The sequence below is a fragment of the Micrasema longulum genome, unplaced genomic scaffold (genome assembly GCF_059751315.1).
Source record: "Micrasema longulum isolate JH-2025_06_02 unplaced genomic scaffold, ASM5975131v1 h1tg001071l, whole genome shotgun sequence".
Classification (NCBI taxonomy): domain Eukaryota; kingdom Metazoa; phylum Arthropoda; class Insecta; order Trichoptera; family Brachycentridae; genus Micrasema; species Micrasema longulum.
Window position 1 is genome coordinate 71202 of NW_028278259.1, and position 144179 is coordinate 215380.

Below are 144179 nucleotides of genomic sequence, written 5' to 3' on the forward strand. Positions count from 1 at the left end.
ACCAATCTGCTGAACTCACTGACTAGAACTTGTGACGTCACGGACGGAGTAATTTCAAAATTACAAATCTTTAAAAAATGATAGCGCCAGTTTCACAATACAAAAATATATTCAGCGATGTTTTGAATATGTTCAAATGTTTGCAGACTAGCTGGATTTTCTCGCTAAGAGTTATTTAGATCTAAATTTGTTGCAACAGAGATGGAAAACATTTTTGAGAAGAGAATTTATATTAAGTAATATACAAAGCTACAAAAAAACCTACTTGTGTGTAAAGTCACTCCGTATCACTAAGGAAATTTAAAAAAAAAAATTACATTCGTAATGAAATAATACGTATATGAAAACATTTTTTTTTGCCAACTAGGTCTTAAGAAAACCTTTTCATCAATGGACCCACACGGAGTGACCCCAAATTAGCTCTTTTTTTCTTTAAAACAGAAAAAAAACACAACAAAAAAGGTTTCAGCTCTTTAACTTCACTAAAATTAACAAATTTTTGTCGGCCTCGTGGTGTAATGGTCAGCACGTTTGCCTACCATGCAAGAGGTCTCGGGTTCGATTTCCAAAATGGTTGACATGAAATATTTATTTAAAAGGGTGTTTTACACTAAAATATTACAGTCCCTGGACTGGTACCTCAAGCGTAAGACTGATCATCTTTCCTACATGTAACAAAAATGATCAAGATACCCTGCGATTGATGAACCAATGCAACGCCCTATGCACTATTAGGTGCGGAAAGGGAATGATGATGATGATGAAAATTAACAAATGTAATAGGAAGAAACATGTATACTCAAATATAGGAAAAATTGTGAATGTTACACATTGTGTAAAGTGGCCACTTAAACCAGCCAATGACAGGTCATAAGCTCTGAAAATACCTAAACTTCCATATTCCTTTCCTTAATGTTTTTTCCATCCTTGTTGTTATTTATGTACAAAATAAATTGAAAATATGTAAAGTTAAATACACTCACATAGTGTTAGCCTTTTTTAAAGGAATAACCCGCTAAGCCTTTATTTAGAGGCTTTTCAGCAGGTGGGATAGAGGGAATATAGAAGAAGGCCGTAAAAAATGCACCCCAAAACCCAGACAAATTGAGAAACAAAAAACTTGGATTTTTTTCTTGCAACTGGCGGAAATCTTTTTTTTTTTTTAAATAAATATTTGCGTTCTTATGATTTACCCAAATATTTAATTTTGAGGGCCATTTTCAACGAGTTGTAAATAACTCACTATTAGAAAATGGAATCGAGTTGGGGTAGAGTGGGATTCGAACCACGGACCTTCGGCCCGTGAGTCCGAGACACTAACCACAGGACCACAACCCGATTTCAAATCTCTAATCCGCGACGCCAGTTTCACAGTTGGCCGTCTAACCAACTACAACGCGGCGCCTGTCTATGAATGTACTAAATATGCACTGTAGGTTTATGCAATTTTTTTTAATGCAGCCAATAGCATGTTAGCTAGCCTCATCAAATGTGTCTAGTTCGGGGCCACGGTGAACGGTTAGGTACTTTAACGGTGGGTATGATAAAATATGGTAAGGTACAACGTGTTAGACATTAGAATCTTATTATCAGATAGAAATAAATTAAATATTGTTTTGGGAATCGAATTTGGTTTGATTGCCCAAAACAAGTTCCTGATTGCCTCCCACGCGTAGACACAAAGGTCGGCAGTGGACGCGACTTGACTGTTACCCATTACCCATTACCCATTCGCCACCGACCAGTGCGTAGTTCTAGATATATTTATACAAGGTGTAAGGAAAATCATGGTATTTGTGTCTTCATGATCCTTTTGCAGGATCCAGAATAATACGTAAGAACAATGTTTTTACAGGAAAGTTACTTATAATATTTATCAGTCGTACCGTCCAGGAATAGTAAAAATAAATTATTTTACAAAACCGTTTAAATCAATATTTCACGTCAATCCTGCCAGGAATTGAAACCAGGACCTTAAAAATGGTAAGCAAACGCGTCAATCAGCACACAACAGGTGGAGATATCTTTATTTGATTTCCTTAATCAGCACTTTTATCCGAGAGCACCCGTCGAATCGAAAACACTTGTACAGTATTCTGGTTCTATTTCACACACCGTACTGTATTCTCCATCTGCCTGGACACAAAAATTAAATCTTGCAATGTATTTATTTTAAAATATATGGCCTTGAATAATAATGACAATATTTTATTGAAAAATACATTTTTAAAGGTGTTTTGGAAGAGTCATATCTTGATATTGTTTTCACGATTTCGGTGTAGATGGGATGTGATTTTAGCTTAATTGCTTTTTGAAAATCATCGAATGAGATAAATAAGAAGTAAAAACATTAGCAGAATGATATGTTACGTTGACGCCGGTGACTCTTAAGTTATGGCATATGGTATCCACAAATAAACTCCTGACCTCTGTATTTGCATTCTCCCAAGTCAGGTTTGCGTCCGTAAGTTCTTACATTTCTTTCGATGACAAAAAAAAAGTTCTTGCATGAACTGCTGACAAATAATTAGCAGTCGACGCTCAGGATGCCGAGAACCTGATCTTTTGCAAAGTACGTAAGTGTGTTTAAAGCTCTCAGTATATTTCGCGTGGACAACCCAACCTAACCTAACCTAACCTAACCTAATCCAACCGTATTGCAGTAAATTGGTTTTGTTGTTTTTAAATAAGGAATGTATAAATAATGGGTGAATTTCACAATTGCACGTCTTAATTACAGAACTCTACAAATGCTATCCGCCTTGACTGTGTTTGATTACATTACAATATAATATGTTTAAACGTTTTTTTAGACCTATTTTCGTAAAACGTCACCTTAGGACACTTAACAATTTCATACTTATGTGTGACAGGCGTTTACTGACTGTGCAACTGGACGGCGCTGGCGTCCCGATAAAATACGAGAAGGAATTTTTCTTAATTGATCACGGTGTTGTTGTGTATTTTTTATAACTTTAAAATAAAATCTTCCATATCCCCTCTTTTTCACATACTGACAAACCCCTGAAACAGAGGCTTTCTTTCCTAAAAAAATAATTTTAAAAAAATTGAGACTCACTTGGTAAAATTCTATTGGTCACATTACGTTTTGCTGTGAAACTATCTGATTTGGAAATTGAGGGTATGACAAATGAAAAAGTAAAACTTGCATTTAGATCTGAACTGAATTGAATTGTTGATGATGCGCAAGTGTTCAGGCAATTGGTTCCAGGCAGAGGGGTCGGCTAGGGCAAAAGCACGATCTCCGAACTTAATTGTCAGGACGCGACATGTTTTTTTTCGCCTTAATCAAATGCTGACGTAAGGATGTAATTTCTCCGAAATGTGCTTTTCATAACACAAAGTTCCTTTAAATATCTCTAATTTATTTGCCAAAGATATTTTAATAATATTTTAAAAAATACCCAATATTAAGAGTGTCATCATTGATTTTATTTGCATAAATGGATCACGTTTTTCGACGTATCCTGTGTGTTGCTAAGCAATGATTTGTGTATACGCAAAGGACTCATTCAACCGCCTTATACGTTATTCGATACTCATACAAACCTTACACATTTGTGTGTAGAAAAAATCTTTAAAGTCACATTAATTTTTTTTTTAAATTACTGGACAATTGATGAAATTTTAGATGAAGAATGTAATTCCTCGAAGACTGAATTTATATAATAAATTAACATAATAAAATAAATAAAACAAGAATGTTTGAGTAGTTATGTCCAAATGCTTTCAGACTGGTTGGATGGCTGGAGTGTGTAAAGTGGCCACTAAAACCAGCCAATAATATGTCATAAGCCCTGTAAATGCCTAGACTCCCATATTCCCTTCTCAAAAATGTTTTCCCTCTTTGTTGCAACAAATTTTAATAATGCACATGCTAAAGTAATTTATTTGACGGACTTATACAGTCCATTCTAACGATGGTAAATATAATTTCTAAAAATAAAACAGGCACTAATAAAATAAAATACAACTAAATAAACAAAAAAAAAAAAAAACTACTTCAAGACAAGATCCGGTCTAGCTAGTGATTTTTAAATATATAAAGACTTGCACCAAAAAATTCCAGATCTTGCCTCGAGTTTACAATACGACACAAACGGGACATTGGTGCATGCAAGCCATAGTTTGTGCTGTGTTGATCGAGGAACAGCGCATTATTATTTCGCAACCGGCGGATTGGAACATTGAATGCCAGTTGCTCCAGTAACGATGGTACATCAACTAAGCCATTCAGTAAATTAAACATAAATATGGAGTCAATGTTATTTCTACGTTTTTGTAGACTTGAGATTTTTAACATTGACTCCATTTCTCCGTAAGTGTAGTCTCCCCTCTCGAGGCCAATCATCCATGCTACTTTTCTTAGCAAACAATGTTGCACCGATTTGATATGATTTATCCAGCCTACATAGAAGGGGGACTAGATCACTGATGCATATTCTAAAAGAGGACGAACAAGTGAGCAATATAGTGTTTTAACCGTGAACATATTAGTAAAGTCACTAGATGTCCTGCTAACAAAACTCAAGAGTTTTAGTGACTTGTTAATCATAGTATCAATATGTTCATTAAAGCTAAGTTTACAGTCAATGATAATTCCGAGGTTTTTAATAGACTTGACTACATCTAAATTAATATTTTCTACTTTGTTATCAAAGGAGATAGGTTTTTTCATTCTATAAAAATACATTATTCTACATTTTTAAATATTTAAGTCTAGGTAACTGGTATTATCGCAGTTATAAGTCAACGCGTGTGTAATCTCTAAATCAACGTTCGTGTTGGATTGTTTTTTGTTTTTCTCGTAAATAAATACAGTTCACTGGCGAAAAATCGGCGTTTACTATAAAAAATAATACAATATATTGCATTTGCAAAATAGTAAGGAGTATCTGATACATAAAAGTGAAAATTAAATTACAACTACTATGGCGACTGCGTTTTTTGACATTTGGCTTGCCAACCGCCGGCTAAATGCAATAAATAACATGATAAATAATAAATAAATAAATAAATAAATACAATTAGCAGTTTTGGAATATTTTCCATATTTACAACGGTGAAATTCAAATATATGATTGCGCAGCAGGATTGTATGTCGCTAAACGTAAATATTTTTGACTTTTAATATTAGGTGTTTACGGATGTTCGACTGAACTTAGTTATGTAGAAAGCAGCCAGTCCACAATTTTGAAAAAATTAGATATTGATGTTGTCGGGTGCAGTACTGTAAATTTTATGTTCTACTCAAAACAGCCAGACCACGTTCATACAAAAAAATATTAATCACCTTCTGAAAATGGCGTCGATCACAAAAAACGGCATTTCTCAATTTGCAGAAAACACCCACAGCACTAGAAAAATCTTACGCTACTTAAACAATCATTGAAACTGGACAAATACATAATTATATTCTTGTTTGTAATCTAAAAAAAACTAATGTTTGCATTTGTTATAGTCAAAAACATTCCAAATGTTGCGTAGATTTGATTTTCACGATTTTCAAAAAGGTGCTATTATCTCAGTTTCACTTTTCTACGGCTGGCTGCTTTCTGCATAACTACGTTCAATTGTGATCGCGAATACGATAAACAACCATGGTGAGACTTTGTTATCCCGTCGCTTATTAGCACGTCGATAGTTATTTGGGATTGAGCTACAGGCCAAAGAAAATATGGTGGGACTGTTGGATCTTAACGTCCTGAGCGTAGCTGCTTTTTAACAGAACAGATCAACATCTATATCTATAGATGGAGAGGAAGAAAAAGAAGAAGTAGCTTATGTGTAATTAAATGTGTTTTTACTGATTGTATTTAAAGTATTTATTATTTATCTTTAATGAATATATTTTAAGTACACAACTATTAAATAGCTACAAGGTCGTCTGAACAAATGTAATACACGTGATTATATTAAAAAAAATATTATAAAACAATAATATATAACGTTCACCGGATCGTATTTATTCAGAATAATGCCGAGGTAAGTATTTTTTAATAAAAAAGGTACATAAGATGTTAATGAAGAATAAAATATAAAAAAATATGCCCTTTTATTGATTTGCGACACAGGCCAGTATGTTTTTGGGAAGATAATTAATATTGAGTCAATTAAAAAAAATGTGTTAGTGGGGATTCGATTTCTTACCGTTCATACGCTTTGTAGCTGCAAGACGTGTTGTAATCTAGCTCCTATGTGTAATTGAAATGAATGATGACGATACATTAAAATACTTGATACACTTTTACGCATTAATACGGCATCTTTAATAAAAAAAACCGTTTTAGTATATTTCTCTAAATCATGTATTTATGTAAAAACAATTATGACGCCATGTAATGATAAAAACATGAATATTTTTTGAAGGAATAATCCGGTCAGCCCAATTTCAGAGACTTATCACAAGTCGAAAAAGAGAGGATTTGGAAGGTAGCTATGAAAAGTATACCACAACACCCAGACCAATTGAGAAAAAAATATTTTGAAATTTGCCTTGCACCTGACGGAAAGCGAATCCGCGACGCTAATTTTATAGTTGGCCGTCTGTCTAACTGCGCCACGACGCCTGTTGTACACTGATAAAACGGTACTCAGAGCATTATCAAATTTTTTGAAGTTATTTTTTTAATCTCCAGGCTGTCATAATTATTATTACAATTCACCAATACCTTGACTACACCGGCTAGGTAACGAGTATGATAAAGTTGATATATTTCGTCTGTCTTTATATTTATAGGTTCAAAAGGTTATAAATTAATATTTATAAAGTTTCTTAATATTGTTATTTATTTATTCTTACATTTTTTTCATGTATCTCTTTAACAATGTATATATTTATGTGTATATATATACATGCATGTATGTATATGTGTGTGTGTATGTATGCATGTCCATCTGTATGTATGTGTGCATGTTTTTATATGTAATTATACTAAATATATTTCTGTATACCCATATACCTATCAACAATATTTTAAGTTTGTCCAAACTTTTGTTGGACTGGATTCAACTCCCTGGAGAGCTGTTTTTATTAACATATTACAACAGAGATGAAGAACATTTAAGGTAATATAGAACAATTTAAGGTAATATAGAAGGATATAACTTCACAAACATCAACAGATGAAAGAATGTAATGAATATAGATGTTCTAATATGGGCAGAATGGTGAATGTTACACAGTGTGTAAAGTGGCTACTTAAACCAGCCATTGACAGGTCATAAGCCCTATAGATGCCTTGACTTATATATTACCTTCTCTTAAATGTTCTTCATCTCTGTTGTAATATGTCCATATACCTATGTTGGTACATTTTCTTATTTTTACTTGTCTCTTTTAGTTTTTTCTTATGTTATCTTTAATTTTAACTAAATGTACATATTTATGTTTTACTGCTGCACTTGAATGTATTCTAATAAATGTAGGGCGTGTAAATTAATAAATAAATAAATAAATAAATAAAATTATGTCAGAGTTATCATTAAATGTCCCCGGCTACCGCACCCATCACACGTCGAGCTCTCTATTTCATGTGCCAGCAGTTCGTACGAACTATGCCCAGAACTCTCCACTTATACGTTTTGCTAGTGAATATAATTTGAACTTTCCCCTTATTGATCCATTTGATTGTAAAAAATAACATTCAAAATGCGCGTCTTAAAACATACTTTTTTGTCTTATACTTAGTTTCAATAATAAAGTTTTATTTTATTTTATTAAATTTTATCTCTATTTCTTAATATTTTATATATATTTATATTTTCGATACCTGACACCCTCTTTCCAATATAACACCCACACACCCACCCTCTCACTCACTTACACTCACACAAACACACTAGTATGTATTGTACGTGTATTTAATGTATTTCTGTGGATATCCACAGATATCTGTCATTGGTTTTATTCTCTGTATATGTTATTTGTTATATTTGTATTACATGTATTACTGTTGATATCCCCAATAAAAAAAAAAAATAAAAAAAAAAGCATTTTGATTACTTGCGCAGCTAGAATCGTGAACCCGGAGTTCAGGACAATAGGAGGATACAGGTTCAACAACGTGACGGAACAAGTAGCGTGACATGTTGTATCGTGATAATTGACAGGTATGATAACACAAATAATAAATAATAATTACCTTATTGAGTTACCTGGTGGGCCAAAGTACAAACTGGGTACTCCACGCGTTCGTCCACGGCATCCGATTTCTAGATCCGACATGACTGTCAGGTCGTCCGGATATCATTCTCATTTAACTAGGGCTTCTAGTCTCGACAAAAATTTGAATCGCGATACTAAGATGAGACTCGTAGACCAAGTCTCGAAATTTTAAGCTTTTCAAGAATTTGAGACTATTCGATACTAATGATAATTATTCGTATAAAAAAAGTGCATGTAGTAAATAAATCACACCATAATATACTTTAATTTCAATACAACACACATCCACTTATTAACATAAATACAAATCATATACATAAATCCAGAATATCTAAGGGAACTATGCATTCTAGATGAACTAGCTGCCAGGCGTCTCACGCTCAGATCAGCTACGTCTACGGCGAGAGGAAAAGTTAATATACCTCTACGCAAAAAGCGCACTAAATTTAGTGAACGCGCATTTGCGGTCGCAGGCCCTATGGAATGGAATGCTCTCCCAGCAGAGGTGCGAGGCTGTGAAAGTGAAGTGATGTTTCGGAAAAAACTTAAAACCCAATTGTTCTCTATATCATTTGAATAAATCCGTAGCATGTGACAACGAACTAAATTATTTTAATTAAATTACAAATTTAAAAGAATCACTATGTAAAGCGCCCTTGAGGTATTTTATTACGAAAATGGCACTATATAAGTTATCCATAATAATAATTATTAAAAATATATTTAATTTTTTTGGCAATTTATCCTGTGAAGAATGATTTCTGCTATCCACGTAAATGGTTTGATGTAGACTGGGGTTTTAAATGCACTATTAACATTATGTCGAGAAAGATAAATAAAAAAATTGAATAGAAGCCTCCTCAAAGTTCACACCATTCTCATTAAGAAATCTTCCTGTGTGATGAATCGCTTCGGGAGTAAGTGAGGAATGGAGAGAAGCGACATTTATGGGAAAATTAATGTTTGTAAGTTTAAAATAATTCTTATGTCCTTCAGTTATTAGGCAACCAAAAAGTATGTGGTCAGGTGTTTCCAAGTCTTGGCCACACTCACAGCATGGACTCCAATTCTTAACCTGCAAATGTTGGATACCAATCATTTAGACAATTTTGCATACTTAAACTAGGGTTGAGAAGGGATATGATTTTGCCAGCTTTTATAGAAGGAACCCTTAGTTTCGCTGCTTTTAATTCATTGGACATCCCAATGATGTCTAGTCTGGAATACAAATCATACAAACCTTTAATTTTTAACTCATCACGCAATAATTGAAAGAGTTGATTTCATTTTGATGATAAACTTACGTTTATCAAACATATTGACAAGATCTCAAATGAGGCGCTTAGTATGTTGGGATTTATCTGCAGGATTATTAGCAAATTTAAAAATATCACACTCCCTGTTTAGAAGTCGTTTAGAATATATTTATCCGGTCTGATCGCCCCTTAATAGTGCATTCTAATTCACTTGATTGCGTTCAGAAGAAATTTCTAAAATTTCTATGCATATTACGTGCAAGCAACGCAGTTTCTCCCCCCCCAGAGAGCATTTAGAATCGTACTGTTGATCTCGAAATTTTGATACCAGCATCTTGAGAGTCTTGATCTTGAAAATATGTCGAGACTCTAGAAATATTGAGAGTTTTCAATCTCAAATGGAAGCCCTACCTGCCACCTTGGCTCGTGACATGCCTGAACATTTTACAATACTCAAGACCAACAACAGAAGGTCCTATAAAAACATAATAAAAAAACGCAAGACAGATCGTTCAATTTTCGAAGCCGACAGCCTCCGAAGTAACATAAGACGCTTAATTTCTAATGTTCACTGTCGTTCGTTCAAAAATCATGGAAATGATTCTTTTCGAGTAAAACTTAAACGCATTGTATATACAACATAATAAATATAACTGCATATATATACGAAGTCTGTTTAAAAAGTATCCGACCATAATTTTTATTGGCAAAACAAATAACGCTTTGAGGGCGAAGCTTAGATGACCGTTTGAAGGTATACCTAGTGCCCATGCTAATTTTTTTTCACGAATACAGCGCCACTTAGTCGCTGCCACGCCTTTGAAGAGTGAGTACGTGCACGCTATTGTCATCGGATTTTAGTTTTAACACAATTACAGAAAAATTTGAACAACGTTACTGCATCAAATTTTGTTTAAAAATTGGGGATTCTCAAGTGAAAACTATCCGCAAAATTAAAAAAAAGTGTTTGGAGACAAAGCAATGGGCACCACACAGATAAAAGTGGTATAACCGCTTCAAAGATGGCCGCTCATCAGTGAAGAGTGAAACACGATCCGGTAGGCTCTCAACACCCAAAACTGATGTCATTGATCAAATAAGGACCCTGGTCGTGCAAGATCGTCGAATAACGATCAGAAAACTTGCTGATGAAGTGAGCATTAGTGCTGGATCCATTCATTCTATTTTTACTGAAGATTTGGCCCTCAGAATCGTCTCAGCAAAATTTGTGCCAAAGTTTCTGACAATTGAGCAGAAGCAACTTCGTGTGGAGATTGCACAGAACATGCTAGAGACTGTGATCAATGATCCCAACTTTCTCAACACAGTGATCACTGGTGATGGCTTCTTTCCCAACCAAAAAATGCCTTTGAAAGGGACTAGATTTTAGACCAGAGAAGACATCATGAACGTTGCGACGGATCACCTGCGCGCCATACCAAAAGAGTCTTTCCAGCTTTGCCATCGATAGTGGCAAAACCGTTGGGAGAAGTGTGTAGCAGCTCAAGGGGACTAATTTGAAGGGGATTAGTGTCATTTAACTGTATATCAATAAATGTTGTTTTTATGAAAAAAGTCGGTTACTTTTATATATATATATAACTTATATTATTATATAAATAACATAACTTAAAAAAATGTATGTATAAATAACATAAGTCGTGTCCTTTTTTTTCCAAATTGAAAGAACAAGAGGACAGTACAAAAAAAACTACAAACTAGTCATCAGCGTATTCTCCTTTATTAGTTAACAACAAATTAGTCAATTATTCATAGTATCTTCACAGTACTCTGCGCAAATATCTTTGGCAGCTTTATTTCCTCGATTGGATGCGAACCAAAGAAGGTGTCAAAAATGCTCACTTTCGTCTACTTGACATTCCATTTTGAAGGCATGTAATCAAATAAAATAATTTAAACATAAAAGTAAACACAATATCTTGTGGAGCAGAAGCTTTTCTATTGAATAACGTATAAACTTTACAATTTTGTTTGACTCTTGGTGCTCATTTAAAAAAAAAAAAACGAACACAACATATGTTAACACCCATAATAATTATTTGTAATTATTAAATTGCAGGGAAACGTACTGATTAGTGAACCGTAAGGCTGTCTTATATCAATTTTATAATAATTTTCTAATTCCAGGCAAACTCGCTAACCAGGCGCACTAATCTCCATTAGATTTCATTTTGGAAATTTTTTACCTTAGGGTAGAAATAAAATAATAAACAAAACAAAAAGAATAAAATAATAATAAGTAGCCACCCACCCTAATTAAACCGTGCCGTGTGAATTTGGATGATACGTGTGGAATGGGCCTTGTTCATAAAAAAAATATTTCAGTTTTTACTAGGAAATCATATTTGCCAAAGAAGTCGGAAATTCGGATCGGATTGTCGACAAATGCGTTAAAAAGTACGCACTTATTAATGATTAAGATACAATTATACAGGCAATTATCAATTAAACTTCTTGGTTTACTTTTGTTTTTTTTTAGTTTGACCAACGAGCGCTTTCGCCTAAGAGGGCATCTTCAGGACTGGTAAATTGTTTACAATATTTTGAACATTTGTTACCATCAAAACTCAGAAGTTTGGTGCCAAGATTCGCCCATATTAGGAGAACTGGCATTATATTATACAAGAGTTAAATAATCAGCATTTAGTTTTGACCGAGTAAAGACTAGAGTTCCAGACAACACGCATCATGTTAAAAGTTTCTCCGAAAAATTCCTAGGCTGCTAAAAATCCTAAGTTATGTGAACTCCCACGTATTTAAAACTTTAAAAAAAAAATAGGATTGAGCTCCAGTATTAAAAAAAATTCCTGTGATTTAAAAGGTAAATGGAATTTAAAAAAAAATATATATTTGGACCAATTTCGGACAAAAACTTTCCTAAAAACGAACTGTTTTGCAAACCAGCTGTATTTATGTTGTCTTTCCCCTAATAAAATACTTACGGGATCTTTTTTTTGTATCCAAATCTTGTAACAAATATCATAAATGTTCAAAATATTGTAAATAATTTTCCAGTCCTGAAGATGCCTTCATAGGCGAAAGCGCTCGTTGGTCAAATTAAATAAAAGTGAAACTAAACCAAGAGGTTAAATTGATAATTGCCTTTATAATTTTATCTTGGTCATTAATAAGTGCGTATTTTTTAACGTATTTGTCGATAATCCGATCCAAATTTCCGACTTCTTTGGCAAAAATGATTTTAAAAAATGAGATTGCCTAGTAAAAACAAAAATATATTTTTATGAACAAGGCCCATTCCACACGTATCATCAAAATTCACAATAAATTGATAATTCATTCATAGCTTTATCTTAATCATTAACCGTGGAGTATTATCAATAAATATCTACGTAAAACATTAATGTAAATACACTTGTTCCTACGAGACGCGCATTAGTACCGAGAATCGTTAATTTATATAAGATAATTAATAAATAAAAACCGTTAAGCCAATCAGATTAAAAAGAGTGTGGATTTTTAATTAAAAACAAAAAAAGGTTTATCGGTAAGAGTTTTCAAAATATATTTCAGAAAAACTCTTGCAAACCCTATTTATTTATAATTTTTTTGTTACCATTTTAGCACATTTTTATTACATATTAATAAAAAAATAATACATGTACATAAAACAATAGATGTTTTTTTTTCCAATCACAATTTACTTTCATATATTTAAAACTAGACATGAGCGGACTGAAGGATCTTTTTTTTTTTATGTATATTTGGACCCCTGTATTTAGTAGCTTTACGAGTCATGTACAAGCCTAAGGTACTCGGAAAAAAATCGTTTTTGTTTGTCTTGGAAATGGGATGTTCGATCACTGACTTTGGTTTATTACCTTCATGAGTCCAATCACCATTGTTGCAAAGTTCAAGAACAATGGCGCGTGATAACTACTTTTAACTACAATGTGGATATCTGTTAAGGATATTCCATCTTTCCTGCATTCTGCTTCAAGATTATGGCATTGCAAACTGAAAAATGGGCACTGAAATAACAGATGTTCGATACTCTGTGAAGAAATATCATCGCATGGACAATAGTCATCATTCCTTAATTTAAACCTATATAGATAATTTCTCATAGCTCCGTGTCCGGTGAAAATTTGGGTCGTTTCGAAAGTACTTTGGTGATGATGACGGAAGTTTGCTGCATCAGCCAGCGTTGGGGAAAACATTTTAGTGATTTTACCTGTAGAAGAAGCGCGGTAATGATCCCCCCAACGCTGCTGCGTATTTTGTTTATACAGCGTTTAGCAAAGCTAAGGGGAAATTCTGAGAAGAAAGGTGCCGTTCTTTTACAAGTTGGACTGAAAGATCTCTTTAGTCCACTTCTGTCTCTTGTTTTAAGGGTCGTATCTATCTCACTTCACACTTTCCATCTTTACAAGAACAACATGACAAATAGATTTGACTTAATAGATCTTTATGTATCACTGTTAAAATAAAATAGGATAGAATTCATAAGTTAATTACACCTTGACAAAGAAACTCGCGTAACTTTGATACCGGTCGGTAGAAAAAAGAAAAAATAAATGGTTAATAATAAAGTTGTTTTACATTGTTTTTTTTGTAATGTTTATTTAATTGCATTTTTTTATTTGAAATTTATTTATTGATAAAACCTTTCGGATTACATTAACGTTATAAAATAATTATTCTTTTTTGAATTCATATTCTATTGTTAATTATATAATGTACATATTTTAAACATCTTTTGTTAAGGTTGTCTTTGGTAGTTTATTGTATAATTTCTGTCCCAGGTTTTTTTTATATTTTTTTATTTTTTATTTTCCATACATATTAGTCTCGTCTCTCTTTGTCTCGTTTTAGAATTTCGTATGTGAAACATGTATTTTATTTTTTACTTTATCGAAAGTCGCCACTTTACACACTGTAAAACATTCAGTATTCTTCATATATTTGAACATCTATATGCCACCCTGTAGATGCCTTGACTTCTATATTCCCTTATCTACAATGTACTTCATATATGTTGTAATATTTTAGTGTAGTCTTTGTCGACAAAAGTTTTGCACAAAGTCATAACATTGTTGATAAATCTGCCTGGTCCAAGAAGAAGCCAACTGATTTAATTTTTTTTTTCATTTTGTTTTGTATCTTTCACACAAACACCAGCCACAGAACAGCGTCTATGTCTTCCTTGTTATAAGTTCTTTCTCGTGTTCTTTCTTCTACAGTAAAACAGATTTATTGTGGTATTGGCATCACTTAAATTCCCATAATTATTCTTCGCATTGTAAAGAATTTCATGGAAAGACAGATGCTCGGTGTATGTCAAGACAGAATAGGAAATGTAGAAATAAGGCACCAAACTGGAGTCATGGGTATCATGGATCGTACGACAAAATTAAAATGGCAGTTAGCAGGACCCTTGGCGAGGCAAAATGATGGCAGGTGGACACCCAGAACAATAAATTGGAGACAGGTGGGCAAACTAAAGAAGTGTTGAAAGGCCACAGAAAAAATGGGTCGATGACATTGCCACGATAGACGGTAAAACACGAATGATGAAATCGGGTGATAGGAAGGAATGGAGGCGTTTGGAAGAGGCTTTTATCCAGCAGTGGAGAGAATAAGGTAATTGAAAAATATTTTTTTTATTAAAATCAATCATATTTACAAATTTCACTTTCCAAATCTGACTTTGATGTATCCCTTTCAAGATTACAAAAAATACAATTCTATAATTTAAATAAATAAGAAAGATATATCAAGTCTTGTATTTTATGTTTAGCCACACAAGAATTGGTATCAAATCAAATCAAATCAGGTAGTGGTAGAGTGGGATTTGAATCTCAGACCTTTGGTCCGCGAGTCCACAATACTTCCACAAGACCACAACCCGGTTTCATAAAATGCAAATGATAATTTAAATTGAAAAATAAATATGAATTACAAAGTATAATAATAATGATAAAAATTTGAACATAAATATAAATACATAAAATAATAAAAATAAACAACAAAATAAGAAAAAAACAATAAAATAACAAAATACGAAAAAAAGGAAGATGTTTTGAAATAAAAACAGATAAAACACATAGGCCACATGTTACTTCGGAGACTGTCGGCGAGGAAAAGAGAATGATCTCTCTTGCGTTCCTCTTATATGATGTTTATACAGCGCCCTCTGTTGTTAGTCTTGCGTATTGTGCGATGTTTATATATATATCGATGTTCAGGCATAGCGCAAGTTAATTCATCACAAAATTAATCAGCAGCTTGCCACCAGAATTAGCTGTTAAACAGTTCAGATTTGTCATAACACGTCTTGGAAGAAAAATACATAATAATAGAGGTATTTTTACTCCTCACCTCGGGTGCTGGCTGCCAGATATCGCTAGGAATATTCTGAATCATCAGATCTGAAAAATATCACTTTCGAATCATCGGACGCTCGAATCCAGGTGGGTATAAATAGTCCAGACGATTTGTTACGAGTTATTTGTGGCCGCGACATGTGCGGGGTGTGTTGCTACAAATTTGGAAAGTCATTGGCTATTTCTGAGACAATGTTTTCAGCAGGAATGTTAGCTTGGCCGATGATTCAGCCATTGAATGATTCCAAATCGAACATATTCATAAAGCAAATCATTAAAAACAGCAAATTAACCAAATTAGCTTTTAAATCCTTTTTGAGAAAATATCCTATCTCTGAATAGCACTAAAATTTCCATTGTTTGAACAAATAAAAAAATGAGATTTCACATAAGGAATAAAAGACTTTTAAATTAAATTTATTTCAACAGAGGGGGAAAACATTTTTGAGAATGGAATATGGAAGTCACGGTATTTACGGGACTTATGATCTGTCATTGGCTGGTTTAAGCGGCCACTTTACACACTGTGTAACATTCACCATTCTGCCCATGTTTGAACATCTACATTTCCTCAACTCTTCCATCTGTTGACTTTTGTGAAGTAAAAGAGCTGAAACCTTTATCACGTGGGTGAGATTCATCCGGCTGAGCCAAATCACCTACTAGGCAACGCCTGAAAACAATTTTCCAATTTGTATGCTTCTTCTTTTATCAGGTAGTAATTTAACAATGTTTGAGTATGCCCAAATGCTTGCAGACTGGCTGGATTTCCTCCCTAGGGAGTTGTTCATATTTAAAATTATTTCAACAGAGAGGGAAAACATTTTTGAGAAGGGAATATGGAAGTCTAGGCATTTATAGTGCTTATGATCTGTCATTGGCTGGTTTTAGCGGCCATTTTACACGCTTTGTAACACAACTCCCTCGGGAGGAAATTCAGCCAGTCTGCAAGCATTTGGACATACTTAAACATTGTTGAATAAAAGACTTAATTAAATAAAAGATTTACGTTTCAATTAATTGAAGCAGCAAATTAGATTTATACCTAAATATGAGAATAATTTTATCCGTGTCCTGGCAGGTGAAGAATACAGTTCTGGATGAGAAATGGAACCAGAATCTAGGTCGAGGGTTTTTGACTTCGTGGCTAATCTCAGGTAAATATTCCGAAAAAGGAAATCGACATAAGTGCGCCTCGCTGTGTTATAGTTGGCGCGTTAGCCTACCATACTTGAGGTTCTAGGTTCGATTTCTAGAATGATTGACATAAAATACTAAATGAAAAATACATGAATTAAAAAAGCAGTTTTACTCTGCAATATTTCTTTTCTCCTGGACTGGTATTCCAAACGCTCTCGTGGTTGTATTATCTTCAGTATTTAAATACAAAATACACGGGAAAAACTGTTTTCTCGTGCCACGAAAGTGGTACAGAATAGCACCCCTAGACTAGCCCTTAAAATGTGAGACGATCACCCTTTTTTTTAAAATGAATTTTTATTTATTGACGATATCAACAGTAATACAAGTAAAAAAAAATAATTAACAAATAAAATATACAGAAAATAAAACTAATGACAGATATTCACAGAAATACATTAAATACACGTACAATACATACTAGTGTGTTTGTGTGAGTGTAAGTGAGTGAGAGGGTGGGTGAGTGGGTGTTATATTGGAATGAGGGTAGACATGTGTGTAAATATTATTATTAAAATATAAAATATTAAGAATTGGAGATAAAATAAAATAAGATAAAATAAGACTTTATTACTGAAACTAAGTATAAGACAAAAAAGTATGTTTTAAGACGCGCATTTTAAATTACAGTGGAAAATTAGGAAAGTTATCTTCAACTGTATATAAAGTGAAACAGAATTTTCTGTATGAACATGTGTATATTTGTGTGGAATTGTGTTAAGTTATTTCGTTAGCAATCTGTATTTTTTTAAATATTAAAAAATAATTACTAGCAGGCGGAGACCCGTGCTAAGGCAGACTAACATATATGTTTATTTATATTTCCATATACATATACAGAAATGAACATACATACATACACATACACGCATACATACACATACAAACAAATATATATATGCATATATACATTTATATATATATATATACACATACATATACCCATTTACAAACACACCATTATATAAACACACATACATACACCCTCTTACATACACATACATTAGAAATAATTTTATCAGTTTTGTATTTTTATTGTACAGTGTTAAAGTTAGTTACCGTGGTTACTTACTTTGCTACGTAGTTTAATGAGCTTTCAGTTTCTATACTTCTTAACTTAATAAGCCACTGGGTATTTTTTTTTTGTATGGTTGTTACATCGGGTTGGGTGAATAAAATGGCTTTAACCTTATTATAAATTCTAGGAGCCATAAAGCTAATAGATATATATCTGAAAGAAGTTCTCGTCCGTGGTACATTGTGATTTTGTGACGTCACACTACGAGTGTTATATATATATGTATACAATATATTGTGTGCTGTTAGGACGTGGTCAGTTATTTTGGCATGATCATGAATTATTATTGTTTTAGCATACAATTGCCGAACATCAAAAACATTAAATTACTTAAAAAGTTGCTATGAAGGATAGCGGGATATAGTTGATTTTAGTTATAACATACATTTTTGTACGGAAAATTATATTTTACTAATTAAAATTTTTAGATAATAATATGTAAACTTCCCTTTGTAATCGCCCCCTAAAACTGTATTATGGATATGAATTGAGGTGAGGTATTTCTTTTCATCGTCATCATTCTTTTCTGCACCCAATGGTCTATAGGGCACTGTGGTGGTACAGTGATCGTAACGTATGTTGATAATTTTTATTACAATTTAAACACTTCATATAAATATGCATAAGGGCGGGCATATTGCCTTAAGGCAATTTCTTCTTACATTTCCAAACCGTTCAACTTGATAAAATTAGTGGTATACATATTGTAGGTACTAGTATATAATAATATTTTCATTATAAAACTCAAAATTGAAATATATAAATACATTTATTTTAGAAATTGAAATTGACCGAAAATAAAAAAAAAGGGGGTAAAGATGGAGGAGAAAGGAAAAACTCAAATATTCAGGTAGTGAAATATTTCATTGTGAATGAAAAATAAACGTCATTGACATTAGTGGGTAGTTTATTACATAATCGAGCAGCTACTTTTGTGTAAGAAGAGACAAAAAAATTAGAGCGGTGAGTGGGTATTGAAATGGTCCTCTCGTTACTAGAACAAAGAGATAGTCCATGCTAGGTAAAATGATCAGTCTTACGCTTTAGGTGCCAGTCCACGGACTATGAAATATTTAAGTGTGAAAACGTATTTTTAAATGAATATTCCATGACCTCTTGCATGGTAGGCAAATGCTCAGACCACTACACCACGAGGCCGACAGTTTTTCTTTTCATCATCGGTCCTTTTCCACATCTAATGGTGCATAGGAACACTGCATTGGTACACCATTCGCAGCGTATCTTGATCATTTTTGTAACAAAAAGGTAAGGTTTTCAGTCTTACGCTTCAGGGACCAGTCTAGGGACCATGAAATATTCTAGTGTAATGCTCACCCTCTGTGGGATGCTCATTCAGTTGGGACTGTGCTTTCTTCCGAGCGGAACCCACACGTTGTTTTGTTTTGTCCTCCCTTTAGGGGGGTGGTATTCGGATCCTCTGCTTCTGACCACCCAGGGAGTCCTTCTTTATTCAAAGTCGTTCTCTAATAATTGTAAATATCCGTGTTTTTACTTATGTTTGTTGTGTTTAAAAAAAATGTTTTTGTTTATTTGGATACGTTTATTTATGTAAATATATATTTTTTTAATAAAAAACTTAGGCATTGAGGGGATCCTGAGGGGTGAGGACGACGTGTCGGCCTCTGTATATACATCCTCCTCCCGCCTCATTAATCTGCATAGAGTTTTTATTCCTTAGAAATATTTATAATAACTTTCCTCTATGCGCAGTAGACAGAGAGTCCCCCAGGAATCTAAAACAGCTGCGGGTAGATAGTGGGCAAGGATCTCTCCTCAATGTAAAAACACCCTTTTAAATAATATTTCATGTCAACCATGTTGGGAATCGAACCCGAGATCTCTTGGATGGTAGGCAAATGCACTGAGCATTACACCACGAAGCCGACAGTTTCTTTTTAAGTGTGCACAGAACATATTATTTAGTTTTATTTGAGAAAAAAACAACTGTTTTTACATATATTGTATACAGAAATTAATAATATATATAAACGAAAATTGTAAAAAAAGTCAATAAAAATTTCCACAGTGGTGTAAGCTATTGATTAAGTATATTATCGGTATCAAAATAAAGCAATTTAACAATAAAGAAATGTTAGGCATTTAGAAGTTGTAAATAAAATCAAAATACATATATTTATGTACAGTAATAAAAATAAAGTAATAGAAACAAGATAAATTTAAATTAAAAGAATAAGAAAATAAAAAAGTTATAAAAAAAAAAATGTAAAGGTACAAAATATAATAATGAACATATGAGTACATACATAATTTAACAATGTTTGAGTATGTCCAAATGCTTGCAGACTGGCTGGATTTCCTCCCTAGGGAGTTGTTCATATTTAAGTTTATTTCAACAGAGAGGGAAAACACCTTTGAGAAGGGGAATATGGAAGTCTAGGCATTTACAGGGCTTATGACCTTTCATTGGCTAGTTTAAGTGGCCATTTTACACACTGTGTAACATTCACCATTCTGCCCATGTTTAAACATGCACATTTCCTCAACTCTTCCATCTGTTGACTTCGTTAAGTAAAAGAACTGAAACCTTTATCACGTGGGTGACATTCATCCGGCTGAACAAATCACCTACTTAGCAACGCTTGAAAACAATATTTTCAAAAAATCCACTTAAACCAGCCAATGACAGGTAATAAACCCTGTAAATGTCTAGACTTCCTTATTCCCCTTCAAAAAAGATTTTTCCCTCTCTGTTGAAATAAACTTAGATACATACATAATTACTGACATCGTATAACTAAGCGGGTGTACTGTCTATAAGGAATCCTCTATATTTCATATGGGAGAGATGAAAAATGTCCGCCTGACCGGAGAGAACAGTATTATAATAATGACACGCTCTAAAGAAAAAGTCATTTTTCCTTGAGTTAGTCCTGGGTACTGGCAAATCAAATGCAGTATGGAGTCTTGTTTTCTTCGTATTCTTTCAGCATTTTACCGGCAGATGAAGTGATGATCGTCTGATTCCGTGTAGTGAAATACGCGTTACATCTTTTATTAATAATCTCCCAACACTGAGATGAGTTACCTTTTAATATCCCTCCTCAAAGCTTCGATCAGCCGACTAATATATAACTCCCGTGTCACTATTAATAGCGGACATCTTGGGATACAAATAACGAGCGAAATAGAAAAATATACTCCATCTTGTGAATCTACATGGCGGACGAAAATCAAGTTCTTCAAATGCCGCTAAGTAATTTATTTGGAACAACCGATTTATTATTTATATTCTTATAACTTTATTTCAAAAATATTTTTACAACATTTTTAGCTGAAACCGAAACGCAGTTTCAGCTTCTGTTCTCGTTTCCGCCAAAACCAAATCCAAAACATATCACAAGTTAAAAGTTATGGCAATATTTGAGTTTGTCCAAATGTTTGATAAAAGATTCATAAATTACAACAGGGATGAAAAATACATTAAAGAAGAAAATATGGAAGTTTAGGCATTTACAGAGCTTATGACCTGTCATTGGCTGCTTTTAGCGGCCACTTTACACACCATGTAACATTCACTGTTTAAATAAAACCAACTGGTCCAAGAAGAAATTATAAGTAAGTAGAAACAGAGTGTTTGATTGGGTATATTCCCTTGTCCTACCCCTTAATTTAACACCTTATCCTAACCCCCGTCAATCATCATTTCCACTTTTCAAATCAATCAAACAGGTAAAACGTAATATAAGCTTTAGTAACATGTCAAATGAAATAAGGGATAATTTAAAACCATAATCCCGAGTCAGAGTTTAAGAAAACCATCTTCAAACGAATAATTGTGGCTATAGTTTTAAAGTGTATGGGGTGGCGATTATAATTTTGTGTGGGTAATATTTGACTGAATCGTTGATCTGCATTAATTTTTGCGCGTAAATAAAAGATGCGTTTGCCCGATGATGGCAGATGCGGAAAAGAACAGTATGCGGCCAAACAAACTACAGCAGACAAAAATTCTACCTTTAGGAAGACAGGAAAGGGAATCAGGGACAGGAATCCGGATGCTATCCCCAAGTCCTGGCTTCTGGGTAGTTTTTACCTTTTTCGGTGAACACAGCACTTTCACTTTAGTTATTTGGGAAATATAAAGAGGAATGTGGCAGCGCGGCAGTCAGAAAATATAAAGGTGTTTCAATTCAATTCATTTATTATAAATATAACATGTACATTACAAAAATATATTCAGCACGTACATATTACATCCACTGGCGATCCATCCAGCTACAAACCACTAAATTCCACCAACCACTCGCGCAACCAGTGTATGTTTTATTAAGTTTGCGAAGTTGGAGTGACCTTTTCATGCCTCGTTGTTCAAAATAATAATTGTATTTCAATTAAAAATAAACTTTAAAATTTGAAATACGTACCAATTCCCAAAAGTTGATTTGGGTAGTAAAAACGAAACTATTTTTTAAAGGAAATGCTAAATATATTAATATGTTTCGTCTTTTTTTGGGTTAGGTTAGATGCGTTCTGACCTTTTAGCTACCGTTGCAGGAGCCATTTTCAGAGTAAACTATAAAGGTCAGTTGGCTCTGCAACGGAAGCCGAAACGTCAGAACGAATCCAACCTAAACGGCATAAAAAAAGATAATACATATTGACAAAAATTAGATCGCCAACCGTGAACGCCCGTTATGGGCTAAGTGTTGTTAAAATGAAAAAAAGATCAACTATGATTACAAATTATTACAAAAATATTATTTTTGTCGGGTATGTATTTTTGATCACCTGTGAATACATTAATTTGTATAATCCTATTAACATCTCACGGGCGATGCATACCGACGCTCGGCGCATGTCGTAACGATGCCGAAAGTTTCCGATTATTGCCGATGTGTTCCGACTGTTTCCGAATCCACCCGAAGTCGCTTTATCGTTCTGGAAGCGATACTTTGATTGACAAATGAGAATAAATTTTGTTGCCATACGTCGGTAAATCAGATCACACCGTTAAATAACTTATTATCACCATCATCAAATCCTAATCCGCACCTAATGGTGCATAGGGCAATGGATTGGTTTAGTGCATGCTGCGTATCTCGATCGTGTTACAGGAAAGTAAGATAATCTGTTTTAGGATTTAGGAACTAGTCCAAGGCCCCGATTATAATGGAAAGATAACATTTATCTTTAATTTTATCTACAGAGGAAAATTAAGATTTCTGTATGAAAAGCAGAATATGTATAATTTTTTATTTTTAATATGTAAAATGACATGTTCACTTATAGGTTACCGATGAAGATATTTTAAATAGAGGGACGTTCATTTGGGTGTTCACTTTTTCAAGGTGATCGGTGGTCGCATACATATCTTAAAAAATATGTTATATGTAGGTCTGTTCGTACCTGATAACTATCTTCGACAAAGACAGCATCGATTGTTTTACCTACCACGATGCAGAACCAACCTGCCAATGGTTATGCCGGTTGGTAGAACAATCTTGCTTGCTGCTTATCTTTTTACATTTTGTTATATTATTTTAATACATAACTATCAACAATAATTTGTGATCTTTTATTATATTTAGAATGAATTGGATTTTCTTTCTGTAATGTTCTAAATATTTGAATAAATAAATAAAAAAAAATATGCAAATATACTTTGTTATTTATTTTATTTCACAGACATTTATAAATTTATAAGATACAATTATACTTTAAATACATATCATAAAGTTCAATTAGAGGCTTCCACATAATATTGTTTTTGTAAATGTTGTCACATAAAAATTATACATAACATAAAATAACTAATCATACAAATCATATAATATTACTAGAAATGTAAATGAAATACATATTATTAAAAATATATCTACTTTTGAATATTGGTCACACAGTTGCACATTAAAATATATAATACAACTTTAGTTGACCATACAGTGTACATTTATTATGTGCCTACGTACAGAACTGCACATGACCTGCATAATATAGGCTGCGGATTCAAGGCGCTACATCATTACTTGAATCAATTTAGGAAATTTAATTTTTAAAGGAAGTTCAAGATATGTTATTAATGTAAATACAATTTAATTTCTGATTACACACATTGCAGGTTCTATTTACAAATAAAATTTGGAAAAATTTAGTGGAACAATTACACATTTTAAAAAGAGATTGGTTTCTGGTCTGCTTTACTGGGACTATAAAAGTGATAGAATCTTATGGCAATCCATCATGTTATTCAAAGTTTTATACACAAATATTGTTTTTTTTTTATATGGACAGTCGAAGATAACTCTGTTAACTTTACATTTTTATAAGGGCCCTGGGACAGTGAAATATCGCAACGCTAAATCACCGATAATTATTCTTACATATCTGATATATTTTGTGTAGGGTATTGTTCCCATAGAACAAACCTTTTGAACTTTTTCAAAGATGGTGAATGGTAATTAAATTTATTTATTCATGCATTTATATACAGTTTTTTGTTCACTTTGCCCAACTATATGAAACAGTACTAATGATTTTCTTGTTATATTACTGAATGTTTTATTCTTTAAACTTTTTACTGAATATGCTGTATATTTTTTTATTAATTTTTAAAATAAAAATCTTGTAAAATTTTTAGGTTGATTTTTTTTATAAATCTTCAGTATAAGAAAATTTATGTTTAAAAAAAAAGATATTATTGTAGACGAAGAACTAAAACTTGAAAAAAGTTGCAGTAAACATGGACACAATACGATAATATCAGAAAAATATTATATACAACCTTCAAAACGAGGCTAGGACAGTCGAGACTAATAAACCAGGGACTGAAATTAAACAATAAACTACCAGACAAAACTAAACAAAAGACTCAGACAACCTTTACAGATGATGAAAATATTTAAAAAATATCATTAACAGTAGAATATGAATTTAAAAAATACTTTGTTAAATGTATGTAATCCGTAAAGGTTTATCTAATTTTTTAAAAATATATATTTGTAAAAAAACAGGCAACTCGGAAAAAAGCTGAGGCATTCGCAGCGCGTGGTTAAGCAAGGTCCTCCGCCGTACCCTCAAAACGCTCGTTGTAAAATTTTGCTGCGTCCGTTCTCAGATTTTAATGTTAGCTATAAAATCTTACCACATCATGCCTAATATTCTCCTTAATTGCCTATTTACTCCAAAAACTCTTAATTTAGTTTTCCACGGTCTTAAGACTTGTCATTGGTTGGTTTCAGTGGCCACTTTACACACTGGGCCACAGGGCTTATGACATGTTATTGGTTGGTTTAAGTGGCCACTTTACACACTGACTGTTCATAAGCCCAGTGGATGCCTAGACTTATATATTTCCTTCTCTAAAATGTTATTCATCTCTGTTGTATTATGTTAATATTAACAGCTCCTTAAGAGGGTTGAATCCAGATCTTATTTCTTTTCGTAGTAAATATGGACACAATACGAGAATATCAGAAAAATACAATATACAACCTTCTAAAACGAGACAAGTACAGTCGAGACTAATAAACCATGGACTGAAATTATACAATAAACTACCAGACAAAACTAAGCAAAAGACGCAGACAACCTTTACAAAAGATGTTTAAAATATTATCATTGGAACACAACAGTGGAATGTGAATTTTAAAAGTAAAAATATTTTGTTAAATGTATATAACCCGTAAGGGTTTATCAATGAAATTTAAAAAAAAAAAACCATTCACTGATTATTGAGATACTTATAGTAAAACAATATGAAGAATACACAATAAGCATTACTATCATTGGAACCCGTCTCAGTTTAAGCACTTGACGAGTTAATTGGCGCGGACAGATGGCGTCGGCATCTAATCGGCCGAAAGGCGTCGGCGCCGCATCCGAATGCTGCCGAGGCGTGGCGGAAACTACCGAGCATCTACACAAGGACGCCAACCGCTGAATGGCATAGATATGAATCGCTTGAGAGAATTGACGCTCTGCGCTTTGAACGCATAAAAATGCATTTAAAGATTGTTTTTATTTTCCTGCATCAGCTACTTGCATGAATCATTATCATACCGAAACTATGCCTAGTCGCTGTGTTGGAACTCCAATTATATGATTTTATTTTGGCTATCTTTGTCCAAAAACTATTCAATATGTTGGACTCTGGGTGAGGTCTGACAGTGACAGAGGGTTTTAATATCTGGCAAGTAAATAAAGAAGTAAAAATCGATTTTTAAATAGGTTTTATTTAATAAATGGTATTGAATATATGAATATAACCACTTACCGACTTTTTTATGTCTGCCGGATTCAAAACGTACCCGTTTCTTCGTCAAGACACTGATCAAACTAACATTCTATAGTGGGATTTGCACTTTTAAAAAGAGACGAATGCGCCTCGGAACCAGTAGATATAGAAAAGTCGATAAATGGTAATACACAAATACTTAATAACATTTAATAAAATATTCGCCGACAAAATTAATGCTATAAATATAAATAAAGTTTTATTTATTATATATTATTTGTCTGACCCTTTTATTATTTTGTTATTGCTTGCTGATTTAACAGTTTTTTAGTAGCCTTTTTGTTGTAATGGATAAGACGGTCTACTTACGCACGGAAGGTCCCAGATTTAATTCCCGGCGGGAACAAAAAAGCTAAATACTGTTTTTTCTTAAGCTCGAGTTTTGGGCTTTTCTTCACTTCTGTAATTGAGTTTCCTCGCCTGTTTTGTTTAAAAAAAAAACAGTTTATGCATATGGGACTTTTAAAAGGCATATGTTAAAACTCAGTTCTGTTCCTGTGGGATATGATCTGTATAATATATATATATATTCAGTGGTCTTGAAGATAATGTAGTCAATTCGAAGCCGGTCGATTAATAACTCAAAACTAAATGGTTTATTCACATTTATGAACAGAAAAGTGTTAAATTGATGTAATACCACACACAGAAAATGTTTTTGACACTAAGCATCCTTTAGTTTAATAAAATTTAAAAAAAATAAATGAACAAGACAAAATAATATGTATATTGCTTTTAATTTTTAAAAAAAACAAACCAATTACAAAAATGATTTCTGTAGGTATTTGAATGCAAAAATGAACCCGATCTTTGTTTGTTGAATTACCTTAAAATCACCGCAAAAGCCTGGAACAATATAGTGCTTTGGTACACAATGTAGTTTCGAATTAACGCGTAGCTTGGAAAAATGGAAAAACCTTTACCGGACACAATATGGTTTACAATTAGAAAAAAAACTACACAAACGTACTTAAATAATCAATATGAATTCAAATATAATTAAATTTGAGTTTTGAAAGGAAGTTCTATATAAAACCAAATGCCTCTACACGGGTTATGCCCGGAGAATTGTTTACATACAAGAAAAAAAAAGTGTTTTATTAAGTGAAAAATTCATTACTAACCCCTGTATAACATCTTTTTCCTCTACGGATGCGAATCGGGCACAAAACCGCCAAATACGAAGTTTTGAGAATAGCTGTCAAAGACAATAACAACAACGCCCTGTGACAACTGTCATCGAGTAAAGGTGATACGGCTGGCCAAGCCATTTGCTAAGGACGCCTTTTGATAGCTTTTACCACGCTTGCTCTAAAATAAATTAGGTTCTCGCAGCCCGGGACTCTGCTGCTGACAGTTTGCCTCAGAATTACGGGACGCACCGCGGTTGCCCCCAGATTGTAAGTATCATGCTTTGAGAATCCTATACATATGTTCCATCTAAGAAGCAAACATAAGAGAAGATTTAATGTGACAGTAAATGTGCATACATTTACGTGCGTATGCATGCGAATAAAGAAGTATTTTCGTGTAAATTTCGTTTTTTGTATCGCGTATCTTGATTATTTTTGTTACACGAAGGTAAGATGATCAGTCTTTCTCTTTAAGAAACAGTCCAGGGATTGTGAAATATAAAGGGTGTAAATAACACTTTTTCGAATAAATATTTCATGTCAACAATATCGGAAATCAAACTTCTCTTATGGTAGCCAAATGTGCAGACCATTTGAACGCGAGGCGGACTTTGTTAATTGAAGATACGTTTTTTTTGTGATTACAATATGTTATTATTTCTTGTTATTTACTATTTGCCCCATGTTAGGTTTAAAATGGATCCAACCTTAAAAGCCGTAATATGTTAATGAATATATTTCAATAGTAATTTAATTTGAAATTAATAAATAAATGAATAAAATGTATATTTTTCTATTTTATTTGATTTTTTGTAATATTTTATTTTTATTTATTATTTTCTTTATTTTTAAATATATATTGTAAAGTTATACATATTAGGAAAAGACTCGTGCTAAGGCAGACTAACATATAAGTTTATTTATATATCTCCATATACAAACACACACACGTGTGCACCGTTATAAACATTCATACACATATACACATACATACACATACATACACACATACACGTACATACACACATCTATATGCATTCATACACACACATATACATAAACACCCTTACATACTCATACATACATACATTTACATATATTTATAAATTTTATCCTTCTTTTCATTGTATTGTTTAGTGTTTAAATTGTCGTGGATGATAATAATATTAATAAAACTTACCTTGCAATGTAGTTTAATAAGCTATCAGTTTCTTTTCTTCCTAAGTTAACTTAGTAAGCCACTGTCATAAGCATGTTGCTAAAAACTCCTCGGGAATATAATTACAAATTTGATATAATAGGTTATTTAGATACATTTAAAAAGTAATACAATTTAGTGTCACGATCATTTTCAAAACTATTTCATGTGACAGAAAACGCATCCAATCAATTTCACACCCCAAATAAAACAATCCAAATCTGGTTCAACGTCTGCGACCGATTAAGATGCGATAAATAAGACGCGGGGAACGATAAACTAAAAATCGCACAAGTACATTGCATTGTCATTGAAAAAGTCACCTTGAAGGGCTTGATTCGGGGCAACTTTGAACTTATTCAGAAACGCCTCAGCCCCTCGAGCGACTAGACAGTAAGGGTCTATACACAGCTGAAGCCGGTTAGCGCCGGTTACGCTAATATTCTTTTCATCGTCCCTGGACTGACATAGGCGTTCGAATGATCAAACTGATGTTTTTATTATTATAAAAACAAAAGACGAGTGATACATAAATCCACAAATTTGGAACAACCGGTGACAGGTTCTTTCGCTTTCGCGACATCTTCGAGACTGGTATGTTTACTATAAATTAAATGGTTGTTACGATCATTTTTGTCGTATGTATTTTAAAATTAGTGACTAACCGAAAAAAGATTTTAAGTCGAAACCGAATTTTGGCTTCTGCTCTAGTTTCGACCTAATCCGAAACCGAAACATTTAAAAATAAGTTGAAAGTCACTTCAAAGGCCAAAAATTAGGCTTTTTATTGTTCAATCACACGGTTTCATTAAAATAAGAGTTAAACAAAATACATAAGGAAATAAACGGCATAAATTTAATTATTTCTAGCACTTTTTGGTTCGTTGTTATGTTATACATGTAACAGCTTTTCAATGTACGCTATGGGAACATTAGGTTATTAACAATAAAAGAATTACAAATATATAAATATTTATGAAAGGTCACGCGGCCGAGTCACGAGCCATAAGATGCATCCGAGTATAGCCGAACGTTATCTGACACATCCCAACCGCAGGTTTTGGCTGAGCCAAAGTTTCGCCCAAGTTTTGACCATAAAAGCTGGTAATAAAGAAATTATGAAAACCTTTATTATCATTATTTTTTTTCTTTTATATTTCGCATTGTCCAGTCAGATGAATAATGTATTGGGTAGAAAAAAAAACCAGAGCTCTGGACGAGTGCTTTCGGCTCGATGGCTCCTCTCAGGTAAAAATCATTACTAATGCCATTTTGTTAATGAACTAAGTCCGTTAATATATAAATAAATAAGGTAACCGAGCTGGAACAAGTTCACCATGTTGTCAGTATTTGACTGGTTTGCCTACCAGTTTTGAGGTTCTGGGATCAATTTCGAGCAGGGTAGATTGAATAAAATATTAAACATTCCAAAACAAAATTAAGACAGTCGAGACTGATATACCAGGGACTGAAATTATACAAAAAACTGCCAGACAAAATTAAACAAAAGACTCAGACAACGTTTACAAAATATGTTTAAAATATTAAAACTAACAAAAAAATATGATTTTTAAATAGAAAAATAACTTGAGTAAATTAATGTAATCCGTAAGGGTTTATAAATAAAAAAGAAAAAAAAGAAAACGTTGTTCAACTGCAATTTTTTATGGTTCCTTGACGGGACCGTGAACAGATGATTGAACTATGCCGCATTTGGTTCACTAGTGATCTATGCACCGTTGGGTGTGGAAAGAAGTATGATTGTAATATTTGGAGATGTTTTTTAGTAGGCTCAAGTAAGTAGAATTTAATCAAAGAAAATGATAGTTTCATTATTTAATCATAAAAATCAACAGATAGAAGAATTAAAGACATGAAAATGTTTAAACCAAATGACGAATGTTACACGTTATATTAGTGAATACATGCGCTAGAAATCGAGAAACGAGTTGTGATAGAGCGGGGTTCAAACCATGGATCTCAGATTAATGAGTTCAAGACACTCATATGAGGCCACAACTGGTTTGTAAATGTATACAAATACAATGCGTACTTTTTTAGAAATTGTATAAATTCGAAGAAAAAATCTTTCTTTCTTTCTTTTCTTTGATAAATATTTTTCAGTGATTCGGATTAAGCTGTGTATTAACGTTAATCCTTGGGCGAATATGCCTGAAATAAATTTCAGAAGAAAATAATTATTTCAGTACTACCTACGTAGATACTAGATACGTAAGATTTTGAAAGACTTTAAGACTAACTTTATCTTAAAACTGCAAATTTAGACCCACGCCCAGGTTTGCATAATTATATAGTAATTCATCAAAAAATAATTTTAGTTTTAATTACTGATAAAGGGTGACTTTGTTTTAAAGTTTATGCCGTAAAATTAACGGATTAGAATTATTCGCCTTATCACATAAATCTTTTAAAACATAATTTAATATGACACACACATTATCTTACCGATAAAAACAATGTCGAATTGTGCTTTATATTTCTTAAAGAAAATAATATTGAAATCTAACAAAACATTTTTAGTTACTTTGTATTTGTTTTTACATCAGACATTTTACTGTATTATTTATGTTTATAAGTAACGTTTTGTATTCTTATATTGATTATTTAATTCTTACATTAAATTAGCTAGGTATATATAATTAAGTCGTTTTAGTTCTTTTTTTGTTGTTATTGTGTTATATTAGTTTAGAACAACTTATACTGTAAAACATAAAAAATCTCCATCTTAGAACAGGCTGAGCCACGTTAAATATAGACTATCCTAACCAAAGGACGCTGCATATTTATTTTCTAATTCATTGGTTTTATATAAGTTTCCTACTAGTAAATATGCGTACTAAATAAATATATAAAAATTATGTATGTCAACTAATGCAGTCCAGATTTTTTCAAAGATATTTTTTTTACACTGATTTTGTTAGACACTCTTAAGTTATTTGTATTAAACGAGAAAACAAAAATATATATCTATAAAATGACTATAAGACTCCTTCTATGATGCAAACAAATTGTGTTTCCTCATCTGCACTGCAGAACCTACATCTAGAAGCTTCGGAAAGGCTCATTCGAGCAAGGTGTTCTGGTGAGCAAAATCTGTAGTGCCCTGGGCGGGCTCTAGTGATAACCGTCACTTGATTTCGGCTGAGCTTTATAAGGTTGATGACCTTTGCGAGTACCCTTTTATAAATTAAAAATTAAATTAAACTAATTAATAATTAATTAAAACTAAATTAAATAATTAATTAATTTAATTTTAAACTTCATATTCTAGCTGCTTTATTTAATTATAATCAATTGTTGTCTTCAGCAAATCTTTTAAGACTTTCTGATAGAAGAATCCTAACTGACCTAATATTACTTTTTAAGGTGATCAATTCATTAATTGACTGTCCAGATTTGCTGGAGTTGGTGTGTTTCCGTGTACCTGGTCGACATACCCGCCACAGATCTCCTTTTTGTTCTGCAAGTTCTAGAACCAACTATGACATGCACTCGCCTATCCCTAGGCTCCATAGATATGGCATCAGTATGAGGACAAGGCTGATATATTTGGTTCTGGACTTGATAGTTATAAAACGAGTCTGATTTCTTTTTTTCTCTCGCCATATTATTCTTAAACTTTTCTTTATATTTCAAAATGTTTTTCCTTTTTTTGTTTTTTCATATTTATGTATTTATTTCGTTAATATTTTTGGTTGCTTATGTGTATTTACCTACTTGTTACTATTGTTATAGTTTTGCAATTTTATAATTTTTTGTTATGTTTTTATTTATGTATTTTTTTTTTCATATTTATGTTCAATATATGTTAAAGGCAATTTATGCCGTTTATGTAAAATAAATAAATAAATAAGGACTTAATATGATTCTTTTACCCCGGGTAACGAGGCAGGAGGAATAGTTAAGCAGATTTTCAAATTATTATTAAGAACAGTATGCTTTTTGGTGCAATTCCATGTTTTCTACCAAGTGGAAGCATATGGTGTCCGCGACGATCATCCAGGCTTCTCTGTCAGCTGCCAGCTCCCCTGCGTCCTCTTAAGTCAGGATTGAGTCCCCTTGTTCTTACATAAACTGGTTAACTAGTTACTTGAACGATAGACAATTAATTGTTAAAGTAAGGTCTTTTTCCTCTTATTCTTTTAAGGCTACCAGTGGTGAACCGCAAGGCTCTCATTTGGGTCCGGTGCTTTTTTTACTTTTTATTTTTTAACTAGATGAGTGGTGTAAAGAAAATAAAATATACTTAAACACTAAAAAATGACAGATCATTCGTTTTCATCGAATAAAAAACTGCTAATTTTTTGTAACAGTATTGGCGGTGTCAATCTTTCTACAGTATCAGTGATAAAGGATCTCGGGGTATTTTTTGATGAAAAATTGTCTTTTGTATATCATTACAAATTATTGGGCATAACAAATGTTGGGCTTTATTTTGAGAAATACAAAAAATTTCAAGTCCATCCGATCATTGAAAATATTATACTGTTCTCTTGTAAGAAGTAATTTAGATTTTAATTCATCAATATGGTCACCCTGCTATAATGTTCATGTTTATAATGGAGAAAACATTCAACATAAATTTCTACGATATATAAACTACAAACTAAACATTCCAATTCAAAATGTGAATTATGACTATTTATTAACACTGCTTAACCAAACAACACTTTCTGAAAGAAGAACTATTAATGATCTCATTGTACTGTATAAAATTGTAAACTCTCTTTTTGACGCACCAAAAATACTTGAATTGATTAATTTTAGAGTACCTGCTGTCAACACTAGGAGTACTTTATTGTTTCATTGCTCCAGTACTTCTTCCAACCAACAAAACAATTAATTGATACCGAGACTGCATAGGTTAGGTAACACTTATGGAACGGCTGCAGACATTCTGTCCAATTCTTTACCATCTTATAAGTCCACAATATCAAGTTTATTTGTAGCTGCTCGTCAAACTATAATTGACAATTCAATTTCATAAATTAAAAAAAAAAATTACTTGTTTATTTTTATTACCTTATACTTGTTTTTTATTTTTTACTACTTTATCAAATCGCACAGTAGTATTGGCAAATACACATTTCATAGATACATATTTTTATTTCTTATTTTTCGCCATAATATATGCTTGCTTGTTTATTAATTTATCTTAAAAATGCCTTTTATGCTTACCGTAACACTTTATTTATTGTTTGCCTTACAGAATTTATTTCATAAGCTTATATCTTTGCATTTTTTGTTTATATGCTTAATGTTTTTTCTTGCATACCTTTGTTATTATTGTTTTTTTTTTTTTTTACTTTGTAAAACTTTTTATCATATCCTTTTTAACTAATTTCACAATTTTTTTCTGTATATTCTGTTTATTATTTAGTGTGTTAGCATGTATTTCATTTTAATTTTTTGTAAATGCCTTTTGGGCGTTAATGAACAAAATAAATAAATAAATAAACTGCCGACGAACAGTTTGCAGTGGACGTCCAGAACATCGAGAACCTGATGCCTTGTAAAGTAGGAAAGCGTAGTTAAGGCTCTCAGGAGGCGTCCGCAGTGCATGGCCGAACCAACCGTATCGCTTCCGCTTAATAGCGGTAGTCACTGGAGTTTGCTGCGTCCGTTCTCTTATTACTTCATTCCTTACAAAGTCAAACCACCGCACACCTAATATTCTTCTGAGACACCTATTCTCAAAACTCAGCCAAAAAATGTTGGTCATCAAGACACGAAGTATTACAACTGTGTACTGACATGGGTATTTGCAGTATTCATTTTTAAACCTATGCATGCGGAGTACCTATTTAGGCTATCCACAGTGCTAAAAGTAGCTTTATGTAAAATAATTATATATATATACGAGTACTTTCACTATGCGGTTAATTCAAAAAATGCCGAATTCTGAACTCAGACAGCGCTTAATTTGAATTTACAAAAAAGTATGACACTCTTACCCCACCTGGCCTTACCTTAAAAAAATCAGCAGGTTAGGTATCATATTTTATAATTGGGTTTTCATTTCTGTTAAATGTTTAATCGGCGTTATTGATTATTTTCTACAAAATATAGATTACTTTTATCGTCCGCAATGAAACTAATTAGATTTTGATTTGATTATAGAGTACGCAATATCAAAACCATTTAAATTCAATAGATTCTGCTCAAAAAAAGTTCTTAAAGTACCTTTTGTATAAGTTACAAATTTCTAAACCACGTTCAAATTCAAATTACGAGCAACTTCTAACTCTTTTTCATTTTAATTCTCTGATAAAACGCCGCGTTGTTTTCGATATAATATTTCTGTATAAAATATTAAACTACAAAGTAGATACTAACCTTCTAAATAAAATACAAATAAATGCAGGATTGAGAACACTCAGACATCGGGAAATATTTAAACTGCCTTTGTTTTCATATAATGCTACATACCACACACCTATGGCCCGCATGTGTCGGGAATATAATATATACTGCCGAAACAATAAAATTGACATTTTTCATGATACTCTCTCAGCTTTTGCGAATAACCTCTTAGGAATAAATCTTATTCAATAAGTACACACGTACAACTTATTTTTTATTGCATTGTATCCTGTATAAACAAAAATATGTATTACAACTTAACGTATAAATCTATTTTGTGTAATTCTATAATTGAAGAAATATATGCATGTTAAATTATTTCGACGAATGCTTTTAAATTGTATGTTTTCTAGTATGTATCTTTGTTGAATTACCTAATAAAATAAAATAAATATAAAAAACAAAATAAAATAAATTATTTAGGTAGCTACTTCAAATAATACGGTGGACAAATAGATTTGTAAGTAAAATTTAAACAGTTATGATGGATTTTAATACAAAAAAAAAATTAACATTGCTATGCGAATGAAAGTGATGCCAATACCGTAATAAATCTGTTTTACTGAATGAGAAAGAGCACGAGAATAGAATGATACTAAGAAAGACAGAGACGCTGCTCTGCGGCCGGTGTTGGTGTAAAAGAGACCAAAACAAAAGAAGAAATTCGTTGAATTAGTCGGATATTGGCAGTGAGTACTAGTGCACGCTAGTTAAATGACCGGCATGTTTGTGATCGTTAATTTATTTTGCGATTACAAGTCTTAATTTAACTATTTTTTTTAATTTGAAATGTATTTATTGACCCTTACGGGTTATTACATACATTTTATAAAAATAATATATCGCTTATTATTTATGCTCTATTGTTGATAATTATATGTTTAACACTTTTTGAAAAGTTTGTTTGAGTCTTTTGTTTAGTTTTGTCGGGTAGTTTATTGTATAATTTCAGTCTCCGAATTATTAGTATCGATTGTCCTTGTCCTGTTTTGGAATGTTGTGTGTGGTATTGTTCTTATATTCTTGTATTATGTCCATGTTTATTACATTTTTTTTCCAGTTTTAGTTTTTTGTCTTCAATAATATCAGTGGCTAACTTATAAACAAATTTTAAAGATTCTAGTTGAAAAAGTTCATTCACATTTGATTGTTTTTTAAAAAGTTCTTTAGTTGGTGTTAGATAAGGGTAATATACTAGCTAATTTTTTTTTTTGCTCTCATTGTAGTCTATGCCATTTTGGTTTCTTAATCCCCATTGTTGTTGCATACAACATATTTTAGATTTGACATAGGCTTCATCCATAAGATTTTTTTTCCATTTTCGTAACAAAATTTTTGATTTAAAAAAAAAGACTGGATAATGTTACTTTTTTGCTAATTAAATTATTGATGTGAGCTGTTCATGTCAATTGTCTGTCTATTGTTAGTCCAAAATATTTAACATAAATGATTTAACAGGAATTATATAACGATATGCAAAATGTAGAGTTTTTTTTCAAGTGTCTGAACTCAACATAAATCTGTCTTTTGCATGAGGTAATACGATGTTACATCACCGCGTGTAAAAGATTTTTTATGTACAGCCTTTTTAAAAACACAAACCTTTTGAATACGTGTCACCATTGTGAACAAAGACAATGCTTGCATTTAATAGAATAATAATTAAATATTTACACGAAGAAATGATTTCACACTTCCGTATATTGTCAACTCAGCCTTCTCACTCCTCATTTATCTGTTTGCCGTTTGTTCAAAACGGAATTATCTTATTCTCATTTATTATTAAAGGTACAATTTTTCTTATGACATACCTATCCTTTATTTATTCATTTGACAATTGTAGTCTGCATTACTTTATGGGCTGTTTCACCCATCATGTTATGCAGACTGCAAGTATAAGATAGGCATTAATGAATATAGAACAGAAAGCTGGTAAACTGCCGATATGTACAGAAAAAAAAGTCCTTATCTGCAGAAGATGTATTCAGTAAAGAAATCGCCCTTTTAATGGGTGAATTCTGACCAAAAAACGTATGGCTTTTGGGTGTATTCATTTTGAAAATGTATCATGGCAACCTTCTCTGATTATTATTTCAAGGCTACTAGGAATTCTCAGTGCTTAACATTTGATAACAATACAAAAACAATGCTTAGTAATCAACAACAAAAGTATTTTGTGTAAAAGTTAGTTTATTGAGTAAAACAGAAATAGGGTCAAATATGGTAAGTATTTGAAATTTGGTGGTCCAGAAATTATGATTTGAATAGTTGGTAAGAGATTTACATGTTGGAGTTAATCCAGTTGACGAACATGGGTACCCTGGTCCAAACTCCTGGGTATCCAGCCTGAGCGCATCCTCTACCCCAGGAGGTGACACCGATGAGGGTTCCGCCGACAGTCAGTGGGCCGCCGGAGTCTCCCTGGCAAGCATCAGCTCCAGTCCTGCCGGCGCAGATCATGTTGGTGGTGACGGTGTTGAAACCGGCATAAGCGTTGACGCAGGTCTGTTGGTTGACGATGGGAATATTCACCTTGTACAGCTGAGTGGGAGAAGATCCTCCTTCCTACAAAAGAAAAATAATAGGTAAAACAAAGCCAGGTGGTTTATTTGAAGAAAAATGAACGGCAAACAATAATGAGACACAACTAATTGTCTTTTTTATGATATATTTTATAAGGTATAGTATCACTAGATTTTTCCGTTTCGTATTTGTTAATTTCAAGTCTTAAAATTATATAAAGTGATGCTACCTGTTGAGTTGAATGGAAAAATCCACGGTCATACTGCAGAAACAAGTTGATAAAATAAAAAAATATGGTTTCGTTGGAGTTTAGTCCAAATCTAAAATATTGGAAAACTGCTAATTAATAGACATAAGAAGACATTTTTTTCGATAAAATTTGTAACATTTAGAATAACCGTTGTGAACGAAGAATCGTCAAAAAACGTGAGGGCTTTGGTTTTATTATGATAGGTATAAAGTTTTCATAACTCACAGTAAGGGTTCCCCATCCAGTGGCGAGGGCGCTGGTTCCATCGGCGACAGTCTGTCCCTGGGATGGCAGCCTAACGACGGCGGCGCTTCCGGAGAGGGTGATGGGAGAGCTCACGGTCATGAGGGCAATATCGTTGTTCAAAGCACTGTTGAAACCGGAGTGGTTGACAATCTTGGTTACATCAACGACTTGTCCACCGGCATTGTGTGTTGAAGATCCAGCGCGGATTCTCCACTGGTTAGCGGAGGTTCTGAAACAATGATTTGCATTGCAATGATTCAAGCTTCAGTTGACCGACGCGTTTAGGTGGCTAAGTTTGGGTGAGGACCCAGTATTGCGGGGCACCAGTTAGCAAGGGGGGCTACTGTCTCAGCTTCAGCGTGACAACCAGCCGTATAACAGATACAAAACAACAAATATCCTACTCCGATGAGGACTAGGAGTGCTGAACCCAAGTAAAGAGACATATAGCTACAAAGAAGAAAAATATATTTTGCAATAATTAAAACAGAAGCTCCATAAGGTATTCATTGTGAGGGGGAAAGAGACAAGACAGCAGGTTCAGAATATTGATTAAGATATCAATAATATTAAAAACCTGTAAATGTCCATTAAATCTCAATATAAAACACAAATAAAACAGTAAGGTCAGATTGTAAAAGTTTTATCCTTACCCGCTAGTGCAGTGAGCAGCAGTTACGATAACACTCCTGGTTACGATGGTTCCACCGCAGACCTGGCTGTAGGATCCTGATCCGCTGTTCATCAACAGAGCCACCTGGTAGGGTGCCTCTGTGATTTGAGCCTGAGATCCTCCTACGATCTTCCCATCCAGCATGGGGACCGACGGGAGGACGAAGGCTGTAATTCAAAATTAACGTTTTTGCGCAACTCTATTTTAAGTCAATTAATAAAAATAAATTGGTACAAATTTTGAAGTATTTACCATTGGCCGACACCAGAAAAGCTGCTAGTACTACCAGAAACATCTTGGTTATTTTACTGAAGAAGCAATAGCGACCGTCCCTTTTATACTCTTGAAATTTTGATAAATTAATCAGATATTTTATCGTAAATTTACTTGCTGTATCATCGATATTGTTTTAATGCTTTAATTATGATAAAAAAACACTTTAATATGATTAAATTAATCACGGATAACCAATTGCTAGTATATTAGACATCAATGTTGGGGTTTTTCCAATAAGAGATGACTCAAAAATTAATTTGATAGTGAAATAAAATTATTTTTGCAGCCAGTTAGTCGTGAATAAAAAAATAATATAACACACGCATACCACAATAAATATCAGGACTCTAAAAAGAGTAATGGATTCCCAGGATGTAGGAAAAACCTCATTTTCAACAAAGAATTTCGCAATGATCAAGAACACTTCTGAATGGTAAAGTTATTTTTCTGTCAGTTGAGATCAATATCAACTCTACTTCTACTAAATTGTGAAATGATTCGAGGTCCAACTGTATTAGTAAACGTTTGGAAAAGTGATTCAAACATGGTGGAAATGTAATGTAATTATCAATACTATTGATAATTTCTTTAATGGGATAAACATACTACCAACTTGTGAGAAAGATTAAGGACAGTTATAGGCATCATGTTTAGAATAAAATATTTTGTACCAATAAAAATTTTAAGACTTATTTATCAATCATTAGTGGAATCAATCAATAAGTATAGTATTACTAGTTGGAGCCTTTCCTGTAAAACCAACATTAAAAAAATTAATCTTTACGAAACTCGGCTCTTAAATTAATTAACAGATCAGCTAGAATTGATAAGGAAGAGGTACCCGAACTTTTTAAAAAGCAAGGGTGCCTGTCCGTAAATGCAATTTTATGGTTCAAATTTGTTACGAGTTATCGTTTTGATAGTAACTACCAGGAAATATATATACATACACATAATACAAGGCTAGCACAACGTGAAAGCTTGTAACTACCGAGGTTTGTAAACAAGTATGCCCAAAGAACACTTCATTATACAATTACTAAAGTTTTCAATAAGATTCCTAAGCAGATCTCAAAAGGAAATGTTGACAAAACTTTTAAGAAAAAAATAATTTAATGACGAATATGTAACAAGACTTTATACTGATTATTATTTTATGTTAACAGTCATGTATTTAAATTTTTGTTAGTACATTTTGTGTAAAAAATACGTATTTTTTTAGTTCTCAATAATGTTTATATTACGTTTAAAATTTAAATTATTTCTAAAACGTTTTTCTTTGTAAAGAAAAAAAATAAAAAAACCTGCTGTCAAGCCGGTATCGAGGCTTAGTGGGTTTCATAATTTTTTTATTTTTTATTTTCTGTTCATCATGTTTACTCTCTTAAATAAAAATAAATACAAAAAAAACCATAAAATATGACTTTATTAGTTTTTCCAGTGACCAGATTTTGTCATGATCAACATGGCTATAGATGTTTGAGGTTGCAGTGATTCCCATTAACCCTGAAATGCATTATTTTTTATATTGCACTAAAATATGTCTTATGGTGTCATTTCCCTCTGGTGATGATATATTGTGTGAGGGATGAGAAGTACGCCCATCTTTGGAGATAAAGAAACAACAGATAAATTAATTAGTTAGAAATTTGGAAATAAATCTTTGCAAAACTCCAGAAATGACAGAGACGGGTGGTCATCATTTCAATTGACATAAATCTTAGACAAAAGGGAGGATTTTATTTTCCTCTTTTCTTTAATCCACAAATCAACTCTCTAAATTATTATCAGTATTTCTCTGTCTGATCTCCATTATTTATGATTTTAAATAATTAAACCTAAATATTTGGGAAAATGGAAATTTCCATCACGATACATTTAAGGGTTGATTTCATTGAAACATTTAGTGATAAAAATCTTGGAGCTTTAAATTGTTAGGTATATCTTTTTTTTAATAAAAAATAAGATCGTACTGGTGATCAGCAGATAGAGTTTTAAGTCATTCACAAGGTGCTAGGAAATCGGCACATGTTGATAATTTATCGATATTTTGACAGATATCTTAACAAAGATGGAAAACATTTTTTATACTTATTGAAAATCTATATTTCTTTAAGAGATAATATCATTCGGGTACTATTATGGAAAGTTGTTGCATCCGTTTTAAGATTTATTATAATTCATTTTATCTGTACCTCAGATGCAGGCGGATGCAAATCCAATCGTCAAATATCCAACAAAAGCCTCAAGACTCTACTTTCGCTAAGTGATTTCTAATATGATATACCATTAATTTGTATTTTCAGTATCTTAATACATTGTTTTTTTTAAATATAAGACTTACATTTCTTCAAAACCAATAGACATGATCATAAACTGGATATGGAAGGGAAATGTCATTTCATTGCATTCTCTGAGGTTCAGATATTACTCTCTAATATTCACACTCGAACTCAGCAGATAGGGATTTTAGACATTCATAAGGTGCTAGGAAATTAGCCCATGTTGATAATTTATTGATATTTTGATAGATATCTTAACAAAGATGGAAAACATCTTAATATACTTAATGAACATCTATATTTCTTTGGTTCTGCCATTCCATGTTGATTTTTTGGGATGTTTATGATCTGCAACTTACTATTATGTAGGCTATAAATTTTTCTTTTGAATAGTAGTACAGTGTGCTAATTTTAGTTTATTCCAAACATGGTTAAATAAAGTTGAATAAAATAATTTGCACATTATATATTATACATAAGTGGCAAAAACAGATTACTGAGGTTAGGAAGAAGAATTATCGCACCCCCCATTCACTGAAAAGACTGCAGAATTTTCTCCGAACCAGAACAAAAAAAATCTGTAACAATCTATAATATTTTCTTCTCTGTGCTATGCTAATATTTGCTATCTTGACGCTAATACGGAATGCATCCGCTTTATTTTCAATCTCTAAAAGTATGACCATGTTTCATCCTTCCGCTCCGAACTCAAGTGGCTTCATTTTTATCAGCGCATAAACTTTTAATCTCTCTCACTTCTTTGCAATATTCTTTACAATCCTTGCACTTCAAAATATCTTGCTGAAAATTTCATTTACCTTTCTGATCATGGTCTTTCACTTCGCTCTTCTCAGGAGAGAACACTTTCCATTCCTCGACATGGCACATCATTTTTCAGTTTTTTTTCCGTTTAAGCTGCTAGACTTTGGAATTAGCTAAATCTTCGTATAAAATATGCACCTTTTTGAGCCACCTCCAAAAAAGGCCTGAAACATAATTATGTATCCCCAGAATCCTTCACTCCCTGAATTTTGATTGTTTAAAAAAAAAAAAAAACCCTTTTTCCTTGGTTCCCCTTTTTCTTTCTTTTCAAACTCTTTATCTGATTCCACATTCCTCATCATTAAATATGTATAACATAATGCACATTTAAAAAAAAGGTAATATGTGCAAGTATTATTTTCCAATTAAAAAACAGTTGTTAGTTTTGATGAATGAGGTTATTTTGGTTTTATGTAGGTATCTTTTGTAAATTTATGGTTTTAGTACATAATTTTAACTAACTATTTTTTTGACCAGGCTGTTTTTTGACTGGCTAGAAGATATTGCTTTTAGCAATAAGTCAGCCAAAATACTTATTTTTGGTTCCTAAAGTTTTGAATGAATAAAATAAGTGCTCTAAATTATCCGTTATATTCTGAACCCCATTAGAGAACAGAAGTATTTTAAGGAGTATACAAAAAATAATAATTACTGCTTTTGTTTTTGTTGTTCGAAAGTGTTTTCTTTTTTATTACAATTTCATTTAAAATGAATGAGCATTATTATTGTATCAAAGAATAATTCAGTTATCATCGTCATCATAATTATCTTTCTGCACCCAATGGTGCATAGGGCACTGCATTTGTACACCAATTGCAGCTTATCTTGATCACTTTTGTTAAATGAAGGTACGATGATTTGTCTTACGCTTTTGGTACCATTCCAGAGACTGTGAAATATTCCAGTGTGAAAAAACCATTTTAAATAAATATTTCATATCAACCACGTTGGGAGTCGAACCCGAGACAACCTGTAGGCACACGCGCTGACCAATACACCACGAGGCCGACAGCCAAGGAAATATAATATTTATTAAATAACACCGATCAACTGTATTCAACTTTTTTAATGTTACAAGAACTAATTAAGGTGATTCCTTATTAAGAAATTTACCACTCGTATGGACAAAAAAGCGTACACAATTTTAGAAATATGATTTTGAAGGAAATAATGTAGATGCATAAAATTATAATTTATATACCAAACATACTTCAGTTCGATTTTGTCCGTATTTCATTGCCGGCTATATTTTTTAGGGTCCCAATTACTATTGGTTTACGGTTACTACCAACTACTGAAATTTTGTTCAAACATGTCCTATTTTCGATATGGCTGATGTTAAGGTAAAATCTCTCAAAACACGATAAATAGCAAATACGAGGTTCAAACCTTATCCCGATCTCCAAATTAATACTTAAAATACAGTTCTTGACCCTTTTCAATAATTGGGGTTGTATTTTTTTACACTAAAAAGTCACTTCTCTGCACCCGTAACGCAAGCTGTCTGGACAATTCACCCAGTTGCGTGGCATTGCTATGTCAAACAATAAATTGTATAAAGCTTTAGTTCACAGATTTGGTTAGTCTAAGTGTGAGACATGTAAGTAATCACAGAGTGTAGATTTGCACGTCGCGAGCGACACTTATGAAATGAACAATTTAAAAAACATAGCATTATTCTCAAGTACACGTAAAACCCCACCATTACTCATTATCGGGAAACCCATAGTTGTCCGATTATTCCTTAAAATCAAGTTTATCAAGACTGATACGCTATTGGGTGAATAAAAAGGCATAGTATAATAAGCATTGTTTTGAGGCGGCTTCAAAAATTAAAAGTTCGAAGAGTTAAATATAAAAGGCAAGGTTTGCTTATTTGAGAATAAAACAAACAATTACCAAAAAATTGAGCCCTATAGACAAATTTTGATGACATATTCGGATTCAGCAGACCAAAATTACATAAGAATCAGTAAAAATTGTTCTTTTAACATAATCATTGTTTTATTCAAATTATTTATTGACAATTCTTGGTGGAATTCCATTGTGATGATGTAATAACTTATATTTACATATAAGTTATTAATTTTAACATACTTGGTACACTTCCACTTATTTATTTGACCAATTAGCGCTTTCACCCTCTAATAAGCATCTTCAGACTGGTGTAAATAACTTTTTACACTACTTTTAATCACTTATATTATAGTATAAGCTGGCGCGCTTTATTAAAATTTATATTTATATTAGGATAAAAATACAAACGGTGGAAATGATTTTAAATACGTGTAAATTATTAATTTGTTTTTCTGTAAATAAAGTTACAATAAAACATTATTATGGTTAGTCAAATATAATGGTAAGCTGTGCATAATCGCTTCTATACACGGTTCGTCCCTGCTGGCTACTGTCTGGAAGGCGAGAATTTACAGGTGATAAGCCATGTAGATGCCAGACCTTACCATATTACCTTCTGTTAAATGTTCTTCATCTCTGTTGTAATATGTTAGTATTAACAGCTCCCAAGGGAGTTGAATCCAGTCCTTGTCCACAAAACAACAAAACAAACTTGAAATATTGCTGAATATTTATTTATTCAAGCAAATTGCAAGCTCATGACTTGGGACTTTATTACAAAAATATTGAATTTAGTTTTGATTTCATATCAGTGTGTAAATTTAGGAACCCTTATTCAAACGCGAACTTGTACGTAATCTTAAACCGAACCCCCCCTCCGTATGGAATTATTTGGCTAAAGAAGATAAAATAAAGATGAAGTTTGAATGATCAACTAGGATAAAAATTGGCATTAGCATTTAATTAACTTAGATTCTGTAATGTAATTTTGGGGATTGGAATATTTTGTTCAAACAAAAACATTAATATAATTTATACTGTATTTTTAACTCTTGTGTGGCGGTGATGTCATCCTAGTCGACATAGGATACAAGACTTGATATATCTCTCTTATGTTTTAAAATTATGAAATCGTATTTTTTGTAACCTTCAAATGGACATTTTCACACCGGATTTGGAAAGTAAAATTTGTATACTATGCTGGATGTTAATATAAAAAATATTTATCCCTTCTACGCGAAGAATGAATGTCCGCTTATTCAGCAACACATCTGTATAAGAGAGAGCACGAAGATAGAAATCATAAAACGGAAGACAGAGACGCTGTTTTGTGGCGGATTTTGTGTAAAACAGATCCAGTCTTCAGTCGGTTGATGACAGTGATGGGAGACGCCCGCACGTAATATGAGCGGAGTATTTATGATTTTTAATTTATTTTGCCATAACAGGGCTAAATTATATGTTTATTTGCATAAATTATGGAAAAAATAATTATTAAACCGTATGTCTCCATGTTTTTCTTTTTTTTTTAAATGTCTGACTAACTTTAGAATATTCCGTCTTTAGCTTGTGGTAACACGATGTTACAACACCGCGTGCAAAGGGGTTATTTGCCACAGTATTTTAAGAGTAAATAAGTGGATTCAGTATGAATGATTATAGATTAATAATCGTATCAGAGATTTTATGTATTTATTCAACAAAGGTATTTCTTTTGTCTGAATAATATGGAATTGTATACTGCAAATTGGCACATAGCTGGTAACCTGTTCAATGAAATCGTTCAATGGTTTCAAGTTTTACTTGACCAATCAGTCGGTGGATGAAAAAGATTGGGTGGGTGCTTCGCCCCCGGAATTTCCCCAACACAATTGGCCCAATTGAACCGGTTTGTGGTGCCGTGGATAATGTCGCGGACTCACGGATCAGAGGTCCAAGGTTCGCACCCCGCTTTACCACAACTTGATTTCTATTTTCTAATAGTGAGTTAAATACAACTCGTTGAAAATGGCCCCAAAATTTAATTATTTTAGTAAATCGTAAGAACGCAGATACTTATTTTCATTTAAAATAAAAATAGAAAAGATTTTCAAACATTAATATACTTTTTTTATTCGTAGTTTAAAGATACGGGGGCTCTCCGATTCTGGAAAATCTTCTTTTTTTTACGTTGCTAGTACTGTCACTGATATTAGTGTCAAATTTCATGTCAATATCTAAATTTGTCCAATAATTACGCACGTGTTTTGTGAACAATAAAAAATTAAATCAACAGTGTTTTGAGTATGTCTAAATGTTTGCAAATAGGTAGAAATTCTTCCTTACGGAGTTATCTAGATACAAATTTGTTACAACACAGATGGAAAATATTTTTGAGAACATTTTTGCAACAAATTTAGTACAGAAAGTTAATTAAGAACATGACATCTATTCTTAAAACTCAGTATTTTTTGTTTTGGGTCCTAGTGAGGTGCTACGATTCACATCCATATAGGAGAATAGTTGTTATCCAGGCGTTTTTTATGGCAGCATTTAGTTTTCACTAAGTAAATATCTGATCCCCAGACAGCCTTCATACTGCTAAATGTGGCGCCTGCTACTTCTAGTCACACTCCCAGATTTTTTTAATGCTGCCGTTTTCTGTAACATAACAAATACTCCCAGGTATTTGAAACTCTCGACCCTTCCGATGACTTGGTTCGACAGTCAGGGAATGTTGGACCTTAAGGCACAAAGTGTTACACAGTACATGAGTTTTTGCAGTATTGATTTTTCAACCCATGCATGGGGAGTACCTATTTAGGCCATCCACCCCACCTGACCTTACCTTGAAAAAATCAGCAGATTAAGTTGAGTAATTGGGTTATCATTTATGTAAAATATTTAATCAGCGTTATTAATTTTGTCCTACAAAATATAGATTACTTTTATCGTACGCAGTGAAACAATTATATTCTGATTTATTATTTAGGTGCTACTTCAAATATACAACGGACAAATAGCTCTGTATAAGTTATGTGGTTTATTTCATTTTATTTATAAACGGACTTACTTTTTATGTAAACACATGTTAATAGATTACCTTCACCTGAATCAAATACCGTATTTCAATGATTAAGTGGTAAGAGTGTTTGCCTATACGCGGAGTTTCAGGTTTAATTTCAGAAAAAAAAAAATACCATCCTGGTTTTATTTTATTATTTTATTTTTTTATTAAATATACGGCCTAAGCCAATTACAACAGTTACATGAAGAAACATAAATGCAAGAAACTGAACGAAAATAACATAAAACTATTTAGCAAAGACAAACCAGGGCAAAACAATAATTGTATACAATATATTTAAAAAAAACGAAAGACCTAAAACTTTGAGCTAAACCATGCCAATCCAACTTCATCCCACACTGTTTAGTCGCGAAGAGATCTACGAAAAGCCGGAAGATCTATCCCAAAAAATTCCAAGTCGTGCGATGAATTGACTAATCTACGCATTCTGGACATTGGGGCATAAAAACCAAAGTTGCTCTTAGAAGATTTTATAAATCGCAGATTTTGACTTCTCAATCTTCCAAACGTTTCATCTACCGAGCGGTTAATCTTCAAGCAATATGCAAATGAAAGATCAAACTGGATGACACCATTAACTCTTTTGTGGCTGTGGTGTAACATGTATCTACAGAGGATACCAGACTTGATATATCTCGCATATTTATTTAAATGATGATGTTAAATTTTCCATTATCTTTAAATGGACATTTTCGCATTGGATTTGGAAAGTAAAATTTATCATTACAGTACGAAGAATGATTACCCGAATGAAAGTGATGCCAATACCACAATAAATCTTTTATACTGTATAAAAAGAGCACGAGAATAGAACTATAACAATGAGGACAGAGACGCTGCTCTGTGGCCGGTGTTTGTGTAAAAGAAACATACACAAAATAAGAAATTCGTTCAATCAGTCGGTTATTGCTAGTCAAATGACTGGCGTCCTTATAATTGTTAATTTTCTATAACAGGCCTAAATTATACAATATTTTTTATAAATTATGTAAAATGAATTATTTAACATAATCTAGGTGTTTTTTTTTGTAATTTCAGAATATTCAGTTATTTGTTTGAGGTAAAACGTAAAGTTTTAGTAAAGCCTTTTAAGAGTTAAAAACACACACCTTTGGAATACGTGTCACCATTGTGGACAACGACGGGGCCTGCATTTAATAAAAGAATAATTATGTATTTACATAAAGAAGTGTTTTCGCACTACAGTATATTGTCAACCCATCCTTCTCTCCTCTCGTTAATCTGTTTGAAGTTTGTTTTAAAATGAATAATTTTGTTTTCGTTTATTCTGGAAGATACCATTTTTAATATGACATACCTTTCGTATATTTATTTATAATTTACGTGTTGTTAAACCCATCACGCAATGCAGACTGTAAATATAAGATAGACGTTCATGAATATAGAGCAGGTAGTTGGTAAGCTGCCGATATGAATAGAAAAATAAGTCCATGTTATTCATTCAGTAAGAAAATTACCTTATTTATGGGTAAATTTTGACTGACATTTGTACGGCTTCTGGGTGTATTGATTCTCAAAAAGAATCATAGAGACCTTCTCTGATTATGTTTTCAAAGCTACTAAGATTTTCTAGCACTAAGCATTTGAAAACAATAAAAATACAGTGCTTATAGTCCTTAAAATGTAAGATGATTAGAATGACAGTTGTCAGAAAAACTGACGACATAACTTTGTATTAACGTTTAAGGAGTGATTTATATTGACACACGAAAATTCATTCGTATTTGGTAAGTTTATTTTATTTTTTAATACAATTCTTGAAAAAAACTAAAATAAACTTAATTATTAACGACGTTACAAGGTTACATCATTTTGTAAAAACGTTAGAGATGGGAGAAAATTGATCGAATAAAAAAAAATTCGTTTAATAATGTTCACGAAAAATGTATAAATGTCTTATTTTTGGTGAATAATTGTATTCAACACACTATAATAGGCTTGTTTTTGCGTTTTTCATATAAATTTTTGGAAACAGAGTTTCGTGTTTGCATGAAAAAACTGATAAAATCGATTTGATCGGCACGTGATCAGTGATCAGTAATTTGCCATCAATATTGATTTGAGTTTGACAGCTGTTATTCTAAATCATCTTTCATTTTAAGGACTATAGTAATAAACGACAAAAGTATTTTATGTAAAAGTTAGTTTATTGAGTAAAACAGAAATAGCGTCAAATATGGTAAGTATTTGAAATTTGGTGGTCCAGAAATTATGACTTGAATTGTTGGTAAGAGATTTACATGTTGGAGTTAATCCAGTTGACGAACATGGGTACCCTGGTCCAGACTCCTGGGTATCCAGCCTGAGCGCATCCTTTACCCCAGGAGGTGACACCGATGAGGGTTCCGCCGACAGTCAGTGGGCCGCCGGAGTCTCCCTGGCAAGCATCGGCTCCAGTCCTGCCGGCGCAGATCATGTTGGTGGTGACGGTGTTGAAACCGGCATAAGCGTTGACGCAGGTCTGTTGGTTGACGATGGGAATATTCACCTTGTACAGCTGAGTGGGAGAAGATCCTCCTTCCTACAAAAGAAAAATAATAGGTAAAACAAAGCCAGGTGGTTTATTTGAAGAAAAATGAACGGCAAACAATAATGGGTCACAACTAATTGTCTTTTTTATGATATATGGTCATACTGCAGAAACACGCTGATAAAATAAAAAAATATGGTTTCGTTGGAGTTTAATCTAAATATCAAATATTGGAAAACTGCTTTTGAATAGAAATAAGAAGACATTTTTTTCGATAAAATTTGTAACATTCAGAATAACCGTTGTAAACGAAGAATCGAAAAAAAACGTGAGGGCTTTGGTTTTATTATGATAGGTATAAAGTTTTCATAACTCACAGTAAGGGTTCCCCATCCAGTGGCGAGGGCGCTGGTTCCATCGGCGACAGTCTGTCCCTGGGATGGCAGCCTAACGACGGCGGCGCTTCCGGAGAGGGTGATGGGAGAGCTCACGGTCATGAGGGCAATATCGTTGTTCAAAGCACTGTTGAAACCGGAGTGGTTGACAATCTTGGTTACATCAACGACTTGTCCACCGGCATTGTGTGTTGAAGATCCAGCGCGGATTCTCCACTGGTTAGCGGAGGTTCTGAAACAATGATTTGCATTGCAATGATTCAAGCTTCAGTAGACCGACGCGTTTAGGTGGCTAAGTTTGGGTGAGGACCCAGTATTGCGGGGCACCAGTTAGCAAGGGGGGCTACTGTCTCAGCTTCAGCGTGACAACCGGCCGTATAACAGATACAAAACAACAAATATCCTACTCCGATGAAGACTAGGAGTGCTGAACCCAAGTAAAGAGACATACAGCTAGGAAGAAGAAAAAGATGTTTTGCAATAATTAAAGCAGAAGCTCTATAAGGTACTCATTGTGAGGGGGAAAGAGACAAGAAAAGAGGGTTCAGAATATTGATTAAGATATCAATAATATTAAAAACCTGTAAATGTCCATTAAATCTCAATATAAAACACAAATAAAACAGTAAGGTCAGGTTGTAAAAGTTTTATCCTTACCCGCTAGTGCAGTGAGCAGCAGTTACGATAACACTCCTGGTTACGATGGTTCCACCGCAGACCTGGCTGAAGGATCCTGATCCCCTGTTCATCAACAGAGCCACCTGGTAGGGTGCCTCTGTGATTTGAGCCTGAGATCCTCCTACGATCTTCCCATCCAGCATGGGGACCGACGGGAGGACGAAGGCTGTAATTCAAAATTAACGTTTTAGCGCAACTCTAATTTAAGTCAATTAATAAAAATAAATTGGCACAAATTTTGAAGTATTTACCATTGGCCGACACCAGAAAAGCTGCTAGTACTACTAGAAACATCTTGGTTATTTTACTGAAGAAACAATAGCGGCCGTCCCTTTTATACTCTTGAAATTTCGATAAATTAATCAGACATTTTATCGTAAATTTACCTTTTGTATCATCGATTTTGTATTAATGCTTTAATTATGATAAAAAAAACACCTTAATATGATTAAATTAATCACGGATAACTGATAATTAATATTTTATTTTTTTATGTAATTCAGAAAACATACAGTCAAACATTAGAAACAAAGATTTTGACCAATTGAGTTTTCATACCGAAAGCACACTCCAAGCCATCCATGCACACACATATGAATGCATATATATACACAGATGCATTCGCACATGTATGTTTAATACATATTCAAACACAAGCACATACATAACATGCGGTACATATACACATTATAAACCACACAAGATTTTCAAGTAACCATCCCAAATAAACAGCTCTTTATCAGAAATTTTCTGTATAAATGCATCATGCAGTTAAAAATGTCTACATTATTACTGACTCCATTATAATTTTTTCACACTTTTTTTTTAGGCTTTACAGGGTTTTTGACTTAAAATGAATTTGAGGTTAATTTTTCAATTAACTTTTTAGACCAATGAATATTTTTACAAGTTGGTTAATAAAAAAAATAATTTTATCTGTTATTGCAAAAAAGACAAAAGAAACCAATATTTTGTAAAAAATACGGCGAATCAACCAGAATTATTTAGAATTTTGAAAATAAAAATTAAATTACATGTAAGACGCCTTTTTTCAAACGATTTTCAATCGAAAATTTTCCGCTATCATTTTTAATGTCACCAAAACGATATTCCAGGCTCCCTATAAATTTATTTTGAATTTCCTCGATTTGATTACTATATACATTATACTGAGGGGACCTGAAGCAAATTTGAGTTGACTACGTACGTAAGTGTAGTAAATAAGTTTGAGTGTATCTGGTGACGTGAATGGTTTGGAAATTCGTAAGATAAACCTTAGAAGTCTATACGCCATTTAAACTATTGTATTTATGTGATCTCTATAAAAAAGCTTATTATTTATCAGTACACCAAATCTCCCGCTTTCATTGAACGATTGACAATTTTTCCAGATATTTTATAGCCAAATGGTATTATCTTTTTCCGAGTAAATGACATGGCAAAACATTTATCAGTAATCAGAAACAACTGATTTTCCTTGCAATAGCGACAGATTCTACCAGTCAGCTTGATGAACTTTGCAATCATTTACGAAAGACCTTATTTTAAATACTTTATTTTCATCAGCGTAAAGCGAAAATTTTGAGTTTTGAATACATAAACTCATATCATTAATATGAGTTAAAAAACAATAATGGTCCAAGAAGCGAACCTTGAAGGACACCGGATGAAATTGATTTAAATTATGAATTAAATCTTTTAAGTGAGACTGATTGACTGCGGGTACTTATTTAGGAACATATCCAACGATACATATTCCCCTGTGTACCAATATTTCAAATCTTGCGAAGCAAGACCGAATTACTTATTTTATGAAAAGTCTTGGAAGGTCCGTATACAAAACCTGTAGCAATTGCACAGAAATCTTTAATCCGAGTCATTTAAAAAAAAACATTTCGTTATCCAAGTGACTTGCTCTTCAAAGAATTCAGAGTACTGAATATTATTCAACAGTATATATTGAGAACGGTAGTGGTTACACACATAAATAGAGACATTTACCCAAGCGTCAACCACAACCATAATACAAGATACTCTAATAGGGATCTGATACTAAGTGAAGGGGTCAACACTACGTAGGCAAAAAGGTCCATAACCTTTTGCCAGAATCATGGAAAGACGGGAGTGTTGTCAAGTTACGGAAGGTGTTGACCTCGCTCTTTCATGACATTGGTCGTAGTGAGTCAGAAAAGTTGATGCATGCCACGGATTGGAGAATCTTACTGGATGTCAAAAATAAAATATAAAAAATAAGGAATAATTTAAAAAATATATATTTATAGATGACAACCATGAAGTTTCGCATAAATAAATTGTCTATGTTTTTATGAATGTATGTATGTGTATGCGCATGGGTGTATGTACGTGTGTGTGTATGTACATGTGTATATATGTGTATATATATATGTGTGTGTATATATGTGTATGTCTGTATGTATATGAATAAAAATGTGTATCCGAATATTTTTTTATTTTGTTTGTCTGTGCTCTATATAAATTTGTTAACTTTTATGATATATTAAAATGTAATTGCCTAGCTTGGAACGGGGTATGTACCCTTGTTAGCTGGGCAAAGTGAACATGGAATTGTATTTTGATAAAGAGTGTGAATAAATAAATAAAATAAAAAAATAATTAAAAAAAACATCTTCCTGAAAACCTGCATCCATTGCATTCAAAATAATATCGGTAAATTCACAAAGGTTTGATTCAACTGACCGTTTCTTATAGAATTCATGTTAATGAGGAAGTTCAGTGGTTTTTTTATATTTTTTTATTTGTTAAAAGACTGTTAAACAATGTCAAAAATTATTTTTTTTAATATTTATATATCGTATTATCGGCGCTACGATTTTTCAAAGTTTTGTATTTCTGAAATGACTCCGCGTGTAACGTCAGAGGTTCATTTCCGCTTATTCTCATTCAGTTCTTCCCATTGGTCCAGAAGCGACAAGCAGACCGAAAATCTTCCATAGCTCTCAGATCATAGGTTGATTCACATGAACCAGTGACGTCATTTAAAGTAGTGCGTTTTTATCAAAATATTTTTTATTATTTTTTCTGTACATTTTCAAGAAACTTTGTTTTTATTTTTTAATGCTCTAATTTTTACCCCGCGTAAGAAAACGTTTTTTGTATCCAATTTCCCATAGGGCTGAAGTTCCTCATTGGGAGTAATACGTGGTTTTATAACATCGAACTGCTGATCAGTTACTATATTTTTAAAGATTTTACTAAAAATGGGAAGAAGAGAAATGGGTCTATAAACTACTACAAGATACTTATTTCCTTTTTTATGCACCAGTGCAATCAATGTTTATTTTTTTCCATGTTTTAAGAAGCATGCCTTCCTTTATTGATGTTTTTAAAAAATAAGTAAGGGGACATGCAAGCTGTTTAATACATCTAGAAACAAAAAAAAATGGTGTGTGGCATCAGAGTCCGCACTTTTGCTGATTTTAAGTTATTTGGGATTTTTTTTTACAATGAGTCAATTTCTCTAGCATTAAAATCAATCAAACTATTTTTATCGCTAGAAACACTATGCATTAGTTTCTGAAAATTCACATTGAAAATATTCCGCAAAAGCATTTCAAATGTTCTGACCGCCAATTACCAAATTATCTTTGTAGGGCATTTGAAGAAGCACATCACACCTAGCTTTCTCGGACTTGACAAAAGACCGAATTGAATTTCCGCAAGGAAAATATGAATAGAACACATCAAAGGTTTTACGATGTGTGATTGTGTTTATTTTAATCCAAATAACTACCTCTGTTAGATCCCAAGATTCTACAGAACTACATTACATTTTTTTTGACAGCTATAAGCACGCCTCCACCGAGAGTTAGTTGTCTTTTCTCATAATCACGGTCTCTTCAAAACACAATATATTCACCATAAAAAATTGCTATCATTGATACTTGGAAGGAGCTATGTTTCAGATAAAAATATCATATCATAATCATTAATCAAGACGTCATTTTAAAAATTATGAGCTTTGGAGAAAATGCCGCAAATAAGTTTGCTAAATGCAATTACGAAACCTCTTTTCTTGTATATTATGTGTCATTATATTCACAGTGGATTTTTTAAATTGGCTTTAGCATTGTTAATATTTTTCTACTTATTTTGTTTATGTAATAGCTGTAAAAATCCCAAATAAAATAAAATAAAATAAAATAAAATAAAATAAAATAAAATAAAATAAAATAAAATAAAATAAAATAAAATAAAATAAAATAAAATAAAATAAAATAAAATAAAATAAAATAAAATAAAATAAAATAAAATAAAATAAAATAAAATAAAATAAAATAAAATAAAATAAAATAAAATAAAATAAAATAAAATAAAATAAAATAAAATAAAATAAAATAAAATAAAATAAAATAAAATAAAATAAAATAAAATAAAATAAAATAAAATAAAATAAAATAAAATAAAATAAAATAAAATAAAATTAAATAAAATTAAATAAAATTAAATAAAATTAAATAAAATAAAATAAAATAAAATAAAATAAAAAAAAAAAAAAAAATAAAAAAAAAAAAAATAAAATAAAATAAAATAAAATAAAATAAAATAAAATAAAATAAAATAAAATAAAATAAAATAAAATAAAATAAAATAAAATAAAATAAAATAAAATAAAATAAAATAAAATAAAATAAAATAAAATAAAATAAAATAAAGTAAAATAAAATAAAATAAAATAAAATAAAATGAAATAAAATAAAATAAAATAAAATTAAATAAAATAAAATAAAATAAAATAAAATAAAATAAATCGTACGTATTTAAAATGTTGAGAAAATTACAAAGAAATGGTAGAAAATAATAATAAGGAAAACAAAAAATAACGTTAGTCGGGTGCTTCAAAAGTCATATTATTTTTTTATGATCAACATTTTTTTTTTCTTTTTTTTTATAAATAAATTTAATAAAAGGTACATGTTTATAAAAAAAATTCTATACAGATCTACTTTAACACATCTAGTAAATGTTATCACTGTAACTCTAAAAAAAAGAGAATAACTCTTGTGGTTATAGAGTGACTTACGCTGTTGTAGTTGTTTATTTATAAGAGTTTATATAATTTTAAATATACGAGTACATAAGAACAAAAAAAAAAGTATATATAAAGAAAAAAACATAATATAATAATACATTCATACTCATTAAAATTTATTGCAGTTTTTACACGTGTTCAAAAAATTTCTTTAGATTTACTTTAAATTTATTAATCCGATGAGATTTTAGATATGGGTGATCCTTCATTTTTTCTCAGAAATTTGTTGCCAAATCTTTATCTATTTTCAACTGCCTCGCTCGTAAAATAATAATAAAATCCTGAGGTAATTAAAAGTATCACACTTAAAGAAAAACTAATGATTATGTAAATTTTTCATATTACTGTAATTCACGATAGCTTTATTGAATTTAATAGTTTTAATAAGAAAATAAATGTAAATGCCTAGACTTCCATATTGCTTTCTTTTAGGTATTCTCCATCCTTGTTGTAATTTGTCTTGATGATCCCCGAGGGGGTGAAATCCAGTTTTTTGTCTACAAATATTTGGACAAACTCAAATATTGTAATAAAACCAACCAGTCCAAGAAGAAGTTTAAAAATTGGAAAATTGTTTTCGGGCGTTGCCTAGTATGTAAAATAATTCAGTCAGATGAATCTCTTCACAACAATAAAGGTTTCCGCTCTTTAACTTCACTAAAATAAATAGATGGAGGAATTTAAGAAATATGGATGTTCAAACATAGGCAAAATGGTGAATTTTCAGCTTTAACTTCACAAACATCAACAGATGAAAGAATTGAAAGAATATAGATGTTCAAATATAGGCAGAGTGGTGAATGTTACACAGTGTGTAAAGTGGCCACTTAAACCAGCCATTTACAGGTCATAAGCCCTGTAGATGCCTAGACTTATATATTACCTTCTCTTAAATGTTCTTCATCTCTGTTGTAATATGTTAAAATGGTGAATGTAGATTACGGAGGAGCAAAGCTAAAGGTTGAACGTTACAAGATGGGTTAATTTTTAAATAAGAAAGTGAGCTACATTGAAAAGATATTATTATTTTTGAATGTCAAATACGATTATTTTAAATTGTTTGGTTTAAGCCCTTTTTTATTATTTGAATTTAAAATGTTAACTCCTCTATCCTTCATTCAAATCGTAATTTGAATTGACGTGATGATTGGCATACTCTGTAATTTTTTATTTTTTTTTATGGAATAATGTTGATTTCGTTTATTTTTACAGAAACGATTTTTAATCTGACATACCCACCCTATATTTGTTTATTTGACGATTGTAGTCTGCAATACTTCACGGGTTATTTAACCCATCACGTTATACAAACTGCATGTATAAGATAAGCGCTAATGAATGTAGAGCAGATAGCTGGTAAACTGCCGACGTGTACAGAAAAAAAGGTCCTTATTGTCTGCGGAAGCCGTATTCAGCAAGGAAATCACCCTTTTAATGGGTGAATTCTGACTTACATGCGTATGGCTTTTGGGTGTATTTATTTAGAAAATGTATCATGGAAACCTTGGAGTTTTCAAAGCTACAAAGATTTACCAGTGCTAAACATTTGATAACAATACAAAAACAGTGCTTAGTAATAAAAAACGAAAGTATTTTATGTAAAAATTAGTTTATTGAGTAAAACAGAAATAAGGTTAAATATAGTAATTATGACTTGAAAAGTTGGTAAGAGATTTACATGTTGGAGTTAATCCAGTTAACGAACATGGGTACCCTGGTCCAGACTCCTGGGTATCCAGCCTGAGCGCATCCTTTACCCCAGGAGGTGACACCGATGAGGGTTCCGCCGACAGTCAGTGGGCCGCCGGAGTCTCCCTGGCAAGCATCGGCTCCAGTCTTGCCGGCGCAGATCATGTTGGTGGTAACTGTGTTGAAACCGGCATAAGCGTTGACGCAGGTTTGTTGGTTGACGATGGGAATGGTCACCTTGTACAGCTGAGTGGGAGAAGATCCGCCTTCCTGCAAATGAAAAATAATAGGTAAAACAAAGCCAGGTGGTTTCTTTGAAGAAAACTGATCTGTGAGAACCGGAAAATTAACAAATTGTGTTTTTAATGATATGTTTTATAAGATATACCATATGATAAAGAATTAACGGAAATTTCTCTTTTCTTTTTCTAACATGACTGTTTTTGACTATCTGTTAATGTCGATCGGATGTTCAGTATTCTGTCAAAGTTTGTTTGAGTGAGCCGAAAAATTGTTGTGTGGCAATTTTTACAATGGATAAAAAATTGAAACAACAAGCACTTTTGTTTTGCTAATGAAATTTCATGTGTCGAATTATTCAAAGTGTTGAATAAAGCCTTTCACGAATCGTGTATGTCAAAAACACAAGCATATGCATGGTACAAAAGGTTCAAAGACGGTCATGAATGTTTAGATGATGATAAACATACTGGACGCCCAACAACGTCAGTTACCGAGGAAAATATCGAATCGGCAAATAAAATCGCATTGAAAAATCGATGTGCATCAATCCCTAAACTTGTATTATTGTGCATCTTATATGGATCGGCAGATCATATTTCGACATGTCATGTTTTTGGGCATGAAACGCGTCGCTGCCCGCCTCGTCCCAAAAATACTGAAATTTGAACAAAAGCGGCGTTACTGTGGCTAAAAGATGATTTCCAGCGTAGATAGCGACCTCACATTCATCAAACCCATAATAACTGGTGACGAGACGTGAGTTTACGAGTTTGATGAGCCGATTGAAAAACTATCTTCCGAATGGTGCTTAGAAAATGAGCCAAAACCGAAAAAACCATATCGAACTCATTCGAAAATTAAATTTTTATTGACTATATTTTTTTTATATTTGTAGTGAAGTACAGTACGAATTTCTTCCATACGGTTAAACCGTCAATAAAAAATACTGCATCTTATACAGCGTTGATTATTTTGGAAGTTTATGACCAAAAATTGGACTAATACCATCAGCCACGCCTCGTATTTTCTAAACTAGGCCCCGTCTGACGTTTTCCTTTTTCCAAGACTAAAATTGCTATTAAGAGGAACGCGCTTTGAGACGATTGATGCCATAAAAGAGAATATTCGCTGCTTGAGCTAAAGGCTATATCTTTACAGGCATATGAAAAGTGCATGGACAGTTGGATTATGCGTTGGCATCAATGTATCGTCACAGTTGGCAAGTATTTTGAAGGAGATGATAAAGAAATTTATAAAAAATACGATTTTGTCAAATATCTGTTTTTCGTTTTTTTTTGTTGGCTTTAAGTCTTAAGATAAAATATTGTTATACTATCTGTTGAGATAAATGGGGCAAATCTATGCTCTCATTGCAAAAACACGTTGACAAAATAAAAAGTTTTGGTTTCCGTGGAGTTTAATCTAAATCTAAAATATTGGAAAACTGCTAATGAATAGACATAAGAAGACATTTTTTTCGATAAATTTGTAACATTTAGAATAACCGTTGTTAACGAAGAATTGACAAAAAACGTAAAGGGTTTGGTTTTATTATAATAGATAAGAAGTTTTTATAACTCACAACAAGGGTTCCCCATCCAGTAGCGAGGGCGCTGGTTCCATCGGCGACAGTCTGACCCTGGGATGGCAGCCTAACGACGGCAGCGGTTCCGGAGAGGGTGATAGGAGAGCTCACGGTCATGAGGGCAATATCGTTGTCCAAAGCGCTGTTGAAACCGGAGTGGTTGACGATCTTGCTTACGTCAACAACCTGTCCACCGGAGTTGTGTGTAGAAGATCCGGCGCGGATTCTCCACTGACCAGCGGAAGTTCTGAAATAATGATTAGCGTTGCAATGTTTGATTTAAACTATTTATTGATAATTCTTGATGTAATTCCATTGTAATGATGTAATAACTTATATTTACAAATAAGTTATTAATTTTAAAATATTTGTCACACTTCCACTTATTTGTTTAACTAATTAGCGCTTTCACCCTTTGATGGGCATCTTTAGACTGGTCTGAGGTTGAGAGGGATAAAGGGACAAGATCACAGGTTCAGAATATTGTTTAAGATATCAATAATAATAAAAACTTGTAAATGTTCATTTAATTTCAATATTAAAAACAAACGATTTTTCCTTACCCGCTAGTGCAGTGAGCAGCGGTTACGATAACACTCCTGGTTACGATGGTTCCACCGCAGACCTGGTTGAAGGATCCTGATCCGCTGTTCATCAACAGAGCCACCTGGTAGGGTGCCTCAGTGATTTGAGCCTGAGATCCTCCTACGATCTTCCCATCCAGCATGGGGACCGATGGGAGGACGAAGGCTGTAATTTAACATGAATATTTACGCACAATTCTAATAAAAAACAATTATAAATTTTCAAAAAAGGCAAGTTTTTTAAGTATATACCATTGGCCGACACCAGAATAGTTGCAAGTACTACCAGAATCATCTTGGTTATTTTACTGCAGAAACGATAGCGGCCGTCCCTTTTATACTGTTGAGATTTTGATAAATTTATCAGGTATTTTATCATAAGTTTTCCTGCTGTCTCATCGATTTTGTTTTAATGGTTTTATTATGATAATATAATCACGGATGATTGATTAATATCCATATATTTTTTGCACCACAACAGACCAGGAGGCTCAATTAGAGTGGCGAATTATATCACAGAACACCTAGGCATGAGAACAATCACATTAAATGTTTGTGTTTTCACTGAGAATCGAACCCGGAACCTTCCGTGTAAGTCGAGCGTCTTAACTTCTACACCTTGAAGCTTGCCATATTAGTATATCGACATCATCGAGACAGCCGCCGAATATATGAGACATTAACGTTTTAAACGTATAAGGTTTTTTTAAGAGTATCAAACATCTGTTATTTCAGTGCCCATTTTTCAGTTTACAACGCCATAATCTTGAAGCAGAATGCAGGAAAGATGGAACAGATATCCACACTGTCGTCAAAAGTAGTTATCACGCGCCATTGTTCTTGGACTTTGCAACAACGGTGATTGGTCTCATAAAGGTAATTAACCAAAATCAGTGATAGAAAATCCCATTTCCAAGACAAACAAAAATGATTTTTTCCGAGTACCTTAGCCTTGTACATGACCCGTAAGGCTACTAAATACAGGGGTTCAAATATATATAAAAAAGTATAAAAAAATACGTTTTGGGGTTTACGTAAAGGGATAGGGTGAAAGGGTTTCAACGATTTTCGGTATTGAACGAACACCAAGAATGGTCCAGGAACATTATACGAATAGGTAGCGACGGAAGGGAAAGGTCGGGAGCAGGGAAGAGAAGTTTGATTGGTTGCAAATCAGGGGAACTAGGTGCCCTAGATCTTTTCCTATGCTCAAGATCAAGAGGATACCCAGGACCTTCCATGCTGAATGCTAAGGTAAAGTAAAAATAACAAAAATGTAGAAAATGTAAAAAATGAGAAAAATGAGACAGTAACGAAAATTATATGAAAAAAAATAGTAATCAAAAATAGATAACTTATCGAACGCTCCTCTCTCGATGTCAAGTAGTAACTAATCCAATACAACGCACCAAAGTAATATTATTGACACAAAATTGTACGCGCTGACAGCAAAAACACAACCGTTTACTGTCTATGCTACCACACAACTCACTCAGTTTTTTTAGACTTGTGTTTATTGATAAATTCAAACCAAAAAGTACAATTCTTTCAGTTTACAAACTTCTTTATGTGGCTGTCGTCAAGACTCTGTTTTAGGACCACTATTGTGGAATGTATTGTTCGATGATTTTCTCGAACTTTTCTTTCCTTTAGCACATATGATTCAGGCTTTTGCCGATGATGAATGGATTTCGATTGAGGGTGATGCTGCTAATGAAATCAAATTATGTTTCACTCTTCAAAGAAACCCAGTTTTCTCTATTAAAAGGCAATCTTGTGTGTCCTCCTTCTATCAAATTCTTGGGCACTTCCGTTCGAGCTTCAAATTCCGTTTCAAACTTCGGTGTGATTCTTGAAATAAATTTGTCCTTTACTTCCCATGCTAGAAAATCTGTGAATCCGGGAAAGATGTCTTTCTTCAAAGTCGCACGCTTGGCCAGAGCCAGCCAGCTAGGGGTTGTTTTTTAAAACATCAACAGTCTATTATAAATCCATTTTTTTAGGCATCGTGTGCCATGCAGCTGGCTGTTGGGCACACCAATGTGAGTTGCAATATTTTGGGCGAATTATTTTAAGTGAACAAATGCCATCTCTTCTGGCTCTTGCTAGAGCATGTAGGACATGCTCGACGGATGCACTCCCGATTTTAACGGGCTTGTTCCCTTTGGATCTGGAGGTCGAACAACAATCCGTGAATTCCCACTTAAAAAGAAAGCGTTCTTCTGTCATTGGTGGCGTCCGTCTGCTCTCAACTGAAGGAATGTATCAATCGAATATTAAAAAAATATCTCTAAATGCTTTTCTTGATGCTTAGCAATCGCGATGGGAATCTTTCCCTTCAGGAGGGGTTGCCTTTATTTTTTTTCTTCAATCCGTTTGCGCTTAAAATCTTCTTGGGTTATCCCCGGTCACTAAACTACGCAGTTTTTATCAGATCACAGTAAATTTGATGCCACTGATTTGTTCTCAATATTGTTGATTCCCCTTCGTGCTGTTGCTAATATCTTTATCAGTCCCTTTACCCTTCTCTGTGATTACCGAATGGAGCTTCTTGCTACTATCCTGATCTCTGTTATAAGTCCTGTCGGATTTACAGATCTGGTGGCTTCCAAAAATAATTTCAAGGCTTTTAAAAAGTTTTGTTAACATTTCGTCGAATTGATCTTATCCAATCAGTTTGATTCCAGTAGGTGAAGAGTTCACTTCCATCTTTCTTCAATCCGATGAAATGTTCATTATGTACTTCTCGATTACCTTCTTTCAGCATCTTTATGCTAAGGCTACCAAATTTCAGAGATCTCCTTCGGGCAGCTTTTCTCGTACAGCCAAGGAGACTTGTGTCCTCAGATACGGTGTGCGGTATAAAGTGGGCAAGGTCTCTATCACAACTGTTTTTTCTAAGGAACTATTATAATGGTTTCTATGAGATATTCACTTAGATTATTATTTTTTTATTCGTAAATTCACTCTTGGAAAATGACATTTTTTTATAAAACAATGACAAAACGTTGTTGAAGGTGGATTAATCCTCAATTACATCAAAAAGAGATGGTCTTTTTCTTAGTCTTTCCCTTGAGTTATTACGTTATTTACGTCCTTTTAGTGTTTTTTTTTGTGTTTTTTTATTTCAGCCGATAGGCTACAATGTAATCCCACCCTCGCCATTGCATCGGTAGAAGCAGAACAAGTTTCCTGCAGAGATTTCTGCATAGAAAACAAATATTGAGTAACTACAAGTTTGTTCTAAGTCGACGCTTACCTTTATTTCCCTGTTTAGTCATGAGTTATATTTTTTCCCCTGTATCCTGTATTTTAAGAACAAATTTTTGATTTACTGTTTATTTTCTGATCGTTTTCTCATTTAATTGTATAACTGAAAAATATAATAAGTAGGCGCTACATAGCAGGCGCCAAATTCAACAATATGAAGACTGTCTGGGGATCGAATATTTACACTGTGAAAACTAAATACCGCATATATAACGCCTGGATAATACCTTCTCTCCTCTACGGATGCGAATCGTAACACCTATCTCGGACCCGAAACAAAAATTTTAAGTTTCGAGAATAAATGTCTCTGAAGAATCATAGGTGGTTTGACTTTGTAAGGAATGAAGTAATTAGAGAATGGACGCAGCAAACTTGTTTACATGGGTACCGTTATTATTTGTTTTTAGCAAAATAGGTATATTTTAATAATATTTTCCTTATGCCTGAAAAAAAACACTATAAAAATGTTTATTAATTATACTTTATTATTAAAATTTCGAGACCAGATCACAATGAGTTTTACTAGCACTTTATTTTAAATGTTGCTGTTGATCCAGTTTACATAGTTCGGAACCCTGGTCCAGACTCCTGGATATCCTGCCTGGGCACATCCTCTACCCCATGACGTTATACCAATAAGGGATCCACTAACAATTAGAGGACCACCAGAGTCACCCTGGCAAGCGTCAGCTCCTCCAGAAGCGATCCTTCCAGCACAAATCATGTTAGCAGTAACGGTGTTGAATCCCGCGTAGGCATTTACGCACTGCTGTTGGTTAACGATTGGAATGGTCACTTTGTAAAGTTGAGTTGGAGAGGAACCACCTTCCTGTAAAATAATATAGATTATTATTTATGTTCAAAACATTACCTTTGCGATCAAACCATATATTCAGTGTTTTAAAATATAAGTATATAACCACTTCCCGACTTTTTACGTCTACCGGTTTCGATACATACCCATTTTTTCGTCAAGACATTGACTACATCAACATGCAAATACTAAAATACAATTACACCTTTACCGTTACGGTAGTATACATAGTATTAACGAAAAAAATACAATAATAAATGCAAACACCTCCATGTCTGAACATGCAATAAAATAAGGTTAATATTATTAAGTGATATGTCACAAAATGTGTAGGGGGGGGAGTGAGGAAGGAGGAGGGAAACGTAGAGGGGGAGGAGCTAAGGGGTGGAACGTTAAACGATTGGTAAGTTTTTGAATAAAAAAATGGGCAGTGTTAAAAAAATATTTGAGTTGTTTAATAGATCATTTATATTTTTACAATTTATTTGTAATTTTCCAGTATTTTTAGTATAAAGACAAGCTCAATATTTTTGTTTAAATGTTTTTTTAAATTTTTTTACTGTAAAAAAAATATTTGCTCTCTTATGATTCTACCAAACATTAAATTTTGACGGCCATTTTCAACGAGTTGTAAATAACTCACTATTAGAAAATGGAAATCAAGTTGGGGTAGAGTAGGATTCGAACTGCAGACCTTTGAGCCGTAAGTCGGAGACTCTAGCCATGAGACTATAATCCGATTTAATTGAAGTATTATTCACATAAATCATTTTTTTTCTATTGACAAATACTTTATTTATCTTGGTTTAGTTTGGTATTTATAGGAGGTTATACGAATTTATTGACCGATTTTTAAAAAAGTTTTCTAATAGACCCTTTTAAGTATTAATTAATTTTGTGGTGTAACCGTTATTTATTGTAATTTAATTGGTGTAATAGCAAATGGAAGGTGGTATGCTTATGAGAAATCAAATGGTTGGAATTAATTATCAATGGCAGTATCCGTGTACGTCGGTTTCTGATGTATGTTAAATTATATTTGGTTATTTTTGATTGTAATTTTTTAAAATTAAAAAAATTAAATGACTATTTTTTTAAAAGTTCCAAAGTAAATTTTATTATTTCGTTAAAAGTATTTATAAATTTAAGAAACAGGTTTAACTGGCGTTCTGTTCCGGTTCAGAAACAATGTCATCGACATATCTCTTCCAAAATAAAATATTTTTTGTTAAAATGTTGTTAGTTTCAAAAATGTTGTTTTCAATGTTATCTAAAAATACATCCGCCACCAAAGGATTTGCGGGCTGGCCCATGGCCTAACCTGAAGTTGTAATTGAAATTGAGTTCGATGCATCTACATTAACATTTGTGAAAAGAAACGACGTCAAAAGATATTCGTTTGGCATTTTTGATAACCAGACCATTAAGAGCTTAATTAAAAATATATATTTACTACATTATTATTAAATAATGTATATTTAAACGTTATTACACGAGAAAACAAAAGGTCTGATATGATTATTATCTTTATGAATTATAATTAAAACGACAATATTTATTATAATTTTAATGGTTGATTCCGCAACAAGTACTTACAAAAAGGGTTCCCCATCCAGTGACAAAAGCATTGGCACCATCAGCAATAGTCTGCCCCTGGGATGGTAACCTCACAACAGCCACACTACTAGATAGAGTAAGAGAAGTGGACATCTTCATCAAGGAGATATCATTATCCAAATTGTTTGTAAATCCAGAATGTACGATAATCTGAGAAACTGCGACAACCTGACCACCATTGTTGTGAAAAGCTGATCCAGCACGAATCTTCCATTGAGATGGAGAAGTTCTGAAATAAATATTTTAAATCTATTCATGCCAATAATTTTGTCGAATTTTCTAAATGTATCTCTAGACTAAATTTGTTACCCCTTGGTGCAGTGACCGGCTGTTACGATGACATTTCTTGTGACGATGGAACCCCCACAGACCTGACCAAAGGAACCTGATCCCCCATTCATCAACAAAGCTACTTGGTAGGGAGCTTCTGTGATAGTAGCCAGGGTTCCTCCTACGATCTTCCCATCAAGCATGGGAACCGATGGTAGAATGAAAGCTGAAATTTAAAAAAAAGACCCTTAAAAAAATCATGCAATGCAAATTGTAAAAATAACTTTAAAGAATAACCTATTTAAAAATCATTTTATTGAAATATATCATACCATTGGCTGATACCAGAAAGGTGGCAAGTACTAGCACAAACATCTTGAAATATTATTCTGTAGAATCTCTCAAGGGTTGCCATTTTATACATTCTGAAAACTAAACAATTGATAATATAAATGTAATCTAATGTTTTATCTATTAAAACATTTAGAAAGATTAGTCCTTACTATTGTAATAAAATTCTCCTGCATCGATACTGAAGTATGTATTACGCACTGACCTAATTACTTGATTTGAAATCACTTAAAACGCCACCATAAGGATAGCATACAATTAGATATACATTTTTTTACTAAAGAGCTAAAAAAAACTTAAAATATTGTAATGCCCACCAATCAGGGGAGTTATATCAAAAATAATAATAAATTTAATTATCCTTTTAGGTAACTGATGTTATATTATGTTTTAACAAGATGTTATTAAAATGGAAAAGACCTATGTCACTTGAATTAGTGCGGTAAAATTTTGAATTTTGAGAACAATAGCCCCAAATATGCCTAAACGCGCTGATTCGTTACTAAATAAGGTAAAACTTCATGATGATGGTTATTCTTACGAAGATATCGCAAACAGTTTGAGCGGTGGAGCCACAAAGTCTGCTGAGCGGAAAAATTTCCAAAGTTACGAGCCGACTGGATCCAGGAAAACTGGCAAATAATTTAGAAAAAATCCAACATTTTTAGATTATATTTTTTTTGAGACCATTGTATCACTGTCTTGTCCTGATTTCAATTTCATAAAAAAAATGTGAATGAAATTTATAATATTGGTGTTGCGTCAAAATCCAATTAATAAAAGGGTTTTGCAGGTTGGTTTATTGGTGTCCTGAACAAGAAACGGGTATGTCTAACCGGTAAACAAAGAAAAGTCTGAGAGTGGTCATAATATAAAAATAATTAATAAAATTAAATAAAAGGGAGCCGACCGACACCATTATCCATTCGTGGTTCAAGGTAATCATTTATTTATTTATTTAACTTTTTGTACATAATGTTATTTGTACATTGGCGGGCTTATTACCAAATGGCAATTTCTTCCAACCAACCAATAAAATAAATATTTTATTTTTATAATTCAAGTTACAGAACATATTCAATAGAAAAAAAAGATTAAAAAGCTAAAAATATATAAAAATAGAAATAAACGTATTTGTTTATAAATTACCTCAAATAAAAACTATTACTCAATGGGAAAAAGGAAAAACGAGCAAAGAGGAAAAAGGAAAGGAGGAGAGATTAAGGAAGAGAAAGGAGATGTTTCTTCAGATGTGATTTAAACAGAGATGATTACACAGTCGAGCCGCATGGACACTATATGAGTTAGAGAAGAAAGAGGAATTGTGGATGGGTATTAAGAGAGTGCCATGAGAATTAGAACGAAGAGGTAAACCATGAACTGATAAGCGTTAAAATTTTTCACGCAGGTATATAGGAGCGTTAGGACTATGAAGTACATTGAACAGAAGTGAGAGGGTGTGATAGTCTCTCCGCTGTCTAATTTTGAGCCATTTCAGTTGCCTACGATATTCAGAAATGTGGTCATATTTCTTAAGACTAAAAATGTACCTTATGTATGTATTCTGAAGTCGTTCAAGTTTATCGAGTTGCTCACAGATTAAATCAGTCATAGAAACATCAGCGTAATCTAGAATGGGTAGTAGTAATGCTTGTACAAGGGTGCATTTAGAATTAATGGGTAAGAATTTTTGCAATTCTTTGTTGTCAATTTTTGCAAATCATACCTGAAGATCTTTGGTATTTGGTGGACTCGATGCCTCGAAGAACCGAGGCAGTAATTAAACCTAAAAGATACCCGACAAAATATTGAAAATTAACAATCAAACACAAACAACAAACCATCACACCGTTTTTCCGTAGGGGTAGGCAGATATGATAGAACGCCATATCACTCTGTATTTGCATACAGACCTCGTTTCCTCTACGTTCATACATCTTTTCATACACGCACGCCGATTTTTCTACTCTTGACATGTCCATCTTCAAGTATTTGATGAACTTGATCGTGCCATATATTTCTCAGTCTGCCTCGTTTTCTGCATCTATCAACATTCGCATCGTAGATCGCTCTACATGTCTAAACCAACGCAGCACCCCTTTATTGATTCTGTCGATAATGCATGTCTCAGCCTTACACAGTTCACGGATCTCGACGTTCGTGCACCAATCATACATCGTTTTACCACACATTTGCCTGAAGGATCACATCACGACAGCATTTAACCTATTTTTATCATTTACAATATTACCAAATGTCAAACGTTGTACGGAAAATCTGTTATAAACCATTTTGGCAACAAGTTTGTGTTACTGATTCATTTTGCTTAACATTTCGTAAATTTTGATGTGACATATAAAATATTATAATGTATGAAATACATTATATCTTATTTTAATGTGCTATTAATGATTTTACGTTCAATTTTTAAAATACGAGTGTATGGGTTAACCATACCAAAACATATATTTTTGGCTATGAATAAGTACAAGCAAATGATAATTTAACCAAAAGTGTCCAAAATTAATACCACGAGCACACATATTTGTTTACTGCCTCTATGGATTTTTTTTTCTTTAAATAAATGCAGGAGATGTACCATCACTTTGGTTTTATTCATATTAATGTGTAGTTCCACTTTTAGGAGACTATAATTCAGCTCTTTAAGCATACGAGACAATTGCTCAGCACCACCACATATAAAGACTACGTCATCATCAAAGCCTAGACGATTAAGGTGCGCTCCATCCACAGATATCCATTTATTGTCCCAATCCAGTTATTTGAATTCAGGAGACAAGATGTCACCAAAACTATTTACAATAACCCAACGTTTAATATGTAAACGAGACTCCAAAGTGATCGATTTGGAAAATTACCTTAATCAGTTTACTTTTATTTATTTATTTATTTATTAATTAACGGACATTGTCCATGTATACAATTTATAAGGTTTAAATATTACAATAAAAGAATAGTTTAAAACATTTAAAAAAAAAGAAAGAAGCATTGACAAACATAAGGGACATCGAGACAAGATCTGGACTATTTATTTAGTGCTCGTTTAAATCGTTGTAAACTTAAACCAAAAAAGTCCAGATCTTGTCTCGAGTTAACAATACGACAAAGACGGGTCATTGGAGAATTTAGGCCATAGTTTGTTCTATGCTGATCGATGAACAGTACTTCATTGTTTCTCAATCTACGAGTCGGAATAATTGAAATTTACTTGTCCCAGTAATGATGGAACATCGATTATACCATTTAGTATGCCGAACATATATATGGAGTCAATATTAGTTCTACGTTTTTGTAGACTAGAAATATTTAACATTGACTCTATTTCAGCATAAGAATAATTATCTCTCTCTAGTCTGAGCATCCACGCTATTTTTCGAAGCAAGCGATGTTGGACTGATTCAATGTGATTTATGCGATTGACATAGAATGGAGACCAGACCACGGAGGCATATTCTAGAAGAGGGCGAAAAGTTGAGCAATAAAGAGTTTTGATTGTACGGACATGAGTAAAATCAGAGGATATTCTGTTAATGAAGCCAAGTAATTTCAGTGATATATTTACTGTATTATCTATATGCTCGTTGTATGTCAGTTTATAGTCCAAAACAACTCCTAAATCTCTGATGGACTTGACTACATAAATTTTGGAGTTTTTTAATAGGTACTCGAAGGAAATTGGTTGTTTTGTTCTATGAAATGACATTATTTTGCATTTTTTAATATTTAGTTCTAATTTATTGACTTTACACCATCGGTTAAAAGAGTTAATGTCTGATTGAAGAAGAAAGCAGTCTTGTAAAGTTTGAATTATTTTGAGAATTTTGTTTTAAGCAGCTTGTAGAAATAAAATGAAGAAGATAAATTTATCACGTTCTATTTTACATTTCGTTGTATGTCTATAACTTTAAATTCATTTTAAATTCAAAATTATTATTATTATTTAAAACTTTTGCTAACTTTAACAAGAAGTCAAAAATAAATATTAAACATACGAAATTATTTATTCAAATTATTTTGAAATCGAACGGTTTGAAGAAACGCCAAAAAATTCATGTAAGTAAAAATAATATTTACAGTGATGATTTTTTAATGAAATAAAAACGCAATGCGTTTCCATATAAACTAAATTTTTATTTATCCTAAACTGCTTATTTATTTAGTGAGTTTCCTGAATAATCTGGTGACAATTATTAATATTTCGAAACAAATTAATTCACTATCTTATCTAAAGCTTAAAAATTATAAATAGAAGTATTTCCTGTAATCGCATTAACAGGCAAATCTTGACGTTATTATTTATTTCGACAAATGATAAAATTTATTCGACGAAAACTATCTCTAATACTGAACATCGAGTTCCGGAGTTTGTATTAAAAATAATAAGTAATTTTATTTAACCTTTTTTTAAACCAATCAACAGGCTTACAAAACTCTTAATAGTTTGTCATTAATAACATATAATACAATAAACTTACATGCCTAACCTAAACACATTTGGGATCGATTTTCATTTACAATATAGTCATGGCGTGATCTAGGCAGACATGGCAAGTGTGTCATCTTAAATCAGGAGTGATTACACCCCTTTGCTTCTTGAATGCTTGCCCTTGCTGTAGGAAAACATCGACAGTACTAAAAAATCATCGACAGTACTAAGTAAAAGAATCCGACGTTAGTTCTAAAATTCCCTACAGCAAAGACAGCATTGGTTCGCAAGTACGGTTAGGTAAATGAAGATTAATCTGAGCAAGGATATTATGCATATCTACATATCTAGATATTAATGTGTGAAAGAATATTAAACCAGCCTCAACCCCTTTTAACTCTAATACTAAAATTGGGATATTATAATAAGGATACCATATTATAGAATTAAATTCTAGCAAGCTACGAACAAATTTTTTATACAGTGTAATTGCAATTTTTGGGGATTTGAATGGCTTAGATATTAGCATTGAGCTTTATTATCATTTAAATAACTTAATTTTCATAAATAAAATAAATAAGCCAACTTTGTTTTTAACCACTAATTTTTATTTTTCACCGACCGGTTTTAAAGCAAACAAGCTTCTTTGTCAAGGTTTACGTAACGTAGTGGTTAAAAACAAAGTTGTTTTATTTATTTTATTATAATGAATAACCACAAAGTTAGTGCTTCAAATATAAACTTTATATTAAACTTAATTTTCACTGAGGATTATAATTTTATTTTAAACTTACTATTTGTAGAAAGTAAAAACCCAGCAAGGACTAAGAGGATCATCTTATTCTAAAGAAAAAAACTCTGAATCGACAATCAACAGCTGATTTGTTTTTATTCCAAATTATAACTACTAACTAACTAACTAACTAACCATCACGCCATTTCTCCAGAGGGGTAGGCAGAGAGGATAGAACGCCACACCACTCTGTCCTGGCACACTTCCTTTGCTTCCTTCACATTCATACATCTTCTCATGCACGCACGTCGATTATTCCGACTTTTCACATGACCACTTTCAAGAATTTGTTGTACTTGATCATGCCATGTCTTTCTCGGCCTTCCTCGACTTCTACAACCAGACACATTCGCATCATAAATCTTTTTAGCCGTTCTTTCATCATTCATTCGCTCCACATGACCGAACCATCGCAAAAGACCTTTCTTAATTTTGTCGATAATGCTTAACTCAGCCTTGCATTCTGCTCTAATTTCGACATTAGGGCACCTATCATACATTGTTTTTCCGCACATTCGCCTGAGGGATCGCATTTCAACAGCATTCAGTCTACTTTCGTCCCTTTTTTTCCAACTCCATGCTTCGCTTCCATACATTAGGGTTGGTACCAGAACTCCATTATGAACTGCTAATTTAGCCTCTTGCGATAGACACTTATTTGCTACGACAGACTTTAAGGCACCATTAACTCTGTTACCGGCACTAACCCTCCTTTCAATATCAAAATCCAAATTATAATAATGATAAAATACTTAGATATCCGAATTATACATACATATATACCTTTTAGGTAATGCCACCATACAGCGTTAAACACTGATATTAATTGAATAATAAGATATTTTTAAAAAATGATATTTAAAACTTCTCCAGTATTATGATAATCCTCAAATCTCGGGGTTGCTGTATTAGAAAAAACATTTGCTAAGTATTTATGCCATTCATACTCTCCATATAACTGCAGTATTGTACTCGTAATCCACGTAAACTGGCTTTAAAACAGATATGTTGGCTTTTTAAAAAAAAATATGCGCACGAGCAAATATTTACACCCAGTAGTTTGTTTCCCTCTCCAGTGTGTGTTAAAGGTTTCCATTTTTTCAAATTTTTTGTATATTTTCATGTTATTTCTGGGTTCAAAATTTGGTTTGATCCAAGGAATGATATTTTCGGTTGGTTTTAGTATTCCAACTAATCGACCTACAATAATGTTTTGACTGTTTGCAGTAGTTGCTAATCAAAATAGGCCAATCGAAGCTAAACTGGCAATGCACCACGGAGTTTCAGTCCCAACACTTATGTATGGAAGTGGAAACATGGAGCTGGCAGAAGAAGGATGAAAGCTGAGTGAACACGGTCGAAATGCGATCAACGTATGACAGGGTTACGAATGATCATGAGGAATCAGGCAAGAGTGTAAATCTGAGTCGGGTATAATTGATAAGATTAAGTAAGGTTCTCTGAGATGGTTTGGTCACGTAAAAGGAATGGATGACGAAATAATGGTAAAGCAGGTATATATGGTGAGAATGAACGGTAACGTGGGACGAGGACGTGTTCGCCCTTAGTAGGAAGACTTAGCATGATCAGATAAACCAAAATCTTAAATCTGGTCATGACAAAGCAGGCAAAACCAAAGCGCATGTATGACAAGATGTATGAATGTGGAAGAAACTAGAAATGTATGCCAGGAGAGAAGTGTGTGGCGGTCTATTCTCCCTGCCTAGCCTACGGTGAAATGGCAGGATTATAGTAGTAGTAATAATATCTTTACACATCTCTAGTTAGAAGCCAACTAGATTATAATACTCCAATATGGTCACCTTATCAAATCACTTTCTCAGATTCTATTGAGAGAATTCAGAATAAATTTCTTAGATATATTAATTTTAAGATGGGTTTTTCTACTAATCAATTAAATTATAACAAAATTTTAGACTCTCTTAAATTAACTAAATTGCAAAAACGAAGAACATCGACTGATCTTATGACTTTATATAAAATAATAAAACCAATGTTTGATACCCCTGATCTACTGAAAATGATTTCATTCTATGTACCACCTAGATTAAGCAGAACATCTACAATATTTTATTGTCAAAATTCTCGAACGGTAGCTCAATATAACTCACCTATTGTTAGATTACAGAATACCGGGAATGAATATGCATCACATTTTGATATATTTAGTTTATCTCTGCCTAACTTAAAAAATAAAGTGACCAACATATTTTTATCAAAAAGAGCCAATCATCTTCAGAAGATTGGGTTGGAATAGTTATAATTTGGTTGATTAATGTATTTTGTTATTGTATAATTTCTTTAAAATATATATGTTTTTCAAGTAATTAATAATGTGTGTATATGAGTATATTAATATTTTATACTCGATTTTTTTTTAAATATATTTATTTTTAAGCACTCTTTATACCACATTTATGTAAATGGCAAAAATGCAGTATGTAAATAAATAAATAAATAAATAAATAACCACGTTAGATGCTTCATTGCTATTACCTACTACTAATCTTAAACCAAATTGTCAAAAATAATCCTAAAATCTTAGAATGTTAAGAATTATCCTGGTTTTCTGATGATGTTTTCAGATATTCGTCTTATATTCTTAGTTACAGGTTTTTAATTTAGATCGGATGTTTGCTGACCTTACCTCGTAATGCAAGAAAATATGATTACACAGATAATTAACATATATGTTGATAGCTTTGCATGATTTTGATAAGATTTTCATTATTGGCTTAGCAAAGTCTTTAATTTAATTCAGCAAGATTATGGTTTAATCAAATAAATGATAAAATTATAATTCAAGTCATTACACATGTTTGGCAAAGCCGGCTAAACATTTATAAAATATTAATTATTATCATCCCGAAGTAGGTATAAAAACAAATCTTTTTAAAATTATATTAGTTCATCATACTTATTATAAAATTGATAGTTATTAGTTTCTTCAAAACCTATTTTTTGGCCTTGTTGCATTTCCATATGTTGTCTAAGCCAAATGTCAATTATTATGGTTTTAAATGAATTCAATATTAATATTTGATTGTATGCCAGGATAGACGTGTGTGGCGGTCCATTCTCTCTGCCTACCCCTACGGGGAAATGGCGTGATGGTAGTAGTAGTAGTAGTAGTAAATGAATTCAATAAGAAATTACCAAGTGAATTGCAATAAAACTACAAAGTTCTTAACATCTATTTTTGATCACTGGGATCATTTTCTTATACTTCTATAGCTGCTTGATTATAGTTAATTTGTAACATTTCGTTGAATATTTCATTATTTCCTTAACCAACAGATAACCACTATACGGCATGTTAGCAATTAAGTTATTGGAGATATTAATGATTTGAAATATATGCGTATTTGCGATACAAAGAGTTGTTTATGATAACATTGGTTTTCCCACATTTGCAGAAAAAAAATTATCAATTGAATTATCGGGTATTTTGTTTTGATTTGAATTCTCGAAACGAATCAGGAAATTCCCATAAAAACATGATTGGACCGATAACGGTTTATTTTATCTATTTTATTTTTATTTTATAAAATAAATAATAAGTCGAGCATTGTTTTACAATCAATCCATTAGAGATATATTTATAGTATTGATTGAATCAGAATGATGAGAAGGCTGATATTGAGACATAGTCGGCAGAACAACGTAAGCGACAAATAGTGAATTGTTTATTAATTTATTTATTTATTCAAAATTACACTAATTTAAATTATGAAGACTTTTTAGGCTATGCCCGTGTCAAGCCATAATAAATAACAATAAAAAATACTTAGTAAAATTAATTAGATTAAAATATATTTTATGATATTTATGATAGATTTAATGACATGTGATGCAATATAATAAAAATCCAGAAAAAAAGGTATATGTAATAAATCATAAAATTCCAAAGAATACAATTTCAAAAAAATAATCAGGCATGAATATTAAAATGTAAATTATAAATTATACAAATTCAGATTCATACATAATCAAATATACAAAATAACAGTATAATTGAAATCAACAAAAAAAAAGTATAATAGTAAAATATACTGGCAAAAAAAAAACAGAATAATAGTATCATTGAAATCAATAGAAAAATAATAAATATATAAAAACATAATTGAAATGATAATCGAGATATGGTTTCTATAAACTTACTATACGCTGTAGTAAGAAATAGGAGTAATAAATAATATGCCAAATAAGATTGAGTGCTAAATTAAATCATACAAAAATACGTAATAAAAAAACCAAAAATATCAAAATATATAAAAACCAAAAAAAAGTATAAGTATGGAAGGAAAGCAGATTTGTCAATTTTTGCTAATTGCTAATCTCGAACTTTAAAAAAATTGACAACCTCGTCCCTATCGATGTGCAGCAACCAATTGCAATTTTTTTTCTTAAATACATCGGCACTTGTGGAGTTGTTTATGGCTGCAGGAAATTGGAAAAAATTTCTGAGCCAGAAAGGTAAAGTTTCTTTGGGCCAGCTTTGAGTGAGTGGTAGGGCCAAGGTAATTAATCCTTCCCGCTGATCGTGTCTGTATATTTTGCTAAACCAAATGCGATCCCCAACATGTCCACTTACATCTAGTAAGCTGCTGGCTAGTAGACGTGGGTAAAACCCTGTCACCGAGAGGATACGTGTCACTTGATCTGCATCACCAAAGTGACCGAATCTTTTAAGTAGTTCAATTGAACGAATGTGTCTTTTGCTCATTCGGCGCATTTACGTCATCATATCTCCGCATTTTTCGCATCATCGTATCATTTGTGTCTCCATATCTTTCGTGTTTTTCATGTCTCTAGTTCGTTTCGTTCTTTCGTTCGCTTGAGCCAAATGCCATTCGCTTTATCTACAGATTTCCAAAAGTTCACAAGTGCCTCTTAAACAAATAATAATAAATTTAGAACTTTACAATTACTTTAATTAATTTACAATTGTTCAGGAGAAGTTTTTTTTAACTTTTTGTTCCATATAGTTCCTCAGTGTCCCGATACAGACATCTACTGAAGAAATATTCCATAAAACACAACTTATGACACTAAAACATTTAAACGCTAAAACAATACTCACTTATATTTTCAAAAACTACTCTTACTTAAATGAAAGACATAACCCCCACAATACATCATATACAAATAATATAATTACTTGATCCTCAATACATAGAAAACTTAAACAAATACAAACTAAAACCACTTTCGGACAAAGTGATTTTGAGTATTATTCAATTAAAATGTATAACCTACTACTTACACCATCTACTAAAACAATTAGTAACGAGAAAATGTTTAAAAAGGCTATTAAAAAATGGATAGGGGAGCTAGGTAGAAGTAAAATGGATTGTTTCATTCACCCATACCTAATAATATTTCACCATCGGTGATAGGTAATAAAGAACTCACACGAGAGGTAATATCATACATGATAAATATAGCGCAGGAAATTGGTAAAATAAACCAAAATAGGGAACAAAATGCCGAACACTCCTCTAGTGGACCGGAAGGCCTGTTGACTACTGCCAACAGGCCGGCTTCTCCTGAAGAGTTTTAAGTGGTTTCCTCTCCACGTGAGCAAATGCTGAGAAGTTCCTGATTAGCCCACATTAATATATCCCCCCTGATCCCAATAGTTTAGATAAATTTTAAGATATTTAATTGCAGAAAAATCCACTTTTTGAAATATAAACCTTGTATATTATAAGCAAGGTAAATAATAAAGCAACTCCCATATAAAAAAAAATAATGAAAAAATCACCCATACCAATATTGAAGCAACTGCTCCACAAGTGTATAGCTTATGTTAGGTTTTTGTTATTTTCATCGTGTGTTTTGTAATATAAATAATATAGATTTACATAAATAAATTGTTTTTAAAGCTGTCTGAATATTTGTTAATTACCTTCGTTTTTTTAAGTTTGTCTTCTTTGCTTATTCTCAAATTTAATTTGAAAAAAGTATATTGTTAAGTGTCCTCGGCACGGTAAACCCCAGTGAGGTCACATTATTTTTATTATTAATTATAGTTTTTAAGCAAAAAATATGAATAAATAAATATATATTCTTTTAATAATTCGGTAAATGGAATTTATAATGGTTGGTTACGCGGTATTTAATATATCTGTGGTTACTGCCAATACTGAAATGACAGCCAAATTGTTTAAATAGCTTTCGCTTTTAAGATAGTGGCGGTAACTCTGTTTTGCCTATAACTCTGACGGTGGGGCGAGCCTGCGTAACTGCCTTCATTGTCGTTGGTTACGCAGTTTTGCTTAGCTTAAAAATAATATGTCAAAAAATATGTTTTTTTTTTAAAGAGTGGGATGGTGCGGAGTAATACATAAAAAAACTTTAATTGGCCTTTAATTTTGGTTTATTTGTAAATATTGTTTTTTTTTTGTTATAATGTTTGTTGTTTTCTTTTAATAAATAAAATTAATCAAAATAAATTTGGTTCTGGACTTGATTGTTTTAAAACAAGTCTGATTTATTTTTTCTCTCGCAATATTATTCTTATACATTTCTCTATGTTTAAAAATGTTTTTCTTTTTTGATTTTTCATTTTCATGTAAATATTTCGTTAGTATTTTTGGTTACTTATATGTATCTACTTGTAACTATTGTTGTAGTTATACAATTTGTTGTTTTTTTTTTTTTTAATGTTTAATGTATATGTAAGAATAAATAAATAAATACATTTCAATTGATTCCCGCGATCCGGTGCACACTCACCAACGGAGAACTTGCTTTGGAGAACATGTGTATATAATTTATATTAGTGTACCGAGTAGTGTAATACGGAAGTTTATCAAAGATACCCACTAATTTTAGATAGTCTATGTATAGCGAATATCTTATCTACCGAGATAAAAATATTTCGAGTGAACTTTAATGTCATAATATGGTTCAAAATTGAAGACCTTGTTTTAAAAACCCCAAATGTTACAAACCAATATTTTTTTAGTAGAGTGTTTAAATTGAATATCACGGTTTCACTATTGTTTTTATGTCTTTTTTATATGTATAATTTAGGTGGAATGTATAGAAACTGAAAATTTTGTCAATATTGTATGTATATTTAAATATAATTTAAAAAAACGCTATTGTGACATTTGCTGTTCTTAGACAATGTTTGGATCTTCTTTCGTTGTACGGTTTTTAGTGCAAATTAAAAAATATATATATACATATACGAATAGTTGAGACAAAAAGGCGATTTAAAAAAAAAACATGTACAAGAGTTGAACTTTTCACATTGAAATTTGTAAAAATATTCAGTTAAAACCAATATTTAAGAATATCCAGAATACATTTAAATTGTAAAGCTAGGGTTTCCTAGGACAGCGGTGCCCGTATCTTAACGGCCGTAGTGAACGGTGATGCGGTGGATAGCCATCGTATCGGTGCCGAGAGAGTGGTTTCCTATGAAAACGGTGTTATCAACACCGTTTAACACTGTTTTCTTAGGAAACCACACTCTAATCACCGTTAATACGGCAGTCCACCGTATCACCGTTCACTACGGCCGTTAAGATACGGGCACCGCTGTCTTAGGAAATCCTAGCTTAAAGCGATACTATAGTAGTGGAGCTAAATTGTGGTAGATATGTTATTTATGGTATATTGTTTGTTTTCACAAAAAACACCGAATTTTTTTATGTCAATTTAAAGGATCTACGATTTCTTTAAGAAATATTTAGAATGAACTATTGTTTGGACGCATAGACAATAATTAAATAGAATTGAAATTTTTTGGATATTTGATGATTTTAAAAGGCGGTCTTCAATTTGAAGTCTCAATTTTGGAACTTATAATTATTGACAAGTATAAAATTAATGACGTAGAAAATTCAATAATAAAAATTAATACAGTAGGTAAGTTTAATGTGACCATCTTTGAGGGCACGGCAAATATTATATCAGTAGCTAAACTTAGGTAGTCAGAAGCCAAAGTAGATCGGTTTTCTTTTACAGAGTCATCCAGTTTTATAACATTGGCGATTCCAAAAATTAACGGTTTTATTTGGTTAATTTAAATCAAAATTTGCGTAAACAGAAACTAGTGGACCTCGTCTTTATTTGCATTACAGTGTTCTAAAAAAAAGGTTTGTTTTTTTTTATTTCATTAAATTTAATAGGAGATTGCAGAAATCACCAAAATAAATAAGCATGAAAATTATTACATACAATTTAAAATGTAATAATAGAACATGTAACATAATAACATGGAAAACTAATACAAGAAGAGCACTGCAAACAGTCTAAGGATGAGCAGGATGAGGAGAGAAATCAGAGTTTTCTATTTTATATTATATTTTATTATATTTTTAAGTATAATGATTATTTATTGACGCCCAAAAGATAGATTTCCGTATACAGAGGTTATAAATAATTGAATCCGATTATTTGACTAACATTTAAGGAAAGGTTGTTTTCTTCTCACCAAAGAGAGAGACAATCCATTTTTTTTCATAAAACAATGCTATTTGCTACATTGCGGATCCTTTAAATTATTTTCAGGTCATCAGTAAACATAAATTTATTGATATTTCCAAAAATATTGACAATATCATTTATGAAAAAAAGAAACAAAATCGGACCCAATTGTGACCCCCGAGGAACACTACTTGTTGCAAATTTTTAGAGAAATTACCCTAAACTTATACATAAAGTGACCGATTAGTCAAATACATTCTTATTCAGTCATATGGATAGCCCTTAACACCCAACTTATTCAACTTAAAGTTCAACAAAAGTAGTGTATGACAGACCCTATGAAATGGTTTGCTTAAATCTGCGGGGATGTAGTCCACCAGCATTTTTTCAGTAAAAGACTCAGAAATTAAGTTTTCACAAAGAGCCATGTTTGTTAAACAAGATCTGTTTGAGACAAAACCGTGTTGTTTTAATGAAATTACAATGTGCAAGTGCAGTTTTGAACCGTGTTGAAGGAAATGGTCTGAAAATTTAAATATTTGAGTAAATAATTAGAACTCAAGTATTTCTCTTTAAAAAAAAAAGTGAATACTTTATTTATCCAACACTATACTTTCAAAAAATTTAGGTTTCACCGATTGAATACATATTGGCCTATGGTTTTCAATATTTTTTTTACTCTTTTTGTAGAATACCACCAAATAAGTAGATTTATTCAGGAAATACGGTCTGTTGCAGGAAATTCAATATTTAATTTGTTTTTTTTTATTTCTCTTTTGTTCACCATATTTCGAGAATTAAAGTCAATTCATTAGGTACTTAAATAGTTTATTATTGTCTTGTAAAAATTATTGTAAAATCAAAACGGATTTTGAATCTATCCAATCCTTAAGACTAGCTACATTTGCCCAGACTCCAGGATACATGGCTTGAGCGCATCCCTTTCCCCAGGATGTGATTCCAACTAAGGTGCCTCCTACCACAAGAGGGCCCCCCGAGTCTCCGTTACAGGCGTCCTGACCCCCTATCCCAAACCTTCCAGCGCAGATCATGTGTTCTGTAATCTTCATGCTGATAGTTTTGTAGGCTGTGTTACACACAGTACGATTGATTATTGAGATTGTGACTGTATGAAGGATATTAGTTGGGCTTCCTCCTTCCTGGAATAATTCAAGAAAAATAGCTTGCATTTTTTTTGTGGTTAGAACAAAATTTCAACTTTTACGTTAAAAAATAACACTTAATTTTTTTGAATCCAACAACACGGATCTAAAGCTCCGCGAACAATTAGTCAAAACATAGGTGTGAAGAACTTTGATGTTTAGTTGCAAGATATGGTGCACAGGCTAAAGAGATTAAAAAAAATTGAAGGCCTTCGAAATGTGGACCCATATATATATTCTAAGAATTTCCTCAAGAGACCACATTACAAATGACGTTGAAAGCCAAGCGGAGTGGAGTAAGAGATGCAGGGCTTTGCTGCGGACTATTATCCAGAACTAAAATTGAAAAAGAAGAAGTAATAGTGATAATTGTTTTAGTTTACCATATGCGGCAAATTTAAATATATTTTAATAATTAGTATTTGTTAGTAGTTTTTTTTTGTGTAAAAGTCCACAAAACCTCTATTTTAGAGACATGTCAGTAGGTAGGAAAGAAAGGACATGGAAAGAAGTTCTGAAATATACACCATAACACTCAGACCAATAGAGAAAAAACCTTTGTTGAAAATTTTCTTGCAACTGGCGGGAATCGAACCCGTGACGCCAATTTCACAGTTGATCGTTTACTGCGCCATGGAGCCTGTCAACACTTTGAGTTTTACAACTGAGTAAATATTTACCCCTAAAATTCCCCATCCAGCAGTTTGAGCATAAGTTCCATCTGATATAGTCAGTCCTTGTTGGGGAAGTGAGATTCTGGATACGTACTCATTGAATACCAGGTTACTTGTCAATTTGATGATGGCTATGTCATTATCCAAATATCTGGATTCAAAATCATCGTGCTGAAGAGCTTTGTCTACTTTTAGTAACTGACCCCCATCATCATGACGTGTGGAGCCAGCGCGAACTCGAACTCTAGAAACTTGAATTCTGAAATAATATGATGATTACATCAATAATATTGGTTATTTCATACATATTGTTTAAGTATGATGGAGCATAAAATTAAATTTTAAATTTCTAAAATACAAATTATGTCAAGCCACGCACGAGGATCAGACAAAACAATGAGTTAATTGAAAAATTTGAATTTGGCGCTAATCCTCACACCTTTTTCAGTAACTTTCTGCGTCAACAGGTGTGCACAGTAGTCGTTCGCAAAATGGTCGACATCGATGTTCATATTAAACAGCGTTCTGTCATTGAATTCTTAAATGTGAAAGGTAAAACGCCCATTCGCCTTCATGTCATGAAATACTGGAAAATGTGTATGGTGATACATCATCAGTACTGTTAGTCAATGGGTTTATCGCTGTATCGAAGCTGAAGGACCAAAACCGTTGGCTGATGAAAAGCGGAGCAGCAGGCCGTTGACTGCAGTGACTCCATGCAAAATTCAGCGAGTCGATGACATCATTTGTGGTGACCGCCGGATAGTTACATATAAATTGTGTTGTATTCTTTTAACATTCTCTTGACAAATGAATCGTCAAAAGTGTGATGTTCGACCTACGTATTGCATTTTAATTTCTTGACAATTAAAAGGGGATAACAATTTGAAGTCATTGGTTTTTTACTGATCTTTGTAGACAGTATATCATAAGTTTGTAAAGAAGAAAGAATTATGCCAGCAGTGGACCAATGAACAAAAATGTAATCTTTCAAGTTTAGTGGTATAATAAATAAAATTGAATCGTATTATTATAACAACGTCTAATAGACTGACGATGATGCTGAAAAGAGCCGCCGTGGTGTAGTGGTTAAGACGCTTGACTCACACATGGAAGGTTCCGGGTTCGATTCCCGGTGAGATAAAAAAATCCCATGTGACTCAAACTTGGGTGTTCTGAAATATAATTCCCCGCTGTAATTGGACTTCCTGGCCTGTTGTGGTGCAAAAAAAAAAACAAAAACGAAAGTAAAAATAGTTAAATTCCTGTCTTGATAAAGGTGTTTCTAAAGCAGCCTGTAGACAAAGTCAAAACCTTATTATAAATATGAGTTTTCAGCCAACGAGTTTACCCTATTGTGCAGTGGGCAGCAGTAAGAATTAGACGTTCACTGATAATGGATCCTCCACACCAGTGACTGTAGAATCCGAAGCCATATTTGTCCAACAATACAGAGACAATGTAGGGCGCAGCTGTTATGTTGATTGGTGAACCACCAACAATTCGTCCATTAAGTGATGGTGGTAAGCGTAGCAAGAAACCTGTACAAAAATATATCATAATATAGAAATTGTTTTTGAATATTTTACATTGAATATCGTCGGCCTCGTGGTGCTGTGGTCAGCGCGTTTGCCTGCCATTCTAGAGATCTCTGGTTCGATTCCCGACGTGGTGGACGTGAAATATTTATATGAAAAGGTGTTTTTATACTAGAATATTTCATAACCCCTGGACTGGTACATGAAGCGTAAGACTGATCATTTTACTTTCATGTTGCAAAAATTATCAAGATACACTGCAATTGGTGTATGAATGCAGTGCCCTATGCATCATTAGGTGCCGAAAGGGAATGATGATGACTTTGATACATTTGTGGCAACACTATAGACGTCACACGCGACGTCGCGCGCCAGGTCCAATCAACGGACAGAACGAGAAACGTTTTGGCTGTGTTCGGTGACACACGTTCTTTAGACAAAAACTTGATTTAATTTTAATTGTTACAATTTCATAGTTTTTCTTAACTGCTTTATTTTTCGTTTTACAAATTAGATTCCTTGAGTTATTTTTAAGGATATCCATTCTCTATTATATTAAGTTTAGTTAAGTTTATATATTGTATCTTTTGTATTAATAAAATATAATAAAACTGTAAGTACAATCTTTGACTCTATCTGTGCATACACATACCATGTTAGTCTGAAGATTTATCCAAAACGAGCGTGAAGTAAAAAACGTTCTCACGAGACAATTTTTACGGAACGATTTCAACGCGGATAAATATTTAGCAATTTATGTGGAACCTAATAGGCAGTCGACATAACCCGACGTTTAGTGAGTAACAAACATCCACCATACATTTACACAAAACGATATCGCATGGCAACCAAAAAATAAATATGAACCCATATTGTCATTAATTTTTCGTTTGATTTACTAGTCAGATCTCCCATCACTTGTTTCAGGCAAACGAGGCATTTTATCCTTTACGCATCTCAAATAGCGATGTTAATGCCGTGTATTTTTTAAAATTTCTTTATCTTGCAAACAAGGTTAAATGTTCTTTTTTTTAAATAATTGAATGTCCGACATTTAAAATACTTTTTGGAAAATTTGTAAAAAATAATTGAAATGTGTGACTTGTGACAGATGGCAATCAGATTTTCGAAGTTGAAAAAAATTCTTTATTCATATAAAATAAGGAGCAAAGACTTTAGTTGTGCCTTGTACAGTACAGGTATATTGTGCTTAGTTAAATAAATATGCCCTTTGCCAACCGCCGCGCCGTGCAATATGCAGATTTTCAAATAGTCACCCACCGATTTATCGAAATTATATATTTTACAGTTATTGCTTTTGATTTTCAAATAATACGGTTGTAAAAAACATAATATTATTGCTCAGTTTTAATATCAAAACTAAATACCCATGTAAGTAAAACGTCAATAGAAAAAACCCACAGAAAAAATATATTTGTTTACATTGTGTTTTCGTTTTATTTTATGATATTTTAATTTGTATTTCCTCATGTTTTTCAATGCTTTTTTCTTTTTTAAAAATGTTTTTAACTATTCTTATATTGTAATATTAACACCCTATTAATTGTATAATTGGACAATGTCCGTAAATAAATAAGTTGTTTAAATTTAAAGGTGTATTTTTACAACTACGTACTTAAATAAATACATAACATTTGAAATTAATACCCGTATGCAGATACAAACCTTAAGGTGAGGAGAGTACATTCTTTTGTCTTCACCTGCGGGTTATTCTCTGCATTTGAAATTAGAATGTACTTTCCTCACCTTAAATTTTGTTTCTGCATATGGGTATAAGGCTAATCGAGATTTTTCCTTTAAAAAAATCAAAATACAGTCACCTGCCGACAAACCAATTAACGACGAAATGACAGTTATAATAATTGAACTGTTCAACATTTTGAAAAATACACTAATTCTTTTATAGTGAAAAAGAGACTCTTATATAGAATGAATTGATGTTTGATTAATTGATAAATAGTGCGTACAACGATAGTAATAAAAAAATGCGGAAATTAAATGATCAAATATTTGCTTTATCGTTCATTATTTTCCTATGTGATTAATAAAAAATAAAAAAATGCATTAAGCGATTACTTCATCTATCTGTAGTAAACACAATTAATTTTACGTTGCAGAATGAAGGTACGTATTTAAATATTTATAATAAAAATACTTGTGGTTATGTAATATATGTAAATTGACTTGATTAGAATGTTTAAAACACAGAAGGCACTAAACTGTAGATCTGTCCTTAGCGTTACCACCCTTAGTGGGTCTTAGCTTCCCCCAACAAACTTCTCCATCCTGTTTTATTTCTGAATGCCACTTTCCAGTTTCCGATGGTCTGCCACAACAACATCCAACCATCGCAGCCTCTGTCTGCCAATACTTATTCGCCCTACTGAGTCATTGAATAACACTCTTTTTAAATGCTCCAGATTCCGTATGTTGTAAATGCTCTGGCCAGCACAATCTGTAAATTTGAATAAACTTGACTATGTTGACGTCCTGGTATGGATCGATGAGTTTCGCGTTGAATCTTTTCCTCCATGTTCGACCATCCTTACTGGGTCCAAGGATTTTGTTAAGGATAATTGTTATGACATCATGGGGCGGTTTCCCTGCAAGGTAATCATGAAATGTTTTTTGCATATTTTTGTCTGAAACCTAAAGTGTAAAATTAATAAACTTGTCACATGTGATACATAATACGCCGCATTTAGTGAAATAATCCAATGATTACTGCAGTTCTAGGTGTGAATTTAAGAACAATAGAGAGAAGATCAAGATTAACTTAGTGATAATATTTTTTGAAATTGTCAAATTCTTGAAAACATCAACATGATAATAGTTGAAATTTTGTTGATCGGAAGAAATTGATTCCTAGTAAAAAAAACTAGTAAATAGTTTTTGAAAAAACTTTAATAAAATAAATAATAAAATGAAAAAAAAAAAAAAAATACGCATTTTTAAAAACAAAACAAAATTATAAATAAATACAACACCAAATAGAATATCATAAATACAAATGTTATGCTTGCAAAGACTAAAGAAAAACTTTATTCAAAAAATAAATATGCTTAAATTATAAAAATGTCTTAGAACAGGTTTTCAACTACATATTGGCATTGATCCAGTTTCTATAGCTGGAAACTCTGGTCCATACTCCTGGGTACTTGGACTGCGCGCATCCTCTTCCCCAGGAAGTGATTCCTGTGAGCATCCAATCTACTTCCATCGGACCTCCGGAGTCTCCCTGGCAAGCATCCTGACCACCCACTCCCAGGCGACCAGCGCAGATCATATTATTGGTCACGGGATTGAAGTTGACATATGCGTTGACACACTGTTGCTGGTTAATGATTGGAATAGAGACTTTGTACAGACTAACTGGTCCTTCGCCTCCCTCCTGAAAAACGAAAACATTTATGTAGTAACACATCTTTAGCTAAATTTAAGCTTTTTCAATCTTTAGATTTTAAGTCAACGTGTCCAGGGTACGAATTGATTGTCAAAAGTGTCATGGCTTCTTATTATGTGAAATGGGTCTAAATATGAAAAATAACGCGTTTAGTTCTTAGCTTCTTAATTTCTATTTTGGATTGATTACTTCTCTTTCTCTTGGTTTCCTCATATAGAGGCGATATCGTAATTTGCACCATTTTTTTTTATCGTTTTCCAAATAGCCCCGTACTCGAAAGCACATAAATGTTGATGGAATTGAAAGCTATCTATACATAAAGCGTTATTGTTTCTAGGTTACAAATATTACTGATGAGTTTTATTTTTATTTTATTTATTTTTATTTTTTATTTTTATTTTATTTGGGATTTTTACAGTTATAACATAAACAAAATAATTAGAAAAATATTAACAATACTACAGCCAATCAAAAAAATCCACTGTAATTCTAATGACACATAATATTTCAGAAAAGAGTTTACGTAATTGCATGTGTGTACGTGTGTGTATGCGTGAATGAATGAGGGAGAGGGTACATGTGCGTGTGGAAATGAATGAGGGAGAGGGTGCGTGAGTGTGGGTGCGTAAGTATAAAATAATGATTGTTTAAAACTTGTAATTGTATTAAAAATGGTACAAGAAAGAGCTTGGTAAAAAGTTTGAAACTTTTTTGTTAAAATTTAAATCAAGAAATGTTATAAATTGTATTTTTTAAAAGTATGTTAAATTTCAAAACCGTGTTCTGAAAAAAAGCATTTTATTTAAAATTTAACTGAGACACACTGAAGGAATAAAACAAAGCAGTTTTAATTAATTATTGGCTTGCTACGTATTCTATTGAAAAATATTATTTGATGTGCATAATGCAATTAAATAAATGCATAAAACGGAAAGAAAACAATTAAATAAATTATGTCTTACTTGAAGCAATCCCCATCCAGTGACAACGGCCATTGAACCATCAGGAACTGATTGTCCTTGGGGAGGTAATGATATTACAGCTACATTAGGTCCCAAAATTAAGGGGGTGCTTAGAAGGAACATGGATATATCATTATCGAGACGACTGGTGAATCCTGGGTGAACCGTAATGCGCGCAACCGCTACCACCTGACCACCAGAGTTATGGAGCGAGGATCCTGCACGAACTCTCCATGATGCTGGAGTGGAGCTATAAATATCACAAAACACGAATGTAAGAAAATCAATCAAGAATACGCGAGGATAGAGATCGGACAGTCTTAATTCGCTGCCAGTTTTTCTCGTAAAAAAAATTTTACCCGTTAGTGCAATGAGCAGCGGTAATAATGACGTTTCTGCTGATGATAGAGCCACCACAGGCCTGGACATAAGTTCCAGAATCCCAAAAGTCCTGGAGGAGAGCTACTTGGTAAGGCGCATCTACAATAGTCGTTGGAACTCCACCCACTATCTTGCCGTCTAGCATGGGAACCTTGGGGCGTGGAAGAATTGCACCTGTAAAGTTTGATTGAAACTTCGTATTAATTTTTATTCAGCACTGAATTTCTACAATCGTCGAATTGGGATTTTTGAAATGTTTTTTACAAACTAAATTCAAGTTTTTTGCTATCCTTCTCTATAATCTGCTTTACATCTTGGGTTCATAAAGCTTTTTATTCATTTTCTAAACTGCGATAAGTTCCACCTGCTACTTCGATAGATTGATGCTTACTTAAAGAAAGGGAAAAAAGTTGCTGCAATATAAAAAAAGCCAAAATTTTATGCAAAAGTTACTGATTTGCAATCTTCAATCAATCCCATGAAACAGTAAAATATAGTTCGTAGTTTATAATAAATTTTTCTTTGAAGGAAAAGTTACAAAGATAAAACAAATTTTAAAATCCTTACCATCGGTACAAAGCAAAAGAAAAGCGAACGCAATGAAGAACTTCATATTGAAACTTGTATGGGTGATGATATTCTGACAACTTCTGTTGGTCTTATATACCAATTATTTCACTAACAATTTGGATCACCAATCAGTTTTATCAGTAATCTCACCTAATTCTTAAACAAACAATTCTTATTCTACTTTTTTCTCAAGTTTTCCATTTCTCAAGAGTTTAAATGTACCAAAGCTACTCGAATTACTTTTGATATCAAAGCAGTACTATAAATAATGTTTTGGAACTGTTTTAAACCAAGTGACATTGACATAGTTTTCGAACTGCTCAAAATAATAATAACATAATAATATTTTGATGTAAGGTTAAGTGAGATATTTTTTTTTTTAGTAAAAAGTAATATTTGCGTTCTTATGATTTACCGAAATATTTCATTCTGAGGGCCATTTTCAACGAGTTGTAAATAACTCACTATTAGAAAATGGAATCGAGTTGTGGTAGAGAGAGATTCGAACCACGGACATTTAGTCCGTGAGTCCAAGACACTAGCCTCTCCTGTGGTCCTCCACAACCCGATTAGGATTAATAATGGTTGATTTTAGGTATTTCTTTTCAAAAGTGAGATTTATTTTTTTTCAAATGCTTACTTTCATCCAGTGTTTTCCGTCCAACAAAAATACCAGATACCACTTTTGTATTGTGTTGTTTCTTCTTCTTGAGGTGCCTTGTCAGATCTCCCGACGTTGGCGATCACTACAGCGAAAGCATCTCGGTCCTGCGCTACTCCGCAGCCAGGACAACTGCTTATTGTATGTATTCGCCATAGTGATTCCTGGGAAAATATGACCAGAGTGGTTTCCCGTTGCCTTCTCTGGTGGATTTTTATGTCGGAGTTACCTTCCCTTAGCTGGTTGGTTTTAATTTGCAGGCGCCAGAAACTCGCCTTTCATCCTCTCGTTATCTGCTGCGATCACACCGTTACAAGTGTGATCCCATTGTCCGGGGTTCGTGACGTGGACGCTAACGAGTAGGACTAGTCAGTAGTGTTGCCGGTGGAATGCAACTGGGCGTTTGCAGCATTTTATAGAATCACACCCTCCAGCTAGATGTGACTCACTGTGACCCTACTGACAGTTTGAACCCCAATAACTTATGGAGGATATGCCTATCATATCTATGTGTTGTTTATTTATATATTTATTTCATAAATAAGTATACATATTTAATGCCAGGGAATCTATATAAAACTAGAATCTATAGAAAACTTATTAGAAAATGAATACGAAACGTCTTCTGGTTAGAATAGTCTCCACCTAACATGGCTCAGTCGTTATCGATCGTCATATGAGTGAAACTACCGGAAGTACTACTAAAATGTTTTTCCCTACAGTTTTCTATGCCTATGATTTCAGGAGAACGCAGAAAGCTGGCTACGAGCTCACCCAGATTTTTACGGGTCACGGTGGGTTCTTGAGCTAGCGGCATCGCTTCAAGCTCTGCGAGATCGACAGCTGCCCATGCAATGATGAAACTCCTCAAGATGTCCCTCACCTGTTGCATTGCCCCCTTTTCAGATCCAGAGACAACAGCTGGAAGCGCGACGCAGAAGCCTGGGTGAAGAACTATGCGGCATCCGATCGATGATAGTTCATAAAGAATTCACACGAGAAGTCGTATCATAAATGGTCAAAACAGTGCAGGCAATTGTTAAATAATCCAAAGTAGGAAACGAAATACCGAACACTCTTCTTGTGTTGAAAGTAGACAATAGGCCGGCTTCTCCTGAAGATTATTAAGTGGTTTCCTCTCCACATGAGCAAATACGGAGAAGTTCCTGATTGGACAACTTTAGTATGTCTTTCTTGATCCCAATAATTTAGCTAAATTTAAAGTAACATAATAGCCAAAAAATCTCATTTTCAAAAATATAAATCTTGTACATTATAAACAAGGTAAATAATACAGCAACTTCTATATAAAAAAATATGGCTCAGCCTTTTCCAAGAGGGATATAGTTTTATTTTTCAGAGTATAAGTAATTATTTACTTACGTAATAAAAAGAAAAAAAATAAAACTACGTAATTATAAATCCACAGCTAATCAAATAAATAGGTAGTTAATTTCAAATCAATGTAAGCATTTGATACATTTATGTACCTTCTTTAGTATTAAACGAATTTTTCCATACTACAAATATTGATATTGAATTATTTGACATTAATCAAAACTAACATAGTATCAGGAATCAATAAATATTTTTTTAAACTTTGGCGGACTTCTTGCTAAAAGCAATAACTTCCAGCTAACCAAAAAACAGACTGGTTAAAAAAAGAGATAAGTCATAATTTTATACTAAAAAAACATAATATATATCAAAAGAAACATACACAAGTTAAAATAAATTATTTTTAAAAACCTAATTAATTGAAAATAACAGCGTTTAGGAGATAAAACTTTCACATATTAACATTAATAAACATGTTTTTTGTAAAGTACATTATGTTATTCGTACTAAGTGATGAGGAAATTTGGGATTAGATAATGAGTTTGGAAGGAGAGAGAAAGAAGAATCAATGAAAGAAAAAGAGATAAGAAAAATACATTTGCAAAAAAAGCAGTAATATCTCGAGGAGTTCAGGATTCTGGGGATATATAATAATGTTTCAGGCGTTTCTTGAAGGTGGCTATTTTTCCCATGGGAACATACTGAATTTTTTGTTAAATCAAATCTGTTTCCATAATTTATTGTTTTATTTTTAGATGTGCATAACTCATTGCGCACAATCAAATATGATTGGTGAAGAAGAAGAAGAATGTAGAAATTTCACAGGCCAATGCACTTCATAATAAAACCTTATCAAAGTGTTCTATTTTATTATTACGTAAGACAATTATTACATTTAATAAGAATTAATACCTGTTAGTATCTTGTAATCTCTGAGTGGAACAAAAAGTGGTATCAATTTTTACTATCTACAATTATAACACTTGTATATTTAGTGCAATAATACAATCATCGGTAGCAGTAAGTACTTTAAGGTCTATTGTTATAAAGATAAAACTATCACTTGTTGTATTTTTTTTAATTAGTTGTTATTATAGTTTGTTGGGTTGTGGTGTCATGGCACCGTCGCTTACAGATCATAGGTTTAAACCCCACTCTACTTACACCTTATTTCAATTTTGTAACAATTTTTTTAATATGGGAATCGTTATTCTTAATATTATTCTTAGTGGTGGGGGTCAGTGCTATGCAAGCTCCTGACGTCACTGCGACCTGTGAAGATCTATTGTGACGGGTCCCCGTGAATAGTTCTGGCCCTCCAAGCCCAGGTCTGTAAAGATCCTGGCTACTGAGTGGAAGGCAAGAGATTACATTTTGTCAAATCTCTTATGAATATGGGAATACTTGGGTAAATAATTCCGTGTCTATGCAGATGAAAAATACAGTTCTGTGCGAGAAATGGAACCAGAATCTTAGACTAGGCTTTCGACTCGATTGCTACTCTCAGGTAAAAATCTGAAAAAAGGAAATCGAATAGGGATTAATCGGCCTCTAAATGTAGTGGTTGGCACATTCACATACCATTTTTGAGTCCCAGGGTCTGATTCCTGGAAGGGTTAACGTGAAATACTTATTTAAATGGTGGTTTTACACTGAAATGTTAATGGTGGTTTAACACTGAACTGGTGTCCGAAGCGTAAGATTGATCACATTACCATCCATTTAACAAAAAATATATAAATATGCTGTGATTGAAGAGTCATTGCAGTGTCCTATGCACCACTGGGTACGGATAGGGAAACTATAATAAAAAAAAGGTAAATAAGAGAATATAATTATAATATATAATAGTTTATATAATAGTTTTTTTTTTCAATGGTTTAGTAGTACATTGCGCTGTTGCGAAATGCAAATCATGGTTGGCATTTATATTTTTTATTTATTTTTATTTATTCATACATTTCATCATATTATATACATTTTTTTGAACACTTTTCCCAGCTAACAAGGGTACATACCCCGTTCCGAGCTAGGCAGCTACAACAGAGATAAAGAACATTTAAGAAAAAGAAATACGACAGTCTAGACATTTACACAGCTTATGACCTGTCATTGGTTGGTTTAAGTGGCCACTTTACACGCTGTGTAACATTCACGATTTTGCTTATCTTTGAACATCCGTATTTCTTCAATTTTTTCATCTATTGATTGTAGTGAAATTTTGTTTTTTGTTGACAAAATCGTTAATGGTTCTCAAAAAAGTTGACTAATAGTTTTTCTTATTAATATGAACGCGGATATGAAACTAGAAATAAAAATGAAACGAGGCTACCATTTCGCAAGACGACAAAGACGCAAAACGCGTTGATGCACCAAGCCGGACATTTATATTTATTTATAAAGAAATATCATTAGTAATAAGTTTTCAATAATATATTTCAATCTAAGTCAAAAATTCATGTGTGTACCAGATAAGTTAGCTCTTTAAAAATAATCGTATTCAGTTAGGATTTAAATAAGTTCATTTTTGTAGTTATATTAGAGTGAATGATTTCGTAAACAAATATCATTGTGTTGAAGGGTTTTCAATGTTTACAGTGTGTGTGTCCGTCTACTCCCAACTGAAGGAATGTCTCAATCGAATATAAAAAAATGTCTTTAAATGCTCTTCTTGATGCTTGGCAATTGCGATGGGAATCTTCTCCTTCAGGGAGGGTTACCTTTTATTGTTTTCCTTCAATCCGCCAGCGCTTAAAATTTTCTTGGATTATCCCAGATCACTGGACTACGCGGTTTTTATCAGGTCATGGTAAAATTATTTGTTTTCAACATTGTTGACTCCCCTTCGTGCTGCTGCAGATATCCTAACCAATCTTCTGAACAAATTCCGTGGTCTTGTCCCTTTCCCCCTCTATGATTACCAAATTGAGGTTCTCGCTACTATCTGTGGCCCTGTTATAGGTCCTGGTGAGTTCCAAAAATAATATCAAGGCTTTCAAAAACTTTTGTAATCATTTCGGCGAATTGATCTTGTCCAATCAATTTAATCCCAGTCCGTGAAGAATTCACTTCCCTTTTTTCCTAATACAATGGAGTACATATTATGTACTTCTGGATTACTTTCTTTCACCACAAAGATACTAAAGCTACCAGATTACAGAGACCTCCTTCGGGTAGCTTTTTTTATTTATTTTTGTAATATTTTTTTATTGGCGGGCTTATTGCCAAATGGCAATTTCTTCCAACCAACCAATAAAATAAAAGTTTGTTTTCATAATTTAAGTTACAGAACATATTCAATAGTTATAAAAGATTAAAAAAATAAAGATATATAAAAATAGAAATAAACGTATTTGTTTATAAATTAACATAAATCAAAACTATTACTCAATGGGAAAAAGGAAAATAGAGGGAAAAGGAAAGGAGGAAATATTAAGGAAGAGAAAGGAGATGTTTCTTCAGACGGGATTTAAACAGAGATAATGTAGTAACATCTTTGATGGTTTTTCTTTAACTTTTCTCGTTTGACAACGAGCAAATTTTCCGTGTATGTGGGCACCGCCAAGTAGACTTATGTCCTCAGATGCGGTGTGCGTTATGTGGTTGGCAAGCTGTTTACAACGTGTAATTACTTTTAATTAATTAATTATCCACTCTACCCTTGTGTATCTGTTTTTTTCTTGGGATTATTCCTTGAACTTTGTTTTGTAGAATGGTGAATTAGTTTCAAGTTTGTGGTGGTTTGATGGATAATGTGCCCCTGTGGTGGTTGGTGTGTGGTTCAATAATATTGTTGTAGGTGATTTTGCATGAACCCTTATCAACAAATCTTCTGGTTCTTCCCAAAATTTAAAATGTTTTGTTCTCTGCAATTTTTTTCGTAACCACCTTAGTGTTGTGATAAAATGTAAGTTTGAAGTGTACATAATATAAAGGTATACAGTTTTGAAATGTTGATAATTATTATACTGTTTAATGATAAATAGATATAACGTCACGTTGGGGAAACAAGGTTCTATCTAACAAAATATGTTTTTTTTACATTGAACGTTTATTATATTTGTATTTATATATTGATTTTAGCTACATAAAAATTTTAAAGAGAAACGAAATCGATCCTTAATTATTATTAAGTTAATCAAGATAATATTAAAAAAAAATATTATATAAAATAATGTTTTCATTTCAAACTTTCATATCTCAAAAAAAATATGAATCTACATAGAACCTTGTTTTCCAAACGCGACGATAAGTCAATATTAAGACATTCATATACTTGTTTGTCATGTTCGTACTATTTTATAACCTAATACAATTTTAAAAAAGCTAATACCAGATCATAAGCCCTTTAAATGCCTAGACTTCCATCTTTCCTTCTCTAAAATGTTCTCCGTCTCTGTTGTAGTTTGATTATCTCAATAACTTCCTAAGTAATAAAGTCCAGTCTTTTGCCTACAAACATTTGAACTAATTGAAAATATTGCAATAAATCATTTTTACCAATTACAATAAATTTTTAAGTCAACAATAATTTGAGTCTTTCCAAATTTTTGTAGACAAGGAAGGAATCGAACTCCCTGGGGAGCTGTTAGTATTAACATATTACAACAGAGATGAAGAACATTTTAGAGAAGGTAATATAGAAGTCTAGGTATCTGAAATGAAGTTAAAGAGCTGAAACCTTTATTTCTGAACTCAAAATATGGTTGATAAATTCACCTGGTCCACGAAAAAGTACCAAAATTGAAAAAATTCCATGTTCAGGCGTCTAGTGTGTAGGTGAAATAATTCAATTACACGAATCTTACCCGCATAAATAAAGTTTTCAGCTCTTTAACTTTACAAAAATCAACATACGAAAGAATTGAAGGGATATAGATGTTCAAATATGAGCAGAATGGTGACTGTTACACAGTGTGTAAAGTGGCCACTTAAACCAGCCAATGACAGGTCATAAGCCCTGTAGATGCCTAGACTTCTATATTACCTTATCTAAAATGTTCTTCATCTGTGTTGTAATATGTTAATTACTTGTATATTTAATTTCATTATCTCCTTAGGTTTTTCATTTTTATAAGTTATAAATATTTTTCAATCCAGTCAACAAAATATGCTACTTTTGACCAAACTGCCGGATACTGGACTAACACACAATCTCTTGTCCAGGATGTTACTCCAACCAGCAAACCGTCCACAACGAAAGGACCACCAGAGTCTCCAAGACAGATATCCTTTCCATGGTCTCCATAAAAGCTTCCACAGATCATTCCGTCGGTGATATTTTCATACTCCTGATGAATATCTGTGCAGATTGAATGATTTACCACTGGGATTCTGATCTTGCGAAGACTTGTATAAAATGAACCGCTTCCACCAGCCTGGAAAATTTTCATGCTTTTTTAATTTTACTCAACAATGTTTCTAGTACAGGGTGAGTGCTACAGTAATTGGACATTTTAAAATTAACATTGTCAAAGATAAACAAACGTAATGCGTTCATTTTTAGTAAAAAACACACAAAAAAGTGTATATAATTTTTGTGATAATAATTTTTAATTTAAATTTTTTTTTTAGTTTTTTTTTTTACAATAAACATAAGAAGGTTGAACAGAGTATTCAAAAATATAAGGATAATTACATAGAAATAAATTACATATTAATTTAATACATATTAACAGTAAAAAAAAGTAAACATAAAATCCCACAAAGGCATGGCCTGTTCGTAAGTATTTTATTTATTTATTTTGTTCATTAACGCCCAAGAGGCATTTAAAAAAAATAGAAATAAAATACATGCTAATTTACTAAATAATAAACACTGAACATACAGAAAAAATATGTGAAATTAGTTAGGAAGGATATAATAAAAAGTTTTACAAAATAAGAAAAAACCATTATTACAAAGGTATGCAAGAAAAAACAGTAAGCATATAAACAAAAAATGTAAAGATATAAGCTTATGAAATAAATTCTGTAAGGCAAACACGGTAAATAAAGTGTTTCAGTGTAATAAAGTGTTACGGAAATGTTTATGAATTTTTTCTCCTATAATAAAAAGACAGGTATAATATTTTAGTGTAATATAAGAAATAGACAAGAATATATTATGTAAAAGATTATAGGGTACTTTTTTATTTTACAGTAATTAAAAAAGGAAAAAAAAAATGTTGTTATTAAAGGGCAACAAAATATACCATAGTAAAAAAATTCATATCTTTAGTTTGAATCCAGGATAGAGCGTGTTTTTTAAAAGAAGGAAAATTTTGGAAGTTTGGGATCAATGAATGATCAATTAATGAATTCTTATGTTTACTTGTTTTTGACCATTAGATGTAGTCTCCAATTACTGTAGCATGTCCAGTTATTATAGCTCTCACTTTATCCAAATCATAGTAGTCAAAATTGTATAAAGCCCTCCTAAAATTAACGGAGATTCCTCATACCCTTCCTCTGTCAGCACTTTATGGCGCGGCGCATAAGACATAAATTTTTAGATCTCTCGAGTCTTACGCTTTAAGATTTAATCCAGGGAGAACATAATATTTCAATGTCAAACGGAATTTAAAAACAACATTTCACATTTTTGTGGACCAGAATCAATTTTATTATTTATTAATGTGTATAAAAATAACTGGTCTAACATTAATCTTCGATTTTTAATAGAGTTTATTCTATGGTTCTGCATATACTTTCAGCATGGTTAGAAAAGTTAATGTTTAACCGGTAGTCGACCTACCTAATTTTTTTTTGTTGGAACCTTTCTAGTCTATAATTACACTTTATTGAGGTTACCAAATATGAGTTCAGTATTCTAGCTGGGGATGAAAAAATGTTTTGTAAAGATATTCATATGTCTCTGCATGTTTGAGTGGTTAAATCATTGCTGTGGTTTTTGTTAGAACAGGTTGTTAGGTTCTAATTGCAAGTGTCATATCAGCTCGTCGACTTCGAGAGAAGGTGTATGGTGGATTTTCATGTTAGTGTAATTGACGTATCTTGACGACGAGATGAGTACGTCCCGGAACCGATAGACAAAGAAAAGATTCGATTCCTACTAGTTATGTTTTGAAATATTTATTTTAAAGGTTGTTTAAACCAATTACATTAGAAAATTGACGGAGTTATTTTCAACTGTCCATAAAGTAAAATCGTTTTTTGTATAAATGTGAGTATAAAAGTTTATTTTGTAACTGAGCAAGTGTCCGAAATTAAATATTACAAATATAAACATTTTTGTGAAGGGAATTCGGTTTTACTTTAAAGGCAGTCAAACACGGACTATCTCTTCGTTCTAGTAACGAGAGAACCCTTTTAATACCCTGTCATCGCTCTACTTTTCTTGCCTCGTCTTTCACAGTAGTAGCCGCTCGATTGTGGAATAATCCACTCGCTAATGTTAGAGACGCCCATTACATTTAAGTCACGATTGAAATGTCACTTTCTAAATATTTAAATTGTTCCTTTATCCTTCTTTCCTTCCCATCCCCTCTCCTGTCTTCATAGAATAGTATTAATTTATTGTAGATTTTTATTTTGTTGATCTTTGTTTTTAATTTTTGCGTAAAATTGTAAGATTCAATATGTCCATGTATTTGTAATTTTCTCGAACTAAACAGTTTGGGTAGGTAGGAAAAAATTGCCTTAAGGCAATATGCCCGCCCTTATATGTATATATATTGTATATGAATATAAAGTTTTAAATAAATAAATAAAATATTAACTTCCCATTGTAATATCGGCCTCGGACTGGTATGTAGGAATGATCACCTACCTTGATGTAACGGATGATTTAGATACATTGAATTTGGATTACAGATTCAGTGCCCTTTGCACCCCTGGGTGCGGAAAGAGGAATGAAAATAATGATTTATTACCCAGATTTTGAATTCAAATTTAAATTTCATCGCTTCTTACTTCCATAGACCCCCATCCGGAGGTGATGCCCAGAGATCCAGTAGCAACGTCTTGTCCATATGTTGGGAGAGGAATTATTCGTGTATGCAAATTGTCGATTAGTATTGATTCTTTGAGAATGACAAGTCCAATATTATAATCATATTCGTGTGTGGTCAGTTTGAAATTTTCATGAGTTGTCACTTTTGAAACACCATAAAGAGTTCCACCCTTCAATGGATAACTGGATCCTGCGCGAACTCTCCAATTTGTGAGGTTTCCAGTCCTGGAAGTAGGTGTCTTTTATATAATGACAGAATAATAATGTTATCAATAAGAGCCGGCACTAGCACTCCAACTGCTATTACTATCATCATCTTACAACACTTCACGGGTCTATTTTGGCATACAATCGCAGCTCTTTCCACTACGTTATGTACGCCTTTCAATCATGTTGAATTTTGACATGACCTGACCAGATATACGATTTTGATTTATTTGACAATGCAAAGTCAGTCTTCTTTGGTCGTCGACGTTTTACGTTAAATTTCACATTGTATATATTTTTAACGATTCTTTTAACATCTATCTGTTCCAGAATACCAAATTATGTAAATAAACATTTAATCTTTTTTTACTCTTAAATTTTTGCTTGAACGATTCCCAGATACCATTTTCATCTAATTTACTCTATGTTTTTATCTTTTCTTTGCCATTTTCAAGATTAACGCATAAATTAAATGCATAAGCGTATGAATTTGGGACTGAAATTTCGTCTTGAACTACCAACTCCTTGATTTTTACTGCATTTGCTTCTTACATATTTTTTTGTTTTCCGTATATTGGAAACGTACTTTGGAAAAAAATAAGATAGTATATATATGTAGGGCTAAGATAGGCATTGTCGACAAAATCAAGAAAGGAGCTCTGCGCTGGTTTGGACATGTAGAGCGAATGGGCAGCGAAAGAACTGTTAAAAACATTAACAATGCGAATCTTGGTGGATGCAGAAATAGAAAAAGACCGAGAAAGACATAGTACGGCTAAATCTAACAAATACTTGAAGATGGACCTATCAAAAGTCGGAATAATCAGCGCGCGTGCATGAGAAGATGAAATAATTTCTACATTATTTTCATTCTACGCTTCCTCTAGGAAGCGAGATCTGTTTGCAAAGATATAGTGATGTGGCGTTTTATCCTCTCTATCTCTACCCTTAGAAAGAAACGGCGTGATGGCTTGTTGGTGTTAGAAACTTATTTCTCCCATAGAGAAATTCTTAAAATTGCTGATGCCATTGTAACTATACACATTTATTCTTTATTTACTTATCTTTGTTTTAGTAGTATTTTATGGGCCTTTTTTGCGCTGAATTCATTATTTCTTTCAATAATTTTCAAAAGTGTTTTACCAGTTTAAAAAAAACAAGTGGATTTTTTACCTATACGTGCACTGCCCCGCAGTTAGAATAACGTTTGACTTAATGATAGATCCACCACAAAATATGCTGAAATATTTTCCTTCATTGTCATACTCGAGAGCCACCTGCCATGGAACATCTGTAATATTAGCAGCGTCACGTCCAATATCGAAGGATTGTTCTGTTTTCAAAATTGAACCTAAAAATGAAAGAATAAATGTTAGTAAATATTTGTATAAAACCGAATACAGTAGAACTACAATTATCCGAATCAATTGAGAGCGAACACCATTTGGATAGTAAAAAAATCAGTTGGTTGTTTTTTTTTCGAAAAAAGGGTCTTTTTTTATTAAAATCAAAACGAATGATTGAAAATGAAAATTGAGCTTTTATTTACTTAAATGAAAGCAATTCGGTTAATCAAAGATTTAGATAGTCGGAGTTCAGAAAATTGGATTTCTGACTTTTCTTCGTCTATCGGTTTCGGGACTTACTCATCTCGTCGTCAAGATACATCAATTACACCAACATGAAAGTCCACTATATACCTTCTCTCGTAGTCAACGACCTGATATTACACTTGCTATTAGAACCTAACAACCTGTTTTAACAAAAACACAGCAATGATTTTACGATTTAAACATGAAGAGACATGAAAAACTTTATAAAACATTTTTTCATCCCCAGCTAGAATACTGTACTCCTATTATTTGGTTACCCCACTATAATGTTATTAAAAGACTAGAAAGGTTTTAACAAAAAACAATAAGTAGGTTGAGTACCGGTTAAACATTAACTTCTCTAACCATGCTGAAAGTATGCAGAACCATGGAATAAACTCTATTAAAAATCGAAAAATAATGTTAGACCAGTTACTTTTAAACAAATTAATAAATAATAAAATTGATTATCCTAACCTACTTGAAAGACTTCCAATCCATGTGCCATCTAGACGGACAAGACAAAATTTTCTGTTTTACACTGAAAACGTGTCAACAAAATATTAGAAACAATCTACAGTACCTAGAATAAGCGACTAATAAAACAATAGATTTACCAAAGTTGATATTTTTTGTGACAATGTATGTAAATTTTGGTCAAAAATCATAGAAATTTTGAAAGAAGCAGATATTTAACTTTGACATTAAATACATATTTTTTCATTTCTTTTCTTTTACATTTGTTATATTGAACATAATTTAAACTATTACATTAAAAGTAAACAAATTTTTGGTGTGTGCATGAGTATCCTTCACTAATATTAGTATATACAAAGAATCTGTCAATATTTGTGTACCGTACATACTGTTTGTTTCCCAATAAAATAAATGAATAAACTATAAACCTTTATGTCTTCCAACAATTTTCACCAATAAAGATATTTTAAGAAGAATATACAGATTTTGTGATGTACATTTCAATTTTGTCTTACCATATATGAAAGCCTTCGAAAATAACAAAATAATTAGAATCGTGAACTGGTTCATCGTACAATATAAAATATACTAATAACACACATATAAATATTATTTTGCAGTGTAACAAAGTTTTATCATATCCAAATGCTTTTATTTTCGGATTCGATAAGTATCTTTCAATTAAGATAAAATTTAATATCGCCAAATGAAATATGTATTACTTTGAATGAGTACCTCAAAAAATTTTAACATTTTCCTTGCATAATTTATGATCCCAGAATTTAAGTAGCTTTTCAAAAAAACGTATTTATTTTTCAGTGTTTCTTCTCCATTCTCGTCTTTTCATATTTATTTATATTGGTCATCAACGATTTATTTTAACTGGCCTGGAGACATGCGTACGTATTTAATGTCTCTTTCCATTCGATCAGGCTTCTCTCAACGTGGTCGTCGTCTGATCCAAGACCTCTGCCGTCCTTTATAGTAGGCAGAAGATTTTCGTGCATTTAAAAAATAAAACGAGGAATAAAAAAAAATAAAAATAAAACATTTATTAATTTATAATTCATAAATCACAGACAATTTTGATAAACCGCATTTTTATTGAAACTCACACATAAAAACACCTTGATACTTACCATATCACACACGCACACATCCTCTTTCACACACACACACTCTATTACCCTCACATAACCTAAATCAGGCATCTATATTCCCGTGCTAAGACAAGAAAAAATAATACTCAGTGCATACACTTAATTGTCTTAAGTTTTGGTACTAATATTTATATTGGCCATGTACTTTTTCGTAGTAAGCTGTAAAAAATAACCCACAATAAAAAATGTGTATTTTAACGCATTCATTAAAACTATATTATTAATTTGTAAAATGATACCTTAACTCCGTCTTTATATGTGATATTTATTGACGGATATAGGTTAAATAATTTCAAAACCCTTTTAATACATATTTTTAAATAATATTATTATCTTAAATAATTTTTCAATACGGAAAGTCTATATAAAATGTTTAAGGTTCATACAGTAGTTACTCTTAATAAAATAAATTATATTATACAAATTTATACAGAAGAAAAAATAAAAGTATTTGAAATAAATAAGTCACTCAGATACCAATATATTGAAATTCCTAAATTCTAAGGCGTAAAAAATTGTAATAATCTTCCCAATGAACTAAAAACTATTAAAAAAAATATATCAATAAATAAATTTAAAGTATATCTAAAGAAATGTTTTGAACACGTGTAAAAACTACATTAAATTTAAATTAGTATGGATGTATTATTATTTTATGTTTTTTCTTTATATATCCTATGTTTTTGTAAGTATAGAATTTTTTTAAAACATGTACCTTTTATGAAATTATTAATAAAAAATAAAAAATAATAATGATAACAAACAAATGACAGATGCGGTTTTTTTAATTTTAACATTAATTTTTAATATATACCTTAATAAATTATTTCAATCCATTATGGTTTTTAAAATATTGTCAGAAACGGCAACAGGAAACCACTCTGGTCATCTTTTCTCAAGAATCACTACCGCGAGTACTTCAATAAGCAGTCGTCCTGGCTGCGAAATATAAAATTAGCGCAGGACAGGTACATATTATGCTTTCGCTGTAGTGGTCCTCCAGAATCTCCTTGACATGCATCTTTTCCACCCTCTGCCAGGAGACCAGCGCGGAGCGTCCGGTCCTTAACAGGGAAAAAAACCTAGTAGGCGTCCTCACACACTCTACATCAACCACGGGAATGAATACTTTGCGGAGAACAGCGGGAATCAAACCTCCAGCTTGCGAAATTAATTTTGTATCCATATAATTAGAGAGATTTATTTCAACTCAACAGAGATACGTGATTCTCAAAGAAGGCAAAATGTACGCTTAGATTACTGTCGGAATAATGATCCCATTGCATACAATGCAATATTCACTATATTGCCAACGTTCGAGTATTTCAATAATACCCTTCGTTTTTTTAATATATAAAAGAACTGTATTTTTGATTTAAAAGCAAAATACGTCTTTAATAAAATAAGGTAAATTGCATATCTCAGAAATGTTTTTTTACTAAAAACTCCTTAATAGCAATAATTTACTACTGCTTCTATCAACGTGCCATTTTCCCATGGGGGTAGGCACTCTAGACAGCGATGATAAACCGCCACACACGTCTGTCCTGATATTAATTCCTAGCTTCTATCACATTTTGTTATTCAAATAAAAACTTGTTTACGCTGTCTAGTATTTACCGTTCTGCCATTAATTTGTTTGGCCATTGAAATTCAACTTATTCAATTTATTCTTTAATTTTTGATTGAATGTAAATCTGTTTTCATTTGAAATTAATTTTATCATTAATATTAATTTGACAAAATATCGACAAAAAAAATCACGCCATCTTACGTATACTGATCGAATTAAAAGTACCCATGGTAAAAACAGCCCGATAAAATTTAGTTTTGATGTATTTTTTAAATAAATTTATTAAAACATTTTAAAATCAGCTTGTTACAAGGTTTACTAAAGAACGATTAAAAAAGATCGAAATTAAGGCAATTTTTTTCAAAATAAATTTTATTCTGTAGCAAATATGTTATAAGTTGTATTCATTTAATGTATATATATTATCCTATATTTATTTCAATTCATTCGAAGATTTTTAAACTTGATTTCAAAGGAAATTATAAAACTTATTTTGCATAAATGGCGCTTTTATTGTTTTTTATTGAAAAATGCGATTTTTTCGTTTATTTTCAATAGAAATTTTACAATACATGGTTTGCGAAAACTTTACACTGTATTAATTGTAACAAACACAATAACAATATAATTTAGATCCTTTTAACAGAATGGTGTACAAAACAAAAAAAGGATAAGTTTTTTTTTATACAAAGTTTTAAAATAAACGATTCATGAATAAAAAATGAATATAATGTTATTATCATGGCACACAAAATAATATTCTTTTATAAGCACTATTTCACGGAAGAAAATTAAGGTTTTAAAATTTTAGAAATTATAATTCAAAGCAACTCGTAAAGCAAATTTTGTCAATGACGTAACACTTATTTTGCCTTTTTTTTCAAGTTAACTTTTTTGTATGCAACTGGTTTTTAAAACGAAACCATTTTGAAGAAAACACTACAATTTAAAAAAAATAAAAAACAATTTTAAAAAAAGGCCCTAAGTCATTATTTTTTCCAATTATGTTTTTATGGAATATCCATACTTATTTCATGTTTAAGATCAGGTAATATTTAATTTACATGTTACTTAATTTAATCTTTACATTTCAAACTTACTATGAACAGAACACTGGGTAAATTTTTATATCATCATAATCATCATCATTCCCTTTCCACACTTAGGTGTGGTACACCAAATTTAGAAATTATAATTCAAAGCAACTCGTAAAGCAAATTTTGTCAATGACGTAACACTTATTTTGCCTTTTTTTTCAAGTTAACTTTTTTGTATGCAACTGGTTTTTAAAACGAAACCATTTTGAAGAAAACACTACAATTTAAAAAAAATAAAAAACAATTTTAAAAAAAGGCCCTAAGTCATTATTTTTTCCAATTATGTTTTTATGGAATATCCATACTTATTTCATGTTTAAGATCAGGTAATATTTAATTTACATGTTACTTAATTTAATCTTTACATTTCAAACTTACTATGAACAGAACACTGGGTAAATTTTTATATCATCATAATCATCATCATTCCCTTTCCACACTTAGGTGTGGTACACCAATCGCAGTGTATTTGATCATTTTTTTGTCACATGAAGGTAAGATGATCAGTCTCACGCTTCAGGTACCAGTCTAGCGACTATGAAATATTGTAATGTGAAAACACCCTTTTAAGTAAATATTTTATATCAACCATGTTGGGAATCAAACCCGAGATCTCTCGCATGGTAGTCAAACGCACTGAACACTACGCCACTAGGCCGACTTGTTTTATAATAATTAAAATTTAGTATTTATCAAACCATATTTACAAAATAACAAAATAAAAAAGCACCTGCAAATATTTTTTGATTACAATAATATAATCAAAACAATTTTTATCATAAAAATGACAGACAATAGAGATAAATAAAACAGACAAATAATGTAGATATTGAATTAATAAACAGGTTTGATAAGACAGTAAATGATATTTCTTAAAAAAAACATTATTTTTTGTCTTATGTTCTAATCACCATACTACGAAATAATTATTATTTATCAGCTGCATTACGAAAATTACACATTTTGTAAATAAGGGCTTCTTCTATTCGAATCCGAATGAAAGCCGAATCTACTGCCACACCCTTAAAACGCTCATTATGGGAGGCGGCTGGGTCCGTTCTTGGATTTCAATGTTGGTTACGAAATCGAACCACCTAATATTATTCCTAGCACTTACTCTCAAAACTAAATAAGGGTAAGTAAATACGGTATTTAAATTTATTTCAACAGAGACGGAAAACATTTTTGAGAAGAGAATATGGAAGTCTAGGCATTTACAGGGCTTATGACCTGCCATTGGCTGGTTTAAGTGGCCATTTTACACACTGAGTAACATTAAACATTCTGCCCATGTTTGAACATTCACATTTCCTCAACTCTTCTATCTGTTAACTTTTGTGAAGTAAAAGAGCTGAAACCTTTATCACGGGGGTGAGATTCATCCAGCCGAACCAAATCACCTACTAGGCAACGCCTGAAAACAATTTTCCAATTTTTATACTTCTCCTTTTACCGGGTAGTAATTCAACAATGTTTGATTATGTCCAAATGCTTGCAAACTGGCTGGATTTCCTACCTAGGGAGTTGTTCAAATTAAAATTTATTTCAACAGAGAAATTAAACATTTTTGAGGAGGGAATATGGATGACTAGGCATTTACAGAGCTTATGACCTGTAATTGGCTGGTTTAAGTGGCCACTTTACACACTGTGTAACATTCACCATTCTGCCCATGTTTAAACATCCACATTTCCTCAACTCTTCAATTTGACTTCCATATTTCCTTCTCTCCCTTCTTTAGACTTCCATATTCCCTTCTCAAAAATGTTTTCCCTCTCTGTTGAAATAAATTTACTAATGATTAACTTCCTAGGGAGGAAATCCAGACAGTCTGCAAGCATTTGGACATAATCAAACATTGTTGAAATATGGTATTCTTCACACCTCGTCCACTTTTCAACAGTCACTGTTATCAATATGTATCTTTCTTGGGTGATCCCGTATAATTTGGATTCGTTTCCAATATCTTCCATGTGTAAGAAATATTACCGACAGGATAGTCAAAATGCTGAAGAAACAAATTGTTTTCGCAACATTAAGGACTGTGGGAAAAATAAAGGATTTATTAAACCCGAAAGACAAGAAAAAGGAAAGAAACTAGAAACTGCACAATTTATAATCTTTGCTGCCAAGAATGTTATAAAGTGAACATTAGACAAACAAAGCCAACAGCAAAGAAAATAATTAATAAACATAAAAGAGCTTGTAAACTTGGGCACCCTGAAAAAATTGCAATAGTGAGGCACTTTATAGACACATGACATAAACCTTTAGAAAAAGATTTTGCATAAATGTATAAATTACAGTGCACGAATAATAAAAGAGGCAATCGAAATACACAAACAACTAAATGACATAAACAATGACGATACTGACGGGCTGAAATGAAACTCAATATGGTCCCCGGCACTACTCACTGGAAAAATGACACGGAATGTTGCTGCTGCTGACTGCGACACGGTACAAATTACTAGTAAGTAAATACATATTTTTTTCAACAAAACACACAATTTACCCTTGAAATGGTTTCTGCAAAGGTAGCCGAATTGTCGGAACGAATCCAACTTACACAAGATCACCCAAAAAAGATACGAATTTATAAATTATAACATTGGATTAATCAAATATAATATTTCTATCTTATCTTACCAGTTGACACGAGGCAGGATCTTTTTGGTGCTTTTTTTTTATACTCGCACCTCACAGTACGAAATTGTCACGTCATTGTGTAGTGTGTAAGTTTGTATCTGATTGAAAGTTAAATACAACATTATTTTGATGTTGTTTAAGAGAGCGATTCTTACCTTTTTTCATTAAAAAAAAAAACATTACTAATTCAGAAAAAAGCACCTTTAAAAAATATAAAATACAGAATATATTTTTATAATTAAATACTTGCTCGTATTTATCAATTATTAAATAAAATACGTTTCATTTCGAATTGATTTATTTATAACAATTTAATAGTTCACTTTATAATAAATTTAATATAAACTTAAATAAGTAGTGTTAAATTTGTACATTACGATTATTGATATAAAATATTCATATAAAAAAATATTTACACATTTATTAAAGTAACTAAGACCGTCATCTAAATAAGAATAGTTGACTCATTGACTGATCAAAAATTTCATCACGTATCCAAAAGGATATAAATAAAAGATGAATATAAACTTGATAATCATTTCCTTAAAACAACTTAATACCTAAAAGAACGAAATCTAAATGTTTACTACATAGAACTAAGTGATCAGGGGGTGGAATCCAGTCTTTGTCTACAAAATTTGGACAAACCCAAAGTGTTGTTGACCAAATCAACTGGTCCAAGAAGAAGTATGATAAAATATATGTATTTTCAGGATTTTGAATAATTCAGTCAGATGAATCTCACCAATATCAACAAAGGCTTTAGATTTACAAAATTCCATAGATGGGAGAATTTCTCAAATACGGATGTTGAAACATACGAAAAAAAAATATTTTATGCATTGCGTAAAGCGGCCAATGGCAGGTTCAAAGCCCTGTAAATGCCTAGACTTTTGTATTCCCTTCTCTAAAATTGTCTTCATCTCTGTTGTAATATGTTAACTTGACTTCTGGTTTAAGATCTTTCGTTCTCTCTACCCGATAACATGACCATTTTAGTGTAATATATACATAGCAGAAAATGACCATCATTTAGAACTAAAAATATTTTAATCTCTTTGAAACATTTTTTATTTTCATTATTTTTCGTTAGTAATGAGCGTCTCATCAAATGACCATAGGTCAAAAGTCAATCTTATTTTTTTCCACATACCCGTATTCAAGGTAGGTATTGGGAAACTCAAAATATGATTAAAATACTCACATTTTAGACTACCTAACATCAAAGCTCGCGACTCAAATAATAAATCAAAGAAATAACGTAAATGAGATCGATAAAAGTAAATTGAAGTTTTTATTTTAATTTTAGTTTATTATGCAACTATCTCTCAACGAAATCTGAGGATCTTTGTAAACAAAAGTACTCCTGATTAATTTTGATTAAATAAACTATTTTTTTGGAAAAAGAAAACCATGATTTTGAAATGGAGAAAGAAAAAAAAGTATTTAGTTTGGCAGCTAAATAAGCGGTTTAGCCCAAAGTAAATAATTTGTTTGAAATTCATAAAAACTAAACAGTTTTGCAAATTTAATACACAATTTTAAAAAGAGATGGTTGTAAATAATTATCGATGTTCAGTAGTTGTAATTTGACTTCGTATCCAGTCAACAAATAATGGAACCCTTGTGAATACTGCAGGGTAGGTGGGGAGGGCGCAAGATCTGGCCCAGGATACAATTCCAACAAGGACACCATCCGTTGTAACAGGACCTCCGGCATCTCCCTTGCAAGCGTCTTTTCCTCCTTCTCCATAAAAACCGGCACATATCATTCTGTCGGTAACAGGGTTGAAGGACTGGTAGGCAGTGACGCAGGTCTGTTGGTCCACGACAGGAAGAACTACTTTACGCAGTAACGTGGAGAGAGAACCTCCAGGCTGTAGAAGACAATGATATCAAATTATATTTTTATCAAAAAATAACACATTTAGGATTTTTAGAAGTTCTGAGAGCAAAATAGGTTGTGCAAAGGTACATGGGTGTTTTGAAAAAGCTGACATACAAGTTTATCAAAGGTACGAAGCACCTTCATGTATGACTTCATATGGCCTTCATACCGGCCCTAACCGAAAACGATAAGGGCAGGTCTGAAGGTCACAAAAACGTAAATAAGAAGTTGTTATAAATTAAAAATTACAACCAGAATTATCTTCTTAAAAAAAAAGGAATACAATTCTGTAAGCTTCAACTAAAATATCTTAATAATTTTAGGTAGAAATGAAGGAAAATGTCACAAAAATTTATGTGATTTAAAATGCTTGTATTTATTTTCAAAATCAAAAAAATTCAATTTGGCTTCGGCCACTTTCACGTTCAATTTATTATCTTTAAATAATTATGGCAAATTTTTGTTCAATACTTAGTCTTTATTGAGATCCCAAATACCTAAGCTCAGTCTAAATTTAAAATAGCGTTATCTGCCGGTCTAAAAGTAATTATAGTTTAGTTACATAAAACTTTAAAGTATATTTTTTAACAGAAATACTTTTGAAAATATTGTTTTCTATCTAATCTAATTTTAAAAAATATATATTATTGCGCGATTAAAACGAACATTTGTTTTAGAATGGCAAAACCGTATGATTTCCTAATTTTCCTAATTCGTTCGTTTTACCAGACTACAGCCTTAAGAATTCAATTAATAACCGTCATACCAGTGATATAATGAATAATATACTCACAACAATAGATCCCCATCCAGAAATAGTAAGTAAAGATTCAACTTCGACCGCAGCATCTTGTTGAGGAAGATGAGCAATTTTGACGGTTTGGTCATTGATTGGAACTACGGCAGTCAAGATGATCACAGCCACATCATAATCCATAGTAATTGGTGCAAAACTCTCGTGAGTAACGATTTTCGATGCGCTGAAAAGAGATCCTCCTGTAGAGTGGGTACTGGATCCAACGCGGACCTTCCACCGGCTTGGGCTTGTTCTAGAAGGAATAACAATAATGATGTAACGAAAAAATCACAATCGTTAATTGTGACACGACAAAGTAATAGTTTGTTGTCTTATAGTTTCAATTCCTGAGATAAGCTTGCAGTAAACATCTATATCCTCTGCTTACGTCAGACCTTAGCTGTTGATTTTGACTAGCCCTTTCTTAATGTTTAAGCGATTGTTCTTCTTATGATGCCACTTCGCAGAGGAGATTTTCTATCATCATGGCAGATTCAATTTTGTCCGCAGCCGCTCTGAATTAGGATTTGGAGCTAAAGTGAAACCACTCGCTTAAGTTTTTAAGCCAGAAGAAACGACGTCTTTCTAGATTACGTTTTCCTTAAAGTTTCCAAGCAACATTAATTTTCCATGCGGACTGTTTTGTTATTCTCTTACTTTATTTAGTCATTTTTTTAATATATTTTTATATGTTATATATAATGGTTCAAAATGTGTGAATAATATTCAAAATACTGTTTCTAACTCTATGTTATCTTAAAAAAAGGTCTTCAAATTTATGAAAAATTATAAGGTATTTTAGAGTTTTTAATACTTGATTGAATCATATTTATATTATTAAGAATACAAAGATATTTCGACGGATATATTTTTAATTAATACTTATTTTTATTAAATTAATCATCAACTTACCCCGACGTGCAATGTCCCGCCGTCAGGATGACCAAAGGGCTGATGATGGTGCCTCCACAGCGGATGCTGTAGGACCCGAGGCCGCTGGAGTCATACTGTAGAGCTACCTGCCATGGAATTTCAGCTATGCTGGACAGATCACCTCCCACGATGGGAGACTGACGCCCTCTGGGTGGTCCGAGTGAGGCACCTGATAGGAGAAATATTTCAAATCAAATCAAAATGAAAATGCACAAAATTAATGACAAAAAGTGCACCAAAGGCCCTGAGTTTTCAAAAAGCAATTTGAATAAGACAATCAAGAGGATTTTAATAATCTCATCATTAGATTTTAGCAAGCAATCAATTATTATATTATCAAATTATTATATTACTTAAAAGCAACAGTCGGCCATCGTTAAGCACCTTGAAATATCGCTTATTTGAGCCACACATTTTTTTTTGTTCAGAACAATCTGAATACGATAAAGAGAAATTTGTCACTCAATATAATGCCACTGAAACCGCACAAAATTTACGGAAATAACGTATTCAAAATCGACACAAAAGTTCGGTTAGTAGACCATTACATGCTAGTTAGTTCGGCTCATCGGACCTTATATAATCAGCCCTGTGGGCCTTAATGAATTTGTTCTAAAGGCTTTGGCTAATTAGGATCTTGAATGAACTCTAAAAGTTGCATTCTTATGAATTACTTTGTAAAGCACCACATTACGAAAATCACGCTACATACGTATTCCATAATAATAACAATATTGATAAAAGATTAAAAACGGGTCTAGGCTAAAAAAAATACAGATCTGTGTGTAAAATAGAACCAGAACCAGAAGAGCGTTTTCGATTCGATGACTGCTCTCTAGATAAAATCCTGAATAAGGAAATCGAGACGAGACAAAATCACCTCGTTGTGTAGTGGTTGCCCCGCTGGCGTGAAATATTGATTAAGAGGTTGATGGAACTGCAATATTCAATTTTTCCTGGGCTGGCATCCAAAACGTGAGACTGATTACCTTTCCTTCTTATAATAGTTGATCAAAATACATTGCAAACGGTTTACCGATGCCATGCCCTATCCACCACTTGGTGCAGAAAAGTGAATAATCGTGATGATTATGAAAATATCGTGATTCACTTTTATAGGATATTTTATATATAATTTTAATAAAGTGGTATCTTATCTCTATTGCAATCAATTTATTTTAATTTTCTGAACTGTGTCACCTGAAGTCAAAATCTGCTATTTATCAAATCGTCTAAGAGCAACTTTTGTTTTGATGCCTCGATGTTCAAAATGGGTACTAATGTAACTTGGAATTCTTTGGGAAAGATCTTCTCCCATTTTATAGATTGCTTCGCCATTAACACAGTGTGGGCTAAAGATGGATTGGCGTGGGTTATTTATTTATTTATTAACAAGCCCATTCAAAAAATGTGAAACAGAAATCTTTATAACACATATTGGCACAATTGAAATAGAAGACAAATAAAAAAAATTAAAGCTAGGACAAAATTTTGATGATCAATACTACCTCAAGATAAAATCTATCTTAGTGGTTGTTGAAATCTAGAAAGACTAACACCAAAAAGTCCAGATCTGGATTATATCATAAATAAAACTAGATCATAAAACTTATTATTTCATACCGATAACTATAGGACTAACTGGGCTTTACATTCTCCTATGCCCAGAATGATGAGGTCTGCCAACAAACATACCAGTCTTGATTTCTTTGATAACAAGTTGTCTTCTTTCAAACGATCACTGAATCAAATTCAATTATGAACACCTCTCTCTCGCTTTCACTCCCACCAAGTCCACTATACCATTATGTCTTTCTATTTTCCTTTATAATAATTTAAATGTATAAATATGTCCTTAAAAATTCCCATTGGGCGTACATTTAAATATTTAATTTAAAACACCCATAATTTCCATGTTAGACATGTTAGACAGAGATTAACCTAACCAGAGAAACTCCGCATTAATTTTCAAATGGTAAAGTCTTATATTTCCTGGAAAAAAATATGTTTTCTCGTATACGCAATAAATTTATGTATAAAATTTTTTATGCACTAAAAATGCAGATAAGGAAACGATGGAGATAATTATTAATTAAGATATATTCAGAAAATAAATTTACGTGTTTTCTAAATACATCAGATATGTCATTTGAGTTATTGAGCAATAGCACGTGTGTAAAATTAGGTAACTAATAATCAATCACGAAATTGAGAAATGCAAAATTGATAAATTTGATTACTATCATAATTAAGGAATCTGATTAGTACACACAATAACTATAAAAATAGATTCCGATTTTTGTAAATAAATATTTATTTAGGAAGCCGTGCGCCAAATTAAAAGAAAAATCATATCAAATCAAATTATTAAAATTATGTTTGAATGTTAAAATTTTAACATAATTATGTTCATTTGTAATTTTATAATAATAAGGTCCGAGTAGTTATAGTTTTCGGAGCACGCAAAAATTTACTAAAAAAACTTGTCTAAAAAATCTTAAATGGAAGTATATTACTGTGTTTTTATTATTTAAATTATTTATATTGTATTAATGGTGAATAGATTGTATTTATTTTTGAAAAGTGCGGTTTTTCTAAGTCGTTTTCAATAACTCATGGCAGTTTTTCTTGATTTGTCAGAATACGTAATTACATATATTTACAGCACATTTCTAGGTAAAACCGACTGACGACCGTTCTTAGAAAAATTGTACACAAGATAAAGAGTGATATATATATTTTATTCCATTCCAATAGATATTTTTTTAAATTACCGTATTTCCGTTTGGTAAAATTTAAAAATCAATCCAAATATTTTAATTTCAAGTAAGGTATACTTACATTAAAAATGCAATATACACAATGCGATGATCAATATAAAGATTTGAATACATTAAAGGTTAAAGAAAAAGTAATTACCAAATGAATTTGAATTTACGAACTTCATTTTTATGAATAAGGAAACAATGAAAATAACGAAAGTGCGAGAATTTTCGATGGTAGCGATAAAAATACTTAAAATGAACTGCACAAGATATAAAGAACAGATGTAAATTTTTGTGTATTAATCTAATAATCTGATGGCAGTTCACATGATCTACATTTCTGTTTAATAAAATTTGACACTAAAGCTCTACTTTCCAAGATATTAGAACAAACAAAAATGCATATAGGGGATAAAATCAATACGGATGCCAGTTAAATTGTAGAAATTAAGCAATAATTAAACATTAATGAAAACGGTAGTATTTTAGATGATCTAAAATTGTATATTAGTAATATTTCAAGCATTAAATTTGTGGTCAAAAGTTTTACTAAATTTTATTTAATATTTGTATGTAACCACTTATCGAGTTTTCTATGTCTACCGGCTTCGAGATGTACCAATCTCTTCGTCAGGACACTAATTAAACTAACACGCAAAAACCACTATGCACCTTCACCAACATGCTGATTTGAAACTATATGTTTTAGTATGCAATCCTCACATGCACTGATTATGTAGGTAAATGTTTGATGTTATAGGAGAAATACAATAAGCATGTGGTTTAAAATCGACCTTCTGGTTTTATATATTTGAGCAATAACTATGGTGAATGTGTATAGAGTATAGTGGGTTTTGCATGTTAGTTTAATAAGTGTCCTGATTAAGAGACGGGTACGTCTTGAAACTGGTAGACATAGAAAAGTCAGTAAATGGTTATATACAAATAATGAATAGCATTAACTTAATTAAAAACACCTTTAAAAAACGCCTTTTGTTTATGATAAAAAAACGTAAAAACACAAAAAATGCACAGTTTAGATTAAAAGATACAACGATGCATTAGCTTGAATAAATAAATAAGAAATGTAAATAAATATTTAAAGAAATTAATAAATTACAACAGGGATGGAGAACACTTAAGAGATGTCAAATGGTTCAAGTGTAATGATTTCAATAGCTTAGTGAAACTGATGAATGTAAAAATACCCTATCGTTTTTAAGATGAGCTGAGGCTCATGATATTAAAAATCGTAATGAGAAGCAGATTAGTTACAGTAATCTGTAAGATTACAAATGAACGACTGAAATTCTAACTTAATACTAACTATCTGGTTTGGTGCAACGAATGTGCAGTTCATAAAAATAAAATCGAATCAGAGAAAAGAAATATAGATTTTTAGAGTAAAAAAAGATTTGAAAAATATTTTTATACAAGTGTTTCAAGTATTTTAGCTCATTGCATAACTGGAAGTATTATTGTATAAATATAAACCACGTATGCTGATGTTTAGTGAAACATATGTAACTAAACAAACAGCAAATAATGGAGTAATGTTTTCGGGATCGTAATCCAATGTAAAATTTCCATCAAGATAATTTCAAATTAGTTTCTGCAAGAAATCAAACTCGCAATGCTCATTATATCACATGAGTTAAAAAATATATTAATATCAGGAACAAATTATGCAGCGGTGTGTCATTCTCCAAACAAGACCTCCATTTTTATTGAATTTCTTTGAAGATTGGTGTCAAAAAACAAAATTACACCAAATAAAGAATTAATATGGATCATCAAAAAGAAAATTAGAATAATGAAACATCTATGTGCGAAGAAAATGATGGAGAATATCGTTTTTATCATTGAAAGTTATTGACAATATCATGCCTACTTAGATAATAATATTTGAGAAAATTAACCAATAATAGTATAACATCCCTTGCGTGAACTTCAAAAACAGGGAGATGACAAAGCTGCTTTCAAGAATTCAATCAAATGAAGAATGGAAAATATAAAAAAAAATAGGAAACATAATGCGTCTAAATCTAATAACTTTTAAAATGGTAACTGAAATTATTTTTGTTTATATTGATTATCATGTAAATTATAACTGATTTTTTAAGTTTTTTTTAGAACTATCTAAATAAATACATTGCATTACATATAAAACAATCGAAAAACCTCATACGTAGATTTAATATCTACCAAGTCGGAACATGAGTATAAAACAAGTTATACATTTATTTTAAATGACAGATAAAATATCCAATATATCACGTGAAATCACTGTTTTTTTCTTCTAACAAAACTATCACTTTGGTTGATAACTTGTTTTCACCTAGCAAACGTATTTTTTTAAATATTATAAATATCAATTTTTTTATAACATTGCCAGGAGTTTGAAGCAACACAAAGAATATTTCAGTCTCTGAACTGGCAATTTCATGTCGGAAAAACGATCGAGATACGCTGCGGTTGGTTTACCAGTACCCTACGCACCATATACTTTTAGGTGCAGACAAGGAATAATGATGAAATTAATGAAACTCATTTTATAATTATATTATACATCATAGTAGATAATGCTTTTGAAAGGTTTACAAAAAGAAGATGGTTTATTTATAAGAAAGAAAGAAAAAAGAGACTGGTTCTAATATATACCGATAAAATTTTGAACAATTTACAGTGCGAATGTTGATGGATGCATAAAAAGAGGAAAACCGAGAAAGACATGGCATGACCAAATCCAACAAATACTTGAAGATGGACATGTTAAAAGTCGAAAGCGGGTGATAGGAAGGAATAGAGACGTTTGGAAGAGGCCTTTATCCAGCAGTGGAGAGAATACGGCTGAAGAAGAAGAAAGAAGAAGATGTCAAAAGTTGGAATAATCGGCGCGCGTGCATTAGAAGATGTATGAAAATAGAGGAAGCGAGATCTGTATGCAAAAGTAGAGCGATCTGGCGTTCTATTCTCTTTGCCTACCCTTGCGGGGAAACGGCGTAATGGTTTGTTTGTTTTATTTGTTTGTTTATAACATTTACTATGCTGTTTTTTCGCTTTTAATTTTAAACAAATACAGTATTTTGAGATACTCCAATAGTTTTTCTACGGTTTATAAATTATCTAACTAGACAAATCAGCTGAAATAAAATATGATTATGAATTTAAAGTCAAATGAATGACACATTTTGATGATGGTTAACTATGATTATGACATGAATGTATTTTATTTAGAAGCTTTTCTCTTACCACGGGCTAAAGCCAAAACACATGCCAGTACCGCAATTGGTAACATCGTGGTATGATTAATATTATTGACTGATTGAATTATTTATACGTTTTGCTTTACATTATCATCGACCTGATAGATAACATATAAAAAAATCTGTACCTTGACTTGTGATTTTTATCTCTTTTCTTTCATAAACCGGCGCGTGTTCAGTGTGTAATTTGAAATAATAGATTAAAAATGAAGACATTGTTTTAAAAACCTAAAATATCAAACCAACAGTTTTCCAGGAGAAGAATTAAAATAATTACCGCTGGCTTACTGAGGAAGTATAATTATTTTATTTTAATGAAAGAAAATCACAAACACTATCAGAAAACCTAAGAAATTCGCCCCTTAGGTGGTTTAACCTACATTTAATCCACGTAAGCTAAAACTGAAAGCCTCACCCCTTACGGTAAAACTGTAAATACGTATATTTAAATTAATGTTAAAATTGAAAAAAATGTGCAATAAAAATTGAAAGCCAACTCTTGTCTGCTAGTTAAAATAAATTTTCGCAGAATCACTTTGTAAACCCCCTTTAAATCTTAAAATACTGTGGTAAATAATCCCTTTGTGCACGGTGATCTAATATCGTGTTACCATAAGCAAAAGACGGACTATTCAAAAGCTCAGACATTTGAAAAAAAAAATGGAGATAAACAGTTTATTAATTCTTTTTCCATAATTGAAAAAAAAAAAAACATTTAGCTCTACAAATAAAAATCATAAATTCATCGCTCATAATTCACGCGTGCTTCCTTTATCACTGTCAACAACCGACTGAATTTGTTTCATACAACACCGGCTACAGAACAGCGTCTCTGTCTTCCTTGTTTTGTGTTCTATCTTTGTGCTTTCTCTAATAATAGTATTGCTGTATTTGCGGACGTCATTCTTCGGGTAGCAAGGTTACATATTTTTTGTATTAAAATCCAGCATAGCAATACAAACTTGACTTTCGAAATCCTGTGTGAAAATGCCCATTTAAAAATCACAAGAAAAATAACAGACAATTGACATGGGCAATTCATATCAACAATTTAATCAGCAAAGTGGCGACTTTATTGAGTCTTTTTTTTTAAATCAAAAACTTTGTTCCAATCGAGGGGAAAAAAATATGTATAAAGCCTATGTAAAAACTCAAATATGTTGTATGCAACTACTATGGGGAACAGGAAATTAAAATGACATAAACAGACTACAAAGACAGCAAAATAAAATATTAAAGTTAGTATGTGACCTTCCCTATCTAACAGCAACTAAAGAACTTTTTAAACAAACTAAACAATTAAATGAAACTGAACTCCTTAAACTAGAAATCTTAAAGTTTATTTATAAATTAACCACTGATGTAATTGTAGACAAAGAATTAAAACTTGAAAAAAACTGTAGTAAACATGAAATAAACATCATGTGCAACCTTTTAAAACGAGAAAAGGATATCGAGACTAATAAACCGTGGACTGAAATTATAAAATAAACTACCAGACAAAACTAAACAATGACTCAGACAACCTTTACAAAAGATGTTAAAAATATTATGACTAACAGTAGAATGTGAATTTTAAAAGCAAAAATATTTTGTTAAATGTATGTAACCCGTAAAGGTTTATCAATGAAATAAAAAATATATATATATTTTTATTTTTAAGCACTCTTTATACCACATATATGTAAATGGCAGAAATGCCGTTTATAAATAAATAAATAACATGTTGATGAAGCTTTGCAGAATTAACTAAAAATCTGTAAAATAAAATTTACTTTAAAAGTAAACATATATCCAGCGTACCGTTTCCTTGAATCATCATTAAAATTATGATGACAAGAAAAAAAAAATATTTATAAAAATAAAATTGGTAAATTCAACATATATTTTTAGTTAGTTTGAGGGATAATTAGTTTTTTTCGGAAGGACCCATTATATTATATGGAGTATAGGAAAGAGAATCATTAATTCAAATAATATCAATCTTGAAAAAAGTTGATGTTTGCTGTTTTTAAAACGAGGTCTTCAAATGATTTTAATAATCTCAGGTACACAAATAGCATATCCTATTTCCAATGCAATCAATCTGCATTTAATTTTTTTTTTTTGGTGTTTAAATATAAAATAAATATAATTGCAGTGTAATTTAAATCTAATGTAAGAAAATAGTAAAGAGGCCTCGGGTTCGATTCCCGACATGGTTGACATAAAATATTTATTCTAAAAAAACGTGTTTTTTTTCTAGAATATTTCATAATCCCAGGAGTAGCACCTGAAGCGTTAAACTGATCATCTTACCTTCATATGACAAAAATGATCAAGATACGCAGTATCATATGCTCCATTAGGTGGAGAAAGGGAATGATGATGATGAATTTATAACATTTTGTAAAAAGTTTGATCACAAAATCGATGCTTTAAATATTAATAATAAATAATATCAGCTCCATATCACTATCTGAAATAACACGCAGCACCATAAGATTCTAAATTATGATTAAAAATGGTTAAATTTATGCAATATCTCGCAGCAGTCTCCTGCAATAGTCTCTTCTTCCCCTAGACAAAACCCACTTTTGATTATTTCTCCTGAATATGATTTTTGCTTTGGAAAATTTAATATATTAACTCAGGATATTTAGTTCTCCTGTAGCTCAATTACAAATAACTTTCGACGTGCTAATAAACGATGTGATAACAATTTCTCACCATGGTTGTTTATCGTATTCGCGATCACAATGCAGCATCCGTAAGCGCCTAGTATTAAATGTCAAAATATTTACGTTTCGCAACGTATAATCCTGCTGCGCAATCACATATTTGAATTTCACCGGTGTAAATATTCCAAAACTGCTATTTTTATTTATATATTTATTATTAATCATACTTTTTATTACATTTAGCTGGCGGTTGGCAAGCCAAATGTCAAGAAAAGCACTCGCAATAGTGATTGTAATTTAATTTTCACTTTTATGTGTTAGATTTATTAGATACTAATTACTGTTTTAAAAATGCAATATTTTTTTTTTGTTCTTATAGTAAACGAAGATTTTTCGCCAGTAAATTGTATTTATTTACGAAGATAACAAAAAAACAAACCAACACGAGCGTTGAGTTAGAAATTACACACGCGTCAACTAATGGCTGCGATAACTAAAGTATGTTCATTGTGATCGCTCAAATGCTTAGCATGTTTTTAAGCACGTCAACAGTCATTTATGATTGAGCTACTGGAGCCACAAAAACAAAAATATTTATGATAAATTATCAATTAAGCCAGGGCTGGCTAACCTAAGTTGCACCCCGGGCTGCATTGACGACCTGAAATTTTTCCAAGGGCCACACATAAAGACATCATACAAAAATAATTACTTTTTTTATTACAACGGATTTCACACATATTGATTTTTTTGTAAGTGTTATAAAAAAATGGAATGTGGAAGTAATCTAAAAGTACAATTAGGGTAATTGTAAAAAAAAATAATACAACCAGTAGCTCAATCACAAAAAACTGTCGACGTGCTTAAAAACATGCTAAGCATTTGAGCGATCACAATGAACAATAATGAACATGCGTAAGTTATTGCAGTCATAAGTCAACGCGTGTGTAATCTCTAAGTCAACGCTCGTGTTGGTTTGTTTTTTTGTTTTCCTCGTAAATAAATACAGTTCATTGGCGAAAAATCGGCGTTTACTACAAAAAATATACAATAATACAGTATATTGCATTTGCAAAATAGTAAGGAGTATCTAATACAAAAAAGAGAAAATTAAATGGTAATTACTATGGCGACTGCTTTTATTGACATTTGGCTTGCCAACCGCGCCGGCTTAATGCAATAAATAACACGATAAATAATAAATAGCAGTTTTGTTATATTTTCCATATTTACACCGGTGAAATTCAAATATGTGATTGCGCACCAGAATTATGCGTCGCGAAACGTAAATATTTTGACATTTGATATTAGGTGTATCCGGATGTTCCATTGTGATCACGAATACAATAATTAACCATGGTGAAAAAATGTTATCACGTCGCTTTTAGCACGTCGATAGTTATCTGTGATTGAGCTTTAGGTGTGAAAAGAAAACACACATTTAACTAACAGAAAAATCTATTTGTATGGTAATAATAAACATTTTAGACAATTTTAACAATCAAAATTAAAATCATCATTCCTTTTCCGCACCTCATGGTGCATAGGGCACTGCATTGGTACAATTATTGCAGTGTATCTTGATCATTTCTGTTACTTGTAGGTAGTATGATCAATTTTACGCTTCTGGTATCATTCCAGGTACTTTGAAATATTTTAGTGTAAAAACACCTTTCATAATTCATATTTTATGTCAACCATGTCAGGAATCGAACCCGAGACCTCTGCATGGTAGTCAAAAGCGCTGACCATTACACCGCGAGGCCGACTATATAGAATTTTATAGTTAGTTCAATTATATCTTCGCATTAATTAAGACACGTAAATCAAACAATATTTTATTTTAAATAAAAGCTGTAATCAAAGATCACTTCTATCAGTGAGAGATTTAAGTTTCTTTTTGCTTACTTAATATTTAAAAATCTATTTTAGTAGCTGAAGTCACACACTTTAACTGGTTTTCCAAATTTACTTCTGTTATTGATGAACTATTTTCATATTTATTATGTTTCATTTTGGGAAAAAGGCACCATAAACGTATGTAGATGTAAAGAAACTAATATAAGAAAATGTTTTACTAACTATAGAATGTCATGTACTAACTATAAAATTATATTTATTAATTCGTGGGGTATATATTTGTTAGTTCAATATTGCATTGTAGGTCGATCAATTCCGTTTGTAAGGTTTCTGAAACGGTGGAGACATCAACACTAAATGGAGGACTGAACCTTTTTAACGCTTTTTCATAATTTACTAGTTTATTTTATAAATAAAACACGAGTGATACTTTAATCCACAAATTTGTAATATTCAGTGACCGGTTTCATCACTTTCGCGACATCTTCGAGACTGGTATCTTTATTGAAAAGTTTAATGTATTTATACAGAACAGAGGTAAGGATAGATTATTCAAATTTATATGTAAGTAAATGAAATAAAATTATTTTTATCTTAAGGATCAGTATCAACAAATTTTCTTTGGGTTAACTAATGAATTGATATAATGCTATTTTAATGAGTTTAAGTATTTTATTTTATTTTTGGTGTCCCATCCTTCGTGAGTGTGGTTTTGTAAATAATGATTTCTGAAAAACAAAGGGTAAAAAGTCATTAGTAAAATTATATTACAATGGGTAAAGTAATGGAGAATGCACATGTGTTATCTGATCATTAAGTAATTCTACGTCGGGTTTATTTTTTAATCTATTAATTTCTAGAATTTCTAATTTGGCAAGTTTATGGCCTTTAGGTGCAATATGAATTATTTTTACATTATTTTTTAATTCGAAGGAATGTTTATTTTCTATTAAATGATTGGCAAAATTTGAATTATCTTTATTACTAGACCATGATTGTGTGTGCTCTTTTATACGTGTTTTAAAGGCTCTACCCGTTTGGCCTACGTAGCATGTATTTTTACAGTCGTTACAATTAAGAAGGTAAGTTCCTGAGTTGGAAAACTTATATTTTTTGTCTTGAGTATTTGCTAACAAATAAGCTAAGGAATTATTATTGTAAAAGGCTGCAGTGCATTTATTTATATTTATTATTTGTCCAATTTTATCACTAGTTTTTCCAATATACGAAAGTTTTGCCCACCGCTTTCGGTCTTTATTATTATTGTTTGTTGTCAAACTTTGGGTTAATTTATTGTTTACGAGACGCTTTTGTTTCTTTCTTTTTAGGTTATCAACTAATGTATTATTGTGTCCGTTATTTATCGCGATAGATTTAATTATGTTTAACTCATTGTTATAATTATGTTTGTTAAGCGGTACGAATAACAGTCTATGAATTAAGGAATGAAATACAGACAATTTATGTGAAATATGATGTCGCGAATTATTATGTATAATGTTATCATTATATGTTGGTTTCCTAAAAATATTCAAATGAATTTTGTTTGATTCTATATTTAACGTTAAGTCTAAGAAGTTGAGTTTTTTCCTAACTCCATTGTAAATTGGATTGACTTATTAACTGATTGAGTTTAATTCTAAAAGGAACAAATCAAGCTGGCGTTTCGTTTCGACCCACACAATAATGATATCATCGACATATCGACGATAGAAATTAACTTATTGAAATAATTTTAGGTTTTATATAGTTTTATAGGTAGTTTACTAGTTCTAAAAAAAATATTCGACATACATGACCGCGGGCAACAGGTTGGCCATGGCTGAATTAAACGAAAACCTTGTATCAGCATTCTGCTGAGACTTCTTCTTGTAGTCTCATGACGAAAATGTGTCAATAACTTTGAAGAACGCAGTTCTGTGTGTGAAATATAACTATTACCCCGAGCACTGCATTGGGACTAATTGCAGCGTATCTGAATTATTTGATAAATAAAGGCAAGATAATCAGATTAACGCATTGAATTCAGTCCAGGGACCATGAAGTATTGCAGTGCAAATCACCGTTTCAACATATGTTTCATCTTGACCTTACCAGGAATCGAACCCACGCTGCACCACACTACAGAGCGGATTTATTTTTACTCGATTTAAGGAATTTTACTTAAAAGCAGTCGTCGGGTCGAAAACTCTCGTCAGTTCTTTTTCTCGTATAGAACTGTATTTAAAAATGAGTTTTTATTTGAGAAACAGTTTTAAAATAATTATAGCAGTACGTTAATTTATTTTTCAGTTTGGAGACAAATTTTGAGCTAGAGGCACGTTGCGTCGGTCTGAATGTTAATTCTTTAAAAAATATATAAAGCGAGATGTAAAACTGTGTAAGCACAAAAAATACCTGCAAGTTTGTGTTTTGTTATTTCTCAAGTTACGTTTTATTTCCGATGGCATCATAATATAATATAATTAATTGCCACAAAACTAATTATCGATTTATCATCGGAAAACTTATTATCTCGTTTTTCTCAGAATGATAAAAATATGCTTATTAATTAGTTAAAAATCTAAAATATTCCAAAGCATATTTCGATAAAAATTTTAGAAGATAAATTATATACCGACTTAGTGATTTCCCAATCAAATGGAAAAAAATAAATATTTGACAGCTCTCTAGATGGCCAATCAGCATAAATGTGAGGCAGTTTAAGATTTGTCTTATTATGACCATATGTGTCACCTATTTACAAAACCTGCTATCTCCCTAGGGCGGCTATAGGGAGATAGCGGGTTTTATACGAACGAATCTTTTTTGGGATATTCCGTGTAAATTTGATTCATTTCAACGTTTTGGCTACCACTGAGAAGCCATCTTCACACAGTTTACCCTGAAGATGGCCTCTGCAATGGTAGCTGAAACGTCGGAACGAATTAAACTTACAGGGGATCACCAAAAAAATACATATTTTTATAGCTGTTTAGAAAGCACACGATACAAATGTACTAAAAGTATTTGAAAAAATTACCTCTTTAATGTAAAACTTAAAAAAAATGAACAATAGTATAATAATATTTGGGAATATTTATTGATAAATATTTTAAATTGACAGAACACAGAATGTATAATAGAAAAAATTAGAAAACTTACTCATATCTTCAAGTCGATACGTAACATCTTATCCCTAATTAAACTCAAACAACTATTTCATATATTTTGTAGCTCAATTATAACTTATAACATAATAGGATGGGGAGGCACGAATAAATCAAAATTGAAACTTCGCAAATCAGCTCAAAAATCAAATTAATTCAAATAATTTTTTAAAAGCCCTTCAGGCACCCCAGCGTCAAGTTGTAAGAGGAATTCGATATGTTAGATATAATGCAATAATATATATTTTTTCAAAAAATTCTTCCAAACACTCTTTCTTAATAAAAAAAAAACGGTTCAGTTCTAGGGTGCGGAAAACGGGAAAACGATACCATGATTATGTCGATTTTAGCTAAGCATAATTAGTCCAACTTGTAAAAGCCTTTTTGTGACAGAAAAAGAATGTACATTCAAATACCTATTCATCAAATCGCTCTTTAACCGCATATCCTCTATAACGCGATGGCGACTGTAAAAAAAATGATTTTCAAAAAAATATACAAATACAGTTTTATCTTTTATGAACGATTAATACCTATATAATATTATTTCTCTATAATTATCCTTATTTATCTTATCCTTATTACTTTCTATTTTTAATGTCTTGTTCTATTTTTTTATATCGTTTTAACCCTTATTTTGTTGCTTTATTAATTACTTTAATCAATACTTTATATGCCATGGATAAGTTATTAAAATATTGATATTTTTGTTCCAAATATTCTCTTTATTTTAATGATATTAATATTCTGTACACTGATTTATGTTTGTTTCTTTATAGGTATGACTAACATTCTAATTGTTTTCAATGTTTTTTTAAAAATTTGGATTGCTATTTGGCTCAGTATTAGGATAGAAAAAACATTCATATTCCTTCACTTCTTCACAATATTTTAAATAATCCCACTTTGCCTGTTTATCTAAGAGAGCTCTTCCAACGTCTATTACAACATGGACTATCTCTTCGTTCTAGTAACGATAGAACCCTTTTAATACCATTACAATATTTGAGTTTGTCCAAATTTTCGTAGACAAAAGACTGGATTTCACCCCCTCGGGGGTCATTAAGATTAACAAATTACAACAGGGATGGAGAATACCTTAAATAAGGGAATATGGAAGTCAAGGCATTTACAGGGCTAATGACCTGTCATTGGCTGGTTTAAGTGGCAAGTAAGAAATATGGATGTTCAAACATAGGCAAAATGGTGAATGTTACACAGTGTGTAAAGTGGCTACTTAAACCAGCCAATGACAGGTCATAAGCCCTGTAAATGCCTTGACTTCCATATTCCCTTATTTAAGGTATTCTCCATCCCTGTTGTAATTTGTTAACCTTTTTATACCCTTTAATCGCTCTAATTTTATTGCCTCCTCTTTAACAGTAGTACCTGCTTGATTGTGGAATAATCTACCTACTGATGTTAGAATGCCCTCTTTATTTACATTTAAGTCAATATTGAAATGTCACTATCTAAATATTTAAGTAGTTCCGTTTTTCTTCTTCTTTTCTCCCCCTCCCTCTCCTCTTTTCATATTATAGTGTTAATTTTTTATATTTTTTATTCTCTGTTTTTAATTTAGTATAAAATCGTAAGATTCAATATGTCCATGTACTTGTAATTTTCTCAAACTGAACGGTTTGGGTAGGTAGGAAGAAATTGCCTTAAGGCAATATGCCCGCCCTTATATGTATACAAATAGTATATGTATATTAAGTATTAAATAAAAAAATTCTCATAATACATTTTTTTTTTTAAATATTATATCATACAAAATTATTATTACTAAAGTTTTTCATGTTATTTCTTGTATTTGGATTGTTTTTTTTTTTTTAATTATGTTTTATTTTATGAAATTATTTATTATTTTAATTTATTTTATATTTTGTTGTTAATTATAATGGCTTAACACGGACACAGCCTAAAAAGCCATAATATGCTGGTGAATATGTAAACGAATTTAATTTGAAATAATAAAATAAATAAAACTGCCGAAAATAACATTGATAGTTATTAAAAGATTTATAATTTTTTTACTTGATTTTATCAAACAAAAAAAAGTCGAAATTTCGAGTGCATTTTTATCTATTATTGATAATTTCAGTCTGTAATTATTTGGTAATTGAGATTAATGTGATTCTTATTACATTGGATTCCCTACTAAATGTTCATATCAGAAACGCTACTGTTAGAAAAAAACATGCATCAAAATAAGTTCGATACGTGTTTTTTTAATCTTAAAAGCCTGTGCTAAAAAAATTCTTTGCACGCGGTGATATAACATCGAGTTACCTAAAAAAAAGACAGAATATTCTGAAATTCAGACATTACAACAAAACACATAAACCCACTTTTAATAATTCCTTTTACATAATTCTTAAAAATTATAATTTAATTTTTGCCTGTAATAAAAAAAAATCACGAATTCCCCGGTTATTTAACTAGCGTTCAATCTTGCTCTCTGTCAATAATCGAATGATTGAACAAACTTCTTATTTTGTTTTTGTCTTTTTCACACAAACACCGGCCACACAACTCTTCTTTGTTAAGCTAGGGTTTCCTAGGACAGCGGTGCCCGTATCTTAACGGCCGTAGTGAACGGTGATGCGGTGGACAGCCGTCGTAGTGGTGACTAGAGAGTGGTTTTATTTTTTAACGGTGTTATCAACACCATTTTTATAGGAAACCACTCTCTAGTCACCTTTACGACGGCTGTCAACCGCATTAATGTTCACTACGGCCGTTAAAATACGGGCACCGCTGTCCTAGGAAACCCGAGCTTTATACGTTCTATTCTGGTCTTCTTTTTTGTCTGTCAAACAGATTTATTGAGGTCTTGGCATCATCACTTTTATTCGTACAATCATTCTTCGCATAGCTAAGATAATTTTTTTTTTATGAAAATCGAACAATTAATAAGAATTTTAATAGTATAAATACATTCAATACTTTGTATAATAGGTAATAGCTACAGAAGAGAACTGACAAGCTTGATTCAGAATAACAGATAATAGACGTTTTGTCATTGTTTGCTCTTTATTTCTGGTCATCAAATCTAATGCAATTTTCCACTCCTGTTATTTTTATTCATCCTCCACCACTCCTTGTCTCTTTTCTTTTTTTTTCTTCCCACTGTCTCCTAATTTTTTCTTTATTTCCCTTTTTTCATTTTTATCAAGATTATTGCTTCAATTATTTATTGTTTTATTTTTATATTGCTAAAATTAATTAAATATAAATACAATTGAATGGCAGACCATAAAATTTATAAGATGTTTTATAAATAGTCTCTAAAGATAAATATTTAACCTACACATATGTTTGTATTTGAAATAAATCATATAAAAATATACAATATTTAACCATGGAAAACATTATAATTTATTTTGTGTTACAATTTTATTTTTAAATATCTGCATTTCAAAATATTACGTTGAAGCACCGACTCTAGAGGGATTCTTTTGGTACAGCTTTTTAAGAGTTAATACCACATTCGTATCCCTTTTAATGAAAACATCCTTGATTTCTCTTCAACGCCAGTCCTTCAGAAATATTTCAACGAAAAGTTAAGCGACAAAAACCCTCAGATCATTCAGATCGCTCTTTTTTTAAGTATTGTGAATAGCTAATTTATAAAGCATCATTTTGATAATGAAATACTATGATGATGATTAATTTAATTTGATACATTTGATCATTGGATGCTCATAATTTTAAGGATTCCAAAAACAATTATTTCAGTTTATAATTAAAATGGTTTAAAATTTCAGTTTGAACGATCAATTTTCGAATTTATTCGATTTTAAAAAAAAATGTTGCAAATACAACATAACGTATTATTAATTTAATCGGTATTAACTTTGTGGAATAACATAATTAAAATATATAATTAATTAAAAAGGGTTCTTTTTAGACCACTTTAGTTTATTTTGAAGCATTACTTTTTTTAGTTTTATTTCATAATAACACCTGTAAATGGAAGGTACCGAGTCTTCCAAAACTAGTAATAAACTCAAGTCGTCTAAAAACAAAGCTTTTTATTTATTGTACAACATTACATATTTATGCAGTAAAAAATATTACTTATAATATGTTTTTTTATCCATAATTTTTTATCAATAATCAACATTTCATTTATTTTAATCAAATTTAAGTAAACCTATAAAAAACAAAATGAATCTAAAATACATTGTTCGTTAATTCCTCGGAACTGTCAACAAGGGTTGCTTTTTTACGAATCGTGTTGGGTATGTTCGAATTTGCAATGTACTTTAAAAGAGCTGAAACCTTTATCATGTGGGTGAGATTCATCCACCTGAACCAATTCACCTACTAGGCAACGCCTGATAACAATTTTCGAATTTCCATAATTCTTTTTTTACCAGGAGGTTAATTCAACAATGTTTTGAGTGTATCCAAATGCTTGCAAACTTCTCAAAAATATTTTCCTCTCTGTTGCAATAAACTTAAATAACTTTCCTAGGGAGAAAATCCAATCAGCATGAAAGCAGTTGGACATAATTTAAAAATTAAAAAATTTCTTTTCATGGTATTATTTCTACGTAATTGATCTCTACATTACGCCCGCCATCTTTTATACTGTGAAAAGTATAAAAGATGGCGGGCGCTTATTACTGCGCAAATTTTTAACAGATAAGCTCTCACGGCTACCAGATAACCACACCGCTTTCTTAATGTTTACATCTGTAGACACCGTTATGACGGCCTTATTACGCCCAACGCATCACGGTATATTACGGCCGTTAAATAATGTCACCGCTTTCCTAGGCAACCATAGCTTTAGTGATTAAACTGCTCGAGTTTAGAGAGGGAGTTTGCTTTACAATAAATAGTTTTCAGTTATAATTTTTTTAACATTCTACATTTCCAAAAATACACAAAGTAAAAAAAATATGTATAATTGAAAAAGCGCTCATAATGAAGCAATAAAAATATATGTAAAATTAAAATATTTGTAAACAGATTTGATTAGATAAACGGTCGTACATATGTTAATACTATACTGCCATCTATGAAAAAGAAACGTAAACTAAAATTGGATTTATTATAACTAAAACATTTGTCAAAATCTATTATTTCACGCGATAACAAAGAAACATTATCATTTTATTAATATATTAAATGTTTCAATTCCAACAATATTAGGTAGCTACCTATTGTGCCATGCCTGAACATCGCATTATACGCAAGATTGACAACAGAGGGCGCAGCAAAAAGATAAACACAAGATAGATCATTCTCTTTTCCACGCCGACAGCCTAAAAAGAAACGCGTGACGCTTAATCTAAATATCTGAAAAAAACAAAATACGCAGCAGCGTTGGGAGGATCATAACCGCGCTTCTTCTGCAGGTAAAATCACTAAAATGTTTTTCCCAACGCTGGCTGATGCAGCAAACTTCCGTCATCATCACCAAAGTACTTTCGAAACGACCCAAATTTTTACCGGACACGGAGCTATGAGAAGTTATCTATATAGGTTTAAATTAAGGAATGATGACTATTGTCCATGCGATGATATTTCTTCACAGAGTATAGAATATCTGTTATTTCAGTGCCCATTTTTCAGTTTGCAACGCCATAATCTTGAAGCAGAATGCAGGAAAGATGGAATATCCTTAACAGATATCCACACTGTAGTAAAAAGTAGTTATCACGCGCCATTGTTCTTGAACTTTGCAACAATGGTGATTGGATTCATAAAGGTAATAAACCAAAATCAGTGATCGAACATCCCATTTCCAAGACAAACAAAAACTTTTTTTTCCCGAGTACCTTAGCTTTGTACATGACACGTAAGGCTACTAAATACAGGGGTCCAAATTTATTAAAAAAAAAAAAAATATATATATCTGATTATTATTGAATTATTCTTGCCATTTGTAAATTTAGTGAAAATAATTTACAAATGCGTTATACTAAACGCGCGTCATTTAATAATAGAAATGTATCAATCAATTATCATAACCTATTTTATTCTAAAGAACTGCAATTAAATTATATTAACTTTCCTGTTCCTATGATAAAAATGACATTTCTAATTGCTTTTCATTAATTAATATCTCGACAAGAATATATTTACACGTTTTTTTTTGTAATCTTCAAGAAAGATTACTAATTAAATCATTTTTAACGAAATATTTTGATGAACTTAATTTCCGAAAATGACAAAATATCGAAAACCCTGAGACAAATATATAAAACATTCATTTGAGAGAAAGATATGTAGGTAATCTAATTAGATCACATAGCAAGAGACGCATATAATTTTAATTAGATGAAAAGAGACAGTTTAAATTTGTTGCAACAGAGAGAAAAAACATTTTTGAGAAGGGAATATGGGAGTCTAGGCATTTACAGGGCTAATGACCTTTTAGTTCAAATTATTAAATTGTTTAACACCCGCTTTTATTTTAGAACTGTTTATATTTAACTTCTTGTAAGTACATACATATTATCACATTGGCAGGCTCATTACCAAATAGAAATTTCTTAGAACTATCAAGTAAAATAATGTGTGTCATTTATGTAATGTAAGTTTCAAAACGTATGCAAGTAAAATATAATAATTAGGTATGTTTAATGTTTTTTCACAATATGTTTTTGTAGTATTTTATTTGGTAATTACTGTTATTTGGCATATTATTTATTACTTTCATTTCTTACTACAGTATAGAGTGAGTTCCGAAAAACCATATCTTAATTGTCATTTCAATTTTGTTTTTATTAAAAAAAATTCTATTGATTTCAATGATACTATTATTTTTTATAATTGATTATGTATGAATCATAATGATTTATTTTTTGACATCTTCTTCTTTGGAATTTTATTATTTGTACTTTGTTTTTCTGGATTGTTATTCTATCGCATCACATGTCATTATAATTTTATTCATTAAATTTTACTATGTTTTTTATTGTTTATTATTATGCACTGACATGGACACAGCCTAAAAAGCCTTAATAAGTTCATTTATATTTAAACGAGTGTTATTTTGAATGAATAAATATATAATAAAACAAAACAAATAAAAAAATAGAACAAGCAATTTGACGTGTACCTATGAAAATTAATTGATATTGATACAAGTCTTCAATAGGAAAAAGGAAAAAAGAGAAGGGTTTAAGAAAAATAAAAAAATTGTTTCATCGGGGGTGATTTAAACACATCTGCAAACGTAAAAACATTTTTGATAGTGGGTGGGAGATGATTCTATGGCCGAACCGCCTGGACATACCTTGAGTTAGAGGAGGATGAATTGAACGTAGTTATGCAAAAAGCAGCCTGTCTACAATTTTGAAAAATGCGATATTGGTGTTATCGGGTGCAGTAAGGTAAATTCTATGTTCTGCTAAAAACAGCCAGACCGCTTTAATACAAAAAACTGTAATAATCACCTTTCTGAAAATGGAGTCGATCACAAAAACGGCATTTCTCAATTCGCAGAAAACTCACAGCACTAGTAAAATCTTTGGGTACATTAAAAATCACTTAAACTGGTCAAATACATAATTAGATTCTTGTTTGTTATGAAAAAAAGAACTAGTTAAAGTCGAAGATATTCCTACTGTAGATTTGATTATTCGCTATTTTCACAAAGGCGCTATTATCACAGTTTCACTTTTCTATAGCTGGCTGCTTTCTGCATAACTGCGTTCAATTTTGTATAGGAATTAAGAGCGTGCTGTGAGAATAAGAACGAATAAAATTTTCAAACAATTTTTGAGCTTGTCCAAATTTTTGAGGACGAGGACTGGATTTAACCCCATATAGAGCTGTTAATATAAACGTATTACTACAGAGATGAAAAACATTTTAGAGAAGTAAAGGTATCTACAGGGCTTATAGCCTAGTCATTGTCTGTAAAAATTTGGACGAATTCAAAAAATTGTTGATAGATTTACCTGGTCTACGGAGTATAAAAATTGAAAATCAATAAGGCATCCAATAAGGTTTAATTTCTTTAACTTCACAAACATCAACAGATGGAGAATTAAAGGAATGTAGTTGTTCAAACATATGCAGAATGGTGAATTTCACAGTGTGTTAAGCGGTAACTTAAACCGGCCAATGACGGGTTATGAGGCCTGTAGATGCCTAGATTTCTATATTACCCTCTCTGAAATATTTTTCATCTCTGATGTAATGTGAATACCATTTTGTTCATGTTTAAACATTATACATCCCTACTATTTTCATAAATGGAACATGTAAAATATGTACAAATACGGCGTTAGCTTTTCTTTACGCAAGTAATGGGAAGCCACTATCTGATATTTTTTGTCTGCAAAGATTTAGGCATTCTCAGTTCACTGTTATTTAAGTTCGCGGTAAAACCGGTTAGGTCTCACAAACGGTCACACCTTTTTTACGCTCTCTGTATTCATGAACGCATAAAACGAACATTAACCAATTAATTGAGTGATAAAACTAGTTTTATCTGTAGATTAGGGCATAAAACGATTGTGTTTGCTTAAAAACAAATTATTAAATAAAACTTACCGGAATTTTGTAGTCACTAAAATTATTTAAAACATGTTGTATTAAAAATGTGTTTTAAACTATATTTTTATTTAGAGTATGCTTGGCGACAATAGTTTAGAGACTAGAAGGAATGCATATTTGACTACACATTTTTATCGATTATTGCGCGGTACGGTCGATAATTCTGAGATTATGATGAACATTGGTTTGTATATTCCTGATAATTACCTAAGACAATGTCAGCATAGATTGTTTCATATTCCGATGTACAGGACCAACCTGCTGATGGTTATGTCTGTTGGAAGGGCTACTGTTATTCTGAACAACATCGCTCTAGATGATTTTCCGGAGCAGGATTCTCCCACTATTTTGACAAGAGATTATTTATGTATTTTTTGTCCTTTATAATACGTAACTCCTGAATTGTTATTTTAAATAAATGAATTGAATTGAGTTGAAAAGACATAATAATCAACAAGAATAAAAAATACAAAGAAGGATAAATAAATTTATAATTGCATATGATGTAATGAAATAACAATCCAGAAAAAAAAAGAATGAATAATAAAAAAATATACAATAAATTATAACCACTTAAACCAGCCAATAACAGGTCATAAGCCCTGTGGATGCCTGGACTTTTATATTATTTTCTGTAAAATGTTCTTCATATTTGTTGTAATATGTTTAAATTAGTAAAAACATAGCGTAGAAGATAACATATAAAATATTCAGATATAATTATTAAAATTTGAATTAAACAAATTTAGTTAACTAAACTAACCATCACGCCATTTCCCCGGAGGGATAGGCAGAGAGGATAGAACGCCACACCACTCTGTCCTCAAATTTAGTTACATTCATAATTAAAGATACAAACTAAAAGAATCATTGAAACCAATATAAAATAAATTGATAATGTCTAACTTTTTGTAGACAAATATTAAATTTTACTTTTATTACTCTGCGTCCGGGAGGATCAGGAATACAGTTATGTGAGCGAAATAGAATAAACATCTAGACGTGTGTTTTAGACTCCATGACTACTCTCAGGTAAAAATCCTAAAAAAGAAATTCTGAGGGAAATAAGTAGACCTTGTAGCAAAATATTTGGCGCATGTGCCTACCATGCTCCAGGTCTCAGGTTTGACGCCTGGTAGGGTTTTGCCCTGAATATATAAGGATATTTGTTTAAAGGGAGATTTATCTTTGCGATGTATGACTTTTTCTTTCCTTGGTTCCTCTTACTCTCTCCTTCCAAACTCATTATCTTATCCCATATTTTACTTATCATTAACATAATACATATAAAATAATGTACTTAAAAAAAAAATATGTTTGTTAATTTTAATATGTGCAAGCCTTATCTCCCAATTAAAAAACCCCATTTTTTTTAAATATTTTATTTTAACATATGTATGTACCTTTTAAAACTTTTTGGCTGGCTATTGTTTTTAGCAGTAAGTCCGCCAAAGTACCTATTTTTTGTACTTTAAGTTAAAAATAAATAAATAAGCACCTACATTATTTTTCAGGGAACCTTATAAAAATTGTAACCATTTGCTTACAATAATTAAAATATCCGAACAAATATTTCTCCTTCATTGAGTTTTGATATAAGATCCAGAGGGAATAAAAAGACAGTAGAACTCTGTTTATCCGAACTCGTCATCCGGATTGCCAAATATCCGGATCTTTATCAGAAGATAAAAAATAGACGAAAAAATATTAAGCTGGTAAATGAGTTTCTTTGTCAAATCAATTTTTGCTGGACATGTTTAAGTAAATTTTCAATGTGATTACAATTTTATAAGTTGTTCACAATATGTAAAAGACCTTTGGGCGTTAATAAATAAATTTTAAAAAATATTTTGAGTTTTACACTAAACTGTTAAAAATTCAGAATAAAATATATTTTTTCACTTTGCTTGCTTTTAGTCAAAGATATTATTAATGAAATTAAACTCAGTAAAAAAAATAAAAGGCATACATTTTACATCATCTTTGAAAAATAAGAGTATTTATTAAAATTTTATTGATACCTTATAATTTAAAATTCAGAACATAAAATATAATTTTTACAATTTTATGACAAATATTTTTATTTTTTTAGATTTCATAAATATGTTTTAAAATTCAGCGAATAAAGATCACTACATATGCAATTCCAACTATACACTTTCACCATATGTACTGACGTTGGTGGTAGCTACTAGCGGCATGTGTTCTATCAGCACGTTGGTTTTATATTTTTGTACAACTACTACTATGATGAATAGCTGTGCAGAATTATTTACCATCGTTCAATATCAAAAGTAGGTTGTTTCAAAAATAATAATTTTTGATAGTTATTTGTCTTTGTGCACTTCGGCAAAGTATGCCGTATCGGCATATTAGATCAAGGGCAATATCGTTTTTAAGGCTCGCTGTGGCGGGAGTGTCGTTAGAGAATGCCTTTTGCTAATGTGCTCTTCATTGCTTGATCGAAAGCTGGTCCGCGTATAGATTGGAGTAGCAAGTAAAGTAATACGAGCAGTGAGCTTGTCAATGGACGGAAACCCGTTTGAGTGGCGAGATTACGGCCAGGGGTTTTTAACTTTGGGGAAGCGGCCCGAAATTTGTTCACCCCAACTTCAACAGAGTGAGAATCTCTGAAAAATAAAAATATGGATGTCTAGACCCCTGCGATCCAAAATATCTAGCTGAGAATTTTATTTGTCTTTCTGATCACGGTCATTTGCTTCGCTCTCCTCGGGAGAGAACATTTTCCATTCCTCGACATAGCACATCATTTTTGAGCTTTCCCTTTTACATTCGAGGTGCTAGACTTTAGAATGAGCTACTTCTTCTTAAAAAAAAGCACCTTCTCTAGCCATTTTCGAAAAACCGCCTTAACCACAACTAGGTATCTTCAGAATCCTGAACTCCCCGTTGTTTATTGTTTTTTAAAATACATATTTTTATTCCCTTAATTTTTATTTTTCTCTCTCCTTTCAAACTCGTTATCTGATTCCACATTTTTCTTCCATATATAACATGGTGTAATCTTTCAAAAGTTAATATGTGCAAGCCTTATGGTTGGTTTAAGTAGCCACTTTACACACTGTGTAACATTCACCATTCTGCCTTTATTATTTATTCCTTTGATTCTTCCATCTGTTGACGTCTGTGAAGTTAAAGAGCTGAAACCCTTATTGTTGCGGGTAAAATTCTCACAGACGTCAACAGATGAAAGAATCGAAGAAGTATAGATGTTCAAATATAAGCACAATGGTGAATGTTACGCAGTGTGTAATGTGGCCACTTAAACCAGCCAATGAGAAGTCAAAAGCCCTGTGGATGCATAGAAATATATATCCTTGTCTAGAATATTCTTCATCTCTGTTGTCTTATGTTTTTTTTTTTTTTTTTTAATTTCCATACATAGAATTTTCATTACAAAAATACACTTCAAAAAATACATCTTAAAATTAATCAATACCGTAATTTAGTAAAAAATGCCTACAAAGACTTCAGCGTCTGGCATAAATATGGTATTTTAATTATTATTTTTTTATTTCAATTTTATTTATTCATATATATGTACATTATAAAATGGTATATTTTAATTTATGCATATAGAAATTATTAAAATAATAAAGGTAAAATTAGGTACATTAAAAAATAACACGTAAGTATGCATTCAGAGAATAATATGTTAAAAAATTAAGAGAATCTTGTATCGAAAAACTCTCTCAGAGACGTGAAAAATGTCAATATCCAAAGAAATATTGTTCTACGTAGGGATAGAACTTCCAACAGGTAAAACCATTTGCAGGTAGGTCCTGTATGTTGGAATGCGAAACAGTCTATGCTGACGCTATCTAAGGTAATTATTCGAACATAAAAGCTAATGCTCCGCATAATTTCTGGGTTGTTAATAACATAACATAAAGTATGGCATAACCATAAAAAGAAAAACAAGATTGACATATGCTGCTATTACAAAAACAGGATTTATTTGAAGTATATATATAAATAATAAATTCCTAAATTGCATACAAGTCATGGACAAAATAACTTGGTCTTCAAAAATGTAAAAAATTATAATAATCTTCCTAATGAACTAAAAACTATTAAAAATAACATATTAATAATTAATATTAAATTAATAAATAAATTTAAAGTTAATCTAAAGAATTTTTTTGAACTCGTGTATAAACATTAAATTTTAATTGGTATGAATGTATTATTGTTTTTTTTTTTTTTTCATGTACTCGTATTTAAAATTATATAAACTCTTTAAATAAACAACTAAAACTGTGTAAGTCATTCTCCAAGCACAAGAGTTAGTCTCTTTTTTCGGAGAGTTACAGTGATAACATTTACTAGATGTGTAAAAGTAGATATTTTAAGAATTTTACAAAAACATGTACTTTTTATGAAATTTATGAATAAAAAAAATATAAAATAATATTTATAAACATATATTTTAAAGGTGTGTCTATTAGTTTCTTTTAGCCAAGATAATTTTTAACAAAAAATATTTCAGTTAACAAATTACAACGAGGATGGAGAATACCTTAAATAAAGGAATATGGAAGTCTAGGCATTTACAGGGCTTATGACCTGTCATTGGCTGGTTTATGTGGCCACCTTACACATTGTGTAACATTCACCATTTTGCCTACGTTTGAACATCCATATTTCTTCAATTCTTCCATTTGTTGATTTTAGTGAAGTTAAAGAGCTGAAACCTCTATTGTTGCGAAGAGATTAATCTGACTAAATTATTTCATATTTTTTAACTTCTTCTTGGACCAGTTGGTTTCATTACAGTATTTGAGTTTGTCCATTGTCTACGAACATTAAGACAAACTCAAATATCGTAATATTTCAGTAAGTTAAATCTTGACCCGGTGACTTGAGCCGCCCTGCTGCTTAGAAGAATGTTGTTATTGTAAGTTGTGCAGCATCGGTTCAATATCTTTTTTGTTCCTCCTCTTTCTCCCACAGACACATTCCTATATTTGACGTCCATTATGTATTTGAATAAACTCGTTTTTATTTGAATATAATGCTCTAGAAAGCGTCACTCTCGGGACCTTCACACTTCACGCGCCGTACCCTCCCGGACAAGAGATATTACTGAACTCTTGTCTCGTGTGTGGACTGTAGAATGTGGACGGTGGACCAAAACCAGAACGCGACGGTCGCCAAAGAAAGGCAACAAAACCACTGACGTTTCATCAGAGAGGGAAACAGTGCTTGATAAAAAAAAAACAAATTTATATTTTCATCCAACTGATAGCGAGTATGTTCGAGTAGGTTTGATTCCCGGCATTTCATTGATTTGAAAAATGATCAACAAAAAAAACCATAATGTTTCATGGCTTCTTAACGACACCTGATGTGTATGACTATAATAATAATAATAATGTTTGGATAATTTATATAGCCCCATTTTTGTGAAAATCACCTCAAGGGCGCTGTACAATAAATAAATATCCCAACACGTCTTGCAGCTACAGAGCGCATGGACAATAAGAAATCTAGCCCCTATTTACATTTTTATTTTTTATTTTTTTTATTTGACAATGAAGTTTAGAGTTTAAGTGATATTTTAAAAACGAAATAAAAAGCAAATTTATAAAATTGGAAGTTAGATAACAACAAGTCTTGCAGCTGCATAGCGCATGGACGGTTGAAATTCTAGGCCCCATTTAATAATTTAGATATTTGATGGTTGATAACATTTACATAATATGATAAAAATTATATGATATCTATCATCACAAAAAGTTTTACAGCTTCAAAACGCATCGAAAAATGGAATTTCAACAACATAAGAATAATTTTAATAATAAAAAATAATTTTAAAAAACGCTATAATAATACATTGAGCAAAGAACTAGTAAGTATAGTCCTTAATATATAGCTTGATTCAATTGACAGCTGCCAAACTAATGTCACTAGTGATGAAAAATTACCGATCACTGATCATGTACCGATCTAATCGATTTTATCAGTTTTTTCATGCAAACAGTTTTTTTAAATTTTTTATTTTATTTTATTTAATAGCAAAATTATACATTTTTACAATTTAAAAAAATTACACTTGTTATATTTTTATTAAAACTAAAATCCAGTAAGCTCTATTTCACAAAAACAAGCCTATTATAGTGTGTTTAAGACAGTTATTCACAAAAAATAGGATAATTATACTTTTTTCATGAACAACATCTTTATTTATTTATTTACATACATAAGTTTACTGTACATTCATTGAGACATAAGTCCTAACTCTATGGGACTAATCAGGACATCAAATTACTTATTTTTTTATTCGATCGATTTACATTGATAAATTTATCTCATCTCTAACATTTTTGCAAAATGATGTAACCTTTTAAGAGCGTTGTTAATAATTTGGTTTATTTTAGTTTTTTTTTGTTTTAAAGCTGATTTTATACAATTATGTTGATTTATATATCAAGCATTGTATTAAAAAAAAGTTAATGTTAATCTGGCATGTGCCAGATGCGAATGATTTTTCGTGTGCCAATATTAATCACTTCTTAGACGTTACTACAAAGTTATGTCGTCAGTTTTGCTGACAACTGTCATTCTAATCAAGCTATATTTTAAGGACTATAATTACTTTACCTTCTACCTTCTAATATTCTTCTTCTATTTTTTTTTTTTTAAAAGAAAAATACTTTAGTTCTTATTATTTACTCAAATATTTTTTTAAAAATGACCGTTTCCTAAAAGTCTTACACAATTTGTACTGAAAAAATGGAAATAGAGTTATGGTAGGGCGGGATTTGAACCTCGGACCTTTGGGCCGTGAGTCCACAATACTAACACGGGACCACAACCCGGTACAATATATTTTGATATGAGTTGGGAGTGTAGCTGAAGTTCAAAGGCGGCCCTTTCAACAGTATGTTTATATTGTTTTAACCCTTTGTTTTATTATTTACTTTCTTAAAATATTTATTGTGTACTATCTTTAAATGTTTTTTTGTTCTCTGCTGAAATGTTTATTTTTTACTTTCCTTAAATCTTAATTTTGTACCTACTACCCTAAAATATTTTCTTTGTCCTACCACTACTACCATCATGCCATTTCCCCGTGGGGGTAGGCAGAGAGAATGGACCTATCCTGCATACATTTCTAGCTTCTTCCACATTCATACATCTTGTCATACATGCCCTTCGGTTCTGCCTGCTTTTGACACGAGCAGACAGAAAATTTTAGTTTATCTGATCATGCCACGTCATCCTTAGTCGTTCTCGTCCCACGTTACTGTCCATTTTCGCCATCTATACTTGTTTTGCCATTCTATCGTCATCCATTCGTTCTACATGACCAAACCACCTTAGAAACCCTTTCATAATCTTATCAATTATACCTGACTCTCTCGCCTGATTTCGTCAATCCAAACCCTGTCATACATTGATTTCCCACGTATAAGTCTAAGAGATTGCAATTTGACCGCGTTCTCTCGGCTTTCATCCTTCTTCTGCCAGTTCCATGTTTCACTTCCATACATAAGTGTTGGGAATAAAACTCTGTTGAGCACTGCCAGTTTAGCTTCGATTGATATATTTTTATTCGCAATTTCTGTGCTTAGTGCGTTGTTCATTTTGCTGTCCGCATCCTTTTAACATCTTTTTTCTACTCTTCCATCTCTTGAAAACGTGCTTCTCAGATACAGAAATTCTTCTACTTGTTCAAAAAATTCGTTATTTACATTTATTACGTAGTCAGTAACCTCACTTTCCCTTTCAAATACCATTATTTTTTACTTACTTTCGTTCATCACATTTGTACTATCTCAAAATATTTATTTTGTATAATCTTGAATCACTTATTTCTTACTTTACAAATATTCTCTAAGAATAAAAAATTCAACCCAAAAGATGGGAACAAATCGTTATGGGTCCTTTATTTATTGGGAAACGCTTTAAAAAAGTTACTACAGTGTTTGCTATGCAACTAACTTTTTTTGAAAACTACAGTTTTGAGATGAAAAACAAATTAAGGCTTTAAAATAAAGATTTAATTGTGCATAGTATAAAACAATAATAGTCTGTATTTAGAAAAAAAAATACAACTGTTTTTTTTTTACAAGACGTTAATAACTGAAGCTTTTTGTTCCGATAAACTAGTATATTATGACTATATGCATAACATGAAATGAAAGTTCGATAAATATTTATACATTTATATAAAAATAAATAAATTGTTAGGTTTCCTCACTAGAATAACTTCTTCTAAGGTGAACGGTAAAATGCTGTTTATATTTTGCTATGTTTAAACTTTTGAAAAAAAAACGTTTTGATTTTATCTTTGGGATACCTATGGTTTGGCCATAGATATAGTGTATTATCTATTCAGTGGGTTCGGCCGACTTTTTTTTCTAAAATGAGTAATTTACAAATCAACGGTAAACAAAAATAAACAGGAAGAGAAAGTAGATAAATACTTCCTGTATGCTCAAAACAAACCTTCAATGGATGACCTACATAGCTTTCAATTAAATTTTCTATACTCCTACACATGAAATACCTTAAATGATATTAAGTGTCCCTGTTAAGACCAGGTTAAAAAAAAACATTTTATATTTGATCTTATTTTCTAGCTTACTTTAACCCGTCGCCTCTTTTTACAAAGGTTCAACAATTAGTAAAATATTTTTTCCTAAAGCAGTCTATATTTTTACAGTAAAATATACATGTGTGTATAACGTAATACATATGTTACGTCATATATTTATTGTATTTATTTAAAGAAGAGAACAGCCCTTTGATTCATAATAAATATCATTATTTCAAAGTGTTACCGCGATGAAAATACGGATTTTCATGATGGTATTATCGTATTTATTGATAAGAAATATTACAATCATAATTTTATGTCTAGCGAATTATGTATCTTAGTGAAATATATAACTCACTAAAATTTTGTGTGTCTATTGGATTTTATCGTTCGAAGTATAGCCATGCTTGGTTATAACGAGCATGGATACTAAAAGAATAGCAGCAGTATCGAACGAATTCCAAAAATACATTTTTTTATGTGCAATCGCTTTAGGATAAGATTAAATTTAATCATATATTTATTCATTTCCTTAATTAAGTTAATATTACACGTGGTTAATAACCCTTCAATGGCCAATTTTCCAAATTCGACCTAAAAACATATTAAAATTTTATAACAGAGATGAAGAACATTTTAGAGAAAGTAATGTAAAAGTCTAGGCATCTACAAGGCTTAAGACCTGTAATTGGCTGGTTTGATTGGCCACTTTACAAACTGTGTAACATTCACCATTCTCCCCATATTTGAACATCTATATCTCTTCAATTCTTTCATTTGTTGATGTCTGTAAATTTAAAGGTCTGAAACCTTTATTTATGCGAGTGAGATTCGTGCGATTTAATTATTTCCCCTACCATACTAGACATGTTTTTTTTTTTTAATTTCTATCAATTTATCAAAAATATTTTGAGTTTGTTTCAATTTTTGTAGACAAGTTTAAATTCAAAAACATCAACAAATGAAAGAATTGCAGAGATATACGAGTAGATTGCTTGATCGATTTTAGTTTACACCGTTTCGATATGTAACGATAAAGAAAGCGTTTGTAATCGCGGCCCTGACCTTGATTTGACCGCATCCTCGTATATTTTAGTACCTATTTGTTATAACGGCGTTTTACTGTACTTACATAATCGAAAATTAAATTAAATCAAACGATATGTTTTAGATAGGGCACATTCAATCAATACATCATACATAGCCAATTTGATTACAGATTATCTCGTCGGAAACTTGTCGGGTATAAAAGACAGATCAACATTGATTAAGCATTATTAATTTTTGTAATTAACATTGGTCATCATGATCGCCGTGGCACTATTTTCCCTTTTCCTCATCTCGGCTAGTGGTAAGAACTAATATTTTATAGAAAAATTATAATTTTAACTTAACTTTGAAATGATTAAGACAAAAATATTTCAATGTTTTGCCATTCTCAAGTAGTAAATGACTAGGCTTAAACATAGGAATCAGGTTGTGGTAAAAGGGAATTCGAACCACGGCTTTTGATCTGTGAGTCCGCAACATGGCATAATTTGTATACATTATATGAAAAAAAATAATGTATTTATTTATTTTAGGGATGTAACGATTCCGATAATCGGCCGATATTATCGGCATCGCTGATTTTTACAGCCGATATTAAGAGTTTGAAAAGCTATAATACTTGTCTTATCAACTGAGCTCAGTTGCCTCAGAGCGTCTGTTTTCAACTGCAGGTCTCATACAAAATGATTTGCGTAACAGATTGTCTGCTAATAATTTGAACAAATTTTGTTTTCTTTACAAAAATCTACCAAAACTTAACTTTAATTACTGACTTTATCATGTGTATCGGTTTAATTTACCACTTTGTGTAATTGAATGATTGTTACTTTCTTAATAAGCGCTTTAATTGCTTGATAATACTCTTTATTATTCCATACAAATAAATGTTTTCTTCGAATTTTTATTTAATATTTTGGTTTACAACCTTCTTAAGGTTCAGCTTTTAATAAATATAGGTTACTTTTATGCAGAATAAAGACAATTATTCACTATTTATTTTGTTTTTTTCTATTTCTATCAAGCCACCGATAACGGTATCACCGATTATTTACTCTAATGATCGGTATCGGTATCGTATTGGCAAAATTATGTATCGTTACAACCCTAATTTATTGATTTCAAAACTAACTACAAAAGTATGCATTCTTAGCATATGCATAATAATGATTTATGATTATCTATACTTTATATCTTTCAAATAACAATTATCTAAATCTTATATTCATTTACAATTAAGCAGTTTTAGTTATTTATTATAGTATTGACATAGAACTACTCATAATTTAAAACACAGAAAATCTTCATATTAGAAAATGCTGAGCCATGTTTAATTGGGACTGACCTAACCAGAGAACCCCCATATATTTATGACCAAATGCTCTAGAGTTGTATAAATTCAACAATAACAATCTAGAAGATAGAACGCCATATCACTCTACCTTTGCATACAGACCTCGCTTCCT

The 144179-nt window shown here is 31.8% G+C and overlaps 7 protein-coding genes across 7 annotated transcripts; all 7 read right to left on the bottom strand.

Annotated features, from left to right (window-relative positions):
* Window positions 1–37257: 37257 nt before the first annotated feature.
* LOC148277190 (trypsin alpha-like) lies at window positions 37258–39070 on the bottom strand. The gene is made up of 4 exons (XM_088233218.1): window positions 39022–39070; window positions 38750–38936; window positions 38076–38325; window positions 37258–37642 (listed from the first exon to the last, which is right to left on the bottom strand). Exons 1-4 carry the CDS (start codon window positions 39062–39064, stop codon window positions 37358–37360), a joined length of 765 nt encoding a protein of 254 aa, XP_088089344.1. The 5' UTR covers window positions 39065–39070; the 3' UTR covers window positions 37258–37357.
* A 10152-nt stretch (window positions 39071–49222) lies between these two features.
* LOC148277191 (trypsin-1-like) lies at window positions 49223–50980 on the bottom strand. Its single transcript, XM_088233217.1, has 4 exons — window positions 50889–50980; window positions 50617–50803; window positions 49942–50191; window positions 49223–49615 (listed from the first exon to the last, which is right to left on the bottom strand). The coding sequence occupies exons 1-4, from the start codon at window positions 50929–50931 to the stop codon at window positions 49331–49333; spliced, it is 765 nt and encodes a 254-aa protein (XP_088089343.1). The 5' UTR covers window positions 50932–50980; the 3' UTR covers window positions 49223–49330.
* Window positions 50981–57308: 6328 nt separating this feature from the next.
* Window positions 57309–62480, bottom strand: LOC148277192 (trypsin delta-like). The gene is made up of 4 exons (XM_088233211.1): window positions 60062–62480; window positions 59789–59975; window positions 59223–59472; window positions 57309–57667 (listed from the first exon to the last, which is right to left on the bottom strand). The coding sequence occupies exons 1-4, from the start codon at window positions 60186–60188 to the stop codon at window positions 57383–57385; spliced, it is 849 nt and encodes a 282-aa protein (XP_088089337.1). The 5' UTR covers window positions 60189–62480; the 3' UTR covers window positions 57309–57382.
* A 1062-nt stretch (window positions 62481–63542) lies between these two features.
* LOC148277193 (trypsin-1-like) lies at window positions 63543–66255 on the bottom strand. The gene is made up of 4 exons (XM_088233214.1): window positions 66113–66255; window positions 65820–66006; window positions 65490–65739; window positions 63543–63908 (listed from the first exon to the last, which is right to left on the bottom strand). The coding sequence occupies exons 1-4, from the start codon at window positions 66153–66155 to the stop codon at window positions 63615–63617; spliced, it is 774 nt and encodes a 257-aa protein (XP_088089340.1). The 5' UTR covers window positions 66156–66255; the 3' UTR covers window positions 63543–63614.
* A 13274-nt stretch (window positions 66256–79529) lies between these two features.
* Window positions 79530–85125, bottom strand: LOC148277194 (trypsin-3-like). Its single transcript, XM_088233212.1, has 4 exons — window positions 85054–85125; window positions 83026–83215; window positions 81681–81933; window positions 79530–80997 (listed from the first exon to the last, which is right to left on the bottom strand). The coding sequence occupies exons 1-4, from the start codon at window positions 85109–85111 to the stop codon at window positions 80686–80688; spliced, it is 813 nt and encodes a 270-aa protein (XP_088089338.1). The 5' UTR covers window positions 85112–85125; the 3' UTR covers window positions 79530–80685.
* Window positions 85126–86329: 1204 nt separating this feature from the next.
* LOC148277195 (trypsin-1-like) lies at window positions 86330–90027 on the bottom strand. The gene is made up of 4 exons (XM_088233209.1): window positions 89985–90027; window positions 87958–88153; window positions 87599–87848; window positions 86330–86624 (listed from the first exon to the last, which is right to left on the bottom strand). Exons 1-4 carry the CDS (start codon window positions 90025–90027, stop codon window positions 86331–86333), a joined length of 783 nt encoding a protein of 260 aa, XP_088089335.1. The 3' UTR covers window position 86330.
* Window positions 90028–108548: 18521 nt separating this feature from the next.
* On the bottom strand, window positions 108549–117934 carry LOC148277196 (trypsin-3-like). Its single transcript, XM_088233213.1, has 4 exons — window positions 116892–117934; window positions 110854–111043; window positions 109939–110194; window positions 108549–109134 (listed from the first exon to the last, which is right to left on the bottom strand). Exons 1-4 carry the CDS (start codon window positions 116935–116937, stop codon window positions 108823–108825), a joined length of 804 nt encoding a protein of 267 aa, XP_088089339.1. The 5' UTR covers window positions 116938–117934; the 3' UTR covers window positions 108549–108822.
* Window positions 117935–144179: the final 26245 nt, after the last annotated feature.

Excerpts from the sequence above, each read along its gene's own strand:
- LOC148277190 (XM_088233218.1), bottom strand. The coding sequence starts at position 39,064 with ATGTTTCTGGTAGTACTAGCAGCTTTTCTGGTGTCGGCCAATG. Across the intron at positions 38,937-39,021 it reads TTTTCTGGTGTCGGCCAATG|CCTTCGTCCTCCCGTCGGTC; the intron begins GTAAATACTTCA and ends TTTGAATTACAG. Across the intron at positions 37,643-38,075 it reads CTGGATGGGGAACCCTTACT|GAAGGAGGATCTTCTCCCAC; the intron begins GTGAGTTATGAA and ends TTTCTTTTGTAG.
- LOC148277191 (XM_088233217.1), bottom strand. The coding sequence starts at position 50,931 with ATGTTTCTAGTAGTACTAGCAGCTTTTCTGGTGTCGGCCAATG. Across the intron at positions 50,804-50,888 it reads TTTTCTGGTGTCGGCCAATG|CCTTCGTCCTCCCGTCGGTC; the intron begins GTAAATACTTCA and ends TTTGAATTACAG. Across the intron at positions 49,616-49,941 it reads CTGGATGGGGAACCCTTACT|GAAGGAGGATCTTCTCCCAC; the intron begins GTGAGTTATGAA and ends TTTCTTTTGTAG.
- LOC148277192 (XM_088233211.1), bottom strand. The coding sequence starts at position 60,188 with ATGATAAAATACCTGATAAATTTATCAAAATCTCAACAGTATAAAAGG. Across the intron at positions 59,976-60,061 it reads TATTCTGGTGTCGGCCAATG|CCTTCGTCCTCCCATCGGTC; the intron begins GTATATACTTAA and ends GTTAAATTACAG. Across the intron at positions 57,668-59,222 it reads CTGGATGGGGAACCCTTGTT|GAAGGCGGATCTTCTCCCAC; the intron begins GTGAGTTATAAA and ends TTTCATTTGCAG.
- LOC148277193 (XM_088233214.1), bottom strand. The coding sequence starts at position 66,155 with ATGTTTGTGCTAGTACTTGCCACCTTTCTGGTATCAGCCAATG. Across the intron at positions 65,740-65,819 it reads GCCGGTCACTGCACCAAGGG|AACTTCTCCATCTCAATGGA; the intron begins GTAACAAATTTA and ends TATTTATTTCAG. Across the intron at positions 63,909-65,489 it reads CTGGATGGGGAACCCTTTTT|GAAGGTGGTTCCTCTCCAAC; the intron begins GTAAGTACTTGT and ends ATTATTTTACAG.
- LOC148277194 (XM_088233212.1), bottom strand. The coding sequence starts at position 85,111 with ATGTTGAACAGTTCAATTATTATAACTGTCATTTCGTCGTTAATTGGT. Across the intron at positions 83,216-85,053 it reads GTTAATTGGTTTGTCGGCAG|GTTTCTTGCTACGCTTACCA; the intron begins GTGACTGTATTT and ends ATTTTTGTACAG. Across the intron at positions 81,934-83,025 it reads GCTGCCCACTGCACAATAGG|AATTCAAGTTTCTAGAGTTC; the intron begins GTAAACTCGTTG and ends ATATTATTTCAG.
- LOC148277195 (XM_088233209.1), bottom strand. The coding sequence starts at position 90,027 with ATGCCGCTAGCTCAAGAACCCACCGTGACCCGTAAAAATCTGG. Across the intron at positions 87,849-87,957 it reads GCTGCTCATTGCACTAACGG|CTCCACTCCAGCATCATGGA; the intron begins GTAAAATTTTTT and ends TGATATTTATAG. Across the intron at positions 86,625-87,598 it reads CTGGATGGGGATTGCTTCAA|GAGGGAGGCGAAGGACCAGT; the intron begins GTAAGACATAAT and ends TTCGTTTTTCAG.
- LOC148277196 (XM_088233213.1), bottom strand. The coding sequence starts at position 116,937 with ATGTTACCAATTGCGGTACTGGCATGTGTTTTGGCTTTAGCCCGTG. Across the intron at positions 110,195-110,853 it reads GCGGGACATTGCACGTCGGG|AACAAGCCCAAGCCGGTGGA; the intron begins GTAAGTTGATGA and ends TATTCCTTCTAG. Across the intron at positions 109,135-109,938 it reads CTGGATGGGGATCTATTGTT|CCTGGAGGTTCTCTCTCCAC; the intron begins GTGAGTATATTA and ends TGTCTTCTACAG.